Consider the following 133,992-nt stretch of genomic DNA (forward strand, 5'->3'; position numbering starts at 1 on the left):
TCGATGAAGTTAAGGCATGGGCGGAGGCACGACAAAAGGAATTCCAAGCTGAGTTGGACGAACGCTTGCGTTCCGTCCAACAGGCCGACGAATTCGAAGAATACTTGGACAATGACTCGGAGGAATCCGACTCCGACGCGAACCCTCGCCATAGGGCAAAAGGGAAGCGTAAGGAAACGGACTCCCAACCGAGAAGGCATTTTGGACAAGCCTTCAAACCAAAAAGCACAGGTGGAAGTTCACGAGACTTCTCCAAAACGTACAGACCGAACGTTGCAAATGCGGGAACGTCCAAATTTGCAAGGGACATTGCGGAGGCAATTGCCCCAAAAAGTGCCAAACAAATGCCCAACATAGGCACTTATGATGGTATGTCCGACCCAGACGACCATTTGAACAGGTTCATAGCAGGGGCAACCGTCAGCAACTGGACGGAACCCACGTGGTGTTACATGTTTCAAATGACGCTGGTGGGGGCTGCTAGGGTTTGGTTTGATCGTTTACCGGTTAACCACATTTACGACTGGGCAGACTTCCAGCAGAAGTTTAGCCAACACTTCAGCCAGCAGCGAAAGTATACCGAGGAGCAATGGACAATCCTCAAATGCATACGGGAAGAAGATGAATCTCTGCCAAACTTCATCACTCGCTTCAACTCAAAGAAGTTAAGTTTGGGCAATATCAGCGAGGATCTTGTTCGCGCAGCCTTCATCCAGGGCGCGCAGGACCCAGAGCTTATCCGCACCCTAACGGGTAAAGATGGAATGCCATCCACATGGGATGGCATCATGACAGCAGCTAAACGCTATGCGGAAACGGAGAAGCAACTGGGTAGAGACCTTCCGCAGAACACAAACCTTTACACCCAGAGGACGAGAGAGGACAACGTCCTCACCGCCCGATTGAACAAAAAACGGAAGCAAGGCATTTGGCAGTCAAGGGTAAACTTTGACACCTCATCCGGCTTACAGCACCGATTGGGTGAAAGGGATAATGTAAAGCTGCACCGGAACTCCAGATGGACGCCACTTACCAAAAGCGTCACTGACATATTTGCTACTGAAGAGCTCCCATGGCCAAAGCCTCCAGTAATCCGACATCGTCACGATGCTGATCGGAGCAAGTACTGTGACTATCACAGAACAAAAGGCCACAACACTGAAGAATGCATAGACGTAAAAGACATGGTCGAAACATTCGTCAGAGATGGGACGCTCGCACACCTCGTGGCGAAATAAAAGCTAAGCAGGCAGGCAGGTGCGTGTGGAACCATGGCTGGGGTAAACACGAATAAAAAAATCAGCTTCAATATGGAGACTACATGCTGCGTAAAGAACGAGATCCCGAAACAGGTGCGTGTCGGCTCGATGGCACTCCTGTCCCAACATGGAAGGGAGTTCAATTACACAGTTTGCATGTAATCAATTCCAATTTGTACAGAAAAGGCCAAGAGCCACTTCTAATGGAAATGATTCTCTTTCAAACGTCGAAGCTGATGATTTACATTTATACTTTTGTACACACTAATATGCCGGTTTTCACCGCATAATTACAAAAAACGTCATTGCATGGGAAGGCGGTCCTACCCGCACGAACCCAAAAAGCATGATAAACCTTCACGCAGGTCAGTTGAAAGGGAAAAAAAAGTTACCATATGAAAGTGCTGGTCTATCCGCATGAATCATTCGAGGGAACTGCACCAACCTATCAACAACCGCGCGTGGGACAGTTCAAAATTCTTAAGAGGGAAAGGTAAACCTATACGCAGGTCAGATATGGGTAAAGTTATGCCATCCTACTAAGTGCAAGTGACGGGTCTACCCGCACAATCACGAAAGAGGAAGCAAAACTTCACACCTATTATCAGCCACGTTCAAAGGTTAACTTATCCTCAGCAGGCAAACCTTCACGCAGGTCAGTTGAAGGAGTTCAATTATTCCATTAAATGAAAGTGCCGGTCTATCCGCACGAATCATGAAAGGAAGATGAACACTAACCTATCAACAACCGCGCGTCGAACGGTTAAAACAATCCAACACTGGTGACGGCATTCACATTACGTGAAGTCGTTGCGTGGGAAGGCGGTCTTACCCGCACGAACCCAATAACGTGGCAAACCTTCACGCAGGTCAGTTGAAGGAGAAGAGTTCAATTATTCCATTAAATGAAAGTGCCGGTCTATCCGCACGAATCATGAAAGGAAGATGAACACTAACCTATCGACAACCGCGCGTCGAACGGTTCAAAACAAAATTCTTAAAAAGGTAAGAAAAACCTACACGCAGGTCAGGTATGGGTAAAGTTTTGCCATCCTACCAAGTGCAAGTGACGGTTCTACCCGCACAATCACGAAGGAGGAAGCAAAACTTCACACCTATTATCAACCACGTTCAAAGGTTAACTTATCCTCAAAAAGTAAGAAAAACCTACACGCAGGTTAGATAAAAGTTAAAGTTTAGCCATCCTACCAAGTGCAAGTGACGGTTCTACCCGCACAATCACGAAGGAGGAGGTGAAACTTTAACCCACTATCAACCACGTTCAAAGGTTCTTATTCTAAACACTTGGAAAATTGCTATTTTAAACTAAGTATGCAAGTCATAAGTTTATAAAGCAAAGAATCCAATGAAAGGAATAACAATCGTATATTTCAATGATATATTACAACAGTGGCCGGGTAACTACCCGCCTAAAAGAAATCTATACAAAGCTAAGTCTATCCTAGCAGTGGGAAGGGATCTTCAGGATCAGGCTTCAGGGCCACCTCCGCTTGGACCAGCACCGTCAGAGAACGGCTGCCCAAGGAAAGCCTTAAGGATGTTTAGCCCATCATCAGCAGCAGCAGCTTCATTCACCTTCTCCACCACTGGATGCGGGAAGGCAGCGTACTGGTTCACAGCTTGGTCATAAGCAGCTTCAGTATTAACATTGAATAAAGGGAAGTTGGAGGGCGGAAAGCCTCTCTCAGCAAACCCAAGACCAAGCAGGAAGCCAGTCTTCTCCCCATCCTCATGAGAAGCGTTGAGGGCTGCGCTCATCGCATCGTCATAAGAGGTCTCTGAAAGGACCCGACGCACAACCTACAAAAGAATACAAGTTAGAACATTTTCTAATTACGAGCGGAAAGCGTAAAGAAAAAGATAAAGACCTGAGGCAACGCTTCTCGAAGCAGCCATTGGAGGGTAGCTTGACTTTCTTTGTAAGCACGTTCGGCTCCGCTTTTATCAAGGTTGGCAAGTTGAACTTCCTTGGCGGCAGCCTCTTCGACGCTTTTGAGTTTCCTTTCAGTGCGGTCAAGCACCCCCCTCTGGTCAAGGATCTCCTGCAGCTTCTTGGCATCTTCCATTGCCAAGGCGTCATGAGCATGCTGAAGAGCCTTTAATTTGCATTTAAGCTGCTCATTCTCTTCGCGAAGCGGCTCAGCAACAGCTTCAGCCTTGGCAGCCCTCTCAGTTGAGTTTCGCGCAGTCTCCTTAGCCAGCCGAAGCTGTTCATTCACAGCTTGGGCAGCCTTGGAGCGGGCCTCGAGTCGCGCCTGGACTTCAACCTCGAGGGCCTTGAATGCTCTCTCCTTCTCGGCGGCGGGCAGCGGCCAACTGCCGGTTCTCCTCCCGCAGAGCCCGCGTCTCAGATATTTCTTTGGCGCGAGCTGCTTTTAACTTGTCGTTTTCACGACAAAGCAGCTCGACGCGGGGCTGCATCCGGGCTTGGAGAACCCGAAGCTCATTGGTTAGCCTACCCTCCTGGTAGCTAGCCATGGCTTCCCCCAACGCACCATGAGGAGCAGCGTGGCGAGCCCAATCCACGCACTCCACAGGGGTGCGAAGGGTTGTTCCTCGGCGTATGTTCCATCTTGGAACATACACTTCATTGGAATCCGACACTGCAAAAGAAACAAAGGCAGTTAGGAAAAAATGACAAAAATATACAAAGGAAAAAGAACCCTACGTACCTGTAGGGTCAATAACAGGCCGATAGCCGCCAAACCCATCACCTGAACCTAAAGGAAATCCATCCAACAGGTCAGGCAGATGGGAAGGTGGCATAGATCGGCGGGAAGCCCGGCGCGTACCTGATGGTCCGGCCGTCGGTGCCGGTGGCGCAGGTATAGTGGCAGCCGCTGTGGTAGCCATTGTTGGCGTCGCCTCCTCAGCAACAGTAACCGCCGGCTCCGTGAAAGATGCTGTAAAAATTGCACTCACGGCCGGCGGAGACACCTTCTCAGCTGGAACAGCCTCAGGAAGGCTGGAACCAACGGAAGCAGGCGCAGACGCCTGGGTCGACGCCTCGGGAAGGCTGACTGAGCCTTCCCTCATTGGCGGGGGAATACTTGCTCCAACTACACCCGGGAATGCGTCAACATCCACACCTGCACAAGCAAAAGTGTTAGAAAAATTTATTTGAAACAACAAATCTAGACAAGAATTATGGGGGTACTTACGGGGTTTCTTGAGCTTGAACATACGGACGAGCGGGGGCGAACCCGATGGAGCCGGCCTCTTGACACCGGTAACCGTCGTCGTCGCTGCCTCCCCGGAGGTAACAGCTACAGCCTCCGGAGCGGTGGTCTCCTCACCACCAGGCTTCCCCGCCACCTCTGCACTATCTGACTCCGAGTCAGATAGGACTACCGGGTCGGCCGTAGAGGCCACCTTCTCCTTGCCTTTCCCGACGGCAGCCTTTTTCCTCCGCACCAGTGGAGGACCTTCTGCGGATTCCTCAGAAGAAGAAATGTCAACTCCAGCAGCAGGCACAGCATTGAGAGGTTCAGGGTAGAAGATAGGCTTACCTGGCCGTCGGTGGCTCAGGATCTCTTGGCCTGGCGGGTAAACCTCCACGAACCGACCCGCGGTCTGCTCTAAGATGGGCAACTCGTTCTCGTCCAGAGCACGAGTACCCATCCGCGCGGGACCATCTTCCTCCCGCGGGTTCAGGAGCGACTGAAGATCGTTCCCCTCTGAAATCAACAAGAAAGTTAGAAAAAATCGAAGTCAGCAAAATGAAACAAGACGTACCATAAGGGACAGAGTTCGAACCATATTCAAGGACGATCGGAACCTTATCCGCATTCGCCGCCTTCCATACCCGGCTCATCCCCAGCATCACCATCGCCGACTCCGGAAAACGGAAAACCGGGGACTGGACCCGGGATATCTTCGAGAACCATTCCGCCTCCTCGTAGTTGAGGGCGGGAAGGTTCGGAAGCGCCTGGCCATTCTTGAACTTCATGGCGATGGGGATGGCGCGAGCGGATATGAAGAAGAACTCTCTTCTCCATGAGCGAAGACTCCGCTCGGTGGTACAAATCTTTAAACCCTTGATACGGGTTGTAAGAGTGTACCACCCCTGGATGCACCTCCAAGTGTAGAAGGTCATCAGACGGTCAACGAGGGGCTCAAGGCCCAGTATCCGGCACACCCACTCAAAGTGCCGGACCTTGGCAATGGCCATGGGGTGCACCTCTGTCAGGTGCACACCGTGCCTCTCCAGGACACAGTACACAAACTTTGTCAACGGAAACCTAAGGTTTCCGTAGACAAAGAATGCAGCATAAACCCCGATCTTGCCACTAGGGGCATCGTACACAGTATGGTGGGGTTCAGGAAACTCAGGCTCGAGAGACTCGAGCATGAACTTCCTGACGATATACTGGTACAGATCGACAGGAAGAGAGCACTGGCATTCGCCAGCAGTCTTCTGGTCATCAGCATCATGAGAAGACATGGTGGAAGAAAGATGAAAAGAGATTTCAGGGTAATGCTTTACTGAACAGAAAAATTCGCCGGAAATTACTTGAGAAGAAGAGATGAAAGTGAAAAGTGTGAATTGCAAATAACCCTCTCCCCCTTTATATACTAATCGCAATTAATGCGGTGAATTTAATGCGAAGGAGAGAGAATTCGAAGGTGCAATGAAACTATGACACGTGGCAAAAAGCAGACTGGCAACAGCTGTTGACAGGACGTGTGCCAGTAATTTCGCGGCCACGCGCCCGAAAAATCGCGCCCACGCGCCTGAAAAAGCGTCTGGAATGACCATATAATGTCACGTCACCATAACTTCCTGCACGTCCTGACACAGTCAGAAGAAACCGTCGCGCGACGTTTCAGAGGTTTGGACTGTTCCTATCTTTCCACCAACCTTTCGAATTTCAAAATTCAATATTTAAAAAGCGGGAAAATACCCCCTTACCTTGGCGAACAAGTAACCATAAGACGGATGCGGGTACAGTGTAAAGGCAAAACCCTTCACATACCTAGCACCCGCAGGGAATTGAAGCCAAGAACCTTGGCGAACAAGTAACCATAAGACGGATGCGGGTACAGTGTTAAGGCAAAACCCTTCACATACCTAGCACCCGCAGGGAATTGAAGCCAAGCACCTCGGCAACCAAGTAACTATAAGACAGGTGCGGGTACAGTGTAAAGGCAAAACCCTTCACATACCTAGCACCCGCAGGGAATTGACGCCAGGAATACCTTGGAAGTAAAGTAACCGTAAGACGAGCGCAGGTACAGTGTTAAGGCAAAACCCTTCACATACCTAGCGCTCCGCTGGGAATTGAAACCAAGAAGGATCTTCTGGGCAATGCTTGCGGAAAAGGAAATAACATCCCCGCATAGCGGGAACGTCGAGAACTACGTTGTTTGAAGCTCCAGGATGGAATTGGTGGTTTTAACATAATTGATCACTATGTTCAAAACTACCAAAACCTCATGGAGAATCCACACAACTGGGACTCAATGCTCCTGACTTGCGAGGAGATTACAGACCTACCCGCATCATACCCAAAGACCAAGCAGGAAACTCGGGCATTTCTGCAAGTGACAAGGACTTCCCATGGAAAACCTTACAAAACCCTTTTCAAAACCCTTTTAAGTCCAAAAGTTCACCTCACTTTATTAAACACGCATGAGAAGAACATTGGACTGGGGGGACTTGAAGAGGTAGGTCCCAGCAGAGCCCAGTTGGACCCGCAAGACTCACCTTAAACAGGGACGTCTGCGCAGAGACCAACTGGATCCGCAGGACCAACCATGCTCAGAGAAGTGACGTCCTTACGCGCAGTATGCAAGCTGGTCCCGCAGGAAATGCCTCCCATGGTGAAGGACTCCGCCTGTTCCCGCAGCCTCGGATACAAGCCATGAGGGAAGGCCACCCGCGCAGCATGGCTACACGCACTAGGCACTTAACTCTCCCCAGTGTCACCTGAAGGAATGAGCAAAGGCGGGAGGGGGAAAACTCCCGCCTAAATGAGCCAGTCCGTATGATGGAGGATCTTTTGTGTGATACCTGACGAGGTACAGACAAAAGATCTGACCAAGAATGCGACAGCTCACTGACAGCAGCATGGCAGACAGCACGCCACAGCACTGTGACCAATAGCCGCCGCCTACCCACCAACTCCTGCCATACCACGTGCCTAGCCTGTAGTTGGCAGAAGAGGAAGAGTGCACGACACGCCTGCTCTGTGTCAGCCGCTACCTATCCACCACTCACAGGCAGGGCACGTGCATAGGTTACAGTTGGTAGCGTGTTGGGCCGGCTAAACCCCTTGGAAACCTACCTTCGGCTATAAATACCCCAATGGTATGATCATCTTATCTTATCATATATACCTGATATCTGCTCTAGCAATCTCTTAATATACTTTTATATTTAAAGAGCAATCTAGTCTGATTCTCACGCCGGAGGGTGGTCACAAGGAGGAACCCCCCCTTCTCAGTGACGAGCTCACGGTGTCTGTTTTGCAGGTTATCAGAAGAACCATCTTCCAAGGGTCTAACCCCTCGTGGGAAACATCTATCTAACCCCCAGGTTACCAGTAATCTGCCCGGGGTTCGACTGGTGTTTCTTCACTATGTATCTAATATGTACCCAATATTCTTTTCCTGCTTCTCTTATTTCACTTCGTACCTGCTGTAATAAAACAAAGTATAGTAAATTAAATATCATGACTTATGATATTTGACTTCAGATATATTAAATTATTTATTAGTAACTTATACGTATATTCAATCATAGCTTATCTTAAAATATCATTTCATAATTACTAAAACTTTATTACTAACTATTTAATATTTTTTATTCAACCAATTTAATACAAAAGTTTCAGCCTAGTTAAATAATACATGAAGAAACTAGTTTAATGATTGTTTATATATAAAAATACCCGCACATGTGTATTTGATGAGTAAAAATTAAATCATTAGTTATAACATAAAACGACTTAAATACGTTCAATCTAGTAGAATACACACACATTCAATTCCGAACCATTTTTATTTTGAGAACTACGAAAACTACGTTGTAAATTAGGGATTTAATCTGATGGTGGCTATAGCACATACGACAAGAAGTGCAAGTGCATTAAGCGGTTTCATAACATATTTGTGATTGCGGAATGAACGCCCTTCTATTTCTATGTATATGTTTTTGTGTGTATGTGTATATATATTATAAAGATATGAGTATTTTCAAATTACCCTCAAAACCTTTTTATACATGTAGTTAAATAAACACACGGAAATCTTTTATATCTAACTAGCTAGTGGCTAGTGTTTAACCTGGCTTGTTGCGCCGGGTACGTGGGTGAAACCCGGACGATGGTAAAACCCAAACGTTGAGTCGATAGTCAACGCGAATTTGGTCGATTTTGGTTATGTGATTGTATCAAAACTAAAACCAAAATATTCGACGTTTATTTGGTCGGTAAACCCAGATGACATTAAAACCAAGCGTTATCGGTCTCAGGTATTGAGGCGGTAACTCGACACGAATACGGTCGGTTTCAGTTACGTTCGTTATGGTACATGAGCTAAAAAACGGGAAAAATATAGAAGTTAAGGAGGCCCAATAGGGCGTAGTCGCTCGGTAAACTCGAGCGTTGGTAAAAGCCGAGTGTTGTCGGTCCTGGACGTTGAGGTTGTGAGCCTAAATAAATTCAGTTGGTTTTCGTCACATTATTTACTATACATGAATTAAAACAAAAAAAACCACAACATTGACGTTCGTCGGAAAATTCAAATGGTTTCCATCCCATTTATTGTCGTACCGAATTAAAACAAACAAAAGAACACAAAATTGATGTTCGGTCGGTTTTCGTAATGTTTGTCTTGGTACCGTAACTAAAACAAAAAAGAAAACTCAAATGTCAAGGATCAATAAGGTGCCGACAAGTGACCCAATCAAAACTTGATGACACCAAACTTAATAATAATAATAATAATAATAATAATAATAATAATAATAATAAGAGTATAGTTTGCAATTTTCCTGGATTTATTAGGCATAAAACTAATAACCTACTCTTGTAATTACTCACCGAATAAATTATATACAAAATTTGTCAACATAACAAATAATTTAATTAATATTTGGTTATGTTCTAGAAATATATATATATATATATATATATATATATATTTTATTTGTGTATCCATATGGGATAGATGATAGATATAATTATAAAGTATCCTAATATATCATACTTTTTACTTCCGTTTCTTATCATGACCATGTTTTAGAGTTTCGATTGTTTCTTAACATGTTCATGTGTAAGGGTGTTTGTGTGATATATATATATATATAGGGCTACAAAATTATTACACCCAAAAACAAAAACTTACCATTTGCTGACTAGGCACCAAATGACGCAAAATTCCCCATTTTGTTGCCCCTCCACTACACATAGCCTGAGAGCTTTTAATTATTAAATGGTTGGTTGTGGTCGAGACGAGTACTGTTTAACATCTTTGACATAGGGTATAGATGAGAGGTTAAAGGATGCTGCTACTTATTTTAAATATGACTAGGTTATTAACCCGTGTACGACACGGGTGGAAATATTGAAATTTTCGAACAAACACACGTCATTTAAAAGGTTAACATAAGTTGTTATATGTTATTACATAGAAGGCATTCCTTAATTAAACTTTTATTAAAGTGACTACAATTTGCAGTAAATTATGTTTCAAACTCTTTAACATCATTACCTTATTTAAAATTAATTTTATTATATAATTCTTTTTTATAATTATATACAATAATCTTGACATTTATGCGTACAAAAAAATTATTTAGTACAGTTGTATTGTAATATATAATTTCGACATAATTATAAAAATTTTAAAATCAAATAGGTTAATTAGTCAACTTCCAAAAAATATGAAAGGTTTTATTATTTTTGAAATAATAAATGGTGTTTTTATTTTAAACATTAATTCAAATATAAGAAAATGAATAGATTTGTTAAGATTGAAGAGTATGGAAAGCTTTAAAAGTTTGTTGCTAATTGGTCAATTTCAGTATTTAATCATGTTTAAATGTCTTATAAATATTAAGAAAAAATTAAGATACAAACGTCAAAAAATGTTAAACTAAAACTAAAAAACAAACATTTAAAATAACCTCTTAGTGAATAAGATTTAAAGTGTCTGGTTTTGGGATCATTGATACCATGTGTCTTTGCCCATTCTTTAATCTGTAGACAATCATCAAAATTTAAAAAGACAAATGTTATTTGCTTCCCTTATAGCTACATATCCACTCTTAACCTCATAAACTTATAGATCATACTTCTTGTTTATTAACTTTAAACATGTTTTGGCGACCTTAATTAAAAGTTTAAAGTACGAATTTATAGGATTGTATAAAAAACGAAAATACATTAACTAATAATTAATTTTTGTTTACATTAATAAAAACATGAAAATTATAGAAATTTCAATAGAAACAGAAATACATTATTTAAAAATTAATTCTTGGTTAACCTAACTAAAACACGTATTGTAAGAATCTTTATAAAAACATAAAAACATCAATTAATTAATAAGAATATTTATTGGTTACCTTAATTAAAACACGGAAATTAAAAAATTATAATAAAGAAATATTTGTTAACTTAATTGCGCGTTTGAACTAAAATCATTTTACTCAGAACTCACATTTTCCCTAACATGTTTCGATATGTGACCCGAGAGCCTGTTTTGACAAACATTTTTAAATAATACTACAATATAATCATTCAGAAAATTTCCATATATACTTTGAAATTGCTTACTTTGGCATTGCCAATACAACATGTTAATTACATATGACATTGATGCATTTGAAAATCTCATGCTCTTCAAAATAGTTGGTTGTAACCTAATAAATTATATCTCACATTACATGAATACTAATATCATATCGTATTAATCACTAAAGAAATAATATTAAACATTAAACATGATTCATAATGCATGATTAAATGTGATTTTTATTATTCCATAGTTCAAATAACATGGGTGTTGTAGAAAACATTAATAGTTAATCATTTAAATTTAAAACTATTTTGAAAAACATTAATATAGTCAAATCAATTAATTTTTTATAATTGCTGGAAAACATTAATATAGCCAAATGAATTAATTTCATAACTGATTTGGAAAACATTAATATAGTCAAATCAATTAATTCCATAACTGTTTTGAAAATAATAAATAAACAATATAAGATTGAGTGAAATCGGTCACGAACCTTTATAAATAGACAATATAAATAGAAATGAGAATAAATTAATAAAACTATAATAATGTCCAAATTTACAAAAATTTGAGTGAAATTATATTAATACAAATAGTCAAACTGAGTCAAATGATTAATTTATTCAAATTCGGTTTTTTATAATATAGTCAAAGTCCAACTATATAACATATTTTTGTAAACTTCATATAAATGTTGAGAATTCGAATTTGAAAATCGTTTAGATACATATAACTTTACATCAATATATAAATTAATGAGAACAAATGTATTGATTATATAGCATAAATCACTCAACTTTTTTTGTAAAAATTCATATAAATAGAAATGAGAATAAATTATTATTATTAAAATTATAATAATGTTCAAATTTACCAAAATTAGAGTCAAATCATATTAAAAAAAATAGTCAAGTTCAGTCAAAAGGTTAACCTCTTAAAATTCGGTTTGTGAAAATATGGTCAAGAATTCGAATTTTAAAATGGTTTAAATTAATATTTTTTACTATTCACTTAAGGGATTTAGTTGAAATTGACATTAACTTATTGATAACTTGAAGTATTTTGAAGAAACTATTTTTTTTATTTAAGGCATGAATATCAAATAATTATGAAATGAGTTTATAATTATGGATGGTATTCAAAAAATTAAAAAGGGTTGAAAAAAATTAGTCAAATTAGGAATGAGAATTATGTTTAAATATGTAAATGCTATTTAAACCTATTCAATATAAATGGTCAAATGGTTAATTTATTCTAATTCGGTTTTTTAACAAATGTTGAAAGTAAAATTCTATAACATATTTTTGTAAATTTCAAATAAATAGTGAGAATTGAATTTTGATATTTGTTTATATATATATATATATATATGTATGTATGTATATGACATTTGAATGGGGAAAATCGGTTTCTAAAATGCCATATTAAATCTGTACAAATCTAAAAATGGAAAGTAAGATAATATTGGAAAGTATAATAATGTTTTAAATTGCGTTGACATTGATGATTTAATTAAACTTTGACCAACAACAATATAAGATTAATTATCTTACTGTAGATATTTAATGTCTTATAGAATAATCAACTAAATTTCATTTACGGATTATATAATAATCAATTGAATTACATAAATTGTGAAAAATAAATAAATACATGAATACTAACAGAAATATACATCGATATTAAATAAAAATAAAAGACATCTTATCAAACAATCCTCAATCCATGAAATTAGCTATATCAAGTTGGGACAATAACCTGAAATGATAAAATTAAATATTAATATTAATATCACATAATAAATAAATTACAAATTATGAAAGATTTGAATCATGTGAAAAACTGTAAAATTGATGTTATGATTTACAACCGGAAAAACTGAATCACGTCACCGGAAAAACGAAATAGTGAAGATCTCCATTGAATTTTCGATTTTGATATATAACCTAAACAGATTATAAGAAAAAAATCATATAATTATTAATATAAACACAAAAAAAAAAAACGAAAAACAAAAATAATTATAACTGATATAAAACCATACTGGAATAATATGATAAGAATATCAAATAGAGTATGAAATATAACTACCGGAATAACATTAAGAAATTTACGATCATGTTTTGTCAAATATTTCTTCTTAAAGTTTATCAATGATTCTATATAAGAATCATAATTTATGGCAATGAAAATATCATGTACCAAGAATAATTTGTTGGTACATAATATATATACAACAAAAAAATAAAATAAAAGATAACGTCCTCAAAGAAAAAAATCATAAATTAAAGAAGTAAGTAGTTAATGTAATAATAAAAAAATAATGAAATGAATGGTAAGAAATAAAAATTTACAAATGTTTGATATAGAGGATGTCAGATGAACAATAGTCAGAAAGAGAATGGATGCAAGTATGAAATTAAAATGCATGGAAATAAACATAAATACAATATATAAGAGGCAAATTTTTGTATTTATTTTACATCTCATTTATTGTTGATAAATGAGATGAAATGGAATGTTTGACTAATCTTTTGAAAAATAGCTAATTTAGACATGATGTAATTAATTTCAAATTAGAAGTTGTAACCTTGCTATTTTAAAGAAGAAATCGAAAGTTGCTAAAAATAAAAGATTTCCAAATATATTGACCTACAACTAATTATTAGTAATTGAATTTATTTTTGATTTATTTAATTGTTAAGAAAATTAGAGAAGTGGAAGATATATTTGGAAATAAAAGAAATTGTCCAATAGAGAGGAGTCATGTGAAGGTAAACTAATTTGTTTTAATAGTATAGCAGGATGTCAATTTTGACCCTCCTTACATTCAGTTCGGCTCAGTCGCAACCAATTTCAGGAACCTTCGGTTCCAACTGACGTTGAACGAATAAACATTATGATCTCAAAACATGCAATCACTTTTGTAACTTCTATTAATGGTATATGAAAATACTGATAACAGTTATGGTATGGGCACAAAAGTGTGAAACAAATATTTAATTTGTAAGTTGGTAAAACATGTGGAGAAACTCAGTTGTTATATGACCCTCATGTTGATCAAAATGGAAAACAAAGGAGCCGATCTTTTTTACTTTCTTAAGACTCAACGATGAGTCTTTTCCAAAGACAAGAGAGCATGTAAAAGGCCTACCTAATCAGGGTCGACCCGTGGGTCAGCGACATAAAAATAGAGCTTTAGGCCCATACTTACTTAAGGCCTCCAAATAATTTAAAAAATACATTATATATAGATATATATTTAATCGACGAATTAGTACAAATATATCTATTGGTCTGGTAGTAAACTAGTGTGTTGTTAACTTGCATGTGAGTTTGAGACTCACTATTAGCACTTTATTTTTTTGGTTTCTTAAAACAATTTTCATAAAGGCCACCAAATCTCATTTTGATTTTGGCCTTCAAAATCGTTGAACAGGCCCTCAACCCAGGGGCGGATACAGAGGTTAACGATGGTGGGCCGATGCCCACCGTCCGAGCTGCTGGAATGTCGTGAATATAGGTACACATTAGTATATGATGAGTCAAAAATATGTCGGTGCCCACCGTCGATATTATGAATATTATGCTTCTCTGAGCATCTAAATCTAGAAAAGAAACAAAGACATAACATTTATATGTTTTCCGGCCATCGGAAAACGACTTAACTCCATACCGTGAACTTCAAATAATATATTAAAGGAAGAAGAAGAGGAAATAACTTTATCGGGATGTGTTAATGTATCACATTTTATAATATTTGCTTTTGCAAATTGATTTTAAGATAAAGAGGCTAGTGGCTACAAACATCTAACCAACCATGCAGTAGGCTAATTTATCCATTATTTTTTTTAAAAAAGAAAAACATATTCCTTTAATTGATTTTATTATTTTGTTTACTCTAGTGTCTATATATTTGTTAAAAGTGAATGTGAATTTTCTTTTCTATTTATTATCGGCTGACATCAAATTAAACTTACAAATTACAATCATTAAATATACTTAATACTATTTATTATTATTATTATTATTATTATTATTATTATTATGCGTTGAAAAAAAGTCCTAGAAGAAAGTATGAGAAAGCAGTTGCATTTTAAAAAATCAAAATTTGATAATTTGAATGAACTTAAATCAATTAATTCTTATTTGATGAATACTCGCGGAGTGTAAGAAGACAATAATTAATGAACGGATCCATTTACGTACGTCATGCAATCGATATATATTAATATATGTAAAAATGTTTTTATTAATATGCAGCGTAACTTTTAACAAGTGGTGTATAAAAAGACCAATTTACCCTTTCATGTGCCTCGAAAGTTCATTTCGCTCTGAGCCTTCAAAATGGTTGGTCGGCTTGTTCTCTTTAACCCGACCCATTTTGTTTTCCGAATCCATTTTGTGCCCACCCTATCAAAAATTCCTGGATCTGCCTCTGCCTCAACCTAACAACCCAAAAGGCTCAGGTAGTACATGCTCAAAGCCGGCAAGACGACTTGTGAAGTTTAATAAAAATTTGGCAGATGTTCTCTTCACAGGGCGTAGCTTTAGTTGGATCATTTTGCTCCGTTTTTTTCGCTCGGTAGTGTAAAGTTATCATTATTCGGACGAAAATTTTTACAAATAGTGTAAATTTATCCGTTTTCGACCAAAATTTTGAGCCCGTCCCCCTCGGTTTTTTTGCTCGGTAGTGTAAATTTATCCACTTTTTGTCTGAAAATGTTTATACATAGTGTAAATTTACCCGTTTCCGATCGAAATTTTGAGCCCGACCTCCTTTTTCTCGCTCGGCAGTGTAAATTTATCATTTTCAGCCGAAATTTTTTATACATGGTATAAATTCACCTGTTTCCGACTGAAATTTTGAGCCCACCCCCCTCTAGTCTATGAATTTTTTTATACATATTGAGTCTGGCCCCCTCGACGTGTATGTCCAAGTTTCGCCAATGTCTCTTCAACCAAGATGATGTTGGTCCAGAAGCAAAACTTGTGGTCGAGTTCCTTTTTTTTTTCTAAGGCGAAGATATGATGCAGAAGCATCGAATGTTTTTTTTTTCTTTTTTTTTTTAATTTGAAGTATTATTTATCTTTTACTTGGTTTTTGAAATTCGGGTATCTACCTTTTATAATGTTTATTGTTATCGATTAATTGGTATACAGGAATTAGAATTCCTTTTTATGTTTTGATTTTGGAACTTAGGAATGATAGTTTCTAAAGATTGAAAACTAATTATCAACCTTCAGGTATAAAACTTAAGGTTAATTTTGTTGTTTTTAGGCATTTGATTGCTTCTATGTGTGTTATATTGTTGCTGTTATTATTATTATTATTATTATTGTTGTTACTGTAAAGTTGTATATTAAAAAGAAGGTTTTGATAACAGTAATACATGAAATTAATAAAATATAAAGAACGAAATTTCGTGAGCAAAATTATAGGGGTGTGCACAAAACCGAAAAAACCGAACCAAAACCAATAAAACCAAAAAACCGAACCGAAAAAACCAAACCGAAATAGAAACTGGTGGTTCGGTTTTGAACTTTAGCAAAAACCGAAATATTGGTTTTGGTTCGGTTTTGTATTTTGTTAAGAACCGAATAAACCGAACCGAACCAAATGACCATAACATCTTAACCATAATCTTTAAAACAAAATCTACCGACGAATATTTGTTTAATTATAACATATTGTTAATACAAATATATTTGGTTTGCAAGTATGATAATAGGTACTTTCGGTTTTGATTTTGAATATTAATTTCAAATATGTCTTTTATTATATTTTAATATTTTAATATTTTAGGTCCAAATATTCAATTTTCTATTAATCATTAGTTTAAAGAAAAAATAATGGCATGCTCGATTTCAATATCTTGGGTCAAGTGTTTTTTGCCCAAAAGTTTTGGCTCGACTAGCAAAACCGAAAAAACCGCATTCAAAACCGAACCGAACCGAACCCAAAAACCGAAAACCAAAAACCGAAAAAACCGAAACCGAATGGTTTTAAAAAATCATAAACCGAAAGTTTAGTTTTTGGTTCGGTTTTAATCAAAAACCGCACCGAACCGCACCACGCACACCCCTAAGCAAAAACGACGAAAATACGAAGGTGTCAAGAAAAATTGAATTCAGAGACGTATTTTTGTTTCTGTTCTTCCTATTTTCTTATTCTGTAACTTTTGAATAAATAGGTGTTGAAAACTGAGCGACTGCGACTGGTAGTCAACCATTGAATCACCTTCCTTCTATTTTCTTAATTCATAATCTTAAATAATTTGGTGTCTTGCCCGTATTACACGGTAAAGGCATTCACATTTATTAGAGGGGAATGTGCATTCATGGATCATATATCAATTTATCCACAAACCATAAAATAACTGGAAACACCTAGCCATTTTCACTTTGGTGGGATGGTAAAGGCTTAGGCCTTTGGGTGAGAGGTCCAGGGTTCGATCCCTGGCAATGGCGGTTTATTGTAAATAGTAGGAGGCAAGCTTAAACATTCAAAAAAAAAAAAAAAAAACTGGAAACACCTAATTATAAGTAGCTTCAAACTTGTTTTATAATATATGTAATAAATTGATTATTAATGGGTATTTTAATTTCTTCAAAAGTCATATAATCACACAGTAAACCTTTGCCACAAATTGTAATTTGGCAAATTATCCATATAATTAGGGGTGGGTTTCCCATGTAATAAACTACTCATAAACCTTACCCACACTAGCACCTGACCCCTCTTAGAACATTCTCATTACAATATTTCTGTAAAAAAAGACAACGTTCTTTAAATTTAAGTTTATCTTCGAACTTTATTAAACGTACTATATCTCATCTTTATCACAAAGCTTGAAGTGAAATATATAGAGAATCGAATGTGAGTGCTCCTAATAAAGTATTCACATTCCAATCTTGTTCTCGTGTTATGTAAAATTTAAAATTATTTTACGACTTTTCTCCATCATCCCAATCTCTATCTCATCTTTATCACAAAAATTTAAAGAATGAGTATTAGTGTATTTACATTTATAAAATTCAAAGAATGAGTTTTGTTTTTTTTAATCTCGTATAGGCTGTTTAATTTATGAAAGATATTTTAACTAAAAGAGTCAGAATCGATCATTTAACAATAACAAATCCACAAATTTATCTACGGGTCAAAGGACTTCACAATTAACAAGTCGTTACTAAGAATAACAAACCACGGGGTAGATGCCAAGCAAGAAGAAGTCTTTGTTTCGACATATGATCAACCGTTGCAAAGTCGTAATAATTCATAATTAAAATCTAACAACCAAGTTACAACATTCAAGAAAATTCTTAATTAAAATCTAACAACCAAGTTTCAGCATTCAAGAAAATAATTAACGTACTAATAAATCTAATAACGTAATTCACTAATAATAATCAATTAACTAATCTAGCAAACAATCAACTAATAAGGTAAATACTAAAAAACAAACGTTTTATAAATTAACCGAGCAACTGAATTGGGGTTCCTGAATACTAGCAACAATTTAGAATTGGATTCGAGTCGTGAGAGGGGTTGTCGGACTTTTGACATCATCTTTCGACTTTAAAAGTACAGTCAGACTTCGGAGATCAGCCGGCAACTAAGAGCATCCATAATGAATAAACTTTTCATTTGTTTGGATGATGTGTCACTACAACAAACTTAAGGTGGTAATAATTTACCATGGCTCCAAACTTGCAGCAAACACTTAGTGTAGGCCCCACCCCTTTTATACACACACATACTATATATACATATACAATATAAATACATATTTAATATTTTTAATGAGGTTTGTGCAGGTTTGTTGTTGTGAAAAAAAGTTTGGGTTTTTAAAAAAAGTTCGGAATCTGATGTGATGATGATGTGTCGGTTTGTATGGATTTGTTGTTGTGGATGCTCTATTGTCTAAGATGCTTTGTATTTCATTGATTTGATTACTTTATTAGATTTTCATTTTTTTTAGTTTTAAAAAGTTTTATAGATACGTAACTAAAGTACTTTAGCTAGTACCACAAATAGCAAGACTCGAAAAAATCAAAACTGAACAACTTATAAAAACTCGAATACCGAATTTCGGATTTTGGTACTGTTTATACCAAAACCAAACCAAACCAAACCAGACCAAACCATACCCGACCGTAGAACCCCTAAAGCTGGCTGCTCTTGTACGTAGCTTCGTAAGTTCGTAAGTGCACATGCAGCCACCGGTTTTGGTAAATTTAATTATTAACACTTGCAGCCACACGCTTTGACTAATTCAACTCAAACAAATAACCAGAATCTTTTGGTCATATATTACTATTAAACCCCAACATGTTCTTATTACGCTTATATAATCCAAGTCCCATTGAGCTTCATTATTGCAAAAAACCATGTTGATACTAACCAAAAAACCAAATCTATTTTTGATCATCCTGAATATTCTAAACTTGATCACCCTTTCTGCGTCTCAATATTCGCGTCTCCGATGTGATTGGAGCACAAATTACACTATAAACAGTACGTACCAAAGCAATCTTGACAATGCTTTCAAGTCTTTGACATCTGATACTAGCATTAGATACGGGTTCTACAACCTCTCTGTTGGTCAAACCCCTGATCAGGTCTACTCGATCGGGCAATGTAGAGGCGACGTTCAGCCAGCTGATTGTAGGCGGTGCTTAAACGAAGGGGGTACAATATTAAGACAGACTTGTCCTAATCAAAAGTCTGCAATTGGTTGGTATGACACATGTATGATAAGGTACTAGAGTTATATGGTACGTGTATACGAATGGGTCCGAGTCCAATGCAGACCAGTTTAACGAAGGACTCAACCAGTTAGTGAATCAACTTAGAACCGAAGCTTCAAGTGGCGGATCTCTACGTAAATACGCAGCGAACAGCATGGATGGACCGGGGTTTATGACCATTTACGGGTACATGTAGTGCACACCGGATTTATCAGAAATAGTGTTATAATTGTTTGGATAGAGCGGTTACGTATATTCCTAGCATTCCTGCTGGAGCAACAGCAAGAATTTTTTTTCGTAGTTGCATTTTTAGATATGAAGTTAGCAGATTCCTTAATGCTACGGTGGATCTCTCATCACCATTGCCGCCGCAACCGCCACAGTCACCACTACCACCACCACCTTCACCTTCAGGCATGTGACGATAATTGGATGAATTATTTTGAAAGAACTCGGGTTAGATCAAATTTATATTGAAATGTTGAAAAATAGTAAACAAAAATGTGTTTTTAGTTTTCTTTTTAAGTTAATATCGTAAGATATTAAAGAAAATCAAATTATTATAAGTTAAATAAATTAATGACCAATTAAAATACTCGTGCAAGCCCGCTTGTCCCTCTAGATTAGGGATGGCAATGGGTTGTGTTTGGGTCGGGTTTAGGTATTTCCAAACCCATACCCGGTTATTAAAGTCCATCACATACCCGTCCCAAACCCGTTGGGGTTTAATCGGGTAATTACCCGACGGGTTTTGGGTTTTCCCATCGGGTTTCGGGTTTCCTATCGGGTTTTGAGAAAATACCCATCGGGTATACCCGGCTCAAAACCCGCCATGTTTCGACAAAATATAACTAATCGATTACAAAGATGGTTACCATAAAGATAAAATTTCTCAAAATAATTAATATAAACAGATTTCGACAAATAATATATTTGGAATATAGTATATATATATATATATATATATATATATATATATATATAATATAATAAGCTATATCGGGTACATCGGGTACATAATCGGGTAAATGGGTTTATGCTATCGGGTAATCGGGTCGGGTAATCGGGTATATTAGAAATCCCAAACCCGTCCCAAACCAGCGAAAAATTTTAAAACTAATCCCAAACCCTAATGGGTCGGGTATTACCTGTCCCATTTATGTCAGGTTTTGAGTTTTCTCATCGGGTTCGGGTTTCATTGTCATCCCTACTCTAGATATCTATTTCGTTAACAGGTTGCTCTAGGGATGAACAAATGGTATTAGGTACCGATATCGAACGGATAATGAAACGAGTAATTAAATACAAGTTTCAAGTTTTTTAAGAAAATCGGATCGGGAAATTCTGGTATTGATGCCGGTCGGTACTGGTACGGTACCGGATTATTGCCTACAGTACCGGTACCTAACCTGTATCGTACGTAGTGGTACCAAACCAAGCATTTTCGGTACCGGTACCAAGTTTTTAAGAAATTCGAGATCGGTACCGGTTCGGTACCGAGCTCATCCCTAGACCACCTCTATACTTTTTGATCAGAGTCTAACAAACATTTATTTAACAATTTACGAGATTTTCAGGCAAGAGTAGTAGCATGACGATCATTGTAATCATCGCGGTCATTGCAACCCTAAGTCTTTTGATATTTGTGGTGTTCTTCGTTTGTGTCCTAATCAGAAGAAAAAGAAAAAAGGAAGCACTTACACCGAAAAATTTAGGTGCATATTCTTTGTAAAGTTTTTCTTGTTTTCTAATTGATGTTTTGGACTTATTATTTGTGGCAATATACAGCCGAAACGTTGCAGTATAACTTTGGTATAATTAGAGCAGCAACAGATGGCTTCTCGGAGAACAATAAGCTCGGTCAAGGTGGATTTGGTTTGGTTTATAAGGTAATCAATACTAGAAATTAAGTTATCATGTGTTAAAATGCTAAAACAGTTTTTCTAAAGATTGCTGAGACCAATGACTTCTTTGCACCTAAAAATTCTAGGGTAGGTTACAAAACGGACAAGAAATAGCTGTGAAGAGGTTGTCGAAAGATTCAGGGCAAGGCGAAGAAGAATTCAAGAACGAGGTTTTGTTATTTGTGAGGCTCCAACATCGAAACTTGGTCCGGCTTCTAGGATTTAGCCTAGAAGGGTCTGAACGACTTTTGATGTATGAGTTTGTACAAAATGCTAGCCTTGATAAATTTATATTCGGTAAGTTTCTTAATTTGTTTTGCAGAAAGAATTATGATAAATATGTAAAAAAATTCATTCTTTTGTTAATATCTAGGGTCTAAACAAACTGAGCGAGCCTCAAACTTGACTAAGCTTGAGCTTAGCAAGTTAACTTGAGAGAATTTGAGCTAGGAAAATTTTAGCTTTCATAAGCTTAAGCACGACTTGTTTCGAGCTCTATACATTTGTTTTACACAAGTTCAGTTCGTGAGTAATTTTACATATTAAAGTTCGGCTCCTAGATGATTTATGTATACATACATTACTTAGTTTTTCTTAATTATATATATATAGATATATATATAGAGAGAGAGAGAGAGAGATAGGTTATCATACAATAATCCTTAACGTACAAAAACGTACGCGAATTACACTCAAGGCTAAAACAAAACACTCAAGGCCAAAAAAACAAAAACACTCAAAAGTCAAAATACAAAAAACACACAAGAATCCGTAACACGTTCAAAACGGGTTTCTTGAAAAAAAGTAAGATAGTCGATCGATTAACGATCCAAATCTGTTTTTTTTCGGTGAATCGATGATTAATTGGGTATGTTTTGATATTTCGAGATCTTGTGATGTGATCTCACCGATAAATTTCATGAATATTGGTATTTTTTGTACGTTAAGGTAAGCTAAGGATTATTGTATTTTATCACTTACCTATATACACACACACACACTTTTGTTTATATAATTATTAATTACATCAATATTAATATATTTGTATGTATTAAAATACTCTTTACGGCTCGTAAGCCAAGTCAAGCTCATTTAAGATCGACTCGAATCAACCTTTTTAGAGATCTAATCTCAAGTAGTACTTACATGAATTAATTACACCTCTTATTTTTTGCATATGATCTTACGTTTAGATCCAAAAAAGCGTATTTTTCTTGATTGGGAAAGAAGATACAAAATTATTGAATGTGTTGCAAGGGGTATTGTATCTACATGAGGATTCATGACTAAAGATAATTCATCGTGACCTGAAAACTAGTAAAATTCTACTAGATTCTCAAATGAATCCAAAACTAGCAGATTTTGGTATGGCAAGATTGTTCACTATTGAAGAAACGCAAGCAAACACTAGTCGAATCGTTGGTACATAGTAAGTGACCCTAAAAAAACGAATTTTCTTTTCGTAATAATTGAAGTCATTCTGTTGTAATGTCTTACAATGTGTAGTTATTGACAAGTATTATTTGGTACTAGTGGATACATGGCGCCTGAGTACGCAATGCACGGCCAATTTTCAATAAAATCAGACGTTTTTAGTTTTGGCGTATTAATACTCGAAATTGTAACGGGGAAGAAGCACCACACTTTTCATAATGGAATGGTGACCGAGGATCTTCTTAGAGATGTAAATTTTATTTTAATTTTATGTTAAATTTATAGTTTTTGGTTTATACTAAATTCCAAAATTTCAATTTGATGCTTACAGGCATGGAAGAGTTGGAAAGCCGACACAGCTTCAAGTTTAATTGATCCTGAATTGAGAGACAATTCAAATTCCATACGTGACATGATTCGATGCATCCTTATTGGCCTGTTATGTGTTCAAGACGACTTAAATAAGAGACCAACAATGGGCTCAGTAATCCTCATGCTTAGTAGCTTATCTATAACGATCCCAGTCCCTTCAGAGCCTGCCTTTTTTGTGAACACGAATTCAGAAAGACCCCTATTCAAAGAGTACACATCAAGTACGAGTTGTTCTAGTCGGTTGAAAAGTAAATCAACATCTTCACAACGCTTTGCAGAGAGTGATATTTCTACGAAAGACCTATATGTAGAAAGTGATATTTCTATGAAAAACCTATATGTAGAGAATGATATTTCTGCGAAAGACCTCTATGTGCAATGACCCTTCTACGTATGATATTAGTTATATTAGTCTTAATTTAAGCAGAGAATAATTCCTTGAATGTATGATAAGTTGCATATGTGTAAGTTGTGTCATTTATAAATGTTTTATAATGGGGATGGAGTCATGATGATTTTGATTAAGAGTCTCCTTTGAATTTATTTTAATAGATTGATTTACTTTTTGTGTTATCAATAATCTCTCTCTCTCATTTATCTCTTTTGAAGATTACAGCAACAACTTCACGGAGAGGAAAAGATTATTGAGTTTCTAATACGATAACCGAGTCACAAATATATTAACCACCAATATTGAGTTTCTAATACAATATTTAAAATTCTCCCCATTAACAAATAACCACCAATATTTAAATTTTTAATTCGAACCGAAACCGATCATAAACTGGTTGATGAAAATTATAAAATAAAATGAAGAGGTAGGTCCCCGCAAAGCCCAGTTAGACCCGCAAGACTCACCTTGAAGAGGTACGTCTGCGCAAAGACCAACTGGATCCGCATGACCCACCATGCTCAGAGAGATGAAGACCTTACACGCAGTAAGCCAGCTGTTCCCGCAGAAAAGCCTCCCTTGGTACAGTACCCTGCCTGTTCCCGCAGTTGTGGGTACAAGCCAAGGAAGGCCACCCGCACTAACAGTATGGCTACACGCATAAGGCACTAACTCTTAATACTTCAGTAATGTCACCTGAAGAACGAATGAGCAGGGCGGGAATATTCCCGCCCAAAAGAGCCAGTCCGTACGCTTCTAGAAGATCTTTTGTACTATACCTACCAAGGTATGGACAAATAGACAAGATCTGACAAAAGCGAACCATGAACCAATCACAGGGTGACAGCTCACCGACAATAGTACGAGGAGGAGCACGCTCCAGTACAAAATGTCACTATCAGCCGCTGCCTACCCACCAACTCCCATCGTGGCACGAACATAGCCCATGGTTGGTGGAAAAGGAATATTATATACAGCTGGCCGTACCTGCTTGGAAACCTACCTTCGGCTATAAATACTCCAACACCTTGGAACGGTATCATCATCTTCTCTCTAGCTATTTCTCTCAATATACACTTATATTCAGAGCAATCTAGTCTGATTCTCACGCCGGAGGGTGGTCACAAGGAGGAACTTCCCCCTTCTCAGTGACGAGCTTACGGTGTCTGTTTTGCAGGTCGAGAAGAATAACCATCTTTGCCGGACCTAACCCTCGTGGGAAACATCTACTTAACCCTAAGATTATCCGTAATCTGCCGGGGTCACTTAGTGTTTCTTCATTGGCGTCATCCGTGCATTAAGCCAGAACTAATTCTGTTTCTCAGTTTTTTCAATCTTCTGGAAAGATGGTTAAGGTTACTCTGATGCCAAGGCCACCGAGTGTCCAAGAAACTCCGGTAACCACAACCCCAGCTACTGGGGGGAACACCGGTGAGTACACGATTTTTACGAACACTACCCCGGTTACCCAAGCCGGGGCAAGTGCAGTAAACAATCCCCCCCTGGGATTCATTGATGCCCAGTTGGAGAAACAACAGACGAGGTTTCCCCGCCAAACACTAGATCAAGTTAAAGCTTGGGCGGAAGCACGTCAGAAAGAATTCCAAGCTGAGTTGGACGAACGTTTACGTTCACTCCAACAAGCCAATGACGAATTCGGAAGCACTCGACAACAGCTCAACATGAGCAATGATTGCGAGTATTTGGATGATGATTGGGAAGAATCTGACAGTGACGCAAATCCCCGTCATAAGGCGAAAGGGAAGCGTAAAGAAGCAGACTTCCACTCGAGAAGAAATTTTGGAGAAACTTTCAAGCCAAAGAGCACGGGGGGAAACCCACGTGACTTCTCCAAAACTTTCAGACCGACTGTTGCAAATGCGGGAATGTCCAAATTTGCAAGGGACATTGCGGAAGCAATTGCTCCAAAGAGTGCCAAACAGATGTCCAACATAGGCACTTACGATGACATATCTGACCCGGACGATCACTTGAACAGATTTATAGCGGGGGCAACCGTCAGCAATTGGACGGAACCCACATGGTGCTACATGTTCCAGATGACGCTCGTCGGGGCAGCCAGAGCGTGGTTTGATCGTCTACCGGTCCACCACATCTATGATTGGGCAGACTTCTAGCACAAGTTCAGCCAGCAATTCAGTCAACAAAGAAAATATACTGAACAGCAGTGGACGATCCTCAACTGCGTCCGAGAGGAAGACGAATCTTTGCTAGACTTCATCACTCGCTTCAACTCAAAGAAGCTAAGTCTGGGCACCATTAGCGAAGATCTTGTTCGCGCCGCTTTCATCCAGGGCGCTGAGTACCCAGAGCTCATCCGCACGTTGACGGGTAAATATGGCATGCCATCCACGTGGGATGCCATCATGACGGCAGCTAAACGCTTCGCCGAGACGGAGAAGCAACTGGGTAGAAATCTTCCCCAAAGCACAAACCTCTACACGCAGAAAACAAGAGAAAATAACGTCCGTACCGCCCGAAAAAATAAGAAGAGGAAGCTTGGTATTTGGCAGTCAAGGATAAACTTTGACACCTCATCCAGCTCTCGCCCTCTCTTAGGCGGAAGGGACAACACGCACTCGTCGAACCGGAATCACAGATGGACGCCACTCACCAAAAGCGTCACCGAGATATTTGCCACCGAGAAGCTCCCATGGCCAAAGGCTCCAATAATCCGACAGCGTCATAACGCTGATCAGAGCAAATCCTGTGACTTCCACGAGACCAAAGGCCACACCACGGAGGAATGCACATCTTTGAAGGATTTCGTCGAAGCATTCGTCAAATATGGGAAACTCACACACCTCGTGGCGTCAATCAAGAACGGAGGGAGGAATGACAATCGGTACAAGGGCAATGGACGAAAGCCCGTCGACATCAGCATTCACATGGTTCATGGCAACGTCGGAGGAAGAAAACGACGAACAACAGAGCCAAGTGCGTGGAAGGAAGCTGAAGTGCGTTTCCCGCGTATGCCAGGAGGCCCAACAAAGAAGGCCCCATAGTCATCAAAAGCCAGCTGGGGCACTACATCACCTCCCGCACTCTTGCTGACAATGGCGCCTCGTCAACGGTCATGTATAGGCAGTTCTTCGACAAGCTAGACGACGAAGACAAAGAACGCCTATAAACGGTTTACGCCTCGATGGAAGGGTTCGATGGCAACACAAACACCCCCTTGGGTATCCTATCTTTCCCCGTCACTCTCACGGACGGGAAGTACTCCCGCACAGAAGACGTGGACTTCGTCGTAATGAGGAAGCCACACCACACATACGACATTCTCTTCGGGAGAGATGGGATGGCAAGATTTAATGTCGTGGTGTCTTCGGTCCATGACATGATGGGATGGCCAACAGCTAAGGGTGTCGCGATGATCACGGGTATTCCCCAGGTATACATCGCATCTGTCTCATCTAAACCCAAACCAAAGATAGCTAAACCAACCATTACCGAGCCGGAAGAATGGGCATTCAATGGCAAGTACCCCGACCAGGCCGTTACCATTGGCCCAACGATCACTAATCCCACGCGCACCTTACTCAAACGCTTATTGCAAAAAAATGCTGACATCTTCGCGTGGACACCAGCTGACATGACTGGTGTACCCTGAAGCAAGGCGGAGCATAAGCTCAAGTGTGACCCGGCTTTCACGCCGGTCATACAAAATCATCGCGTAATGGGTGCGGAACAGGCTAACGCGTGTAGAACCCAAGTCAAGGAACTCCTTGACGCAGGCATCATACGCGTTAGTAAATATCAAACATGGGTTGCAAATCCCGTCATGGTACCGAAATCCTACAAACAATGGCGCATGTGCATAGATTTTAAAGTCCTAAACAAAGCATGCCCCAAGGATTGTTACCCGTTACCCGAAATTGACCTTAAGGTAGATTCGTTAGCACCGTTTCGCCTTAAATGCTTCCTTGATGCGTATAAGGGATACCATCAAATCCACATGGCCGTTGACGATCAGGACAAAACCGCATTTCGGACGCCCGATGGCACATTTTGTTACCAAATGATGCCATTCGGACTTAAGAATGCTGGGTCCACGTACCAACGCCTGATGGACAAAGAGTTCCATGCCCAAATTGGAAGGAACTTGGAAGTTTACATGGATGACTTGGTTATCAAAAGTCTCGAGCCAGAAGCGATGTTGAAAGACATCGAAGAAACTTTCAACACGCTCAGAAAGATAAACATGAAGCTCAACCCGAGCAAGTGTTCTTTTGGGATGTAAGAAGGGAAGTTCTTAAGAGTCATCGTTACCAAAGATGGCTTCAGAGCGAACCCTGAAAAGGTCGAAGCCATTATGAAAATGGAATCAGCTACTACCATCAAACAGGCCCAGACATTGAATGGACGACTAGTCGCACTTAACCGCTTTTTGGCAAACCATGCGGATAGGTCGTTCCCATTCGTGTCGACATTGAGAAATTGTTTGAAGAAAACGCACTTCCGCTGGACACCAGAAGCGGAAGCAGCTTTTCAAGAGATTCGGTCACGTTTGATCGAACTCCCAACGCTCACAGCACCAGAAGTGGGGGAGGAATTAATTCTCTACCTCTCCGCCACAGACAGAGCAACCGGGGCAGTCTTACTAGTAGAACGAAAAGGCATCCAGATGCCCATTTACTATGTAAGCCGCGTCTTAACGGTAGTGGAAACCCGGTTCTCTACCATGGAAAAATTAGTCTTAGCACTTGTACAGGCTTCACGCAGGCTAAGACGATATTTCCAAGGTCACCCAATCACCATTCTCACCAACTTCAAACTTGCTAACGTTCTAGGCAAACCCGAGTTGTCGGGACGCCTAGCCAAATGGGCAATTGAGTTGGGGGAATACGCGATAAAGTACAAGCCAAGACCAGCCATAAAAGGCCAGGTCTTGGCCGACTTTATTGCGGAAGTCCCCGCATCGCGGGAAAAAGAGTGCCAGGAAGAGGCTCAACCCTCTCCAGCATAAGACACTAACGATGTCTGGCGACTCTATACTGATGGAGCAGCCAACAACGAAGGTTCAGGCGCAGAGTTGAAACTAACTAACCCAGCAGGCCAAGAATACACTTACGCTATTCGGCTTGATTTCCCAAGTACGAAAAATGAAGCGGAGTACGAAGCATTCTTGGCCGGATTAAGAATTGCGCGTAAGATGGGGGTGAAAAACTTGGAAGCCCACGTGGACTCCATGCTAGTAGCCAACCAGATAAATGTGACGTACACGGCCGTGAATGACATAATGGCCCTGTACCTTGCACAAGCTAAAATCCTTATGCGCGATTTTAACGATTGCAAAGTTGTGCACAACAAGCGAAGCGAAAACAAATCTGCGGATGCGTTAAGCAAGCTTGCATCGTTAGCCTTCACCCACTTGGGAAAGGACATCCGCGTTGAACTTCTTGGAGCACCATCAGTCCCGCACAAGGAAATTTGTGTCATCCAAACCGGCACGAAAACATGGATGACACCAATCATAAATTACCTTGCAGCGGGTATACTACCAGAGTCGAAAACACATGCAAGAAAGATACGCTGTAAATCACTGAACTATCAACTTGTTGATGACATACTTTATAGGCGTAACTTTCTTGGCTCACCCCTCAGATGCGTTGACGACCAAGATGTCGACTACCTCCTAAGGGAAATACACGAAGGCATCTGTGGAGTACACGCAGGTCCACGCGCAGTTGTAGCTAAGCTAAACAACGTGGGATACTTTAGGCCGGGGATGCACACGGATGCGCTGGCCTACATCAAAAAATGATGATCCTGCCAGCTTTACGCACCCAACACGCATCGCCCGAAGAACGAACTTGTTCCAGTCACTTCTTCATGGCCATTTCAGAAGTGGGCCATCGATGTGACAGGCCCATTTCCCACAGCAGCAGGGAACGTTCAGTTCCTAGTGGTAGCCATCGACTACTTCACCAAGTGGATAGAAGCAAAACCCCTAGCCCAAACAACCGCAAAACATATCAAAAAATTTATTTGGGAATTTATTATTTGTCGTTTTGGACTTCCACAGAATTTGGTGAGCGATAACGGCACCAACTTTGCTGACCAGAAGCTACAAAAGTGGCTGAAAGAGCTTCAAATAACCCACACCTTTACCTCAGTGGCACACCCGTAGGGTAACGGTGAGGTTGAAAGAGCAAACAAGAGCATCGTCGACGGCATAAAGAAAAGACTCTTGGAGCATAGATCCGGCTGGGTGGACAAAGTTCCACATGTTCTTTGGGCAAACAGAACGCTAAAAAAGGCGAGCACGGGCGAAACCCCGTTCAGCCTCACCTATGGCACTGAAGCCATGGTCCCAGTCGAAATCGGTCTACCCTCACCAAGGGTCATAACTCAACCAGAAGACAATGATGCGGAAAGACAGTTAGACCTTATGCTAACTGAAGAGCGCAGAGACTTAGCCGCAGCGCGTGAAGAGAACTACAAGCGACAAATGCAAAAGTACTAAAACACGCGGGTGAAACTCTGCAACTACAATGTCGGAGACTACATACTGCGTAACAACGAGGCTTCGAACCAAGAGCGCCCAGGAAAACTGGCCCCGGTCTGGGAAGGGCCATACATTATTAAAGAAGTTTTGGGAAAGGGCGCATACCGGCTCGAAAGGCTCGATGGCACCCCCATCCTAAGAACATGGAATGGAGCTCAATTACGCAAATGTTACATGTTGATCAATTCCAAACTTGTAAAGAAAAGGCCTAGAGCCACTTCTATTGGAAATGATTCTCCTTATCACATTGTGTTGATAGCCTTACCTTTATACTTATGAACTGACCACACTGATATGCCGGTATTCACCGCATAAATAAGTGAGGGGGGAAGTAAGTCGTTGCGTGTGGAAAGCGGCACAACCCGCATAAACACAAAAACAGTAAATATTTCTAAGGGGAAGATGAGGAAAACCTTCACGCAGGTCAGATATAGATAAAGTTTGGTCATCCTACTAAGTGAAAGTGACGGTCCTACCCGCACAATCATGATAGAGGAAACAGAACATTAACCTATTATCTGACACGCGCCGAAAGGTTAACTTATTCAAAACACTTAGAAAATTGCTAAGTTAAACTAAAATATGCATGAACAAATCATATAATGTTTACAAGGCAAGGCGTTAACAAAATATTTATATTTACATTAAAAGCTGTTCAAACATTACAAAATGGCCGGGTATCTACCCGCCTACAAAAAATACAAATCTATCCTAACGGTTGGAAGGAATCTCAAGATTCAAGCTTCGGGACCACTTCTTCCAAACCCACTTGAACCGGCACCATCAGTCGGCTGCGGCGGTTCGAGGAAAGCTTTGAGAACAGCTAGCCCATCATCAACAGCAGCAACTTCGTTAACCTTCTCCACAACCGGATGCGAGAAGGCAGCATACTGGTTCACAGCTTGGTCATAGGCAGCTTCAGTGTTAACATCGTGTAAAGGAAATTTTGAAGGCGGGATGCCTTTCTCTGCAAACCCTAGACCAAGCAAGAAACCAGCCTTCTCCCCATCCTCATGAGAAGCGTTGAGGGCTGCGCTCATGGCATCGTCATAAGATGTGTTCGCGAAAATCCGATGCACAACCTACAATAGAAAATATATATAAAAAACTTTTCTAAGTATAAAGAAAGGCGCAAAGCAAAGAAATTATGAAGCTATGCGTACCTGCGGCAACACTTCTCGTAGAAGCCAATCCTTATTGGAAAGAGCTTCTTGAGGGGTAGCTTGAGCTTGATCGCGGCCCCGTTCGGCTTCATTCTTATTGAGGTTGGCAAGCAACACGTCCTTGGCAGCAGCCTCTTCAACGCCTTTAAGCTTGCGCTCAGTGCGATCAAGCATACCCCTCTGATCCAAGAGCTCTTGTAGCTTCTTGGCATCTTCTAAAGCCAAAGCCTCATGCGCCTGCTGAAGCTTTTCCAGTTTGGCTTTAAGCTCTTCATTCTCAGCGCGAAGAGGCTCAGCAACGGCTTCAGCTTTGGTGGCCCTTTCGGTCGCATTATGCGCAGTTTCCTTGGCTAACCTAAGCTGTTCGTTAACAGCTTGAGTAGCCTTGGAACGGGCCTCATGCCTGGCTTGGATCTCGGCCTCAAGGTCCTTGAAGGCCTTCTCTTTCTCCGCAGCGATGGCGGCAAGCCTCTTGTTTTCCTCCCGCAGCGATCGCGCCTGAGCCATTTCCAGGCTACGCGCAGTCTTTAACTTGTCGTTTTCACGACAAAGTAACTCGACACGCGACTGCATCCGGGCGAGAAGGATTCGAAACTCATTGGACAACCTACCCTCCTGGTAGCTAGCCATTGCCTCCCCCAATGCACCGCTTGGAGCGGCATGGCGCGCCCAGTCGACGCAGTCCGCAGCCGTCCTTAGAGTTGTTCCCCGGCGGATAAGAATGGGTAATAGGCCAAAGTAACCCCACGCACCTGTAGGGTCGATAACAGGTCGATAGTCGCTAAACCCATCACCTGAACCTAAAGGATATACATCCAAGAGGTCAAGGAGATGGGAATGAGGCAAAGGTTGGACTCCCTCATCAACAGAGGTAAGTCTAGAGGTTCCAAATCTAAACATACCTGATGGACGGCCCCAACAGAGGTAGTCGCTGACGCCGAATGCGACAATGCAGAAGCCATTGAGGTAGACACCATCGGAGATGAACTCATAACCGTGGTAGCAGCCGCAGATGAGCTCGCGGAAAATGTCACCGCCGGTCCGGTGAAGGATGTAGTAAAGATGGCACTGACGGCCGGCGGAGATGACGTCATAACTGGAACGGTTGCTTTAACAGTATGAGCAACTGAACCAGCACCAGAAGCAGGCGCAGCCGCCTGGGTCATCGCCTCGGATAGGTTGACCAAACCTATCGTCGTGGGTCCTGAACCGCTTCCTCCCGCACCGCTCTCGAAAGCGAATAAGTCCACTCCTGCATGAAGAAAAGCAAAAGATATTAAAAACAAAGGCGGAAGGAAATGCGGAAAAGGTACACAAAATATACTTACGGGTTTTTTTAATCTTGATAGTCCTGACAGGCGGAGACGGACCCGATGGGACTGGCCTCTTCACGCCAGTCACCTTAGCAACGCTTGGTGGCTCGGAAGTGACAGTCGTCTCAACCTCTGAAACAATGGTCTTGTCACCACCACCAAAGTTCCCCGTCGCCTCCTCACTTTCAGTCTCGGAATCAGACTGATTCCCCAGGTCGACGACGGAAGCAACCTTCGCCTTGCCCTTCATGCCAGCAGCCTTCTTCTTCCTCACAAAGAAAGGCCCATCTGCGGATCCCTCATCAGAAGATGACAAAATCAGAGGAATTCCAGCAGAAGTTTGAGCATGGAGAGGACGAGGATTAAAGAACTCCTTACCTGGCCGAGTGGCGCTTAAGATTTCGTGGCCCGGCGGGTAGACCTCTACGAATCTATCCGCCGTCTGCTCCAAAATGGGCAACTCGTTCTCATCGAGATCACGAGTACCCAATCGTGCGGGACCACCAGTCTCCCGCGGATGTAAGAGCGATTGTAAGTCGTTCCCCTCTGAAAAAAAAAGAACAATGTTAAAAGAAAATCCTAAACCAACACAAAAGAGAGAGCATACCATAAGTGATATAGTTCAAACCGTATTCAAGGACGATGGGTATTTGCGGCGTCCCAGACCCGGCATCCTTCCACACGCGACTCATCCCAAGCATCACCATCCCAGACTCCGCGAAGCGATAAACCGGAGTCTGGATCTGGGAGATCTTGGCGAACCATTCCGCCTCCTGGTAATTGGAGGCGTGAAGGTTGGGGAGCGCCCTCCCATTCTTGAACGTCATCGCGATGGGGACGACGCGAGCGGAGATGTAGAAAAACTCCAGCTTCCAAGAACGAAGACTACGCTCGGTAGCGCAGATCTTCAACCCCTTGATCCGAGTAACAAGGGTATACCAACCCTGGATGCACCTCCAGGTGTAGAAGGTCATCAGACGGTCGACGCGGGGCTCGATGTCCAAAATACGGCACACCCATTCGAAATGGCGAACTTTAGCAATCGCCATTGGGTGCACCTCCGTCAAATGCACACCGTGTTTCTCCAAAACACGGTATACAAACTTCGTTAATGGGAATCTTAGATTCCCATACATGAAGAACGAGGCGTAAACCCCTATCTTGCCCTTATGGGCATCGTACATCGTCTGGTTGGGCTCCGGAAACTCTGGCTCATACGGCTCCAAGATGAACTTCTTGACGATGTAATGGTACACATCGACAGAAAGAGTACACTGGCACTCGCCAGCAGTACTCTTATCGTGCTTATCGGACGTGGACGTCGGGTTCTCGAGGTAAACGTCAGACTCCTCGACGTTAACCTCGGGATCATGAGTAGAAGAAGACATTTTTTAAAAAGTTAAAGAAAGCGGTTTCAGAAGAATGCTTGCCAGAAAAGATGAGTATTCGCCAGAAATCGCTTAAGAGGAAAAGAAGAGTGAAGTGAAGGTATCGGATGAGATGCACCCGCTCCCCCCTTATATACTCATCGCAATGAATGCGATGAATTTAATGCAGAGGAGAGAGAGAGCGCAGGGGCAATGAAACGGCGACACGTGTGGATAAAGCAAGCTGGCAACAGGTGTCGGAATGGCGCGTGACATGAAACTCGCGCCCACGCGCCTGAAAAAGCGTCCTGATTGACCACACGCTGTCACGTCGTCATAACTTCCTGCACGTCCTGAAACCGTCAGAAGTCGCCAACGTCCTTTCAGCCGTTTGGATTGTCCTTATCCTTTCACCAACTCTTCGAATTTCAGAAAGATTCAAAAAGATTCAAAAATAAGAGGGTATATCCCCTACCTTGGAAAGCAAGAAACCGTAAGACAAGTGCGGGTACAGTGTCAAGGCGAACCCTTCACATACTTAGCACTTGCAGGGAATTGAAGCCAAGAAGATACCTTGAAAAACAAGAAACCATAAGACAAGTGCGGGTACAGTGTCAAGGTGAAACCCTTCACATACTCAACACTTGCAGGGAATTGAACCCAAGATGGATCTTATGGGTCATGCTTGCGGAAAGGGAAATAACACCCCCGCGTGGCGGGAACGTTGAGAACTAGATTGTTTGAAGCTTCAAGGTGGAATTGGTTGTTTAACATAACTGATCACTATGTCTAAAACTACCAATACCCCGTGGAGAATCTACACAAGTGAAACTCAACGCTCCCGACTTGCGGAGAGGTTACGCACCTACCCGCATCATACCCAAAGATCAGGCAGAAAAAGTCGGGAATTTTCTGCAAGTGACATTAGGAAAACTGCGGGAAGAATCCCCACGGAGAACCTTAAAAAAACGAAAACCCCTTTAAAACCCGTTGCTTAAAGTCCAAAAGTTCACCTCACTTATTAACAATTCATGAGAAGAACAATGGACTGGGGGGACTTGAAGAGGTGGGTCCCCGCAAAGCCCAGTTGGACCCGCAAGACTCACCTTGAAGAGGTACGTCTGCGCAAAGACCAACTGGATCCGCAGGACCCACCATGCTTAGAGAGATGAAGACCTTACACGCAGTAAGCCAGCTGTTCCCGCAGGAAAGCCTCCCTTGGTACAGTACCCTGCCTGTTTCCGCAGTTGTGGGTACAAGCCTAGAAGGAAGGCCACCCGCACTAACAGTAAGGCTACACGCATAAGGCATTAACTCTTAATACTTCAGTAATGTCACCTGAAGAAGGAATGAGCAGGGCGGGAATATTCCCGCCCAAAAGAGCCAGTCCGTACGCTTCTAGAAGATCTTTTGTACTATACCTACCAAGGTATGGACAAATAAACAAGATCTGACAAAAGCGACCCATGAACCAATCACAGGGTGACAGCTCACCGAAAATATTACGAGGAGGAGCACGCTCCAGTACAAAATGTCACTATCAGCCGCTGCCTACCCACCAACTCCCATCGTGGCACGAACATAGCCCATGGTTGGTGGAAAAGGAATATTATATACAGCTGGCCGTACCTGCTTGGAAACCTACCTTCGGCTATAAATACTCCAACACCTTGGAACGGTATCATCATCTTCTCTCTAGCTATTTCTCTCAATATACACTTATATTCAGAGCAATCTAGTCTGATTCTTACGCCGGAGGGTGGTCACAAGGAGGAACTTCCCCCTTCTCAGTGACGAGCTTACGGTGTCTGTTTTGCAGGTCGAGAAGAATAACCATCTTTGCCGGACCTAACCCTCGTGGGAAACATCTACTTAACCCTAAGATTATCCATAATCTGCCGGGGTCACTTAGTGTTTCTTCATAAAAGCAAGCAAATTATTGAACTGATATGATAAGCCAATTCGAGAAGTCTAATCTATAGTACAATACAACACGAAAATTTTCAAATACAACAAGAACAAAAGATAATGTAGCCTGCTATTAAACCTCCACATCAGATTCAGTTTTATGTTTTTATTTCATGTCTTGCGTGTTTTATTTAGTTAATTATGTTATTTGCTTTGGAAGTGGAGATCATGGGATCATGCTATTTGTTTTCCTTTTCGATTTCAACACCGTGTAAGTCCTATTCAAAGGATTATTGAATGAATAAAAAAAGGCAGAGAATAATTAGAATAAAGTTGCGTTTGCTTTTATCTCATGTTTGTGAGTTAGATTATGAATGGCAATCTCAAGAGTAAGGACCAAATTCAATATAACTTGTAAGTCGTGAGTCTGTATGTCGGCTTGAATTTTGAATCACCCTATGAACTAGCTTTAGTGGTGTGACTGCATCGACTTGAATTTGGAATCACCCAAAAATGTGCCTGCGCTGTCTTGTGTGGTCCGAAGGGCCAGCAGGTACCCCATTGAAATAAAAACTTCGTCATGAGGATTAGGTATATTAGGATATCCCATTAGTATTCGAGTTTCGTCATTTGCGTTACCTAGAGAAATATGTGCTTTATGGGTTCAGAAATGAAAGGCTTACAATCTCTGGTAAGTGAACTTCTAACAACTTGTGAAACTCTACATAATCAAAAGCCTAGTGAGCACGTTTATGAGATCTTTGATAAAGGTAACGAGTTAGTGGTGGCAGTGGTGACATGATACCCCCTAGGTTGTGGAGCAGCGATACTGGTTGTGGCGAACAGTGGTGCCGGCCACAATAACCAGTAGGTGGTGGAGCGGCGATAGTGGTGCCGCTGACAGAGAGCAAGTTGTGGCAAACAATGGTGAGCAAGTTATGCCAACCCATTTGCACCATTTATTTCTAGTATTTTAACTAGTTTTAAGTAGATCTAAATTTACATACATGTAATATATAATGATGACCACCACCAATACATGCACTCATGACATACTAAAGTAATTGACTTAGGCCATATGTAATGGGGCTACAATTTGGGCGATTTTGGGCGTAAAGGGACGCGAACACCTCCCCTGGGCGATTTTTGGGCGAAAAGGGGCGGGTGCGAGGTCTTCTCCTCGCCTGGAAGAAGGGGCGATGTTCAGGGTGGTGAGGCCGGCATGTACGGATGTGTGTTATATACATACATATATACATATATATGTTATATATTATTATATTACTAGTTGTAGCCCCTACACCATTACACCCAAAAAACAAATTCTTGCTCCTTGCTGACTGGGCGCCACAAGACGCAATTCACCCCCAATTGTAGCCCCTCCACTACGCATAGCGTTACTAGGTAATTGAAAACATGTGTACAGTCAATTGCATTGGTAGTACTTTAATACTATAGAAAACAGAAACCATCACAAAATACACAAGGCCCTGACTACTAGACCAAGACTATCTGACCACACTTTATTACAACCATGAATACAAAGAACACAAACAAAAAGAACACATCTTCAAGTGTTAAGCTTGTTGTGAAAAGTGACCAAGTCCATATTAGACTCCAACAACCTATTTAAAGCATCGGCACACAATCCATGCCCATCATCAGCCATTGGCAGTCTTACTTCCATCAACGGAACCACCGGATTCCGCGACCCAGATCCCGGCATCACAACACAAGCCATAACTCTCAGCATATTTGAGGCATCAATATCCATGCACACATTAATCTCGGGTACCCCTCGCGGGGCCGCAGGTATCCCCACAACCTTAAAATACCCCAACAGCAACTGCTTCTCAACATCTCCTTGTTCATACACCAGAATCAAAGCCTCAGTTTGGTTATCATGCGCAGTTGTAAATAGCATCTCTCGCCTCGCAGGCAAAGTAGTATTGCGATCTATAATCGGTACAAAACTGTTCCCGTCAGCTCGAATCCCAATGCTATGCGCGTTTATTTGAATGGTTAAAAGGTCTAAACTTCCAAAAGGATCGTTGACACCCGAAGCCAACGCACCTTCTAACGCCGCCCCACGAACAACAGCTTCCATCGGGTTAATATTAATATCCATGTAGCTTTCACTCTTTTTACAAATACCCAACACCATATTCTTCAGTTTCGGGATATTCGAACACCCACCAACAAGAATCACGTCATCGATGTACTCCGGTTTCTCAACCTTGGACTCACGCAGGCACTGTGCTATCAACGAACCACACTTTTCGAAAACGCCTTTGTTGATCTCCTCAAACTCCCCCACCTCAATGACCCTGCATATTCTCGTCCCGTTTCCAATTTCAACATCGATTTTCACAATCTGCTGAAACGATAACTTGTGTATCGCTTCCTGCGTTGCCACGCGAAGGACACCCATGGATTCGATCTCTTCCAATCCGCGGTTCGAAAAGATACAATCCATATCCGGTACAAGATACCGCATCATGTTTTGAACCAAATCCTCCCCTCCAACGCAACCCCCTACCAACGCCTTCATTTGGGAAACACCCCCAGCCGTGGCGATTACCGCCGCATCACAATACCCAGCACCCATGTTGAATATAAGCCCGATTTTCTCACTCCCACTATCCGTCATATTTTTAGCCAGCAGCTGTTGCTTTGCTGTATGTGCATACAGCAAAGCAACAGCTGCTGGCTCAGGCATCAGTCTCAAGACACGAAGCCCCGCCATCGCGCAGGAACGCGCAATGCATGTTAACTGAAACCGGCTAAACGCAGCCGGTACGGTTAACACGGCGTCTCGCACGGGGCACTTGAGTCGAGCTTCCGCTAGGGATTTGAGTTCCGCAAGGTATATCGCAAGCACTTCTTCTGGTGTCGACCTCCACATGTTGTTAACCAAAGCTGCAATAAACGGGTTGACGCCAACACCCAAGGTTTGAATAAGAAATGGAAGCGTTTTGCTGGCTTGAACAACGACGGGGTCGGTGTCGAGGCGTCCGATGAGGCGTTTCATGTTGAAGATGGAGGCACCGGAAAGCATTTCGTAGTCGTGAGACAATTGGTTGGTGACTCCGGATACTGGTGAAGGGTGTTCGTGTCTGAACGTGACGTATGATTTCATCAGCTTTTGGTTACTCGTGTTCCAGACGGCTAGACTGCATTGGCTAGTACCGATGTCGATGCCGATTGCGATTTCAGGGAATGTTGTTTCCTCGCTGTCGGATGCGACAGTGTATCCTACTTCTTCGCTCATTCTGCCTGCCAACCGATTATTAATAAACTAATTTATGGATTATTAAGAAAATGAAAGAGTGAATTGTGTGATGCAGTGAGCGAAATATGAGTGACGTGGGGGCACACATATAGAGGGGATGAAGTAGAAGATTTGAGAAGTTGATGGAAGGCACTTGGGGTTTCTTTCTACTTCTAACTTCTAGACAAACTTATTTGTCAAATATTTTAAACTGTTGTAAAACTCACAATTAAACAAATTATATACATACAAACGTTATGCCTTAAGTAGATAGTTTTTGTTTGAGTTCTGAATGACTAAAATGTTCTAAAAATCGGTATTTTACTTGCTTTAGATTGAGCTAAATGACACGTACAGTCAGTTGAACCGGGTTATAACAGGAGGTTCAACCGGTTAAATAGTTTACCATGTAAGAAAATAATGATCAAATCAAAGAAAATCATATCAACCTATTAGGCTATGCGTAGTGGAGGGGCTACAAATTAGGGCGAATTGCGACACGTGACGCCCAGTCAGCAAGGGGTGAGAATTTGTTTTTGGGGTGTAATGATGTAGGGCTACAAACTGGGCCCACAATATTTTTTTTATTTTTTTTATAATTAAACTAAACATATAATTAAATAAAAAAATACATAACTAAAAAATTATACATAACTAAAAAAATAAATAACTAAAAATATATATATATAACTAAAAAAACATAATATCCATAATATTCGTGAATTTTTTCAATACGTCGTCGTTCCAATAATGCGGCCTATTCGTGTAATGATGTATATAAAAATATACATCTTTTTAGCATCAAATAATCTCTAAAAACTGCAACTTCTATTGTATAATATAGTTAAAATAACTACTTATCATGTTAAAATGTATTTTCAGGTAAATCCAAGCCTCAAACGAAGAAACGAATGAAAAGCCAAAGAAAAACCAAGAAAACAACAAAACATGAGGCTGTGCTTTCAGGAAACATGGGGCTGTGCTTTCAGGAAACACGGGGCCGTGCTTTTGGAAGCACGGGGCCGTGCTTACCTTTCAGAAACGACAACAAGAATTAGCATATGTCAGTAAAAAGCACGAGGGCGTGCCTCAGGAAGCACGGGGCCGTGCTTACCTTCTAGAAACGACAAAAAGAATTAGCACATGTCACTAAAAAGCACGGGGCCGTGCTCATCAAGCACGGGGCCGTGGCCACGTCACAGAAAATACAAAACAAATCTGGCACATATCTTAAAAATGCACGGGGGCGTGCTCATCAAGCACGGGGCCGTGCTTCACACTCTAGATTGCCTATAAATAGTGGCTCTTGTGCCATTTGAAGAGGGTGTCTTGAAAAGAGTTCTATCCGGTTTTCACTTATAAAAACACACACTAACACTCACATAGAAGGTTTAGTGAAGAGTTTGAAGGCTTGGAGATCACCACCATCAACCATCATCACCATCATTAAGAAGGAAGATTCATCTACATTTGGTTAGATCATTCCAAGTTTAATCATGTATTTGTTATCATCATTCATCTTAATGTTTATTATTATGCTCATTATGAGCTAAACTCCTTTTACCATCTAAAATCTATGAGAATCTTTGTTTTACTTGATAATTATATAAAACATGTGGTGTAGTCTAGTAAAGCATATGGTTTTATTACAATTATCTTTTGATGAGAAATGTTTCACCACCTTAAATCACTAATTCAAAGTTGGCGGTTGTCAATTCCATTGGCAATCGTTCATGATCGATTCATGTTCTTGAAAGATAGAAATACTTTGATACATTATCAAAACATGGATCCTTATATTGTACTTAGAAATGATAAGATATAAGTTATGATGTATTTTTCTAAACCTTGGTAATCCGAAAATGGCTTTGCTTAGGATATCAAATTAGTTAAAGAAATCATATGTTAATGGAATGTGTAATTATAACCTACATAAATCAACCAAGGGGAGGTTGTGTGACTAAACTACAACCACCCGAAGTTGTTAGAATTGGTATTTGAGAAATCGAAGTCAATCCTAATCTTTCTACTTTACGAAACTACTTGCCAACTTAAATTGACATCAATGAGATGACATGACATTAGGAAAGGATGGTCTTTAAAATGCGCATGCTATCTCCTTAGTGCCAAAGATGCTCACTTAAGGTTTAAGGAGCTATCTATCATATATTATTATGGCAAGTTTACCACATGTTCAAATATTATTTATCAATGCTAAAATGAAGTGGATTCTTGATCTTAGATGGTAACATTTGCATAATTGAACAACTCGTTTAGAATCTCTTGTCTCGGTCACCAATATATTATATATATAAGTATTTATATTTTATAAGAAGTTTGAAGAAAATTAACCCCAAAATGATTAAAACCTCCGATTAAAGTAAAACGACGATTTATCATTTGAAACATTTGTGTCCACGGATCGATACTTGGTTCTTACCAATACTATTCTACATATACGATAGGTACACTTGCCTATTTTGTGTGTGTTTAGTCTTTGTAGAAATCACTTTTATAAATTTAAAACACGATCTTGTGCAAAAGCTAAATATCCAATCTATCATAATTTTACAAGCCGCGCACACACGCATCATGTAACCCGACCGTTTTGAGGGATTCTTATTCTTTACTCATTTCCCGCAATTTCAACTTAGCGGCATTCTTTTCGTGTTGTTTGTTGGTTTCTCTCATGGTACCGTTGAGTTCCTCGGCAAACTTTTCGTATTTTTTGATGATTTTTCTCATGGTAGCGGTGAATTACACGGGATTTGGTTGGTTCGGGTTGTTTCTGGGATTCATTTTGCTAGATTTTTTAAAGAATTTGGGTATGAATTGTGTATGAATTCTATATGGCCGCTAAAATCTTTTTTAAGGTTAGTTACTACACCGTTCAAACACTTATTGCACTGTTCACTCGTTAAATCAGGTGTACTGTGTACATTGCATCATCACGCAGATTGTCAAGGAATGCGACGCCAATGTCACATTTCCTGCCGCCATTTATTGAAGCAAGCCTTCTTCAGCAGCTCGTGCCTGTAACGTAGGTGTTAACTTGTTCAAAGAATTATTGAACTCGATGACTTTGGGAACTTTATATTCGCTGGTTTTACCGCCAAAATGCACTTCATCAAGGCCTCGGATAACTTTATGTTGTGAAAAACGCGCCATACAACTTGGGTACCACACCACCTCCTCCTTCGAGTCAGGGCATAGTTGTAGATTATATGAGATCGATTTATTCACACAGTATTCGCAAGCTTTATGTGCAAAATTTCCGAAGCAAAACGTGAGGGCTTTAATCGATGTACCAACATTCTCTGAATGGTAGAAACCGTCGTGTTTTGCGACTTTTCCCATAAGTGAATAGAGTGCGTTTTTGATGTTTTGAAGGTGTGCGTAGGTGTTGAAGTTGTTAGCCTGTTGGGAGCAGGTGCTCATATCTACGGTGACGTATGACAGGAAAGTCGGTTTTTGGGTTATTTCTTCCATATTAAGCCCGATAGCCTAGCCACCAAGGATGATATTGGTGCAATTCTCCACCACCATAACACCTTCCAATCATCATAATCACCTATGTTGTCATCCTTGCAACAGTCGATGAAGATAATCAAGATCAAGATGCAAGGCTAAATCGTTCGTGAGCATCTCCGGGAGTAGGGTTGAGTTTGTAAGCAAGACTTTGTGTATTTAAATCTTTACATTGGAACTAGAGTTGATTAATCATTCGGATAACCTTTTATGTTTGTTTATGCATTCAACAGTTTTCGTAACTGAATCTTTTGTAATTTTATCAATTTATTGATTTGTGGTCATCAACTTTTAGGATTAAGTTCTTAGAGTCATTGACCTGTGTATCTTTAGGCATAAAATCACTCACATTTATCAATCCCTAAAGCTGGTAATCAATTAGGTTATTATTCATCCAAACCAATTGTTTGGATTAAGTTATGACAATCAGTTGGGTCAAATATCTAGTCTTTTGATTATAAGTATAATCAATCGAGTTTTCGGAATAAGTTAATCAATTGGTCTAGTTTCTTCACAACCTGAAACCTGGAATTTGATTACTTTTCTCAAACTGTTTTACAACCAAATCAATTTTCAAACTGCTTGACATCGTTTGTCCACCCTATTATTTATCAATAAAACAAGACCATGACTTGCACTTTCCGCCGATTCCCTATAGATTCGACATCTTACTTGCTTTTTCTAGATTAGGTAATTTTGTAAATATTTTTTATTGACCTTCGACATAGATCAAAATGGCATCGTGATAGTATAGGCTTAAAGTTAGAGTATGGCTCGGTAAAACCATAATGAATTGTGGTAAGGCGGCTTCTAGGCTTTGTAGTATGGTCCCACATAATCATATGAACTAATAAATTTTCACACCTTATTTGTCTCGGTAAGCACTAGGGCATAGGTTTTAAGTGGATAACAGTACTGGTGATCGCAGTTTTTTGTGTTAGTTTGTCATTAATTAATATAATTTAAGTGTTTTGTAAAGATAAATTTTGGTTCTAGTTCCATTGTAAATGTTTTTCGGGACGAAAAAGGATAACTGTAGGGATGTGATGTGTGAGTAAAAGAATGTGTTTTAAGTGTTTACCTTCGTGTATGATAATTGTTTTTATATATGGAACACGATTACTTTGAGTGGTTTTATGTCTACAGGTGTTCGGAGCTTAAATGAGCTAATTCAGAGTATTTCAGATGATAAGGACTCAAGTTACGGTTAAAGGAATGCAAACTGAGACGTAAAAAGGCAAACATGTGTCAAGAGAATGAGATTATGGTGGATCTGTCACCATAAGGCAGTGAACATTCATCGTAGCTTCCTATCCCACCGTAAGCTACGGTGACCCACCATAAGCTACGGTGGGGTCTGATGGGGAAAGTCGATTTTTGGGTTATTTCTTCCATATTTAAGCACAATATAGCCATAAGTCGATTATCCTTCATACCCTAGCCACCAAGGGAGATTTTGGGGGCAATTCTCCACTATCATAACACCTTCCAATTATCATAATCATCCATGTTATCATCCTTGCAACAATCAATAAAGATAATCAAGATCAAGATGCAAGGCTAAAGTTCGTGTTGGTGCATAAATGTCAGTAGTTCATATGTCTAATGTCTGTAATCGAGTCTGTAATATTGTTTATGTATTTGTTTGTTTAAAGCGAAGTTGTTGACAAGTTCGCTTAGGCGAACTTGTTAACCAAGCGAAGTTGTTGACAAGTTCGCCTAGGCGAACTTGTTGAACAAGCGAAGTTATGGACAACTTCGCCTGAGGCGAAGTTGTCGTGTATTTATATAGGTTACGGTTGTTCGTTTTAAGGGGTTAAGTTACGTGTAATTCAGTAAGTCAAGTGACGTGAGGTCGAGAGTCTGTAAGTATCACGTGTTGAGTTATTAATATAACGTGTGTTTGTTCGTATCGTATTCCTGTGTTTGTGTGGTTGTGTTCTACGTCCGTAACGATCTACACAGGGATTCCGCACCTGTGTATATCGGGATATCTCGTGTGATCCGTCCAGAGAACCTACAGTTCGTGACCATCTCCAGGAGTAGGGTTTTGTTTGTATACAATATTTGTGAATTTAAATCTTTAAATTTGAACTAGAGTTGATAAATCATTCGGTTTATTAACCTGTTATGTTTTTTTATGCATTCAACAATTTTTCGTAATTGAATGTTTTGTGATTTTATCGTTTTATCGATTTGTGGTCATCAACTTTTAGGATTAAGTTCTTAAAGTTATTGGCTCGTTTTTCTTTAGCCATTAAATCACTTACATCAATCAAACCCTAAAATTGGTAACCAGTTAAGTTATTATTCATCCAAACCAATTGTATGGATTAAGTTCTGTCAATCAGTAAGGTCAAATATATAGCCTTTTGATTATAAGTGTAATTAAACGAGTTTTCCAAATAAGTTAATCAATTGGTCTAGTTGCTTCACAACCTGAAACCTGGAGTTTGGTTACTTTTCTCAAACTGTTTTACAACCAAATCAATTTTCAAACCGCTTGACATCGTCTGTCCAACATATTTAATTAATCAATAAAACATGGCCATGACTTGCAATTTTACTGATTCCCTGTGGATTCTACACCTTATTTATCCTTGCTAATAAAGATAATTTTATAAACATTTTTGATTGACCTTTCAACATCGATCATACACCGGATTTATTGGAGAATTATTGTTATAATTTCTTGGAGTCTTTAGCCAGAACCCAAATCTTAAGTTTAGACGTATGAATTATGTATCCTAGTAGCATTGTTCATTTGTTGGTTCTCAAATACAGGTTTCTTCAATGCCACCTCCGGCTACAAGTCTTAAAAGATTCTGTCATTAAACAACTTTTGCGAACAACGATATAATTTGAAGTCAAAACTGAGATTGACTGTTGTCGACAAGTACTTCTATTTGAAGTCACAAATCTTAACAAATGTGATTTGTGACAAGTACTTCTATCATTATAAACCTGTATTGTAGCAATGAATGCATTTGTTCTGATCGAAACCAACTTTAACGTCAACCAGTGTTTGAAGTCCGGTCGGCTGGTCGGACCGGTCTAACAGGGAACCGGTCCCTATACCGGGTCTGTCACACTCCGGCTTAGGGCCTAGGCGTATGACCAATAGTTGGTACCTGTTTTGTAAATACAATAGAGTTTATGGATTAATTTTAGCGGAAGACTTTAGGTTGACATAATATTAATTTACATTGAAAATTTAAATGGGAATTAAATACCCAAATATTCGTTTACAAAATACGTGATTCATATTACAAGGATTTAATATCCAGAGTTAAGCCATCTTGTTACGCGCTTCTAACTCCATGACGACTCCAATCCTTGCTACTTTATATAAATACTTAATTACCTGCATTGGGTTGAAAAAAATACGTCAGCTATGTGCTGGTAAACACGTTTGATCCCAAAAACATTAAAATAACAGTTACAATACAAATATAGTTTTCTGTACACTCAGCAAGAAGTATTTCATTCTTGGGATTTGTACCACTACCCTACACACACAAAAGTGTTCCCCAAGCCACGTAGCCCAAATAGAGAACTAGTTATGACTGTTAGCCCGCGGCCACGTAGCCTTTGACTGTTAAGGCTGAACAGTTATGTTTGGATCCAGACACATGTGTACTCGATCTGAGTTGCTTTTTATTTTCTACTTTGTATTATAACGTTTTAGAAATCACGTAATCTCATGTAAGCGTTGACTGACTCTTTAAGACAAACAACTCGTTCATATTATAGAGTATAAATATGTTTTGACTGCTTGTAAAGGTTTAACGTATTCACATGTACCGTCTGTGCGTTTGAAACCTTGATTGAATACGAGAATGATATTAACCTACACATAAATAGGTTTTTATAAATATTTGAATGGTGTTTCTTGATTAAGCTATGATTGTTAAGCTTAACCTTGAAATCGTCCATCTCTTTGTTTGTGAATGAAAACACTTTGTTTTATGTGACGTTTGATATAGCATGCTTGGCTTAATAGGTTCTAACATGTTGGTGAGTTTCTCCAATTAAGTAAACGGGACCCTCGGTTTAATGGGATTTGCATGAATTACTTTTCCTTAGGCAAGAAACTCACTACTAGTGATATCACCCTTACAATTTACTACATGTCCGTCAAAATATATCTTTCTTAACATTACTTCTTTAAGAAGTAACGTTTATGAAAACTAGTTTGTGAATGTTTATAAAATGCTTTCAAGGCTAAAGGCCATAGCCTCTATTGTTGTCTAAGCTATAACTTAAATAACTTAAACGTAACTCCTACCTTAGTACGGATACTCAGAATGAAAATAAGAAAAGAGTAAACATGACGGGTAGGATCTTGATCTAACTAGCTTATTTGATTTCTAACTTGATTATAACTTCGTTACTTGCACAAACTACGAAAAAACGGAACGTCGGCTCGTCACGGAAATCGGGCACGCTTCCCTATGTTAACTATGTGAAAGTGGAGGTGTTTTGGGATGAGAATGGGTCAATACCACTCACCCCCTTTTATAGGCAAATTTGGTAACCCATCTCAATACGCGATGGGTTTTTCGTTACCCCGCCGCGTATCGCGATACTGCAATATTACCCTGTCTTATCCTGTGGTGACACGTGGCCTGTCAAATCGTGCCACGTGTTGACACGTGGTTGGACACGTGTACCCGATTGCTTAACGTGGTCATCGCGATACGCGATGATCTTGTTGATTAGACCGTTGCGTATCGCTACGCCGCCAAATTCTGGGTCTTTGTGCAAGTCCATCGCTATACGCGATGGGTGAAATAACTATCCGTCGCGTATCGCGATGAGTTTGAATTTTCAGAATTTTCAATTTAAGTCCTTAGACTTATAAGTTAGTCATTTTTGGTTAAATCCTATGAGGGTACTTTACGCGGTGTCACAAGGTCGGGTCAGTGTATTGAGTCGTTTCTAAACACCCGGCCGGTTTTGCGCGTGGGTGGTCAGTCCGGACCGGTTGACCCCGTGGGTGAACACGTAAAACCTATTTTTTCATTAAATCCAAAATAAAATGTGCATGTCGGGATTCGAACTTGGGTCATTTTGGCGATAGAAGCTTTAATAATTATCCATGAGCCAACCAACCAAGGTTATTTGATGTCTTTATTAATTGATTAAACATAAATCATATATTTAAAAAGCAATGTATAATACATAGATTTTTTTGGAACGACCAACTAAGTAACGTCGGGTACTCCGTACGCGGCCCTTATTGGCTAAAGTAGTCCACGAGTCCGAACGGACGGATCCCCTAGCGGTCTACCTATTGAGGGATTCCCTGAATAAAACCCGACCCCCACGCCCGCCAAACGGCACGACAGCGAGGAGCTGGTAAAACCGGGTGAGATCAGGACTCGAACCATGGCGAGCCAGGGTCATCCCTCATATCTCCCATATAAATTGATGATAGTGAGGTTTGAACCTCCTACCTCTTACTAGTAAAGTGAGTGCTCTACCATTGAACCACATCTAATTTGTCACACCCCAACCTAAGGCGGAAATGTCAGGGCGTGAGCTGATTGTCACTGCTCACAAGGTTACTATCATGAAATTATAAGGCGACAATATCTAATTAATTTATTTATTATCAAACAACATTCATATACAACAAAATTAACGAAAATTACAAATACAAAACCAACTATTCTTATATATGTTTTATCCTAAATTCATCTCTATGTGAGCTTCAGTTCGATAAGCAATCCAAATCTATAACCTGCAAATGCGTACAAAATATATGTTTGTCAACAACACATGTTGAGTGAGTGATCACCAGTTTTGACACAAACAAAATGGTAATAATATATAATGATAGAAGTGAATAAAAATAGGAAAAACTGTTATCTGTGAGTATAACCAATTAAACCATAGCACATACATAAACAATCAACCATAAAAAAAGGGCTAAACCGTTGCCATTCGAATGGGCATTGGCTACCAAAAATGAGGTGTCGGTGAAACCATTGTCAATGTGTCGGACTCCGGCCACTACGACGGTCGTATGATCATACTATAATGAGATTATGTTGGACCTCTCCGAATGCGATTAAAGTAAGCAAGTAAGCAAATAGCAAGTAACAGTCAATCAATCAATTGATACACAACACAAAGATCACAGTTTGCGTTTGAGAAATAATAAGATACATAATATGATAAATGGTACGCAAGTGTCCCCAAAACATTTGAAAACAAGTAAAATAGGGGAGTGATTACTCACCTAATTAGTAGAACAAAACACAAGTGAGGATGTGAGAATGATGAACCCTTCGGAAATTACCTTCAAGGATTCCTAATAATATAATATTATGAATTAATTAATAATGAGATAACATGTATAATGAATTTAGGATTTTGATGAGATTTAAGTTATGGTTGTGATTAATAATAAGGATTGAATGAGTGCTTACTATTGTTTTTATTATTGCAAAACAATATTATTGTTATCCTTTGTTTAGAGGAATTATTACAAAATGTCATCAATCTTATACTTGATAAAATAACTAAGTAAGCCATTTGAATAAATAAATAAATAATTTAAATATATAAACATGGTTTAAGATATGGTAAATATAAGTAAATAAATAATTTATAATAATAATGTCTAAATAGAAATACACTTTGAATCGTCAACGAAGCTTTAAAGATAATGTTTTATTTAACGTTTTTAATATGTTTATCATATTATCGCTTAAAAATTAATATATATATGTGAATATATATATATATACACGGAAACTTGAAACGAGATTAATTTGCAAGAACCGAAAACTTAAAGGTGTCGGTTTAATAAAATAATGTTTTATTAATAAGTAATATTAATTTTAAAGTCCTTAAACAAATTACAACATTAAAATAAATAAAACCTAAAAAAATCAGGATGGTCAGGTTCGAACCCGCGACAATCCGAACTCAACCCACGCACCAAACCAACTGAGCTACCAAGCTAATTAAGTTTTAAACAGAAACTAATTATTATATGTAGGTGCAACCAAAACCCCTACATTGCTATAAACCCTAGAAAATTCAATCCATTAATCCGATATGTTTTGGTTTAATTAAGCTTAGGGTAAACGTAGAGAAGAACGCGGCGAGCAAACCCATGTATTTACTTAATGTCACACCACCATCTTAGGCCTAGGAGTGCGAATCAATAGTTGGTACCACAAGTGTAAATAAATCAGAGTTACGTTAATTTAGCGGAAGTCTTATAAAACTTGTGGGTTTAATTTGTAAATATTTCATTAAACAAAAGTTGGGATTTTAAAAGATTCCCGAACTTAAGTACAAGAGATTACTTGTTTTTATATTACAAAACCACCATCATTTATATATTAAAGTTTTATACAAAACATCCGAGCCATCGGATTTAATATAGCACTTCGATGCTTCCAAGTGCTAATGTTGTTCACCTGCAAAATGTAAGAAGATACGTCAGCAACGAATGCTGGTGAACACGCTGACGCAAAAATATTTTCTTTTACTTTATTACCCCTCGAGACTACGCCTGCCTTGGCCCAACGTGGCTTAGGAATAACAAAGTTAAATAACACATTATAAACATGCGCCTCTACTCTAGGTCACCTCAGCAAACACCGCAACGTTCGACTTAGTTAAGTACTCGTAAATATACACATCGGTCGTACTCCCTTCAGGAGAGCGTCCTACGACCAAGGGTGGTGCGATGTGCCCATTTATCGTGTAGTACCACCTATGTAAGGATCCAGACATACGTATACCACAGCCTGAGGGCTAGGCTTATACCCTTTATTTATAACGGTTTTAGGAACACATAGTTCCTTGTAAACAATTTCATATAACAAGTTGGACTCATTTTAAAATAAGTAAAAGTTTGGGGGCGTATTCACCTTTTCTCTTTAGGATCGGCTTCACTCACCGTCCAAGGGTCTTTCCCTTCTTTATCTCGCACCTATAGTACGAGTATAAATATTTGTTAGTCGGATACACGCTTAAGACCTTTAGTCTTATTTTATATCTCAACCTCGATGAACCTTTAGTTCATTTTCTTTTACTTGAAAACCTTTAGTTTAAAAGTAAATTATAAACCTTTAGTTTATATTAAAAACCCGACGTTTCTTCTTCTCCAAGAAACGTATTCTTTTTCTTTTATTATTTAAGAATACTCATTATTCATTAAATAATATTTTCATAACAAAGAGCATACATATATACGTATTTATATTCAATATCTTATATTTCTTTATTTCTTTGTTATGTTTATTTCTCTTTTATCGAGGTATCGAGTATAACCTCGACTTAAGGCTTAAGCCTTTAATATAATATTATATTATATTGAACTTGTCGTTACGCCTAACCTTTATTGGCGTATTGGAAACCCTATGAAATCGAGCAGCACTCTTACGCCGATTTACTTCTTGATCGATCTTTGGCACTTCAACGATAGCACCAATCTTCGACAGTCGATGGCACGCCTTTCGAGAAAAAACGCCTTTCTTGGTTGAATGTGGGTGGAGGGTGTCACGTATTTCGAGGAAACTTCGGTACACAAACGAGGGATCGTACACGTTTATTGAGAAAGTATGGCACGCTTATCGAGGTATGGCTAGAGAGAGAGTAGAGAGATGTGAGAGCAGATTTGAGATGCCCATGGTCACTATTTATAGGCAAAAGTTTGGATCCATCGCGTACCGCGCCCGGTCCCTAGGCACCCCTCGCGTACCACGACGTAGCCTAGGTGAGTCACCCAGTAGGTATGCCACGTGGCGACACGTGGCAGACACCGCTCCACGTGTCGGCAGTGTTGCCACGTGGTGCCACATGGCGGCAGACGTTGCCACCGTGTGCCACATGGCACACGTGTCACATTTTGTCAGACACCCCATCGCGTACCACAATGGGTGTTTCTTTTGATCCGGCGCGTACCGTTATGGGTCAAGAAAACAAAATTTTCATTTTTAACCCTCAAATTTGGAATTTGGCCATTTTAGTCCTTAGACTTTGGAAAGTTGATACTTTGAACTCGAAATTTTCACGTTGTTACATCCTCCCCACCTTGAAACAAATCTTGTCCTCGAGATTTCTTTATAAGAACAAGTGGGGGTATTTCTTTCTCATTTCCGGTTCGAGTTCCCAAGTATATTCGGGCCCTCTACGCGAGTCCCATTTTACTTTCACAATTTTCAACGTTCTTTTCGTTAATTTCTTTGTTTTCGAATCTTCAATTTGAATTGGTCGTTCTACGAATTTTAAGTTTTCATTTATTTCAACGTCTCTTAATGGCATCGCTAACGATTCATCGGTCAAACACTTACGCAGATTCGAAACATGGAATACATCGTATATCCCTTGCATTTCCTCAGGCAGTCGCAAACGGTATGCAACAGTGCCGATTCGTTCAAGTATTTCAAAAGGTCAAACGAATCGAGGACTTAATTTTCCTTTCTTACCGAAGCGAACAACGTCTTTACAATGCGAGACTTTAAATAAAACTTTGTCACCGAATTTGAATTCCAACGGCTTACGACGGATATCGGCGTAACTCTTTTGGCGATCACGTGCCGTCTTAAGTCGTTCTCGGATTTGGAGAATCTTGTTGGTGGTTTCTTGGACTATCTCGGGTCCAGAAAATTGACTGTCTCCGATTTCAGACCAACACACAGGCGTTCTACATTTTCTTTCATATAACGCCTCAAATGGTGTGGTTTGAATACTTGCGTGATAGCTATTATTGTACGAAAATTCCATTAGGGGTAAGTGGTCATCCCAACTTCCAGCTAAGTCGATCACGCAAGCGCGGAGCATATCTTCCAACGTCTGAATCGTCCTTTCGCTTTGCCCATCAGTTTGTGGATGATAGGCGGTGCTAAGGTTCAACTTTGTACCAAGTGCTTGTTGGAAGCTTTTCCAAAAGTGAGACGTAAAACGAATGTCTCGATCAGATATTATAGACACCGGCACTCCATGAAAAGCAACAATGGTATTTACATAGATACGCGCTAATCTATCCATAGAGTATGACTCATTAATGGGTATGAAGTGTGCGGATTTCATGAGAAGATCCACATTACCCATATTGCATTGTGTTGTCGAGTCGTTTTCGGGAGTTTGGTGATGAAATCCATAGTGATTAACTCCCATTTCCATATAGGAAGTTCGGGTTGCTGAAGCAATCCTGAAGGCTTTTGATGCTCAGCATTGACTTTTAGACAAGTCAAACATTTCGCAACATGCGAAGCGACATCCCTTTTCATTCCATTCCACCAATAATTTGCTTTGATATTGTGGTACATCTTATCACTTCCGGGATGCATCATGTATTTTGACTTATGAGCTTCGTTCCAGATTGTCTCTCGCAAACCTCCAACGATTGGTACCCAAATCCTATTGCCAAGTCTAAGGATACCATCATCACCTTTGACTAGCGAGTCAATGGTGCCATTACGTTTTTTCGTCGGAGATTTGGTTTTCATCAATTGCTTGAGTTTGCGCGGATTTGATTTGTTCGAAAAGATCGATTTGAAGTTCTAGGCGCAATGCTCGAACCCTTTTGGTCTTCTCATGTTCCTTGCGACTTAAGGCATCGGCCACAACGTTGGCTTTGCCTTCATGGTAAACAATCTCTCAATCATAGTCATTGAGTGTTTCCATCCATCGTCGTTGGCGCATGTTGAGCTCTTTTTGATCGAAAATGTGTTTCAACCTTTTGTGATCAGTGTACACGGTAAATCTTACTCCATAGAGATAGTGGCTCCAAATCTTAAGTGCAAAGATTATGGCACCCAACTCTAGATCGTGAGTTGTGTAATTCTTTTCATGTACATTGAGTTGACGAGAGGCGTAAGCGATAACTTTCTTGCGTTGCATTAGTACACATCCCAAACCAGAATGGGACGCGTCACTAAATACCACAAAATCCTCAGTACCTTCTAGCAAAGCCAAGATAGGTGCTTGGGTGAGCTTTTGTTTAAGTATATCGAACGCCTCTTGTTGCTTCGTTCCAAATTCATATTTGATATTCTTTCAAGTTAAAGAAGTTAAAGGAACAGTGATTCGAGAGAAATTTTCGATGAATCTACGGTAATAGCTGGCCAATCCCAAGAAACTTCGAATCTCGTTTGGCGACTTTGGGATTTCCCACTTAGAAATTGCTTCAATCTTAGCGGGATCTACTTGAATATCGTTGACGTTAATAATGTGACCAAGAAATTGCACCTCGGTTCTATGAATTTCAAGCAAAGTTCGGAGGTGGACTTCATGATCAGCCTTTGACTTAGAATAGATAAGTATATCGTCAATGAATACGATAACAAATTTATCCAAGTAAGACTTACAGATACTGTTCATCATGTCCATGAATGCGGCCGGTGTAACATCCCCAAAATTTTGGTCCAAATTTGACAACTAAGTAAAGTTGAAGAATCAAAATTATTCCCTAAAATAAGTCTTGGGAAAATTTAAAGAAAACAAGATCATTCTATAAGGAAATATAATATCCCATAAATAAAGTCATCTAATGTTAAAGATATGGAATAAGGAAATTCCATCCCACATTGAAGTTGTAAGAAAGTGGAAGCATTCCACATGGGTATAAATAAGGAAGTTAAAACCCATCCCACATGGAAAGTGGTAAACAAATGGAAGCTCTTTATAAGGAAGAGATTTTCCATAATAATATTCTTATATGCATAGCATGCAACCAGTGGTCCTAGCGGAGGGTGCGAAGCACCCGACGTGCACGGGCTCGGGCGAAGGGCGTTGGGCGATGGGCGCAATATGGCGCTTTGATGGCGCACTTCGCACGCTCGCATTGCCGCGAGCCGCCTTAGTATTTTTGGACAACGAGAATCGGACTATAAATGACAAGCTATCAAAGACAAGGGACAAAAAGTGAAAAATAATATTTAAGGACCCATCGCGCTACGGCGATGAGTCCAAGAAGACGGTCATCGCGTACCGCGATGGACCGTGATGACTCAGGGACACATGTCACACTCTGGTGACACGTGGCAGCAGGGAAGGACACGTGGCAGGCAACGTGGCGCTCATGCAGAAAATGGCGGCGTCGCGGTACGCAACGGCCAAGGAAGAGGACCCATCACGTACCGCGACGGGGTCCAAATTCAGCCTATAAAAGGGGGGCTCACGGCTCCTTCATTCTTACACCAAAACTTTCTCTCTATAGATTTACTCTCTCACTACCTTGGTTTCCGTGCTGTAACATCCTACTTTCGGTTATATTAATAAAATAAAGTTCGTTTATTTTATAGCGGGTCGTTATCGGTTTAGTTGAATAGAATACGAGATGGACTTGTGTTGGGTAAATGGATATGGGTTATGGACTTGGGTATGGAGGAATGAAGGAAAGACCATGGGCTTAAGCCCATGATCAAAAATATATATACCCTTAAATCCTCCATTTAATTCACTTACACATATCCCTTACACCATTCAAAACACACACTTAAGATTCACTCTCTAATTCTCTCTCTCTCAACCGATATCAAGAAGGAAACCGAGAACCGACTCGAGGTAATGATAATATTATATTGTATGAGCTTAACCCGTTAGATATAGTTGAGAAACGACGAGCCGACACCGTTTAACCGTTTAAATCACGAGATCTTGGTGGAATCGGGTATAAACCGAACCTATGATGAGCTTAGGGATCACCCTAGCTCAGATCTGGATCGAACGGGGCGAAAAACGGTGAAAAACGAGTTAAAACTCGTTTTTCCGGTGAGTTCGCGTTTTTCCGGCGGCTTTCCGGCAATGGCGGCGCCGGAAAGGCGGCGCCGGAAAAGTTAATACGAGGTTACGGGTGTCAGGGAATGTTCTGACATCCCCCGACCTAACCCTAGTTCGCTAGGGAGTAATTGACGAATTAGAAGCGATTCGCTAGCTGATTCGTCTAAGGGAATATAACGAACTAGCTTTGATTCGTGTACTAATTCGTTAAGGAAAGATTAGCGAACTAGCATTCGTTATGGAAATAAGGGCGAACTAGGCCATTCGCTAAGGCCATTCGCTAAGAGAGGGACGAATGAACCCCCTTCGTTATAGGGTTCATTCGTTGACCAGATCAGTTCGTTAAGGTCCAATTCGCTATAAGGACCAGTTCGTTAAGATGCCTAATTCGTTACAAAGGCAGATTCGCTATAATGGCTAATTCATTATGAATTCCCATTCGTTAAGAACTGAGTGACGAATTAGAACTTTGAAAGAATGACAGAACAGTCCCTGGACTTAGAAAAGAATGATTTTCTAAGTGATAAGACAGCTTAACCCCAACCAGGGGCTCTGCCCCTTGGACCCCGCTAGGGGCTGCCGCCCCTAGAACCCCGCTGCCAGGGGCGCTGCCCTCGGACCCCCGTTTGTTGAGGGTAATGATTAAACTAGAAAAGCAATATGTGTAGTGATATTTTACTGAAACATATAATTATTATACAGTTAGTCGTGCACAGCTCAAGAAGGGAATAACGATTAACGGAGAGTGTAACAGGATTCAGGTGAGTTTCTAGCCCCACTTCCTTGTTATGTTTTCGGGGCTGTGTGCATACTCGATGTGATAGTTAATACACTTATCTTAAGTGGTAAGTGTATGCCTTGTATGATGATTGTTTGACGGTGCGTGAACGATCTTCGGATATTGCATGTACCGTCAGGTGGTAGTTAAGATATGATTGATAAGTATGATGAAAGATATGATGTATGTATAAATATATGATGTATGCATAATGTATGTATGTTATGATGATAGTACGTGAACGCTCTTCGGAGATTGCACGTATTGTCAAGGAAAGTATGTATGAACAGGTACGGTACAGTTACACGAAACAAAGGGACCAGACCCTAATAGTATCTGTGATGTTAGGGACCAGACCCTAATAGTATCTGTGATGTTAGGGACCAGACCCTAATAGTATCTGTGATGTTAAGGACCAGACCCTAATAGTATCTGTGATGTTAGGGACCAGACCCTAATAATATCTGTGATGTTAGGGACCAGACCCTAATAATATCTGTGATGTTAGGGACCAGACCCTTATAATATCTGTGATGTTAGGGACCAGACCCTTATAATATCTGTGATGTTAGGGACCAGACCCTTATAATATCTGTGAGGTTATAGGGCGAAAGGTTCTTTAAAACGTATGATTATGTATGTAAAGGAAGTATGAAGGTAAGAATGAAAGTATATGCACTTACGTGTGTATGTAAGAAAGTTAAGAGGTTAAGTATGAAATGTAAGATGGTATTGTATGATTATGTGATTAACTAGAACTCACTTAGCGTAGCTGACTTTTAGTATGCACGCAGGTGAGTAGGATGAGGCAGCTCGCTTGAGGAGACACGTGGCACTGAAAAAGGGGCTGGCATCGGAAGACTCAAGACGTTTAAGTTTAATGTTTTGTTTATTTTGAAAGACAAGATGTTGTTTTAAGACAAGAGGTGTTTTGTTATCAAATGTTTTATGAAAGCTTTTATATTCCGCGAATGTTTTAATTAACTCTGATATTTAGAACTGCATTTATGAGTAAATCCAACACGAAAGTAGGGCTACCGGTAACGGGGCCTTACACATGCCGACCCGACAATCGTTACCTCGTAATCTGTGCCATACACCAACGATACCTCGAAGTGCGTGCCACACAAGAATAACCCGACAATCTATCTCGAAGTACGTGCACGACACGACGAACACCATATGTCGCCTCGTTTTACGTGCCAACCTTGAAGTTCGTGCCAAACTCTAGTATGCGATAAGAAGTAGTAGAGCTGCTCAATCAATCTTAGTAATTAAACTCCGAATATGGGTATAAGGTAGGGGTTCTGCTAAGTCATTATATTATTATTATTATATTATATGGCTTAAACCATAGTCGAGGGTATAGCCCAAACCTTGATCATAAGCTTTTAATATACAAAGGATTATAGTAATGTTTCTTAAAATTAAGAAACACATAATTTTCATTCATAAGGATATAGTCAAAATATAGTTTCTTAACGATTAAGAAACATAGCATTTCATACACAAGGAATATACTAAAAACATTGTTTCTTTATGATTAATAAACATAAGATTTTACATTCAATACTAGCAGTCAATGAATGTTTTTTCTTGAAGAAGAAATAGATTATAGATGTTTCTTCATGAAGAAGAAACTCAGCATATGATTTGGTAAATAAATAAAAGACTATATGTCTCAATATTTTATTCAAACAAATGATCAATCAAGGTTTAAAGCTATCAAAACCAGACTAAGGGTCTGTACCCGGATCAAGTCACGATCTGGATATTTATATGAACCTAATTTTAGGTTAATCAATCAATCAATCATTCACAGTCAAGGTTTCAAACGAGATCACCAATCATTCAGAACAGACAATCATAGGTGAATACGTTCAAACCTTTTATAATGTGAATACGTTACCCTTTTCAATCAGTCAAAACATATTTATACTTGATAAGATAAACGGGTGTTTGTCTTAACGAGTCAATCAATGTCTACATGAGATAATGAAATCTCTAAAACGTTATAATACAAAGTGGAGAATAATATCAACTCAGACCGAATACGCATGTGTCTGGATCAAAACATAACTATTAAAGCTCAATCAATCAATCAAAGGCAATGAAGCCGCGAGCTTAAACGGTCATGACCAATTCTCAGTTTAGGGTCGTTTGGCTCGGGGAATACCTTTGTGTGTGTAGGGCAGTGGTACATATACCGGAAATAGAAATGCTTCCGCTGAGATTGTCAAGAAAACTACGTTTGTATTATAATGTCATTCAAATGTTTTATAGAGTCATACGTGTTCACCAGCATATAGCTGACGTATTTTTCCCACATTTCAGGGAATACAGATTAGTACAGGTAGCAAGACATTCATGGAGATAGATGCTCGCAAGGTAATGATGGCTCAGTTTTTAATTATTAAAATATTGCAAACAGTATTTCTACAAGCTTTATAAATCAAACACCGGGTATTTATTATCCGAGAAGTTTTCAAATAAATTAATAAGTTATTCAACCAAAGTCTTCCGCTAAAATAACCCGCAACTCTTATATATTTACAAAACAGGTACCAACTTGTGGTCACACGCCTAGGCGCTAACCGGGGTGTGACAGCCGGAGCATTAGTGAGTCCAAACGGCATGACCGTGAACTCATAGTGACCATATCTTGTTCGAAACGTGGTCTTTGGAATATCTTCGGATTGGACTTTAAGTTGGTGATAGCCGGAACGAAGATCGATTTTAGAAAAGAAGCTAGCACCTTGAAATTGGTCAAAAAGATCATCGATACGAGGGAGTGGATATCGGTTTTTGATTGTGACTTTGCTTAGCGCACGATAGTCGATACACATTCGCATGGAACCATCCTTCTTCTTGACAAACAGGATTGGCGCTCCCCAAGGTGACGAACTCGGTCGAATGAAACCCTTTTCCAATAGCTCATCGAGTTGTTTCTTTAAGTCCTTCATTTAGTTGGCGCTAAGCGATACGGAGCTTTGGCAATAGGAGCAGTACCGGAAATAAGATCGATCCGAAATTCTACTTCGCGGTCGGGAGGAATTCCGGGAAGTTCATCAGGAAAGATATCAGAAAAGTCGGAAACGATAGGAACATCTTTGATTTCTTTTGTCTTGGACTCTTCGGCGACGTAGGCCATGAATGCGAGGCATCCTTGATTTAAAAATTTGTTAGCCCTTAGCATGGAAATTATGCTAACTTGGCCAGCGTCTTTGTCCCCTTCAATTCGAATCGTTCGTTTATCGGAGGCTTGAAGTTCAATGGTTTTGCTATTGCAGATGATACGAGCATGGTTATCGGATAACCAATCCATACCAAGTACAATATCAAAACCAGCCAGACTCATGGGTAACAAACAAATAGGTAGAATATAACTAGCTAGAAGTATTTTTCCGTTTTCAAGGGCTTCGGAGATCTTAACGATTTCGCCACTAGCAGTCTCGACGCTTAGAGTTTTATCTAGTTTTATTAATGGTTCGTTTAATAGACTATAAAAACTATAATCTATAAAACTTAAATTCGCACCCGAATCAAATAAAACTCTAGCATAGGTGTCGTTGACTAGAAACGTACCGGTGATGGTGTCTGGCACGTCAGCGGCTTTTCTTGTGTCGAGTACGAAGACTCGAGCGTTTCCTTTCTTATCCTTGCCACTTCCACCCGCACCACCAGCAGCAGGTTTGTTCTTTGGGCACTCGAAACTCAAATGGCCCATCTCCTTGCAATTGTTGTAAGTCATCTTCTTCTTCCAGCAATCAACAGCATCGTGACCTGTGCGATTGCATGATTCACAAACTTTAGAAGGCGGGGCAAAGTTGCATCGTCCCTTGTGATACCTCCTACAAGTCTTGCATTGTGTGGCATTTGAATTAAATCGGCTTTGGTTCACGCCTTTTCCTTTGAATCGATGGTTTCCTCCACTTGTCCTTCCTTGAGTTGTTGTAGTCGTAACCTTTTTGTCTTCTTCTTTGTTACGAACCATGCCGCCCATCAAATATCCGGCCAACTCCATCGCAGATTCAGCGGTTTGAGGTAAGTGTGACCTTACCATGTCGCGGATTTCCCGCGGTAATCCCCATATGTATCGTGTGACTTTGCTGAACTCAGGGTTAACCGGCTGGGGAACAAGGCGACAATACTCATGGAATTTAGTATTGTACTCTCGAAGGTTTGTCCCTACGACCTTGAGATTAAGGAATTTCGTTTGAATCTGGTCGGTCTCGTGCATGGGACAGAACTTTGCCATCACCAAGGCTTTAAACTCACTCCAACTCAAACTATACATCATCTCTCTTCCTTTGCTCATCAACAGAGCATTCCACCACTCGTGGGCCTCACCCTTGAACATAAGGGCTGATTATTGAATCTTCTCTTCCACAGAACACTTACTAGTAATTACGATCGTTTCCATCTCCTCAAGCCATCTCACAGTCGTGATGGCTCCTTTGTCACCATGGAACTCTTTCGGTCCATAGTACTTGAAGTCCTTAAATAAACACCCACTAATTTTAATTTTCTTAAATTTTTGCCTAACTCCAGCGTCGGCGTTAGACTCATGAACACTCTCTTCGACACGATACGGGTTCGGACGGGATCTTTCGGATTTTCGAAAAGGATTAACGGAATGAGAATGTTTTGAATTTTTCGATTGAGACCTAGCTATGGACTCTTCTCTCACCGCATCCTTTATCATCTTTTGAATTTTAGTCATGTATTTTTTGGGAATTTCTTCCCTCGCTCGTTCTCGGGATCTTTCCCCTTGTCTTTAATTTCTCTTTCTTTACGAGCATTTTCATTGTTGTTACTTTGTTCAGACATTTTCTTTTATCTTTTTCAATTTAGTCTGAAAACTTTAACAACATTTCTTTTATTAAACACAAATTTTATTATACATACACACACACACACACATATATATATATCACAAGATATATATATATATATATATATATATATTACAATACTAATATATATATATATATATCGTTCCAACGATATATATATTATCTTATCATTACATGAGAACGTTTCAGACGTTCTTTATTACATATATAAAACTATATTACTCATAGCTTCACATTTCACTTCTCCCCACCATCTTCAGTCTTTCAAGAACTTCTTCACTACCCTTGTTAACTTGTTGCATTTGTGAAGAAGTTTCTCTCCCATCTTTTTCTTCTTCTTTTCTTCCTCATCTACCTTCTTTCTCCAGTCGTTGGTCTCGTGCAGAGCGCGATCCAAATGCTCTTCATAAGACTGCTGAACTACGTTTGGGTATCCGTATTGCAGAGGTGGGTCACGGTAACCCAATGTCACCATCTCGTAGTGATTCCTCGGTTCAGGATACGGGACGTAAGTCTGGTCAGATGCAAGGTAGAGGTATGTCTTGGCGGCTTGATTTTGCTCGCGAATCTCATCGGCTTGTTCTTGAATTGAAAGAATCCTTCCTTGAAATGGCGGGAAGCTTGACGAAGCTTGGTTCCTTAGTTGCTCCAGATATTGAACATACGGATCGACAAAACCATAGCTTGGGTTTCGGGAAGTGAGTGATCCGTCCATTGAGCTTGATATCTCGTTGGGATTTCCAGGATGCTCTTCTTCCGGTTCTTCCTCATTTTCTTCTTCAAGGTCCTCCTCTTCATCGGGGTCCTCTTCTTCTTCGGGATCCTCCTCTTCTTCCGGTTCATCTTCCTTCATAGGTTGTGTAGTTTCATTCTCCATTGGGGGCATCTGGAAACTTTCGTAGGGCATCATTACCCTCATTTTGGGCTTGCGGGATGGCCCTTTGTCATTGTGGGGTTGCGAGTTGACTTCATTCATGGTGGAGCTTCCAGTTAGCCATCTCCGTGGGTCAGAGTGGCACTGCATCCAGTCGGAGGATGGGGTTCGTGGTTCTTCCTTTATGGGTCGGTTTGAAAGGAAGGCATAGGATGGGTGTGCATTTGGGAAATATCCAGTGGGGTAGTATTGTGGTTCTTGTGATGGTTGATAAGTGGGAATCTCCGAGGGTTGATACATAGGTATGGTTGGTGGGTGATAGCTTGAGTGTCTTGGTGGTTCGTTTCTTGGTGGACTATCGGGAACGTCTATTGGGTAGTGTCGGCTTCCGGGGTAGTACACAGGTTTGGTCAAATCGTGTTCCACATCTTGGTTAAAATACGCTTCATAGTATCCATCACTCATGTTATCCTCGGGGTAGGGTTCAGCGATTCCTGCTTCCTTGGCTTTGCGTACATAGCTTTCCATCCTATTTTTTAATGACATCTACATTATGGGTGGTTTAGAATGTGGAGGGAAAGAAAAGGTTATCAGTCTATCTTATCCCTATAACACATAAACAATTATTTCCTATACTTGGATCGAAGCTTGGGTATGGTTTTATGATACCTAATTCGCTAACATGTATAATGAATTTAGGATTTTGATGAGATTTAAGTTATGGTTGTGATTAAAATAAGGATTGAACGATTGCTTACTATTGTTTTTATTATTGCAAAACAATATTATTGTTATCCTTTGTTTGGAGGAATTATTACAAAATGTCATCAATCTTATACTTGATAAAATAACTAAGTAAGCCATTTGAATAAATAAATAAATAATTTAAATATATAAACATGGTTTAAGATATGGTAAATATAAGTAAATAAATAATTTATAATAATAATGTCTAAATAGAAATACACTTTGAATCGTCAACGAAGCTTTAAAGATAACGTTTTATTTAACGTTTTTAATATGTTTATCATATTATCGCTTAAAAATTAATATATATATATATGTGTGTGTATATATATATATATACGGAAACTTGAAACGAGATTAATTCTCAAGAACCAAAAACTTAAAGGTGTCGGTTTAATAAAATAATGTTTTATTAATAAGTAATATTGATTTTAAAGTCCTTAAACAAATTACAACATTAAAATAAATAAAACCTAAAAAAAATCAAGATGGTTAGGTTCGAACCCGCGACCATCCGAACTCAACCCACGCACCAAACCAACTGAGCTACCAAGATAATTAAGTTTTAAACAGAAACTAATTATTATATGTAGGTGCAACCAAAACCCCTACATTGCTATAAACCCTAGAAAATTCAATCCATTAATCCGATATGTTTTGGTTTAATTAAGCGTAGGGTAAACGTAGAGTAGAACATGACGAGCAAAACCATGTATTTACTTACTGTCACACCCCCATTTTAGGCCTAGGAGTGCGACTCAATAGTTGGTACCACAAGTGTAAATAAACCAGAGTTACGTTAATTTAGCGGAAGTCTTATAAAACTTGTGGGTTTAATTTGTAAATATTTACATTAAACAAAAGTTGGGATTTTAAAAGATTCCCGAACTTAAGTACAACAGATTACTTGTTTTCATATTACAAAACCACCATCATTTATATATTAAAGTTTTATACAAAAGATCTGAGCCATCGGATTTAATATAGCACTTCGATGCTTCCAAGTGCTAATCTTGTTCACCTACAAAATGTAAGAAAATACGTCAGCAACGAATGCTGGTGAACACGCTGACGCAAAAATATTTTCTTTTACTTTATTACCCCTCGAGACTACGCCTGCCTCAGCCCAATGTGGCTTAGGAATAACAAAGTTAAATAACACATTATAAACATGCGCCTCTACTCTAGGTCACCTCAGCAAACACCGCAGCGTTCGACTTAGTTAAGTACCCATAAATATACACAACGGTCGTACTCCCTGCAGGAGAGAGTCCTACGACCAAGGGTGGTGCGATGTGCCCATTTATCGCGTAGTAACACCTATGTAAGGATCCAGACATACGTATACCACAGCCTGAGGGCTAGGCTTATACCCTTTATTTATAACGGTTTTAGGAACACATAGTTCTTTGTAAACAACTTCATATAACAAGTTGGACTCATTTTAAAATAAGTAAAAGTTTGGAGGCGTATTCACCTTTTCTCTTTAGGATCGACTTCACTCACCGTCCAAGGGTCTTTCCCTTCTTTATCTCGCACCTATAGTACGAGTATAAATATTTGTTAGTAGGATACACGATCCGGCTTAAGACCTTTAGTCTTATTTTATATCTCAACCTCGATGAACCTTTAGTTCATTTTCTTTTACTTGAAAACCTTTAGTTTAAAAGTAAATTATAAACCTTTAGTTTATATTAAAAACCCAACGTTTCTTCTTCTCCAATAAACGTATTCTTTTTCTTTTATTATTTAAGAATACTCATTATTCATTAAATAATATTTTCATAACAAAGAGCATACATGTATACTTACACACATATATACATATTTATATTCAATATCTTATCTTTCTTTATTTCTTTGTTATGTTTATTTCTCTTTTATCGAGGTATCGAGTATAACCTCGACTTAAGGCTTAAGCCTTTAATATAATATTATATTATATTGAACTTTTCGTTACGCCTAACCTTTATTGGCGTATTGGAAACCCTATGAAATCGAGCAGCACTCCGATGCCGCTTTACTTCTTGATCGATCTTTGGCACTTCAACGATAGCACCAATCTTTGACAATCGATGGCACGCCTTTCGAGAACAAACGCCTTTCTTGGTTGAATGTGGGTGGAGAGTGGCACGTATTTCGAGGAAACGTCGGTACACAAACGAGGGATCGTACACGTTTATTGAGAAAGTATGGCACACTTATCGAGGTATGGCTAGAGAGAGAGTAGAGAGATGTGAGAGCAGATTTGGTGTGCAGATTTGAGATGCCCATGGTCGCTATTTATAGGAAAAAGTTTGGATCCCATTGCGTACCTTGCCCGGTCCCTGGGCACCCGTCACGTACCGCGACGTAGCCCAGGTGAGTCACCCAGTAGGTCTGCCACGTGGCGACACGTGGCAGACGCCGCTCCACGTGGCGACACGTGGCAGACGCCGCTCCACGTGGCGACACGTGTCGGCAGTGTTGCCACGTGGTGACACGTGGCGGCAGACGTTGCCACCGTGTGCCACGTGGCATACGTGTCACATTTTGTCAGACACATCATCGCGTACCGCGATGTGTGTTTCTTTTGATCCGGCGCGTACGCTATGGATCAAGAAAATAGAATTTTCATTTTAACCCTCAACTTTGGAATTTGGCCATTTTAGTTCCTAGACTTTGGAAAGTTAATATTTTGAACTCGAAATTTTCACGTTGTTACACTTACCTTTAACGATGCTTAAACGATGGCCAATTTATTAGAACAGTATCCATCGCTTGGGGTTTAAGAACGGGCATAATCGAACATAATCACTCTAATTATTGCTAATGGTTATGACGACGAGGGTTAGAGAAGTATGTTTGCAAGTTTAATTGGGTTATTACGAAGGATTTCTTGTATATTAAGTCCAAAATTGTCTTATGTTCGTTAATAAGGAAAAAACATATCAAAATTGATTAAATTAACATAATTAGATTGTTGATTAAGTACATTATTACGCGTCTAAACGATCTAAACAAATCAATTCCCAAAATACAACGAAGATTTAGGTTCAAGAAATGTATCTGGGTCACGGCATTGGGTCAAATACGGGTTCGGGTCACGGGCTCTGGATTTTGTTCATAATATATTAATGTTTAATCAAACTTTTGCAATTTGGTCCCTACACTTTATGGATGGAAGCAACATTAATTAAAACTATGTGTTAGGGTGGAAAATGTATATCAATCAAAGTCACATTTGACAATATAATAAATATAATAGTAATAAAATATTATTATTAACTAAATAAAGGCGATGTTTGTCGATTAAAATTACTGAGAATAAAACAGGTCGGGTATTAGATAATTATTTAGTAAACAAATAAAAAACCTGATTTGTTACAGTCTCCCCTACTTTAGGAAATTTTGTCCCGAAATTAAAGGATACTATAACAAAACCATTACATTTTGAGAAACGAAAAAAAATTTTAAATATAACTTTTAAAATTTTATCATAACACAGAACTTTGAATAGTTAAAACAACCCTCCAAATGAAAATCCGATAAGACCACTTCTATATAGGATGTACCAGTGGCATATCCACCGTGCCATTATCATCTATACATTTGTACCGTTTGTTTTCGGTTCTATATCATGACACACAATTGCACGCATTATGATTTCCATGCAAGGACTTCGATAATTATGTAGGCCTCCATAATTACTTAGGTCGTCGAATGGTCCACATAACTCGTCCCATCGTGTGGTTTACAAAATATTTGAAAGGCATGATTTTGTGAGAAAAGATTTTAATTTATTATAAATATGAGGAAAGTGTTAACATATTATAAGACCATCGGGAGTTGATTTATTATAAGTGTAAAATCAGAAGATTTTATAAAATATTTCTAATAACGCAATTTAGGTGAACTTTCAAGTTTGATTAATGAAATTAGTGAAAATTTTAAAGTAACTTAAAAGTTAAGAGAAACGCAAACATTGAAGTTGGGATATATGATGCGTCAACAAGGTCGACTGTGAAGAAAGAGAGTGGGGATACAAGTCAACTAACAAATTTACGTGAACTTACCAAAAATTCTATGATTGCAAGGTTAACATCAACAAAAGTTTATGAACGAATTAATTGATAATTGTAGACGAATAATAACCTGTGAAAATTTTAAATATTGCAACATTCGAGGTAGAATTCATAAGACCGTGAGTACAAATTTGAACAAGATTAAACGAAGACTTTGAGGGATTTAGTTTAGTTAAATGAGAAACTCATGAAATTTAAAGAGAATTTTATACAACATTGAAATATCGTAGTTGTGTATTTAAGATGAGGCAAATTATAATATTAAAGTACTGGTTGTTGTAATTGAGAATGCAAAAAATATTATTGCAAATATTTATGTATACAAACAAACTATAATTAGATGAAATTGGAAAGTGGATATTTATGAATCACCGAGATAGTCCTATTCCAATTAAATCTTTAAAATTAGATATAGTATAAAGTGGGTCATTGGAATATCTCCAAATTACAAGGGATTTTCCTATCTCCATAACATCGTTAAAATTAAAATAAAGAAGTTGCAATATTCATAGTTTATCATGAAAGATTAAATAAATAATGAATATTAAAGTAATAATGAAAAATAGAGATGAGTTGAGAAATAATATATTTAAATAGAAGAAAATGCGGAGCTGGAAATGAATGAACCACCATGACTATCCCAACAACTTGAGAAATCATAGAAACATTTTAAATTCCCAAGATGTATTAAAAATTGAAGTAAGGAGCTGAAATATCTACGAACCAACGTGCGATTCCAACTAAATAACGAAATCTAACAAGAATGAAAATGGATTGTTGAGGTACCCATGAACCATCGCGGGTTTTCGACAACAATCAAGCAAATGTCATTAGATAATAGTGAAAATTTATAATAAAATTCCAATTAAATCACCAGGGGAATTCAATGATTTTTATTTTTTTTAAGTGAAAATTAACTTAAAGAATGGAAAATATGATTCTATAGCGGAAATAATTTTGTTTATATAATGACAAGTTAAATTAATAATAGAACTATAACAATTCAATTCAATAATAAAAAAAATTATAAGATGAAAGGTAAATTGTAATGCATGAGATCAATAAATACACGACGTAAAAAATGTTAAAAATCAAAGTTGAGAGTAGAAATTGACACGTTGTCAATAATTTAATAAGAAAACAAGGTAAATGAGAAAAGAAAAATTTAATAATATGGTTAACTAATTACTGACTGTCGAAATTGTGTCTTTTATAATTGAAAAAAATAAAAAATAATAATAATAAATAAATGAAAAAAATTGTTTCAATTTATGAGGATCTTAATATTTAGATCATTGACGAAATGTTAATGAACCAAATCCTATAATTTTTTATTAAGTAAAACCAAACGTATAGATAAGTACGCAAACCAACGATATTGATCTTTGGAAAGATAAGAAAAATTTTATTGTATGCGAAAAAGATACTTAAAATGATGGATTTTCCAAGTTGGGTTTGTTAAAAAATAACTAATTTAGACAAATAATCGTTTAAGGTATAATTGAATACAAAATACTTTTAGACGAAATTGATGAAGACGATAAAAATCTTCTTTGTGAAAACATAACTACGATTGGTTTAATTTAAAACACCTTTGTTAATTGAGCTTATGAAAACTTAAATAATTGAGATCGAATGATATGGGGCACCTCGAATAGGTTTGTGAAAACGAAGTTTGACTAAGGTAAGCTTGATGAAATTAAGTCTTGCAGGTCTAGAATCGAGTAAGTGAGAACGACCTTGTTACATGAAGAAAGCCTGAAAGGCATAGGGCTGGTTGGTTTAAACTAAATGGCATGGGTTGTATGGTACCGTGCCGGTATAATTTGAACTCAGCGTGAATGAGTAAAGAACAATGCTTTGCGTAGGTGATTAGGGTCTCCATAATTGTAGAAGGCACGTGTAGCAGGTGTATAAAGCTAAGTCGACGGCACAGACCATTGTGGGATGTCTTTGTGTCGTAGGCAGCGTAACGACAAGTGTTAACGGGATAACCATAACTGTTATAGTGAGGGTAAGAATGACACAAGAATTGAGTTGGATGATGAAAGTCGCGAATAAGACGCAACAAGCGAATTCCGGTGTAAGGTTTCTTGTTTGAAACACTATGTTTCGTTGAGAGATAATTGGTTTACTTAATACTAAACTCGATTATTAAGCTTGCGTTTGTTATTATCGTTTTTATGAGGGTGAGTAATGGTAAATGAATCGAAATTTCTCCGAAAGAAATTAGTGAACAATATTAAATTGATTTCATTAGTGTTTTGAGTTAGAATTTATACCCTAGAGATTGTAGGAGCTATCTCTTTAACAGTACTTGTGGTCATAAAGCGGGTGAATATATGACTTGTATTGTTTGATGTAGAAATCATTCTATAATTATGTAAATTGAGATTAAATGAGTATAAATAATAAGTTGTGTAAATTTCTTATTAGTTATTAAAGATGAAGTGAAATTCGACATAAGTTGTGCTAGCGTTAATCATGAGTTAAGGATAAGTCAGAATTCAAATGAGGTAATCTATACGATAATTCGTTAAGTATGTGATATAATCAATGAGATGATTTGATATGAGATTTTTTGTCGAAGCATAACAATTTAAAATGCTAATACTTAAATTTGAGGGTGATAACTGAGATGTAATTGATAGTTATTGGGGGTATTGAGTTACTTGTGATAAGTTCGTTAATTGATAACGTGATAATCGTGAACATTAGGGATATTGTTCAAATATTAAGGTGTAACATCCTAAAATTTATAATGTTGAATAAAGAAAGCTATGTTAGTGATTTCGCGTTTTAATTATTAATATCGAGTAGGAGCGGGTCATGGACTTGGATTAATTGAGATAGGATAAATGAGAATGGGATTTCAGGGATATAAATACCCCCAAAATCCCAAAATATCTCATTTCTCACCACACTCCACACACTCCTCAAAACACACACATACTAACCGATCAAGATTCGAAGCCGAGACCCGATATTTTGTTGATAGATCTGAGATGGTAAGGTAAGAACAAATCCACCAAAGCTTATAGTACTGAAAATGGTTAGGATTTGATGGGTTAACCGGACCCGAAACCCAAACTGCCCAAATCGGACCCCTAAAACGTCGATTTTAGGCCGATTTGATGGTTGGGATTTGTAGGCGCCGATCATACGATTCCGTGGGTACCAAAATCGAGTTATTTGGCTAAGAAACGAAGGATTTATGGGCAAAACAGATCTGCAGCGCGATAACTTCGCCTGCAAGAATAAGTTCGCCTGATGAACTTCGCCTTCAAGCGTAACTTCGCCTACGGCCAAGTTCGCCTAAGGTTTAACTTCGCCTGAAGCCAAGTTCGCCTAAGGTTTAACTTCGCCTGAAGCCAAGTTCGCCTAAGGATAACTTCGCCTGAAGCCAAGTTCGCCTAAGGTTTAACTTCGCCTGAAGCCAAGTTCGCCTAAGGTATAACTTCGCCTGAAGCCAAGTTCGCCTAAGGTTTAACTTCGCCTGAAGCCAAGTTCGCCTAAGGTATAACTTCGCCTGAAGCCAAGTTCGCCTAAGGTTTAACTTCGCCTGAAGTGAAGTCCGTTTTTAAAATAAAGTAAAAACCTAATGGAAAATGTGTTAAGGCAGTTATCGAAAATAAAATTTTTCCAAGCTGACCTGGCAGCTTAACCCCAGCCAGGGGCTCTGCCCCTTGGACCCCGCTAGGGGCTGCCCCCTAGATCCCCGCTGCCAGGGGCGCTGCCCCCGGACCCCCGTTCGTTGTGGGTCATATATAGATAGAAATACAAAACGAGAAGTAGTAGTTAATTGATATGTGTAAATATTATACAGTTAGCCGAGCCCAGTTAAAGAAAGGAATTACGATCAACGGCGAGCGTAACAGGATCCAGGTGAGTTTCTAGCCCCATTCCTTGTTATGTTTTCGGGGCTGTGTGCATACTTGATGTGTTGTTAATACATTTATCCTAAGTGATAAGTGTATGCCATATGTGATATATGTGATATGTATGAATGATTGCTTGATGGTACGTGAACGATCTTCGGATATTGCACGTACTGTCAGGTTGTAACGTTATAAATATGGTAAGTATGTATGAACGATTGCTTGATGGTACGTGAACGATCTTCGGATATTGCACGTACTGTCAGGTTGTAACGTTATAAATATGGTAAGTATGTATGAACGATTGCTTGATGGTACGTGAACGATCTTCGGATATTGCACGTACTGTCAGGTTGTAACGTTATAAAGATGGCAAGTATGATATGTGTGTTTATGTGTATGAACGTAATAAAGTTAATAAAAGAAGGAAATGACGGTTGTATGGTTGTATGGTTACGAAAAGGGTACCGAGCCCTAATAATACTCGAGGTATGATGTATGGTTGTATGGTAACGAAGAGGGAATCGAACCCTACTAATATTCGAAAACAAGGGACCAGACCCTAATAATATCTGTGATGTTAGGGACCAGACCCTTATAATATCTGTGATGTTAGGGACCAGACCCTTATAATATCTGTGACGTTAGGGACCAGACCCTTATAATATCTGTGATGTTAGGGACCAGACCCTTATAATATCTGTGACGTTAGGGACCAGACCCTTATAATATCTGTGATGTTAGGGACCAGACCCTTATAATATCTGTGATGTTAGGGACCAGACCCTTATAATATCTGTGATGTTAGGGACCAGACCCTTATAATATCTGTGAGGTTATAGGGCGAAAGGCTCTTTAAAACGTATGATTATGAATGTAAAGAAAGTATGTAAGTAAGAAAGAAAGTATGTAAGTAAGAATGAAGGCATGAGTACTTATGTGTGTATGAAAGAAAGTTATGAGGTTAAGTACGTATGTATGTGATAAGGTATTGTATGGTATTGTATGATTAACTAGAACTCACTCAGCGTAGCTGACTTTTAGTATGCACGCAGGTGAGTAGGTTGAGACAGCTGGCTTGAGTGGAGGACACATGGCAGAAGACTAAAGCCTGGCATCTGAAGATCTGATATGTTTTATAAGTTATGTTTTGATTTTGAATGACAAGAGGAATGTTTTAAGACATGATTATGAATCGATATGTAATGTTTTATGAAAGTTTTATATTCCGCGTAAAGTTTTTAATTAACTCTGATATTTAGAACTGTGTTCATGAGTAAATCCAACACGAAAGTAGGGATTTAAGTTGGTATCAGAGCAAAGTTCGAGAGATTTAAGCATCCTACATGCTTAGACTCGAACAGAGAATGGGATTTAAGTAAGAAAAGAAAGAAGATGCCAGTTCAAGAATGCCATGTGTCGCTCAAGCAAGATCAGTAAAGGTGAAAGGTATGATTAAATGATATACGTTAATGAGAAAGAAAAGATATGAGAATGGTACGGATAGGAATAATTGATTGTTTGAATTGACTAACTACTTAAGTAGAACCAGCACAAATAGACTCATAAAAGGAGGTGTATAGGACACGGAAAGTAACGTGATCAGCTAATCACAACTGGCCACTGTTATTACCTGTTAGCCTTACTATCCTTGTACTAGATAGTTCCTTGAGTGATGATGTTTGTGTTTTCCCCTTTAGAATACTAATGGCTGGAGCTGGAGAATTTGTTGAAACTGGGGGTCGCACTGGACGTCGTGGCAGGCCTCGTCTTGTCCGGCAACCTTCGGTAGAAGAAGCTTCCCACACCGAAGATGAAGGAAGCGCAGCTGGAGGAGACCAGAACAACAACGAAGAAGTTCAACTTAGCCCCGCAGTTCAAGCAGCCATCGTTCAGGCTGTAGTTGCTGCTGTGAAGAACCTGAATCCCGAAGGATCTGCTGGAAGCCGTGAGCGAACTGCTGAAGGGGCGGGTGGTGATGGTAGAAAGGATGGGGAAGGTGAAAGAGGGGCCTCGAGTGGGGATAAGTCTGTGAAAGTCGATGATAGGAGAGGAGGACAAGGTGGGTGCAGCTATAAGTCCTTCAAAGGTTGTGACCCGCCTAAGCTGACTGGTTTAGGAGACGCAATCGCTACTCTCCAGTGGATAACCGCTATGGACAAGGTTATCCGCATTAGCGAATGCCGTCCCGACCAAGCTGTGGGTTATGCTACTCAGTCATTCGTAGATGAGGCTATGTATTGGTGGGAGAGTGTGGAGCAGAGGAAGACCCGTGAAGAGATCAAAGAGATGAAGTGGGAAGATTTGAAAGAGTTGGTAATGAAGAAGTTCTGTGCAGATACCGAGGTTGAAAGAACGGAGATGAAGTTCCAGAATTTAAAAGCCGGTATGATGACGCATCGTGAGTATACCACGGAGTTCAACCGACTATCTAGGTTGGTGCCTGACATGGTTGACACCGAGGTCAAGAGAATCAAATGTTATGTGAGGGGGTTGCCACAAAAGGTCCGCATGTTAGTCAGGGCGATTCAACCTGCTACTTTTGATTCGGCTGTTGGACTCGCGGAAATGGTCTATGCTGACGTGGCCGCGGATGATAGGGTGGAAAGGGACGAAGAGAAAGAGAAGAAAGGGGTCACTCCTGCTAAACGACCCGGTACTCAGTTATGGAACTCCAAGGATAAGAAACAGAAAGTGTGGGAGAAGAGATCGTGTAAGACCTGCGGGAAGAGGCATGGTGGTGAGTGCAAGTGGGGTAAAGGTTCTAATGTTTGTCTCAAATGTGGAAAGGCTCATGGTGGAGAATGCAGAATGGGGTCGAATGCCTGTTATAAGTGCGGGAGGGTAGGGCATTATGCCAATGAGTGCAGTGTGAAGCCAGCATGTTACAAATGTGGCAAGACAGGCCATATGTCAAGGGAGTGCACTGAAGGTGTAGCTGGAGGTAGTGGAAAGAAGGATGCCGATCAAGCTAGGCCCAGAACTAGAGCCTACATGCTGACCCAGGAACAAGCCAGGCAGATTCCGGATGTCGTCACAGGTACGTTTCTAGTGAACGATGTTTCCGCTTCTGTATTATTTGATTCTGGTGCGAATAGAAGTTTTGTAGCTACGACGTTTAGTAAACTAGCTAAAATGAAAGGCTGCCGAGTGTCTGAAACTTTTGTAGTAGAAACCGCAAGTGACACTTCGGTGAAAATAACAAAAATGGTTAAGAATTGTAAGATAGAGTTAGAGGGACATGAGTTCCCTGTTACTTTGTATGTTATGGCCTTAGGAGGGTTCGATGTAGTCTTGGGTATGGATTGGTTGTCGGAGTTTGAGGCTCAGATAGTATGTAAAAGTAAGATGATAAGGTTGAAGTCATTGGATGGTAGTGCGGTGACGGTTTATGGTGATAAGGAGAGTTATGGGCTTAATGTCATTTCGATGATAAAAGCCGAGGGTTTGTTAAGGCGAGGGTGCGGTGCCTACCTGGCGTATGTTGTCAACGCTACGGCCGAGACGAAAGAAATGAAGAATGTTCCTATTGTGCGCGACTACCCAGAAGTATTCCCTGAGGATCTTCCGGGGTTGCCACCTGAGCGAGAGATAGAATTTCAGATAGATCTAGTACCAGGAGCCCAGCCCGTCGCGAAAGCGCCTTACCGTCTAGCACCGTCCGAGATGAAGGAATTGATGTCCCAACTGCAAGAACTCCTCGACAAGGGTTTTATCAGACCGAGTGTTTCTCCTTGGGGCGCACCGGTTTTGTTTGTGAAGAAAAAGGATGGAAGTATGAGAATGTGCATAGACTATCGTGATTTGAATAAGCTTACGGTAAAGAATAGATACCCCTTGCCTAGGATTGACGATCTGTTTGACCAACTGCAAGGTTCGAGTTGGTTCTCACGAATAGATCTTAGATCAGGCTACCATCAACTGAAGGTAAAGGAGGCAGACGTCCCTAAGACGGCGTTCCGAACGCGATATGGACACTACGAGTTCCTCGTAATGTCATTCGGTCTAACAAATGCTCCTGCAGCATTTATGGACATGATGAACAGGGTGTGTCGACCAATGTTGGAAAGTCAGTTATCGTTTTCATTGATGACATATTAATATATTCAAGGAGCGAGTCTGACCATGCGGAGCATTTGAGAGAAGTATTGGAAGTTCTGAAGAAAGAGAAGTTGTATGCCAAGTTTTCGAAATGCGCGTTCTGGTTAAGAGAAGTGCAATTTCTAGGTCACGTGATTAATTCGGAAGGGATTACCGTGGACCCAGCTAAGATTGAGGCGATAACAAATTGGAAGACTCCGCGGAATCCGACTGATATACGAAGTTTCCTAGGGTTAGCCGGCTACTACAGGAGGTTCATCGAAGGTTTCTCCAAGATAGCCGCACCGCTGACCGGTATGACCCGAAAGTCGATAGTATTCAGTTGGGGAAAATTTCAAGAAGAAGCCTTTGAAGAATTAAAGAGAAGACTCACGCAAGCTCCAATCCTTACTTTACCCGATGGTGATGAGGATTTTGTTGTTTGTGCTGATGCCTCGCATCAAGGGTTAGGTTGCGTGTTGATGCAACGAGGGAAGGTGATAGCCTACGCGTCTAGACAGTTGAAGGTCCATGAGAGTACTTATCCGACGCATGATTTGGAGTTAGCAGCCGTAGTGCATGCTCTTAAGATATGGAGGCATTATCTGTACGGTACTAAGTGTACTATCTATACCGATCATAAGAGTTTAAAGTACTTCTTCGAGCAGAAAGAACTGAACATGAGACAGAGAAGATGGTTAGAATTGATAAAGGATTACGACTGTGAGATTAAGTATTACCCCGGTAAAGCTAACGTGGTCGCTGATGCGTTAAGTCGTAAGAATGAGGAAGTCCTTGCAACCGTGAAGTCATACAAGTTGATCATGAACTCAAGTCTTTTTGAAGAAATCATCAAAGTGCAGTCTGAAGTGTTAGTAGACGAAGGGTTAGTAAAGAAGGAAAGGATTTATGGCCAGCAAGATGAGTTGATGGAAAACACTCATGGAGTTAAAACTAGATTTGACCGTATGTGGATTCCACGCCATGGTGATCTTAGAAGTCGAATCTTAGATGAAGCTCATAAGTCAAGGTACTCAATCCATCCTGGAGCTACAAAGATGTACCAAGACTTGAAAAGGGATTACTGGTGGCCTGGAATGAAGAATGATGTAGTAGATTATGTCGGTAAGTGCTTAACTTGCTTACAAGTCAAAGCCGAACATCAGAAGCATTATGGGATGATGCAACCGCTAGAGATACCTGAGTGGAAATGGGAACACATCACCATGGATTTCATAACTAAGCTACCTCGTACAGCTAAACAACATGATACCATCTGGGTGATTGTGGACCGTTTGACCAAGAGTGCTCACTTTCTGCCCATACGAAAGGCCATCTCGTCAGAAATGTTAGCAAGCTTGTTCATCAAGGAAGTGGTAACCAAGCATGGAGTACCGTTATCGATCGTGTCTGATAGAGACACACGGTTTACTTCGAGGTTCTGGAAGAAATTCCATGAAGCTATGGGGACGAGGTTGAACATCAGTACGGCGTATCATCCTCAAACCGATGGACAGTCTGAAAGGACGATCCAAACCCTTGAGGATATGCTACGTGCTTGCGTTTTAGATTTTGGTGGAAGTTGGGATGATCATCTGCATCTGGCAGAGTTCTCCTATAACAGTTACCATTCGAGTATTGGTATGCCACCGTTTGAGATGCTTTACGGTAGACGATGTAGAACCCCGGTGTGTTGGGGTGAGATTGGTCAGAAAGAAATGGGAAGCCTAGAAGTGGTTCAAGAAACGTCTTCAAAGTTCGATCAGATCAAAGCAAGAATGAAAGCTGCTCAAGACAGACAAAAGTCTTATGCAGATAAGCGGCGACGACCAATTGAGTTTAACGTTGGCGACTATGTGATGCTTAAGGTCTCGCCTTGGAAAGGAATTATCCGTTTTAGAAAGAGAGGGAAGCTAAGTCCGAGGTACATTGTACCATTTAAAATTTTGTATCGTGTGGGGGAAGTAGCTTATAAGCTGGATTTACCCGATGAGTTAGAAGGAATTCATTCAACCTTCCATGTTTCTCATCTGAGGAAGTGTCTAGCTGATGACACGTCTCACGTGCCATTAATGGACATTGAGGTTGATGAACAATTGAACTACATCGAGCAACCGATAAAGATCGTTGATCGCAAGGAGAAGCAGCTTCGTCACAAAACTATACCTTTGGTAAAAGTAATATGGAAACACCGCAAGGGATCAGATGCTACTTGGGAAGCCGAGGATGAGATGCGCAAGTTTTACCCTAGTTTGTTTATGTAATAGTTAGGTTTCGGGGACGAAACCTCCTTAAGGGGGGAAGACTTGTAACATCCTAAAATTTATAATGTTGAATAAAGAAAGCTATGTTAGTGATTTCGCGTTTTAATTATTAATATCGAGTAGGAGCGGGTCATGGACTTGGATTAATTGAGATAGGATAAATGAGAATGGGATTTCAGGGATATAAATACCCCCAAAATCCCAAAATATCTCATTTCTCACCACACTCCACACACTCCTCAAAACACACACATACTAACCGATCAAGATTCGAAGCCGAGACCCGATATTTTGTTGATAGATCTGAGATGGTAAGGTAAGAACAAATCCACCAAAGCTTATAGTACTGAAAATGGTTAGGATTTGATGGGTTAACCGGACCCGAAACCCAAACTGCCCAAATCGGACCCCTAAAACGTCGATTTTAGGCCGATTTGATGGTTGGGATTTGTAGGCGCCGATCATACGATTCCGTGGGTACCAAAATCGAGTTATTTGGCTAAGAAACGAAGGATTTATGGGCAAAACAGATCTGCAGCGCGATAACTTCGCCTGCAAGAATAAGTTCGCCTGATGAACTTCGCCTTCAAGCGTAACTTCGCCTACGGCCAAGTTCGCCTAAGGTTTAACTTCGCCTGAAGCCAAGTTCGCCTAAGGTTTAACTTCGCCTGAAGCCAAGTTCGCCTAAGGATAACTTCGCCTGAAGCCAAGTTCGCCTAAGGTTTAACTTCGCCAGAAGCCAAGTTCGCCTAAGGTATAACTTCGCCTGAAGCCAAGTTCGCCTAAGGTTTAACTTCGCCTGAAGCCAAGTTCGCCTAAGGTATAACTTCGCCTGAAGCCAAGTTCGCCTAAGGTTTAACTTCGCCTGAAGTGAAGTCCGTTTTTAAAATAAAGTAAAAACCTAATGGAAAATGTGTTAAGGCAGTTATCGAAAATAAAATTTTTCCAAGCTGACCTGGCAGCTTAACCCCAGCCAGGGGCTCTGCCCCTTGGACCCCGCTAGGGGCTGCCCCCTAGATCCCCGCTGCCAGGGGCGCTGCCCCCGGACCCCCGTTCGTTGTGGGTCATATATAGATAGAAATACAAAACGAGAAGTAGTAGTTAATTGATATGTGTAAATATTATACAGTTAGCCGAGCCCAGTTAAAGAAAGGAATTACGATCAACGGCGAGCGTAACAGGATCCAGGTGAGTTTCTAGCCCCATTCCTTGTTATGTTTTCGGGGCTGTGTGCATACTTGATGTGTTGTTAATACATTTATCCTAAGTGATAAGTGTATGCCATATGTGATATATGTGATATGTATGAATGATTGCTTGATGGTACGTGAACGATCTTCGGATATTGCACGTACTGTCAGGTTGTAACGTTATAAATATGGTAAGTATGTATGAACGATTGCTTGATGGTACGTGAACGATCTTCGGATATTGCACGTACTGTCAGGTTGTAACGTTATAAATATGGTAAGTATGTATGAACGATTGCTTGATGGTACGTGAACGATCTTCGGATATTGCACGTACTGTCAGGTTGTAACGTTATAAAGATGGCAAGTATGATATGTGTGTTTATGTGTATGAACGTAATAAAGTTAATAAAAGAAGGAAATGACGGTTGTATGGTTGTATGGTTACGAAAAGGGTACCGAGCCCTAATAATACTCGAGGTATGATGTATGGTTGTATGGTAACGAAGAGGGAATCGAACCCTACTAATATTCGAAAACAAGGGACCAGACCCTAATAATATCTGTGATGTTAGGGACCAGACCCTTATAATATCTGTGATGTTAGGGACCAGACCCTTATAATATCTGTGACGTTAGGGACCAGACCCTTATAATATCTGTGATGTTAGGGACCAGACCCTTATAATATCTGTGACGTTAGGGACCAGACCCTTATAATATCTGTGATGTTAGGGACCAGACCCTTATAATATCTGTGATGTTAGGGACCAGACCCTTATAATATCTGTGATGTTAGGGACCAGACCCTTATAATATCTGTGAGGTTATAGGGCGAAAGGCTCTTTAAAACGTATGATTATGAATGTAAAGAAAGTATGTAAGTAAGAAAGAAAGTATGTAAGTAAGAATGAAGGCATGAGTACTTATGTGTGTATGAAAGAAAGTTATGAGGTTAAGTACGTATGTATGTGATAAGGTATTGTATGGTATTGTATGATTAACTAGAACTCACTCAGCGTAGCTGACTTTTAGTATGCACGCAGGTGAGTAGGTTGAGACAGCTGGCTTGAGTGGAGGACACATGGCAGAAGACTAAAGCCTGGCATCTGAAGATCTGATATGTTTTATAAGTTATGTTTTGATTTTGAATGACAAGAGGAATGTTTTAAGACATGATTATGAATCGATATGTAATGTTTTATGAAAGTTTTATATTCCGCGTAAAGTTTTTAATTAACTCTGATATTTAGAACTGTGTTCATGAGTAAATCCAACACGAAAGTAGGGTTACCGGTAACGGGGCCTTACATAAGGTATTTAATAATACTTTTATTATATTTGATAGTTTGATGATGTTATAATATGCGTATGAGAAAATAGCTATTAATTGCTCTTGATAATTTATGGATGTGATAATATGAGTGCGAGATAACCGATTAGATAATTAAATAGTAAATTGTTAGATGGACTTGTGATAATAGAGTCCCAGTGAGTGAATGATTTGTACTTCATCATGGGAATGAAAATATTTGTGAGTATGTGAATGAATTGAATCAACAAGTCTTGGTTCAATGTAATTGAATAATTAAATAATTGAGTCAAATCGTAACTTGTTTCAAATAAAATAAAATACATAAACAAATAATAACGTAAGTTTCTCGATATATTGGGGTTCCCATGAGCTTGTTCATGATATTTTGTTGGCCCATGAGTGTTACGTGACGTTTTAACTGACCAAACTAAATAACGAATGACAAATGTAAGTATGAGTAGTTGTAGTATATCGTGTATCACCACGCGTGATAATGCTCCAACCAAATATCGTAAATATAATAATTGTGAAAACGAATAGTTGGTGTGTCCATGGCGTCCCATCGATTTTTCACCCGACTAGACATTTAAAAAAAAATAAAATTATAAAACACAATAAATGGTGTAACCGTTTAGCCGGTTACATTAAACGTTTAAAGTGTCGGTGGCATGAAAATTCCCACAATGGCGGGGAATCTTGTCACGCTCCCTAGTTCTAAGTGAAAAAGAGCAAATACAAAGCTAGGAAATTCTCAAGAAATATTTCCGACAATAAAAGACAATTTAATAAAATTAAATAGAAATATTTTGAGGTTTAGGCGTAGCCTCAGAGTTATAAAAATATTTTGCGAATGAGACGTAGTCTCGGAGTCATAAAATATTTTGAAAGTGAAGCATAGCTTCGGAGTTATGTGTGTGTGCACGACAATAAAATAAACAATTAGCTAAGCAGTTAATATGTATTTAATCTAACAAGTAATTGTGTAAGCTATAAACAATCAAATAGAACACATCAGGTAAGCAAATAAGCATGTATGGGGTTCCTAAGCATGTTACTAAGGCACCACTAACGACATATCTTAAACCTTCGGCTCTGATACCAATCTGTCACACTCCAACCTAAGGAGAAAATGTCGGGGCGTGAGCTTATTGTCACTGCTCATAAGGTTACTATCATAAAATTATAAAGCGACAATATCTAATTAATTTATTTATTATCAAACAACATTCATATACAACAAAATTAACGAAAATTACAAATACAAAACCAACTATTCTTGTATATGTTTTATCCTAAAGTCATCTCTATGTGAGCTTCAGTTCGATAAGCAATCCAAATCTATAACCTGCAAATGCGTACAAAATAAATGTTTGTCAACAACACATGTTGAGTGAGTAGATCACCAGTTTTGACACAAACAAAATGGTAATAATATATTATGATATAAGTGAATAAAAATAGGAAAAACTGTTATCTGTGAGTATAACCAATTAAACCATAGCACATACATAAACAATCAACCATAAAGAAAGGGCTAAACCGTTGCCATGCGAATGGGCATTGGTTACCAATAATGAGGTGTCGGTGAAACCATTGTCAATGCGTCGGACTCCGGCCACTACGGCGGTCGTATGATCATACTATAATGAGATTATGTTGGACCTCTCCGAATGCGATTCAAGTAAGCAAGTAAGCAAATAACAAGTAACATGCAATCATTCAATTGATACACAACACAAAGATCACAGTTTGCGTTTGAGAAATAATAAGATACATAATATGATAAATGGTACGCAAGTGTCCCCAAAACATTTGAAAACAAGTAAAATAGGGGAGTGATTACTCACCTGATTAGTAGAACAAAACACAAGTGAGGATGTGAGAATGATGAACCCTTCGGAAATTACCGTCAAGGATTCATAATAATATAATATTATGAATTAATTAATAATGAGATAACATGTATAATGAATTTAGGATTTTGATGAGATTTAAGTTATGGTTGTGATTAATAATAAGGATTGAACGATTGCTTACTATTGTTTTTATTATTGCAAAACAATATTATTGTTATCCTTTGTTTGGAGGAATTATTACAAAATGTCATCAATCTTATACTTGATAAAATAACTAAGTAAGCCATTTGAATAAATAAAAAAATTATTTAAATATATAAATATGGTTTAAGATATATTAAATATAAGTAAATAAATAATTTATAATAATAATGTCTAAATAGAAATACACTTTGAATCGTCAACGAAGCTTTAAAGATAAGGTTTTATTTAACGTTTTTAATATGTTTATCATATTATCGCTTAAAAATTAATATATATATATATATAGACACGGAAACTTGAAACGAGATTAATTTGCAAGAACCGAAAACTTAAAGGTGTCGGTTTAATAAAATAATGTTTTATTAATAAGTAATATTGATTTTAAAGTCTTTAAACAAATTACAACATTAAAATAAATATAACCTAAAAAAATCGGGATGGTCAGGTTCGAACCCGCGACCATCCGAACTCAACCCACGCACCAAACCAACTGAGATACCAAGCTAATTAAGTTTTAAACAGAAACTAATTATTATATGTAGGTGCAACCAAAACCCCTACATTGCTATAAACCATAGAAAATTCAATCCATTAATCCGATATGTTTTGGTTTAATTAAGCTTAGGGTAAACGTAGAGCAGAACACGACGAGCAAAACCATGTATTTACTTACCTTTAACGATGCTTAAACGATGGCCAATTGATAAGAACAGTAGCCGTCGCTGGGGGTTTAAGAACGGGCATAATCGAACATAATCACTCTAATTATTGCTAATGGTTATGACGGCGAGGGTAAGAGAAGTATGTTTGCAAGTTTAATTGGGTATTACGAAGGATTTCTTGTATATTAAGTCCAAAATTGTCGTCGGTTCGTTAATAAGGAAAAACATATCAAAATTTTGATTAAATTAACATAATTAGATTGTTGATGAGGTTAGTATTACGCGTCTAAACGATCTAAACAAAACAATTCCCAAAATACAACGAAGATTTAGGTTCAAGAAATGTATATGGGTCACGGCATTGGGTCAAATACGGGTTCGGGTCACAGGTTCTGGATTTTGTTCATAATATATTAATGTTTAATCAAACTTTTGCAATTTGGTCCCTACACACTTTATGGATGGAAGCAATATTAATTAAAACTATGCGTTAGGGTGGAAAATGTATATCAATCAAAGTCACATTTGACAATATAATAAATATAATAGTAATAAAATATTATTATTAACTAAATAAAGGCGATGTTTGTCGATTAAAATTACCGAGAATAAAACGGGTCGGGTATTAGATAATTATTAAGTAAACGAATAAAAAACCTGAGTTGTTACATAATTTATATATAAAACATAGATAAACATTAAAGTTTGTTATTACTATTATTTTTGGTTGTTATTAATTTTTATATGTATATGAATTATATATATATATATACACCCATATAGGTATTGGATCATTTCAGAAGTTTCTTTACAGTGAGAAGTGCGAGAAGTGAAAGTGTAACTCTATTAATCCTTAATTTCACTCCATTTATTATTGTGTAGGTGCGTATCTATGTGTGTAGGTATGTAGGTTTGAATGTGGCTCGGTATTTTTGTATGTGTGTAGGTAAGTTTGAATGTGTGTAGGTATGCATGTATATGTGTGTAGGTATGTTTGAATGTGTGTAGCTAAAACATAAATACAACCAACCTACATACATGTAGGTAACATCATAAGAAAGGGAGTGAAATTAGGAATTAATGGAATTACACTTTCACTTCTCGCTGTAATATCACTTCTCGCAAGATCCATCCCCCATACATATTTAAATTACATATATATATATATATATATATATATATATATATATATATATAGGATAAGGATCATGAGAGAACTTTTTTTGAAATTGAGAACCATGAGAACCATTTTTGACCACAAAAAACCCAAAAATAAAAAAAATCATAAAATAAAAAAAACACAAAAATGAAAAAAGTAAAAAAAACCAAAATTCTTATTTTAACATCCCGGTTTCATAAAAAAAACTCGGTTTAGCCAAATTATATACACATAGTATAATATATACGTATATGTACATTTACATGATTTTTTTATATACATGTGTATAATTTAAGATAAATGACACTGTACATATGTGTATATTACGTAACTAAAGATTAAATAAAATTATACATATGTGTATAATACGACGTTTTTTTATTTTTTTTATTTTTTTAGTGAAACCGGAATGAAATATAAGAATTTTGGTTTTTTTACTTTTTTAAAATTTTTGTTATTTTTTGTTTTATGATTTTTTTAAATATTTTTTTCAAATGTGTTTTTAGTGGTCTAAAATGGTTTTCAAAGTTCTCAATTTGCAAAGGGTTCTCTTAGGATCCTTACCCTATATATATATAGAAAAGAGTTCAAATAAAAAGCAAGTGTTTTGTGAGAAGTGTGAGAAGAGCTTTAAAATAAAACAAACCACCTAAATATAACACTATATAATGTAAATATGAAACAATACAATTATTTAGAAACTGCCAATCTCAACCACTAGATCATAGATCCAAGGGCCTAGATCTATTCTTATTCTTCTCACAAAAATATTGTTTTTTACATTAACCCTACCATATATATATATATATATATAGGAGGGTTATCCTAAAAATAAGTAGTTTCCTAGGAAGACTAAAAATAAATCATAGCCGTTGGATCATGTTAATCAATAGTTGAGATTTAAAATCACCAATAACCGACATAGTTTCCTAGAATTGTTCTTTCATTATCATTTGTAATGCCAAATGTCAAAAATTTTTTGGTTCTTATCATTTCTAGGAAACTCTTTATTCTTATTTGAACCATTATATATATATATATATATATATATATATATATATATATATATGTAAATATATATTTAAATTATTTATGATGTCATCCGGTTCAAACACCGGTCCGCACTCTTGAGTCGGTCCGACCTTAAGGCGTCCGGGTCGACGTTCGGGCCGAGTCTGAAAACATTGCCGTCAACATTATATCACATTAACTTTTAACCGACATTAACTTTTACCGACAGATTACCAATAGTTATCTTTTCTCACGGATTAGCGACGGTTATTTATGTATCTATATATTTCTTAAATGTGATCTTTTATAAGATATGGTCAAATTTCAAACAACCTATATATTATTCCAGGAACTATTAGAAGATTACATTTTTGTGACAGAATGTAAAAGCTGATTTAAGATTTAAATGGTTAATAATATTTTAACGATTGATTACCTATTTTCATGTTTCAAAATGTTTTGAAATTGGTCTCAGTGTCTCACAACAACAACATACATATAAGAAAATTATAAATAAAAATACTCATGTACATGTACACTCCAAAAAACCGGCAGTTCTTTCGGTTACCGGGGATGCACTTCGGTTATTGATGATTCGTTGACAGAACTAACTATGGGAATCAGTACGAGCCATATACAACATGTCGTTTCGAGTCGAGCTAAAATAATGTTTATTCATTTTTTAAGAAATACATTGAAACAGAAGGCAAGCGGGCAACAAGCAGCACCGCTGCGCCCTTTGAGAGTGTTAAGATAAACACGGTTAGTGTGTTAATGTTTACCAGAAACATAAACCGACTAATGTATTTGAGGGTGTTAAGATCGATAAATAAAAAAAACACCCTAAATTGAAGAATTTTATGAAAGCACACGTGCAAGGACTGAGGTTAATTACTCACAAAGTGTAAAAGATCCTCGCCGTCATCCTGTCGAAAAAAGCTAGAGTTTCTTCGTCCACTAATAATCTCAAGTAGTATGACACCGAAGCTAAATACATCATATTTCCCTGAAAAATGTCCATGCATAACATACTCAGACGACATATATCCACTATAAGCAAGTTATGTGTCACAATTAGAGGTTAAATTCTCGATAAAACAAATTAAGGTTTATATCAAACAATACTATATAATAATGTTTGACATAATTCTTTATTTTTAAAAGTTCTATAATCATACTCATCATATATGAACAAGTTCAAAAATAACTCAAAAAGTGGGGAACTAAGAAACTCTTGATCATTTTACATGTAATACTCTTTATTTTATATGTAAAAATACTAATATATATATATATATAGGAGGGTTATCCTAAAAATAAGTAGTTTCCTAGAAAGACTAGGAATAAATCATAGTAATTGGATCATGTTAATCAATGGTTGAGATTTAAAATTACAAAAAACCGTCATAGTTTCCTACAATTACTCTTTCACCATTATAACCGACATAGTATCCTACAATTGTTCTTTCACCATAGGTTTTAATGCCAAATGTCAAAATTCTGTTGGTTCTTACCATTCCTAGGAAACAACTTCTTTTTATTTGAATCCTTTTCTATATATATATATATATATATATATATATATATATATATATATATATATATATATATATAATAATGGTTCAAATCAGAATAAGAAGTTTTCTAAGAATGGTAAGGACCAACAAATTTTTGACATTTGGCATTACAAATTATGGTGAAAGAACAATTCTAAGAAACTATGTCGGTTATAATGGTGAAAGAGTAATTGTAGAAAACTATGACGGTTTTTGTAATTTTAAATCTCAACCATTGATTGATATGATCCAATGGCTATGATGTATTCCTAGTCTTCTTAGGAAACTACTTATTTTTAGGATAACCCTCCCCTATATATATATATATATATATATATATGAATGATATAATTCATTCTAATATTTTTTTTTAATGATAAGAAAAACTTACAGAGTTCCAGCAACTTTGTTTGTGTTTCCTAGAGTTTGATCCACCCCAAAAGTCCTAGCCAGTCCTCAATTTTTGCATTCATTTCATGATCTAGTAAAATATTACTAGCTTTAAGATCACGATGGATGATTGGTAACCGTGAATCTTCATGCAGATAAAGCAATCCTCTAGTGATCCCTCCTATGATTTTCCATCTTGTTGCCCAATCCAAATGCCCATGTTTAATAGAGTCTGCATTGGGCAGTCAAACCACATTTTAGAGGTGATAAATGGCACAAAAGTCTTAACAAAAATTATGCATAGTGTATACGGGACTAACCGAACAAAAAGTAGTCTAGACTCTTGTTTGGGACAAATTCGTAAATGAGTATCTTCTCTTTTGATTCATGGCAAAAACCTAAAAGTCTTACAAGGTTTCGGTGTTGACACTAAAACGACCTCGTTTACAAATTCTTTTACTCCTTGGGAAGATGTTTTTGATAATCTCTTCACCGCAACTTCTTGTCCATTTGCAAGTACACCCTGTGGATTAATAGTAGCATCTTCTTCAAATCTTACCAACAAATTAGGTTTAATTAAACTAGGACCAGCCATTAAAATGGTGTTGAAGCTTAACCATCTCTATGTATATTACTGTGTACCTTGTAGACAAGACCAAACCCACCTCTCCCGATTTTGTTCTTCTGAGAAAAGTAGTTTTTTGCAACTTCAATCGTGTTGCAAAGATTTGGTCGATGCGGTCTCCACTCCAACTAAACAATTACACCGAATGCACAACTTTGAGAGTTAATTTTGAAAACATGCAATGTTTTGTTATTGTCATCGCAAGAACAATTGTAATTAACATTTAACAATAACAACTCAAATAAATTATTTCAAAGAGTAAATTGATCATATAGTGTAATTTTACAGATAAAAAGAACTTACCAATGCCATTATCTAAAGTTTGTGTCTGATTTGCAAGTATTGGTGGTTTCTGTCCTTAACTCTCGGTCCTTTCGCCACGCTTTTGTAAGGAGCCAGATACCGATTCCAATCAACCCCACTGAGCCACATACCACGGAAACGACCACATAAATCGTTCTTGGAGCGTTTCTCTTTTTGCCTAATTTGGGAGCATCTGTTAAGATTCGATCTCACTTCAGAACACATACCATTTGTCACGGATGTACCAGAAAGACAGGACAGGGGGTTTTATTAAACTTTTAATGCAAAAGAGAATTGAAATCAAACAACAAAATTGTTAAATAATATTCACCACATTTTATTCTTAAAATACCAAAATTAGGATAGTTATGGTGAAACGTGTGAGTTCCATTCGGTACCAGAGAATGTACTTCGCTATAGCAGACCAGCAGCGCATAGTTCCTTAGCCATTACCGATCTTCAATTCCATCTTTAAATATTATGTTATAATGTGTTATGCCATATTGCCAAAAGTGCTTGGCACATGCCTAGACTTAATTGAGTTTTTAAATGGGGTTAGTGTAACGCACTAAATTAACTAAGGCGAAAATCCAAACAAAGGATAGTAAGTGAAAGTAATTTTCGTAAAGTAACCATTCAATAGGAAATTCGGATCAAACATGCTACTGGTGAGATGCATAGTACCTAGAGTTGGCTGCTCCTGAGCGTCGAATGTTGGCTCCAGAGCATCGAAAGATACATTTGAGTACCTGGTAATGCAATTAGGAAAAAACATTGCTGCTATAATTTGGCCGCTAAAATGTTTTTTAAGGTTAGTAACTGTACCGTTCAAACACTTATTGCACTGTCGTTAAATCAGGTGTACATTGCATCATCACGTAGATAGTCAAGGAATGCGACGCCAATGTCACGTTTCCTGCCGCCATTTTCTGAAGCCAGCCTTCTTCGGCAGCTTGTGCCTGTAACGTAGGTGTTAACTTGTTCAAAGCATTATTGAACTCGATGACGACGTTGGGAACTTTATATTCGCTGGCTTTACCGCCAAAATGCACCTCATCAAAGACTTGGACAACTTTATGTTCCGCGCCATACAACTCGGGTACCACACCACCCCCTACTTCGAGTTAGGGCATCGCGGTACAAGATAGGAGATCGATTTATTCACACAGGACTCGCAAGCTTTAGGTGCGAAATTTCCAAAGCAAAACGCGAGGGCTTTAACTGATGTACCAACGTTCTCTGAATGGTAGAAACCGCCGTGTTTTTCGACGTTTCCCATAAGTGAATAGAGTGCGTTTTTTCGGTGTGCGGAGGTGTTGAAGCTGTTAGCCTGTTGGTAGCAGGTGCTCATATCTACTTCTTCATTTATGGCGAGATTAACGGTGATTGTTTGAAGAAGAAACAGGATTAATGCAATTATGGATCTCATCTTCATTTTGTCAAAATTAAATGTATCGGCCTTTTATTACTCATAGATCTGGAGAGCACATATAGTCAAGTGTTTATTAATATTTTTATAGCCATCTTTCTCACGTTCTTTCTTATTAATTCTAAACAAATGCTTAAGAAATTAATTAGTGAAGGTCCAGCTGCCGCGCATTACACACATATGTGAAAATGGCGCAACTTGTTGAATTTTATACAGGGATATTGGTTTTTAATACTTCTAACTTTCTCTCATTGGTAGATAACACTCTTAACTTTTGATTTATCATCCATCACTCCCAACTTTCACCCTATTTTCCTGTACCACTCCTCGTCTAAATGAACACTAACCTCATTAATGTTTTGGACTAAAAATGTCATTCAAATTAGTTGAGGGGGTAAAACAAAAATTTTATTTTTAACACACAACCTCCATTTCCGGTGACCTCGTTTTCCGGCGACCTCTTTTTTTCCGGAGAATTTGAGTTTTCTGACTATCTCGTATTTCAGAAAATGGAGATGGTCCAGAGGTGTAAAAAGGTGATGTAGATCATGAAGATTGTGCACCGGTGGAGATATGATGAAGATGGTGCTCGCCGGAAAACCTGCAACTCGATTTTTCGGCACGCAGGCGATCCCGGAAGGTGGCTGGGTGAGACACTAGTGGTGGCGGGGGGCGGGGGTGCGGTTTTGGGGCGGTGGGCGGTGAAATGATGGATATGGTGTTCGCCGGAAACTGGCAACTCGCCGGAAAACTCAAATTCATATGTGAAGCTAGGTGAAATGATGGATATGGTGTTCTCTGGAAAATAAAGAGGTCGCCGGAAAAACGAGGTCACCGGAAATGGAGGTTGTGTGTTAAAAATAAAATTTCTGTTTTACCCCCTCAACTAATTTGAATGACATTTTTAGTCCAAAACATTAACGAGGTTAGTGTTCATTTAGACGGGGAGTGGTACAGGAAAATATGGTGAAAGTTGGGAGTGGTGGGTGACAAATCAAAAGTTGGGAGTGTTATCTACCAATGAAGGAAAGTTGGGAGTATTAAAAACCAATATCCCTTTATATATCCTTACATTTAGGGATGAGATCGGAACCGTACCGGTACCGACCGGTCTCGGTCCTGAAAATCCTGGTCCCGAAAACTGTGAATTTTGTACCGGTACCGGGATTGAAGGTAAAAATTCGGGAAATACCGGACCCGTCCCATACCGGTACCGAAACTTAAAACTTTGGTACCGATTCGGTACTGATGATATCGAATCGTACCGATTTCGGTACCGATACCAGTTCGATACCGATACCAACCGATACCAGTACTGATTTTGCTCATCCCTACTTAGATTCCTTACAATTATATAATATATTGCTAATTTAGAGAAAAGTTGGGCAAATTATTCATACAATAAAAAATGTAACTAGTTTTTAGTCCTTCTTTTATAAAGGTTGTTTTACATGTCGTTTCTAATATCATGGATATTTATTTTTTTATTTTTGTTTAATTTACACTTGTTATATTATGTTCCATTTTATAGATGGAGATATTGAATGAATTATTTAAGTGTATTCATTTATATTCGCTTATGTTTTCGTTCGTTTACGTTTATTCATTTATTTTCGTTTACCTTGTTCAATTGTGTTCGTTTGTGTTTATTCATTTATTTTCGTTTACCTTTGTTCAATTATATTCGTTTGCTTTCATTTATGTTCATGAACTATTCATTTAGATTTTAATAACCAAACACGAATGCCATGCATTTCAACATTGTAATGATACACACAGAATAGATACTAAACTTTTGTATCATGTTAATGATGTACAATCTCTTTTGTTTTAACTCATGAAAATGAAACAATAAATGAACTCACATTATTGAAATGTGAGGAATTGTAATTTGATTAAATGACGAAAATACACTTAAAAGAGTAATCACCTTGGCAAAATGAGAATAAGACATGCCTAATAAACTAATATTTGATATCTTTTCTCTAATTAAACCATTCCTATCAAAAGTCAATGCCACTATAGAGAGAAAAGTTTTTAAAATTATTCATTTTACATAACATCAAGTTGAGGGATAAACAAGACTTACATGTTCTAAGAATTTGTCGGTTGCAGAATTACTACTTTGGCGGATACCTTATATAAGATCAAGACATTAAACTCATAAGTAAATAGCATTTATTGTTTTTGCTCATTTAGTTAAACGATGAAGATGAACACAGTATGTTCATTCGTTTACGTTTATTTATGTTTGTTAGTTTACATTTGTTAAGTGCATAGAGGATACAAAAAACAGCATAATCTAAGATGCATATGAAAGTGCTTAAATACGAACTGGCCCTGAAGAAGTCGAAGATCAGTCCCAAATCAAAAGGACTCGTGAACAAAAATCATTCACCATTCCCAAACAAAATTTGCAGACAAATGTCACCAGTATACACTTCATTCATCATCCTCTTTTCACAACTAAGGAATTGATGAATTTAGGATAGTGTTTACCTTCTTCTCATGTGGAAGTAATTGGGGAATTCAAATTCTACATAAGGAACATGGAGAAGGGGGAACATAGAAGAGAAGGTTAGTGTTTCACACTTTCACGATCGATTATTTAGAAGAAGACGGGGTTGGTGTAGGGCTAATATTCTATATTATTATTAAAACACCACTTTACTTTATTTCATATCTTTGGCATAAAAGTTTTATCATAGTAGTTTTCAAAATCATTTATCATATTATCTTACACTTCATTTCTATCCACATAACTATGGTCACTTCAAGATCACATTAGCACCATGCGATTGTCTTTTCACTCGCAAGGTAAAATAGATAAAACGCCGTTCTAATGTTTCAATTAGATTACTAGTAAATTGTGCATTTTTTTTCTTGGGCCACTAAACCTTCAAATAAAGTCATCATTAGAATATTTATGTCAAGAGTGAAATGGAGTAGAAGATGCGGGCGTTGGGATTTCCAATAAACATTATTATATTAGAATATTAAAAAACATGTTAATAAAATAAGAAATAAAAAACTTAAAATCCACATCGACGGTCCACATCAACATATAAAAAATGTTTACGTGATTAAAACAAAAAAGAATAATATTAAAAAACATATTAAAATTTATAATTTAAAAACATGAAATGTGAGTGATCTAATTGTTATACTTTTAAAATTTGATTACCATTCACCAAATATACCCTTTAATATAAGAATACAGCTACAATTTATTGTTTTGTACAATGATGCAACAAGAAAAAATAAAGGATCATTTTGAACGTAAGGCTGTCATAAGCCCCCTCTAAAGTAAAAATAATAATAATAATAATAATAATAATAATAATAATAATAAAATCCCACTTAATTATTTTAAGCTAGTAAGCTCGTATTTCGATTATTTGTATTCTTTCTTGATGAACCGTGATATCATCTTTGTTTTGTGCGTGATTATAAGTAATTAGTTTTCTATTGCTATCTAGACAAAGATGAACATTGTCGTTGTTGCTTACTTTCCATGATTTTAACGTAATTGTATGATTGTTTGCTATTGTGAAGATTTATTTTACATGTTTATTTTATGTGTAAGACTGTAGGTATTGAATTATTATATGATTATTGATTTAGATCATGTGTTATCTTAATTGCATGATTTTCTATCGTGTTGGTTAGGATTAGATGTTAGATTGAGTACTTGGCGTTCTTGATTGTTTTGTGGTAGACGTATTATTGGATTCTTATCCTTAATATGTACTCATGTTAAGTAACATGTGTTTACGCTGCACTCCTCTTAAGTTATCAGGTGTTCACTTTACACTCCTTTTAAGTTAATAGGTGTTAATTATGAGCTATGTGTTTACGGTGCACTCCTCTTAAGTTATCAGGTGTTTACTTTACACTCATTTTAAGTTAATAGGTGTTAATTATGAGCTCCTCTTAAATTAACAGGTCTTTATCATGCACTCCTTTTAAGTTAGCATGTGTTTACTTTGCACTCTTAAGTTAACATGTATTACTTTACCTAGATAACATGTTATTCATGTCAAATATCTAGGATTGAACACTAAATAAGGTTTAGTGATATAAATAAAACAAAACTTTTTACACTAATAACTGGTTAGAAAAATACTAAAACTTGATTAATATTTTATTGAGTAATCCCTTATATAAATTTAACTACTTTGTATAATGAATTCAATCAAAACCTATACATTTAAACATCCTTTGTAGGCTAGAAACTCATGTTTAACTTTGCTAGTTATCTATAATGTGTATATATATATATATATATATAAACGAAAACATAAAAATCCTACGTGTCGTGATGTGGTCGCTCCCCCTTTTTCTGGAGTCACCATATTTGCTTACTTTTTAAATTGAGGCTTCTCATGCATTTAACCCGAATTCACGGGAATGGGTCTTATCAAACCCAAATATTTCTTAAATGAGTTATAACATCTCATTAAATTAAAAACTAATCTCACCAAATATTTGAAACAAAAATCATATAAAGTAGAAATATACTAAAATTTAATATCTGATTTATTTAAAAAATGATATATGTTATTTATAATTAAAAAACAATTTTATAGTAAAAAAAATAAACGGGTCTTGGGCCCCATCAAACTTATATAGCTTTAAAACCGGGTTATAACATCTCATTTATTTGTGAAACAATTTAATATCATACCATAAGTATATTATTAACTTTTATACAATAAAAATTCAAAAAATTGATAATATTAATAACAAATAATATAAAATGACCCACATAATACAGGGAATAAAAACTAGTAAATTTATATATTACAAAGAAATTAAAGATGAAGTTATAAAAAAACAGGAAAACCAAGCATAGATAACCGCAAACAAAAATAAAAAACAACACATTTCATAAAAAAAAATTTAATTTTTTTATACAAACAAACTTTTTTCAACTAAAACCCATGATCTTGCATTTGTAAATTAGTAAATATATGAAACTATCATCTTATATTTAAAGAATTAAACACCATATCACTATACCAGGTTATGACTAACGACCAAATCAACTTCACTATTACAAACTTACAATATTCAACACGCAAATGTCAAGTCAAAGTCAAAGTCAAAATAATCAATATACATTACACAAATGTCAAAGTCAAAATCAATGGACCACATCCTCTCCCTACAAGAATCAATATACATTTATACAAACACCCAATTGTTGTTGAATTTGAATCTTCAAACTGGAAGCCATGGTAATTACAACAATCCCCAAATCCATATTATTCCTATGTTTCAACCTCTTAACCTTATTCCCACAATCTCAATCTCGATATCTAGACACTCTTTGCAACAACAGCAACTACACAGCAAACAGCACCTATGAAACCAATCTCAATTCCGCCGTATCATCACTCGCCGCTTCGGCCACCACCAACGGCTTCTTCAACCGTTCCGTGGGTCAATCACCCGACACGGTCAACGCACTCGTCTTATGCCGAGGTGATGTCGTGTCGGAAACCTGTCGCCAATGTATCAATGACTCTCTAGGCATGGCTAAATTGTATTGCCCGTACCGGATGAGCGCGACGGTTTGGTACGACGATTGCATGCTACGATTTTCCGACGAGAGGATTTTAGGAAATGTGGACACAAATGGGAGAATAATTTGGATTGTTAATAATTTACCCAACGCTGAAGAATTGTATCGGTCGATGAGACCGTTGATGGATAGGTTAAAGACAGAAGCTGCGGGAGGAGATTCGATTAGGAAATTTGCCTCTGGCGAGACGCAGGGGCCGGGATTTATGACGATTTATGGGCTTATGCAGTGTACGCCAGAGTTATCAGAGGATGAATGTTATAATTGCTTGGAGACTGCCACTAACCAGATTTCAAATCTGGCTAGTTTAGATGTACGGATTCTGTATCCTAGCTGCATTGTTAGGTACTCGAATGCGCGTTTCTTTAAAGCTACTGTGGTTCTTTCACCGCCGCCCATGGAAGCTTTGCCACCGCCGCCTGCGGTGGTACTCTCACCGCAGCCTATAGGTATTTAAGTTTATTGCCGACGGTTAAAACTGTTACAAAAACGTAATTTGCGACGGTCACAAAGTATACGCGACAAACTTAAATTGAGTTTTTACTTTGTTGCAAAATCGTCGCTGATACGAACTCTTTAAATAAAAATAAAACCACAAGAATTTAAAAAAAATAATAGAAAAGAGAAAACTAAGTTTGTAAAGTCGTTTGGTGAACCGTCGATGATTTAATATGTGATAGATCGGTGATTAAGCTCCTGGCGATTGGCACAAACTGTTTTCCGACAACCTAATTTCACATGAAATTTTACCGAGACAAACTTTAAGCGACGAATTACGACAGTTGGTAACTTTTCAGACGGATTAGCGACAAGTATTTTTGTTAATATAATCTATAATTTGGTTGTAAATGCATATGTCATCCGTCAGTATAAATCATTACTAACCGACACGAACTTTACCAATAATTTAATATCACCTTAAATTGACACGAACTTTTACCGACAGATTACCAATTGTTAATTTTTTTCCCTACGGATTAACAACGGATAGTTTGTATTTATAAAGCTTTATTAATGTAATCTTTTTTAAGATATAGTCAGCTTTCATATAAACAAAATGTTAATCTAGGAACTATATAGTTGCAAATATATTTCTTTGTTATTTATGTTTTTATTTTCCGATAAAATTTGCAGGCAAGAACGGTAACAAGACAATTGTAATTGTTGTCGTCACTACAACCGTTGGTTTTTTTGTATCGGCATTGATATTCTTATGTGTTTTCATAAGAAAAAGAAAGATGGAAAGATCATCGGGAGTAAATTCAGGTTTGTACGGTTTTCAATTTTAACTTATAGTGACGGTTTTCAGTTTTCCAGTATTTGCTACGATTATTGTAGTTCATGAGCACGAAGATACCGACGAAATTAGCATGGCTAAATCTTTGCAATATAGCTTTGGTGTCCTTAAGGCAGCAACAGATAACTTCTCGGAAAGCAATAAGCTTGGAGACGGTGGATTTGGAGTTGTTTATAAGGTACACAATAACTTTAAATATTTATTTTGTTTTTAACCGGCTACTGGTTTTATCTGGTTGATATTTTAAAGTGTTTTAACAACATAACTATTGTTAAACCTATCAGGGAAAGTTGGAAAACGGAAAAGAGATAGCAGTGAAAAGGTTGTCAAGGGAGTCAGGGCAAGGGGAACAAGAATTCAAAAACGAGGTTTTGCTACTTGCGAAACTAAAACATCGGAATCTGGTCCGGCTCCTAGGGTTTAGCTTCCAAGGATCCGAACGGCTTTTGATGTACGAGTTTGTACAGAATGCAAGTTTAGACAAGTTTATATTCCGTAAGTTAAATCTTCTTAATATGCAAGAGATTTTTTTTTGGAAATGCATTTTTGATCATTAATTGGTACTTTAGATCCACTAAAGCGAATGACACTTAATTGGGAAAGGCGTTTAAAAATAATCACGGGTATTGCAAAGGGGCTTTTGTATTTACACGAGGATTCACGTATAAAGATAATTCATCGAGATCTGAAAGCTAGTAACATTCTGTTGGATGCTGAAATGACTCCTAAAATTGCGGATTTTGGTACCGCACGGTTGTTCACGCCTGAAGAATCTCAAGCCAACACTTTTCGGATTGTCGGAACCTAGTAAGTCTCCCTTCAAAAATTTGTCAATTTCCCGTCACTTTAAGAGGGCATCACCAAACATTTGGTCTCAAAGAATTCCATTTTTGATCAAGATGTTTTCTTGTTATGGCATGCAAACTTGTTGCTAAAAGGGAAAAACAGTTGCTAAAAAAGGAAAGAATATGATATATATTAAAAATTATAATCATGAAAGTTTATTGAGTTATGTATTTAACACTTTTCTTATATACCAGTGGATATATGGCCCCAGAGTATGCATTGCATGGACAATTCTCAGTTAAATCAGACATCTATAGCTTCGGTATACTAATACTTGAAATCATGACTGGTTGCAACAATCACAGTTTCCAAAACGGAGTAGTGATCGAGGATCTTCTTAGCCGTGTAAGTATTTATATTTAACTACGCATAATTTTACACGAATAACAATAATTGGCTAGAAAAATTGCTAAAGAAAAACACATAGCGATACGGGTGCCACTAAATAGTTTTTTTGTTGTTAACTATTGATTTAGAATATATCTCAAAACTGTGATATGAACATCACATAGCTTATTTGTGTAATCCTTTCTATTTTTCAGGCATGGAAATGTTGGAGAGATGGAACAACTACAAGTCTAATTGATTCGACATTAAAAGACGGTTCAAGTCCCATACGTGACATGATCCGATGTATCCACATTGGCCTGTTATGTGTTCAAGAAGAAGCTTCTGACAGGCCAACCATGGCTTCAGTCGTTCTCATGCTTGCTAGCTCCTCAATAACCCTAGCAGTCCCATCAGAGCCTGCTTTTCTCATGCATACACACAATCTGAATCCACTATTAATTAGTGATTATACTACAACAATGACTGATTCGATCCAACAATCTTAAACGTAAATTTTTGATAATTTTGTTGAGGATCCCTTGCAGGTAGATAAAAAATTTGTTACATTTTCTATGATATAATATTTTCTTTCGGATTGAACTTATATATTTATTTATATTATATTTATTGTTTAAAACTATAAAAATACTAAACCATAAATTCCAACCAACATCATATATAAGGTTTGGTTTGACCTAGTAAAGAGTGGCAACTCAAAATGTATACTTTTGAACCGTATTTTGTCCTCGACAAGTTATATCTTAATCAAGAATATGTCAATATTCAACTTTCGAATATCAAATTAATATCTACATAATTCGTATTTATATTCCTTTTCTCTCTTTGTAATTCCTCCCTTATATAATGGGTTTAGATTTTATATATTTTGAGGGTCAAATTATTATATGAAATGGAACAAAAATAAAAATGGAACTAAAAGAAAAGTTATAAAAAATTATTAAAAAAATCATAACTCAATTTTTAATTAAAAAACGAAAAAAAGTAAAAACACGAAAATGTTTCCATCATTTTCTCGTTTCTAAAAAAAATGGTGAGTGAAAAAGATCATTGTATCTTTTTGTTTATTATTGAATTTTGTGTTTATTTTATATTGATTGTGTCTTTATTCCTTTGTATTGTGTTATATTACTCAAAATTATGTTATATTTTGTCGGCATTGTGTCATATTTTGCGATCTGTTATGTATTTTTTTTAGTTATAATTGTGTCTTTTGTTCATTTTCATCATTGTGTCTTTGATCTCGGTATTGTGTCTTTTCGTCAATTATTATTATTATTATTATTGTTGTTGTTGTTGCTGTTGTTGTTGTTGTTGTTTTAACGGGAATGACGACGAAAACATTTTTTTTTTATATATTTTGAGTTATGATTTTTTTGTTATTTTTTTAATTTATTTTAAAGGGTTTTTTGTATGGTCACAAATCCTTCTCACACTTCTCATTTTTGTGTCTCTTTTTGTTTTAACTTTACCCTATATAATTTGAATCGTCAATAATATTAATATCATAATATATTGTCAGAGCCTAAATTAAAAACCCAAAATATATTTTTAAGAGGATTCCGTCGTTACCCTCTTTTCTTTCTTGGTTTCGATCAATGATGGCAAACAAAAAGGCCAACGTCTGCGAGTCAAGTGATTCAACTAACACAAACCCATTACACCTGGCGTACTCCACAACAAATATCCAAACAAAGATCCGTGTATTAGATTGAACAAGGTTTCGTTCTCATCCTGGATGAAGCTCTTCAGGCTTCACGCAAAAGGTTACAAGGTATTAGAATTTGATTCACTAGTCCTGTGCGGATCTATAGTACCTTGTCCGACACGTTGCTGGTCTGAGTCCTAGAAAACGATACAACCACTTGTGAGGTGTGGACTAAACTTGAAGTTGTTTTTCTAAACATTAATCGGTCACGTGCAACCACCCTAGAACAAGAATTCTCTAATCTCCTACGTATTAGTCAATATTTATAGTTACAATTTATTATGGAATATATTTTGTATAGTGTTTATCTCTTTAGAAGATTGTGATAGGATTCTATTTTCATTATTTTGTACATCTCTATTTAAACTCTTATTGTGGAAATCAATAAAGAGGGAATTTACGATTCTTAACAAACTATTATGGTATCACAGCCAAGTTTTTCTCTCTTCCCTTGACCTAGCAGCCTCCAACTCTCCCTCACCATCCCTTTTCCGACGATCGACAATACCCACCACCACAATCCCGCATCATGACTGATCCAAAGACCGATTCCGCATCCTCCTCTGTCTCCGATTCTAAGGCTACGGCTTTACATCCCGCATACTCGATGACCAACATAAACTCCAAGATCCGTACCCTCGACGGATCTACACTTACCTACTCACAATGGACCAAACTTTTCACCCTTCATGCTATTGCTGCTTATAATGTCCTCGACCATATCGATGGAACTGAAACCCCTGCTGACGATAATCCAGATCATGGTTCTCGGAAGGAAATTGATGTGTTGGTTCTCCAATGGATTTACAGCACGCTCTCTAAGGAATACATAGATCGGGTTCTTGAGCTTCAAACTACCGCTCGGGATGTTTGGCTCAAGTTGGAAAATATTTTTCTCAACAACAAAAGTGCACGAGCATGAACATTAAATCAACAATTTTCCAACCTCACCCTTAACTCGTGCTCATCTCTTGCCGACTACTGCCAGAAGCTTAAGGAAATCACAAGTCAGTTAGGCGATGTTGGCCAACCGGTTCTCGAACCACGATTTTTTACACAGTTGGTTCAAGGTTTTCCACTGGAATACGCGGTGGCGGGTTAACTTGCACCAAGGTGGGATAATGCATGCACCATGATTCATCATGAGGAGATGAAGATCAAAAACCAAACCCACGTGGGTAACTCTTCCACCGTGTTGGCGGCAACTACCGAATCACCGGACGCGCGGGGGCAATCTTTTTCAACTCAAAACCGGGGCGGCCGTGGTGGCCGTGGATATCAAGGCAGAGGTGGTCGTGGTGGCCGTGGTCAGCGTGGTCGGGGTGGCCGTAATTATCAACAGTATTGGTCACAAAATTGGCAACCAAATTGGAGTGTACCTCCTTCTCCTTATCCGGCTCAACCCAACTCCCCATACCCAACCCAAAATCAACAAGGCAGATACAATGCGTCTCAAATACCACATCAAAATACTTATCCGACACACCCCAGGCCTATTACACTAATTATCAACCAACATATAATCCCGTGCCCACTGCTCCGGCCCATGTACCACAATCTGGACCGCATCCTTTTGCTGGGTACTCCGATTACTCACTCTCGGACTTGGCTCAAACTATGCAACAAGTTAATTTAAACCAACAAGATCTTTGGCACATGGACTCCGGAGCATCCACTCATCTCACATCGTACCCAGGTAAAATTTCCACTTACTCGTCATCTTTTCCTGTTAAGTCTATTTTTGTTGGTAATGGAAACGCAATACCAATACAAGGATCCGGCCACACAACCTACACCGTCCCCAACCGGACCTATCGTTTAAACAATATCCTTTATGCCCCACACATTATTAAAAATTTACTTTCTGTCCGTAAATTTAATATTGATAACCAAACTTCCATTGAATTTGATCCTTATGGTTTTACTGTGAAGGATTACAAGACTGGGGCTCACCTCTCCCGCCACGATAGCTCGGGGGACCTTTACCCGTTTACTCAACTGGAGAATCCATCAGCCTTTGTTGCCACCACCACGGACCAATGGCATCGCTGGCTCGGTCATCCCGGCGACACTATCTTGAATTTATTGCGTTCTCGTTTTTCTATTTATTGTAATAAACCTACGGGTTCAACATTTTGCAATTCTTGTCAATTGTCTAAACATACTCGGTTTCCTTTTTATGATTCTTTATCTATTACTTATTCACCTTTTGATATCATTCATTGTGACTTGTGGACATCACCTGTTCTAAGTAAATCCGGTTACAAATATTATATGGTTCTTATTGATAACTTTACACACTTTGTTTGGGTATACCCACTGAAATATAAGTCCGATACATTCCCCCCACCTTTTCTTAATTTCATTGTTTCGTCTCTACTCAATTTAACCTTAAAATTAAAGCATTCCAATGTGACCTAGGGGGAGAATTCGATAATAATGAGTTCAAATCTTTTTACGAACAACATGGCTTTGTCTTTCGTTTTTCGTGTCCTCAAACATCCCAACAAAATGGCCGATCTGAGCATATGATCGGACGATTAAATGACATCGTCCGAACCCTACTCACTCAGGCCAATCTCCCTGCTTCGTTTTGGGTAGAGGCTCTTCACACTGCCACCTATCTCCATAACATCTTACCTACCAAACGGCTTTTCCATTCAACACCCCATTTTGCCCTTTACCTTCGACACCCAACATACGATCACTTGCGTATTTTCGGTTGCGCGTGTTATCCCAACATTGCCTCCACCCAACCACATAAACTTCACAACCGTTCCATTCGGTGTGTGTTTCTCTGATATCCGACAGAATTCCGCGAATACCGATGTTTTAATCCTGCCACGGGTAAGGTCATTGTCTCTCGTCATGTGACCTTCGATGAACTTACCTTTCCCTTTCGTGATCAATCCACGACTTACTCATACACCTTTCTCGATGACCTACCCGCATCGTTTCCGCATAACCCATTTACCTATAGATGTCCACCCACTCAACCTACACCCACTATTGAATCACCCTCGGTTCAGCATCCCTCACCCCCACCCGTAGACCCACATCAAACTCCTCACAGCCCACCCTCTACCCATTCCCAACCGGCCCAGGCCCAACAACCCCATTCCGCAATACCCCTGATTGAGTCCAAACCTTCCCAACCCTTTCCTAGTTCTTTCTTGCCCACATCTAATCAATCCACCAACCAAATTACACAGCATTCTCCCAGTGCTCCTATCGCCACTCACCCTATGATCACTAGAGCTCGCGCCAGAGTTACTAAACCGGTCATACGTCTAAACCTACACACCACTACTAAACCTACCATCTCACCCATCCCAAAAACATACGCCATTGCCCGGTCGGATCCTAATTGGCGTGGCGCCATGGAAGACGAATTTACGGCTATACAAAAAAATGACTCGTGGGAATTGGTGCCACGACCGCATGATCACCCAGTTATTCGGTGTATGTGGCTTTTTCGCCATAAATATCACGCCGATGGTACATTAGACCGGTACAAAGCCCGACTCGTTGTTAATGGTAAATCTCAAACAGTGGGGGCCGATTGTGATGAAACCTTTAGTCCGGTAGTTAAACCGGCTACGATTCGTACCGTACTAAGCTTAGTTGTTTCCCGTAAATGGCCTATACATCAGCTTGATGTAAAGAATGCATTTTTACATGGTGATTTACAAGAGACTGTTTACATGCACCAACCACCGGGATTTGTGAATCCGAATGCCCCGACTCATGTATGTCGGTTGAAACGGTCATTATACGGTTTAAAACAAGTGCCTCGGGCATGGTATAACAGGTTCTCTTCATATATTGTTGCACATGGGTTTCGAAGTAGTGTGTGTGATAACTCGTTATTTGTCTACTCTCACGGGGGTAAGCTAGCTTATTTATTGCTTTACGTGGATGATATTATTCTCACGACTTCTGATCTGGGATTACTTCGTACAATTATTAACACACTTTCCCGGGAATTTGCTATGAGTGATATGGGTGTTCTTCATCATTTCTTGGGTGTTAATGTTACTCGAGACGACACAGGTGGCTTGTTTCTATCACAAGCCACATATGCGAGGGATATTATTGATCGAGCAGGCCTGACGGGGTGAAAGTCGTGTGCCACTCCCGTCGATACCGCAGCCAAACTAAGTGCAATGGATGGTGATGTTTCACTAGACGGCTCGGATTACAGGGCTCTGGCGGGTGCTTTACAATATCTCACTTTTACCAGGCCCGATATTACTTATGCCGTTCAGCAGGTGTGTCTCTTCATGCATGCTCCCCGTGACAAACATTTGCTATTTATGAAAAGAATTATTCGTTATATTAGTGGAACTATTGAGTATGGGATTCGGATATCACCATCTCAAATTGGAGACTTGAAGGCCTATTCGGATGCTGACTGGGGAGGTTGTCCGGATTCCCGACGATCCACCTCAGGTTATTGTGTGTTTCTTGGCGATAATTTGATTTCTTGGTCTTCTAAACGGCAGCCTACTATCTCTCGATCTAGCGCAGAGGCTGAATATAGAGGGGTGGCCAACGCCGTTTCTGAAACTACTTGGTTACGCAATCTACTTGTTGAACTACATGCGCCGTTATCTAAAGCTACTATTGTTTACTCTGATAATGTTTCAGCTGTCTATTTATCACAGAATCCAATTCAGCATCAACGGACGAAACATGTTGAGATTGATATACATTTTGTACGGGAAAAGGTCCGTCTTGGGCATGTCAGAGTTCTCCATGTCCCGTCTGCTTTTCAGTACGCCGATATCTTTACGAAAGGTCTATCACGTCAGCTCTTCGAGTCATTTCGTGACAGTTTAAGCTTTCGTCGAACCACAGCTTAAGCTGAGGGGGAGTATTAGTCAATATTTTTAGTTACAATTTATTATGGAATACATTTTGTATAGTGTTTATCTCTTTAGGAGATTGTGATAAGATTCTCATCATCATCGTACTCAGTATATCCCACCAATAGCAATGCTATGGTAAGGTCTGAGGAGGGTAAGATGTAGACAGCCTTACCTCTATCCCATAGGGATAGAGAGGCTGCTTCCGGTGAGACCCCCGGCTCGATAGTAGTTTTGCATCAAGCCTTGGACATAAGGCACATAGCACTCAATCATCAGGGACACCGGCTGATTGGTGCATGTGCCCTTGTCTTTCGGCTATCAACGCCACCACATGATGCCTGATTAACCTTCCGCCACCTTTAACGTTATTTTCACGAGATTGGTAAATAACGTCAAAATTAGTGCAATTTTACTTTTGCCCACCCGAGGGTTCACACATATATACTTTATATGCGCGCACCGCAAGCAGGGCGTATTGTGATAAGATTCTATTTTCATTATTTTGTACATCTCTATTTAAACTCTTATTGTGGAAATCAATAAAGAGGGAATTTATGATTCTTAACAAACTATTACTACGTACTATGTGTGTGCACTTCCATGGATGACTACTGCCAAAAGCTTAAAGATCTTGCCGATCAACTAGGAGACTTTGACCGCCTAGCTAGTAAACAAACCAAGACTTGCCATTCAATGTCTGAATCTAGGGTTGAGAGATGCATCTGTGTTGTAGCCTTTAGGTCCGGTGTTCGGATGCTAGAAGAGGGAGTTGAGTAGATCTTATGGACGACTAATCAGAGAAGAGGAGTACATCAACTAATGAGTACGTTTGCTCCATGTGGTTTGCGTCAGCCGATTACTAAATCTGAAACTTCTAAATTATTTTTTTAACAATTTACACTATGATTATGTTCACGATTTATGATGTTAAATTACGATTATCTAATATTCAACATATTTAGTTAACCAGGTTTTGAATTTGGCCTCATATTTTGATGTGTTAACACTAATTTTAGTTTGTGTAGAAAGGGGCATTCTTATTTCTCCTTTATCTCCGAACATAAAATTGCATTGAAAATCACTACACCTTTTTCTCTATGTTTCAATTAAATAATATTTTTTTTATATATTTATATATCACATTGTCTCTATCATCGACTCACAATCACTTTAAAAAAAATATTTAAAAATTATAGCGAGTGAATAGGAACTTTTCAAAAATACAAAAATTCACTATATTTTCCCTCTTCTCCACCCACAAACATTATAAAAACCTCATTCACATACTATGGGGGGATAGGATGAGAATGCTCTAAGTTCGTTAAAGTAGAAACTGAATACAAATTGAAGAAACACTAACCGGACCCACGACAGATTACTGGTAACCTGGGGGTTGGGTAGCTGTTTCCCACGAGGGGTTAGACCCTTGGAAGATGGTTCTTCTGATAACCTGCAAAACAGACACCGTGAGCTCGTCACTGAGAAGGGGGGGGGTTCCTCCTTGTGACCACCCTCCGGCGTGAGAATCAGACTAGATTGCTATTTAAATATAAAAGTATATTAAGAGATTGCTAGAGCAGATATCAGGTATAATATGATGATAATGTAGTAAGATATGTTGTGTCCAGATGATCATACCATTTGGGGTATTTATAGCCGAAGGTAGGTTTCCAAGGAGGTATGGCCGGCTGCAACAGTGTTCCTGTTCATCAACAGTAGCCTACGCACGTGCCCTGCTGGTGGTTGGTGGGTAGGCAGCGGCTGATAGTGACCAGGCCTGCTGTATACTGTTCCCTTTCCACCAACTGCCGGCTACGCACGTGGTATGACAGTAGTTGGTGAGTAGGCAGCGGCTAATAGTGATACAGTACAGGAGCATGCTGCTCGCCATACTGTATCAGTGAGCTGTCGTATCTCTGATCAGATCTTTCGCCCATACCTCGTCAGGTACAGTAAAAGGTCCTTCAGTATAGACTGGCTTATTTGGGCGGGAGTATTCCCCCTCCCGCCTCTGTGCGGGATTGCTCCCGGCTTTGCTCATTCCTTCAGGTGACACTGAATGATCGAGAGCTAAGTACCTAGTGCGTGTAGCCATGCTGCGCGGGTGGCCTTTCCTCATGGCTTGTATCCGAGGCTGCGGGAACAGGCGGAGTCCTTCACCATGGGAGGCATTTCCTGCGGGAACAGCTTGCGTACTGCGCGTAAGGACGTCACGTCTCTGAGCATGGTTGGTCCTGCGGATCCAGTTGGTTTCTGCGCAGATGTCCCTGTTTAAGGTGAGTCTTGCGGGACCAAATGGGCTCTGCTGGGACCTACCTCTTCAAGTCCCCCCAGTCCAATGTTCTTCTCATGCGTGTTTAATAAAGTGAGGTGAACTTTTGGACTTGAGCAAAGGGTTTTGAAAAGGGTTTTGTAAGGTTTTCCATGGGGATTCTTTCCGCGGAAGTCCTTGTCACTTGCAGAAATGCCCGAGTTTCCTGCTTGGTCTTTGGGTATGATGCGGGTAGGTCTGTAACCTCCTCGCAAGTCAGGAGCATTGAGTCCCAGTTGTATGGATTTTCCATGAGGTTTTGGTAGTTTTGAACATAGTGATCAATTATGTTAAGACCACCAATTCCATCCTGGAGCTTCAAACAACGTAGTTCTCGACGTTCCCGCTATGCGGGGATGTTATTTCCGTTTCCGCAAGCATTGCCCAGAAGATCCTTCTTGGTTTCAATTCCCAGCGGAGCGCTAGGTATGTGAAGGGTTTTGCCTTGACACTGTACATGCGCTCGTCTTACGGTTACTTTACTTCCAAGGTATTCCTGGCGTCAATTCCCTGCGGGTGCTAGGTATGTGAAGGGTTTTGCCTTTACACTGTACCCGCACCCGTCTTATAGTTACTTGGTTGCCGAGGAATACTTGGCTTCAATTCCCTGCGGGTGCTAGGTATGTGAAGGGTTTTGCCTTAACACTGTACCCGCATCCGTCTTACGGTTACTTGTTTGCCAAGGTTTATTTGGCTTCAATTCCCTGCGGGTGCTAGGTATGTGAAGGGTTTTGCCTTTACACTGTACCCGCATCCGTGTTACGGTTACTTGTTTGCCAAGGTTTATTTGGCTTCAATTCCCTGCGGGTGCTAGGTATGTGAAGGGTTTTGCCTTTACAATGTACCCGCATCCGTCTTACGGTTACTTGTTTGCCAAGGTTTATTTGGCTTCAATTCCCTGCGGGTGCTAGGTATGTGAAGGGTTTTGCCTTTACACTGTACCCGCATCCGTCTTACGGTTACTTGTTTACCAAGGGGTAAGGGGTATTTTCCCGCTTACTTTTTAATATTTTCAAATTTTTTGAATTTTGAAATTCGAAGAGTTGGTGAAAAGATAAGAACAGTCCAAACCTCTGAAACGTCGTGCGACGGTTTCTTCTGACTGTGTCAGGACGTGCAGGAAGTTATGGTGACGTGACAGAACATGGTCATTCCAGACGCTTTTCCTGGCGCGTGGGCACGATTATTCGGGCGCGTGGCCGCGAAATTACTGGCACACGTCCTGTCAACAGCTGTTGCCAGCCTGCTTTTTGCCACGTGTCATAGTTTCATTGCACCTTCGATTTCTCTCTCCTCCGCATTAAATTCACCGCATTAATTGCGATTAGTATATAAAGGGGGAGAGGCCTCTTTGTAATCCACACTTTCACCTCTCTTCTTCTTCTTCTTAGTGATTTCCGGCAAATACTCCCCTTTTTCAGGCAAGCATTTTCCCGAAATCACTCTTCTTTCTGCAAAAATGTCTTCTCATGATGCTGAAGCTGTAGCCGACGATAGGAGTACTGCTGGCGAGTGCCAGTGTGCTCTACCTGTCGATCAGTACCAGTACATCGTCAGGAAGTTCATGCTCGAGTCTCTCGAGCCTGAGTTTCCTGAATCCCACCAGACTGTGTACGATGCCCCCAGTGGCAAGATCGGGGTATATGCTGCATTCTTTGTTTATGGGAACCTTAGGTTCCCATTGACAAAGTTTGTGTACCGTGTCCTGGAGAGGCACGGGGTGCACCTGACCGAGGTGCATCCGATGGCGATTGCCAAGGTCCGGCACTTCGAGTGGGTGTGTCGGATTCTGGGTATTGAGCCCTACGTGGACCGCCTGATGACCTTTTATACTTGGAGGTGCGTCCAGGGGTGGTACACCCTGACAACCCGTATTAAGGGTTTGAAGATCTGCGTGACCGAGCGCAGTCTCCGATCGTGGAAGCGGGAGTTCTTCTACATCTCTGCCCGCGCCATCCCCATTGCTATGAAGTTCAAGAAGGGTCAAGCGCTTCCGAGCCTTCACGCTTCCAGCTACCAGGAGGCGGAATGGTTCGCGAAGATATCCCGGGTCCAATCTCCGGTTTACCGGTTTGCGGAGTCCGGGATGGTGCTGCTGGGGATGAGCCGGGTATGGAAGGATGCGTCCCGGTTTCCCATCCTTCTTGAATACGGTTTGAACTCTATTCCTTATGGTATGTCTTGTCTTTCTTGCTGATATTAGTTAATTTTCTAACTGTTTCTTTTTCTTTCAGAGGGGAATAATTTGGAGTCGCTCCTGTTCCCGCGGGAAGCTGACAGTCCCGTGCGGGTGGGCACTCGTGCTCTGGACGACAATGAGTTTCCCATCCTGGAGCAAACGGCGGATAGGTTTGTGGAGGTCTATCCGCCGGGCCAAGAGATCCTGAGCCACCGGCGGCCAGGTAAGGAGATATTCTATCCTGAACCCCTCAATGCTGTACCCGTTGCTGGAAATCCTTACATCCTGTCTTCTTCTGAGGAATCCGCAGATGGTCCTCCCCTTGTGCGGAAGAAGAAGGCTGTTGCCGGCGTGAAGGGGAAGGAGAAGGCCTCCACAGCTGATCCAGTGGTTCTCTCTGACTCGGAGTCAGATAGTGAAGAGGTGGCGGGGAAGCCCGGTGGTGAGGAGACCACTGCTCCGGAGGCTACGACCGTTACCTCCGGAGAACCAACGAAGACGACGGTGACCGGTACCAAGAGGCCGGCTCCATCGGGTTCCTCCCCGCCCGTCCGTACGTTCAGGGTCAAGAAAACCCGTAAGTACAATCATAATGTCTTTGCAGATTTATCACTATAAATTTAACACTTTCTTCTTTGTGCAGGCGTGGGTGTTGACGCATTCCGGGGTGAAGCGCAGGGGAGTATCCCCCCGCCAATGACGGTAGGCTCGGTCAGCCTTCCTGAGGCGTCGACCCAGGCGCCTGCGCCTGCATCCGCTGGTCCAGTTGCTCATTCCTTTGAGCCAACTGTTCCGGCAGAGATGACGTCACCGCCGGCTGTGAGTGCGATTTTTACAGCATCCTTCACAGAGCCGGCGGTTACTGCTGCTGCTTACAAGGCGGCGACCACGGCGGCGACCACAACGGCGACCACGGCGGCTGCCGCCATGCCCGCGCCACCGGCACCGATGGCCGGACCATCAGGTACGCGCAGGGCTTCCCGCCGATTTTTGCCACCTTCCCGTCTGCCTGACCTGTTGGATGGATTTCCTTTAGGTTCAGGTGATGGGTTTGGCGGCTATCGGCCTGTCATTGACCCTACAGGTGCGTAGGGTTCCTTTCTTTTTCCCTTATGTTTTTTATCATCTTTTCCTTACTGCTTTTGTTTCTTTTGCAGTGTCGGATTCCAATGAAGTGTATGTTCCTCGATGGAACATACGCCGAGGAACAACCCTTCGCACACCTGTGGAGTGCGTGGACTGGGCTCGCCACGCTGCTCCTCCGGGTGCGTTGGGGGAAGCCATGGTTAGCTACCAGGAGGGTAGGCTAACTAATGAGCTTCGGGTTCTCCAGGCCCGGATGCAGCCGCGCGTCGAGCTGCTTTGTCGTGAAAACGACAAGTTGAAAGCAGCTCGCGCCAAGGACATATCTGAGGCGCGTGCTCTTCGGGAGGAGAACCAACAGCTGGCGGCAGCTGCCGCCGACAAGGAGAAGGCCTTCAAGGCCCTCGAGGTTGAAGTTCAGGCGCGACTCGAGGCCCGCTCCAAGGCTGCCCAAGCTGTGAATGAACAGCTTCGGCTGGCCAGGGAGACTGCGCGAAACGCAACCGAGAGGGCTGCCAAGGCTGAAGCCGTTGCTGAGCCTTTGCGTGTGGAGAATGAGGAGCTCAAGGCCAAATTAGAGGCTCTCCAACGCGCTCATGATGCCTTGGCAATGGAAGATGCCAAGAAACTCCAGGAAATCCTGGACCAGAGGGGGGTGCTTGACCACACCGAGCGGAAACTTAAGGGCGTCGAAGAGGCTGCCGCAAAGGAAGTTTTACTTGCCAACCTTAACAAGAGCGAAGCCGAACGCGCCCATAACGAAGCTCAAGCTGCCCTCCAATGGCTTCTTCGAGAAGCGTTGCCTCAGGTATGTTTAGTTTTATCTTCACGCTTTTCTTTTGTAAGAAAAGGTTCTAATACTTGTATTTTTTCTTTGTAGGTTGTGCGTCGGGTCTTTTCAGAGACCTCTTACGATGATGCTATGACCGCAGCCCTCAACGCTTCTCATGAGGATGGGGAAAAGGCCGGCTTCTTGCTTGGTCTAGGGTTTGTTGAGAAAGGCGTCCCGCCTTCCAACTTCCCTTTGTTCAATGTGGATACCGAAGCCATTTATGACCAAGCATTGAACCAATACGCCGCCTTCCCGCATCCAGTGGTGGAGAAGGTGGACGAAGTAGCTGCTGCTGATGATGGGTTAGCTGTCCTCAAAGCGTTCCTCGAACCACCCCGTTCTTCTGACGGAGCGGGTCCAAGTGGAAGCGTCCCTGAAGCTTGATCCTGAAGATCCCTTCCCATTGCTAAGATAGACTTGTATAGTTTTTTTTTTCTTTTAGGCGGGTAGTTACCCGGCCATTCTTGTAATATATTCTTGAAATATTAATCTTTTTGCGTATAAGATTGTTATTTCCTTCTTTGGGTTCCTTGCTTTATAAACTTATGACTTGCATACTTAGTTTAAATTAGCAATTTTCCAAGTGTTTAGAATAAGAACCTTTGAACGTGGTTGATAGTGGGTTAAAGTTTCGCTTCCTCCTTCGTGATTGTGCGGGTAGAACCGTCACTTGCACTTGGTAGGATGGCTAAACTTTAACTTATATCTGACCTGCGTGTAGGTTTTCCTTACCTTTTGAGGATAAGTTAACCTTTGAACGTGGTTGATAATAGGTGTGAAGTTTTGCTTCCTCTTTCGTGATTGTGCGGGTAGAACCGTCACTTGCACTTAGTAGGATGACAAAACTTTACCCATACCTGACCTGCGTTTAGGTTTTTCTTACCTTTTGAGGATAAGTTAACCTTTGAACGTGGTTGATAATAGGTGTGAAGTTTTGCTTCCTCTTTCGTGATTGTGCGGGTAGAACCGTCACTTGCACTTAGTAGGATGGCAAAACTTTACCCTTATCTGACCTGCGTGTAGGTTTTTCTTATCCTTTTTAAGAATTTTGTTTTGAACCGTTCGACGCACGGTTGTCGATAGGTTAGTGTTCATTTTCCTTTCATGATTCATGCGGATAGACCGGCACTTTCATTTAATGGGATAATTGAACTCTTCTCCTTCAACTGACTCTGCGTGAAGGTTTGCCACGTTATTGGGTTCGTGCGGGTAAGACCGCCTTCCCACGCAACGACTTCACGTAATGTGAATGCCGTCACCAGTGTTGGATAGTTTAACCGTTCGATGCGCGGTTGTTGATAGGTTATTATTCAGTTTCCTTAATGATTCATGCGGATAGACCGGCACTTTCATTTTTGGGTGCTGAACTTTTTCCCCTTCAACTGACCTGCGTGAAGGTTTGTCACGTTGCTGGGTTCGTGCGGGTAGGACCGCCTTCCCATGCAATGACGACGTAATTATGCGGTGAAAACCGGCATATTAGTTCAGAAAAGTATAAATGTAAAATCATCAGCTTCGGTGTTCTTAAAGAGAATCATTTCCATTAGAAGTGGCTCTTGGCCTTTTCTTTACAAATTGGAATTGATTTACATGCAGACTGTGTAAATGAGCTCCCTTCCATGTTGGGATGGGAGTGCCATCGAGCCGATACGCACCTGGTTCGGGATCTTGTTCTTTACGCAGCATGTAGTCTCGATTTTGAAGCTGGAATTGATTCGTGTTTTCCCCAGCTGGGGTTCTATACGCACTCGCCTGCTCAGCCTTTATTACGCCACGAGGTGCGCGAGCGTCCCATCTCTGACAAATGCTTCGACCATATCTTTTACATCTATGCATTCTTCAGTGTTGTGGCCCTTTGTCTTGTGAAAGTCACAGTATTTGCTCCGATCAGCATCGTGACGATGTCGGATTATTGGAGGCTTTGGCCATGGGAGCTCTTCAGTGGCGAATATCTCAGTGACGCTTTTGGTGAGTGGCGTCCATCTGGAGTTCCGGTGCGACTGTACATTATCCCTTCCGCCCAACCGATGTTGCAAACCGGATGAGGTGTCAAAGTTTACCCTTGACTGCCAAATGCCTAGCTTTCGTTTTTTATTTAGTCGGGCGGTGAGGACGTTGTCTTCTCTCGTCCTCTGGGTGTAGAGGTTTGTGCTCTGTGGGAGATCTCTACCCAGTTGCTTCTCTGTTTCCGCATAGCGTTTTGCTGCTGTCATGATGCCATCCCATGTGGATGGCATGCCATCTTTACCCGTTAGGGTGCGGATGAGCTCTGGGTCATGTGCGCCCTGGATGAAGGCAGCGCGAACAAGATCTTCGCTGATATTGCCCAAACTTAGCTTCTTTGAGTTGAAGCGAGTGATGAAGTTTGGCAGAGATTCATCTTCCTCTCGTATGCATTTGAGGATTGTCCATTGCTCCTCGGTATACTTTCGTTGCTGGCTGAAGTGTTGGCTAAACTTCTGTTGGAAGTCTGCCCAGTCGTAGATGTGGTTGACCGGTAGACGATCGAACCATGCTCTAGCAGCCCCCACCAGCGTCATTTGGAACATGTAACACCACGTGGGTTCCGTCCAATTACTGACGGTTGCCCCCGCTATGAACCTGTTCAAATGATCGTCTGGATCAGATATACCGTCATATGTGCCTATGTTAGGCATTTGTTTGGCACTCTTTGGGGCGATTGCTTCAGCAATGTCCCTTGCAAATTTGGACGTTCCTGCATTTGCAACGTTTGGTCTGAACGTTTTAGAGAAGTCTCGTGGACTTCCACCTGTGCTTTTTGGTTTGAAGGCTTGTCCAAAATGCCTTTTCGGTTGGGATTCCGTTTCCTTACGCTTCCCTTTTGCCCTATGGCGAGGGTTCGCGTCGGAGTCGGATTCCTCCGAGTCATCCTCCCAGTATTCGAATTCGTCGGCCTGTTGCACGGAACGCAAGCGTTCGTCCAACTCAGCCTGGAATTCCTTTTGTCGTGCCTCCGCCCATGCCTTAACTTCATCGAGAGTCTGGCGGGGGAGTCTTCGTTTCTCAAACTGGGTATCGGTGGATCCCAGTAGGCGATCATTTACTGCACTTGCCCCAGCTTTGGTAAGTGGGGTAGTGTTCGTAAAATTTACTTCACTTGCCCCGGCTCCGGTAGTCGGGGTAGTGTTCGTAAAAGCTGTGTTGCCGGTGTTCATCCCAGTAGCTGGGGTTGTGGTTACCGGAATTTCTCTAACCATCTTTGTAGAAGTTTGAAAAAACTGGAGAAAAATAAAGTTCTAGCTTTATGCACGGATGGCGCCAATGAAGAAACACTAACCGGACCCACGACAGATTACTGGTAACCTGGGGGTTGGGTAGCTGTTTCCCACGAGGGGTTAGACCCTTGGAAGATGGTTCTTCTGATAACCTGCAAAACAGACACCGTGAGCTCGTCACTGAGAAGGGGGGGGTTCCTCCTTGTGACCACCCTCCGGCGTGAGAATCAGACTAGATTGCTCTTTAAATATAAAAGTATATTAAGAGATTGCTAGAGCAGATATCAGGTATAATATGATGATAATGTAGTAAGATATGTTGTGTCCAGATGATCATACCATTTGGGGTATTTATAGCCGAAGGTAGGTTTCCAAGGAGGTATGGCCGGCTGCAACAGTGTTCCTGTTCATCAACAGTAGCCTACGCACGTGCCCTGCTGGTGGTTGGTGGGTAGGCAGCGGCTGATAGTGACCAGGCCTGCTGTATACTGTTCCCTTTCCACCAACTGCCGGCTACGCACGTGGTATGACAGTAGTTGGTGAGTAGGCAGCGGCTAATAGTGATACAGTACAGGAGCATGCTGCTCGCCATACTGTATCAGTGAGCTGTCGTATCTCTGATCAGATCTTTCGCCCATACCTCGTCAGGTACAGTAAAAGGTCCTTCAGTATAGACTGGCTTATTTGGGCGGGAGTATTCCCCCTCCCGCCTCTGTGCGGGATTGCTCCCGGCTTTGCTCATTCCTTCAGGTGACACTGAATGATCGAGAGCTAAGTACCTAGTGCGTGTAGCCATGCTGCGCGGGTGGCCTTTCCTCATGGCTTGTATCCGAGGCTGCGGGAACAGGCGGAGTCCTTCACCATGGGAGGCATTTCCTGCGGGAACAGCTTGCGTACTGCGCGTAAGGACGTCACGTCTCTGAGCATGGTTGGTCCTGCGGATCCAGTTGGTTTCTGCGCAGACGTCCCTGTTTAAGGTGAGTCTTGCGGGACCAAATGGGCTCTGCTGGGACCTACCTCTTCACAAATGTATCACAATACTTCATTAGTGATATAGTCATGGCCTTTTGGTATACAATAGGTATCGTTCGATATATATGTTTTCTAATCTTAGCGCACTATTTTTATTGTTAATTTGTTAGTTGTTACGTATGTAACATGATGTTTTTGGCAACTTTGTAAGTTTGTACGTAATATTAGATTAGGCATATGAGCATAATACTCCATGATTGTTCATGAGGAAAGGTGTCGTCTTCAAATACCCTACAGTTAATATCATTTAACATGTGTTATGCTCCACTTCGTACAGGCATCGCTTGTAAACTTATTATTTTCTTGTATTTGCATTTGTGTTTAGATTGCCATTTTCGAGTGGTTTGTTTTACCTAGTTGTACTTCTCAAGGTTTTGATATGGATTTGGTGGTGTGTGGTGAATGTTAGTGCACCGTACATGTTCACCGACATATCAACACTTCATTAAAATAATGAATTTGAAGGTTTTATGCGTTTTCAGCTAAGCTTCGTCACTGATTTCAGTACATGGAATGTTTTGATTTTTGCACACAAAATAGATGGTTTGTATTGCTTGCTTGGTTTTAAAAGCTAGAAGCGCAAAAAGCGACATGGTCTAATATCAAAGCGTGAAGCTCAAAAGAGACGTAAGGTTTTTATGAACCCATACCCAACATTTAAAAAAATTTTAAAAATACTTTACAAGTTTTTAGGATCCCGTACCCAATATTTATCTATAAATAAGTTCTATACATGATTTAGTATATAAATAGCAACATATATATACAACCTAAAAAGCATGTGGCATAACATTCTGAAGTATAAAAATGGTCCACATACGAAAAGTGCACACCTCACTTGCGCTTTTGTACTTTGGCCCTCTTGTGTAGGCAAAAGCGACAAGGCCATCGCCTTGTGTCTCTTTTTGCTTTTCTGCGCTAAAAGCGCGCTTTTTAAAACCAAGATTGGTTGAAAGTGATTACAAGAATAGAAGTGAGAATGTGAGATGCTAGGAAGTTTGGGTATCAAGGCTTTTCTATTTCTAAACAATTCTATAATTGTTTTATACATATAAATTCTGATTTGTAAATCTATTTAATAATCCAGCATTTTGGGCCTTTTCAGAACTGTTAAGAGTTGATCAAGAGCCTCTTTTCACACATCAACATTTATTGACATTACCTTAAAAATATCTAGGCTTTGTGAAGGTTGGTCCTGAGCACTCTATGCCACCAACCCTAGACCATAATTTTGGAGTAGTTTACAATTTACAGTCTTCCGGACAGGTAATGTCGCATCCGAATAATTCTTGAATACTCTGGAACTTGAGATTTACGGCTTGTTTTGTAGACGGGATGTGACATTGAGTCCAAGCTCGACTCGTTCAAAGGTTTATTTTATAGTGTATGTTGATACCCCGTAAGGAGATATTTAGTATTAAAATATTCTTGTAATGCGATTGAAACTTGATAGAAACTCACTTGAATAGATCTATAAGCCGTTTTTTTAAAAGTTGTTGGATTTAAATACTCTCAACTTTCATCATCGGGAGCACTCCCAAAAATTGTTGGGCCTTAGTTGTTGAGATGACATTTTTAATGCGTTGGCATGCTTATGTGACATTTTTAAAAATTTGTGGGTCCCACATCACTACGTCTTCTTTTAAATATATAACCGGAGAGCATAAATATTAGTGAAGTCGTCTAATGTAGGTATTTAGATGTCGGACATACTTTTATGTATTAATTTCTTATGATTTAATTGGACAGTTTATATAAATTATCAGTAAAGTGGCACTTTCCCTTTCCCCGTACTAAAATACTCCCTCCGTCTCATTTTAAATGTCATGGGACTCAAAACTCACAAATTAAGAAATGTTTGATTATTTTATTTTATAAGCTGTAAAATGACAATAATGTCCTTTAAGTTACTATGGCTAAAAACCATTTTTCTTCCTTGACAATAATGACAATAATGTCCTGTAAGAGCACAACTGAAAATTGAATTTATATGTATAGAAATGACATTTAAATTGGGACAGCCAAAAATGAAAAAATGAATATTTAAAATGGAACAGAGGGAGTAATGAAAACAAATATTGAGAGGGGTTGCTAGAGAATCTGTACCGTACAGTGTAACCCGCATTAGGTACCACCTCGAGATCGGTTTGAGTAATACTTTAAAGAACTTAATTTAATGTAAAATGTGTTGGCTCTCTAAAGGAGCTCAAGCTCGGAATCTTTTTAATAAACGAGTTTATTATTAACCTCAAGCTTGTTTAAACTCATGAAGTAGTTTTAGGCTAGTAGCTTAATAAAACCATTCTCCATGGGGCGCGGTGCGGAACACCACCAAGGGACGCTCTTGGTGGTGGGGCGCAGTGGATAAGTGGTCAGGATGATCGGCGCCATTCTCCTCCATCTCACACACACACACACACACATATATATAGGGTGCGGTTACTGTACGCTAATGCTTAACATACGGTAGGTACGCGAGACGCTCAAAGACAAAAAACAAAGGAAAAAACCTAAAACGCTTAGAAAACGCTCACAAAACTTAAATGCTCAGCAAACGCTCAACATACGCTCAAAAAACGGTCTTTGTGAAAAAAAGTAAAAAATTAATCGATTAACCATCCAAAACTGTTTTTTCGGTGAACAAATGATTGATTGGATATGTATTGACGATTCCGATATGTTTGGATGTGATTTCATGGATCGATTCGTGAAAAAATGGATTCGCGTACGTAATGTACGTTAAGGCATTAGTGTATTGGATCTTTTCAATATATATATATAATAGGGGCCCCCGCTGTGGGCATTATTAGTTGGGGCTTCGATGCCCCGGTGCTTACGTGGCACTATGAAGGAGCTTCAGTGCCCCACTAGGTTATTGTCTCATGGGCGCCACGGGTGGAAATATAGAAATCGACTATTAAACAAATATAATTTCAAACGACAATATTTCCCGTCCTCGAAAGTAAGTTAATAGAACTTGTCTAAATTCGGAGGATAGATAAACTCTATTAAATCAGATATTGGATATAATGAATTGTTAATTAGAAGATCATCGGAATTTGTACATTCATATGTCGTCATTTGAACCCCCCCCCCCCCCCCCACATTCCCTTCACCTATATCCAATAGTCAATTCGCAAATTGTTTTATCTCTTCAACATGTAAGGATTAACATCTAACTGTGAGCCTCGTGTTTTTTTTCATAGTTTAAGTACCTTGTGCTTTTACAAGGTGTATGAAGAACTACTTGAAGTGTAATTTAAAATAAACATGAAGAAAATTCTATACAATTTAACTATTTATTTAACAAAAGTATCATAAATTTAGTATCTACAACTCCCTAAATACTTCCTTGTATATAAGGTTTATACTTTAATTTGTAATTAATCAATTAAAAGGTCAAAATTAAATTAACTACGCAATTGATGAATATAAAGTAAGAAATTACCTTCTATTCAAATTCCACTGTCAAGCTCCTGATATGTAATTATAATAAAAATATAGTTTATAAAGCTTTTGATAAATAAAGTAAAAAACCTTATACAACAAACACCAAATAAATTGAGGTTTTTACCTAACACCCGATTAGATATTGATCATGAGATGATAGTTTATATAGCCTTTTGATATCTTATTTTCCATTAATAAGGGGGGGGGGGGGGGTGGATGTGGTGGCATCACTCATCACACACCCCACCCAATTATATTGTGCCACATCACCAACCCAAATTCCATCACATGTGATGGTTTTTTACTAGGGGTGGTGGTGTGGTGTGATGGTGTGTGATGGAATTTTTTTTTTAATTTTTTTTTTGTAAATTTAAAAATTAAAACAATATTTAATAGAACTTAAAAATAAAAAAAATAGTTTAATAGAACATAATTCAACTTAAAATTTAGAAATAAAAAATAAAAGTTACAACGAACGTCTACTCCTCGTCTGAATCCGGAAATTCCAAACCTAAAGAACCTATATGCGTAACAAGATCTCATCTCAACCGATGATGAATATCTTCATCCCGCAAGTCTAATTGGACATCATCGGGAACGGGAACTTGAGTCAGAGGATCCGGTACCCAATCTGGAGAAATTGCATTTTCATCTTCTTTTATTAACATATTGTGTAATATGATGCATGCATACACGTAGCTAGAGATCGTGGGTTTTTTCATTGCATGAACCGGCCGACTGAGTATGCACCATCTACCCTTTAAAACACCGGAAGCTCTCTCGACATCTTTTCTTGCCGATTCTTGCAACTTCTTGAACGCCTTTTCATTGGTCTCGACAGGAAACGAAAAGGCTTTCACAAAAACAGACCATTGCGGGTAGATATCGTCGACAAGATAGTAGCCACGTCTGTAATATCTCTCGTTGACAAAGTACGGACAGAAAGGTGCGGTGCCATCTGTTACGCTCTGAAACAACGGTGATGTGTACAGAACAGTGATGTCGTTGTTTAAGCCGGGAACACCAAAATAAGAATGCCAAATTCATAAATCATTTGACGCAATCGCTTCTAGGGAGATGGTCGGTCATTTGATATCACCCCTAACATACGCCCCTCGCAACTCCAGTGGACAATTCCTCCATTCGATATGTGTACAATCGATGCTACCGAGCATCCCTGGAAAATGCCATCTAGCCTCGTGTGAGGCGTAAAGACGTGTAATGTCGTGTCTTGTTGGTTTTCGTAGAAACTCTTTGGCATACAATTTTATAATCGCATTACAAAAGAATTGTAGACATTCACGTGAAGTTCTCTCAGACATTTGTAAGTATTCAACGAATTGGTAGTGTGGGTTACCTGTCGCTAGTTGACGAATAGCGGATGTGCATTTTTGAAGCGGCGTAAAACTTCGTTTGCCTCTCGCGTCGTAAGATTCTTAAAACCATTCTTCGTTTGCTTCGACGTCGCCTACAATCTTTAAGAATAAAGATTTCGGCAAACGAAAGCGTTCCCTAAACGTCTCGTCATTGTACTTCAGCTCCTCCACAAAATAGTCGTTCATTAGCACGTCGTGGGCATGTATACGATCACGCACCACCACTTTTTTCTTTGGACGGCTCGGGCCTTCAAGTTCTTTGTATAGCAACGGGAACCATTCGAGAATGTCATCGTCCGAAGACGAAGAGCTATCGGTGTCTAAGGGCATCAAGTGTTTCAAAAATTCAATATTTTTTTGTTGTGAATGAAGGGGAAGTTTGAGAGTGTTTTTGAGTTAGATTTGGTTTTGATTTGGATTTGGTTTATGTTTTTGTTTTGGTTTTATATTGGTTTTTTTTTTCTTTAAACCCCCCCCCCCCACTCCTCCAACGGCTACATCCAACGGCTCTATTTCTTGGAATACACCCATCATCACGCGTGACAACCATCACGCAAACAACTCTTTTTAGCGTGACAAGGGGGCGGCGGAGGTGTGCTAAGGGCCACCACGCGTGATGGGGAGGCCACCACGCGGTGCCCCCGTCCGCCCTAAGATACTAATAATGTATTCATTTTTTAATACATACAAAAGGTGAATAAAATAATTTTTAGTGGTTCTTAAATATTTAGTAGTAATTGAAGCTTACTATTGTATAATAGTATTATTCCTCCTAATCATTATACCTCCACATGGGGCGTCATCACCATAAAATTGCCTTAAAAAAGCTTTTAATAATTCCTACAAAAGTAAATGATATAAATTTAAGTAAACATAATAAATAAATTAAATATGAAAATATGTTATTAAGCTTGGTACCAGATGTTGTGAAACTGAATCTTTTAATTTCTTAAAATTAAAAAAGTCAACACATTTTTTCATTTATATAGAGAATAATTAAAGATTTTAATTACAATTAATTTATAAACTGATGATTTTGCATAGTTATGGTAAATTGAATGATATGTGGTTTTGGTAATTGAATGTGATTTTAATCCGGTTATTCAAATGATTTTGAATTTTGGGATATTTAATGATATTATAAAAGTTAGTCTCACCATTTTTATTATAGAAAGTAATTAATTTTGAAAAATGACTATCATAAAGTAAATTAAGAAAACTATTAAATGATTTATCATAAAGTAAATTATCCTGTCTTTAGTAAACATCATTTTAATAAAGAAATATAGTATATACATAGGTTTAATTAATTGTATCATATCCCGTATAATAAACATCATTTGAAGTTAGTTTATACATTTATCTTTAATTAATTGACTCAATTAAAATTTTCAATTTCATATTCCGTCTCGAGTAAAAATTATTTTAATATATAGGCTTAATTAGTATACATTATTTTTTTTATAAAGATAAACAAAGTTATATTCTAGGCTTAATTATTTATGTTATTGTTAACTGGGTCTAATTTTAGATGTATGGGAATTGACAATTCATACCAGTTACCAAAATTCGTTAATTGATATGATTAATTATATTAATGGTAATAAATATCAATTACTAACTTATTCTTGTACATTACTAATTTTATGCTCTAGCTTGAAATATGGTGTAGAGTTAAACATATCAATTTTAATTATATTGTAATTAATCGTGTTTACAACATTATATCACCTAACCTAACTAAAACACGTATTATAACAATCTTTATAAAAACGTAAATACATTAATTAAAAATAATAATTTATTGGTTACCTTAATCAAAACACGGTAATTAAAAAATTATAATAAAGACATATTAAATTGGTCAAATGTATTAAAGATTCCATAATGTACGGGAGCACCGGATTATTATTAACTATATAACCTATTTTTGTAAGTGATCAAGAATTCGAATTTCAAAATGGTTCAAATAAATAATTTTTATTATTCACTTAAGGAATTTAGTTGAAATTGACATTAAATTCACAATAACTTGAAATATTTAGAAGAAACTAACATTTTTTTATTCAATGCATGAACATTGAATAATTATGAAATGAGTTTATATTTATGGATGGTATTCAAAAAAATATAAAGGGTTGAAAAAAATTAGTCAAATTAGGAACGAGAATTATATTTATATATGTAAATTTTATTTAAACCTATTCAATATAAATGGTCAAATTGAGTCAAATCGTTAATTTATTCAAATTGTTGTTATTTAAACCTATTCAATATAATCAAATATGTAAATGTTATTTAAACATATTCAATATAATTGGACTTTGACCAACAACAATATAAGATTGATTATCTTACTATAGATAATTTAATGTATTACAGAATAATCAACTAAATTTCATTTCGTGTTATATAATAATCAATTAAATTACATAAATTGTGAAAAATAAATAAATACATGAATACTAACATAAATATAAATCAATATTAAACAAAAATAAAAGACATCTTATTAAACAATTCTCAATCCATGAAATTAGTTATACCAAGTTGGGGACAATAACCTGAAATGATAAAATTAAATACTAATATTAATATCACATAATAAATATAATACAAATTATGGAAATTTTGAATCATGTGAAAAATGTAAAATTGATGTTATAACTTACAACCGGAAAATTTGAATCGCGTTACCAGAAAAACAAAATAGTGAAGATCTCCATTGAATTTTCGATTTTGATATATAACCTAAAAAGATTATAAGAAAATACCATATAAATATTAATATAAATACAAACAAAAATGGAAAATTATCAGTTTAATCTTGAATTTTGATATAGAATCTAAAGATATTATAACAAAGTAATAAAAAATTAAAATAAATATAAAACCTTACCGGAAAACGTTACTGGAAAACCGTAATAACTTCAACATATTAATTCAATCTTGAATTTTGATTTACAACCTAAAGAGATTATAAAAAAATTATATAGCAATTAAAATAAATATAAAACATTACTGGAAATATGAATACAAAAATGGACGATATAATAAAAACAACACAAAATAAATACCTTTGGCACAAGGCTAATCGTTTTTGCTACAGAGGGTTTGATGGTGTAAGAATTACCCTATCAAAGTTACGTATTTATACGAAATGAATTATGGGAGACTCATTTATAGAAGGAAGGTATATAGCTAATTGATTAGAAACAAAAATTTAGGAAATTTCAAAAATTTTCAAATAACTTTTAGTAAGAACGAATAAAAGGGAAATCGTAATTAATGGAATTTTCAATTTTTGAATTTAAATCCATAATATAAATCTAAATGTTGACTATATTTAAACATTTAAACATCAATTATAACACCATATATTATGTAATGTAATTTATATAAGGTGTGAAAATAAAAGTTACTAATTTTATTTTTATGTATTAACATTAACAGAATTATAATACAATTGAACACTAATTATCAAATCCAATATAATCAATTAGAATATTTAAAATCAACAATTATTTTAATCAGTCAATAGATCTACATTTGTATTTATAGTAAATCTTAAGGATGGTTAATAAAATATTTAATTAATTGAGACGAATTATGGGAGACTTTTTAATCTAGTTAGGTATACAGGTAATTGATTAGAAACAAAAATGTAGGAAATTTCAAAAATTTTCAAAAAACTTATAGTAAGAACGAATAGAATGAAAATCGTTTAATCTAGGAAGGTATATAGGTAATTTATTAGAAACAAAAATGTAGGAAATTTAAAAAATTTTCAAAAAACTTATAGTAAGAACGAATAGAATGAAAATCGTAATTAATGGATTTTCAAATTTTGAATTTACTAAAATGCAATGTTACAAAATTAGATTAGTATAAATGTAATATTATTTAATCTAAAAGTTGACTATATTTAAACATTTAAACATCAATTGTAATGTAATTCATATAAGGTGTGAAAATAAAAGTTACTAATTTTGTATTTATTTATTAACATGCGCCGGATACTATGATGTCTAGTGTTTTAATTTATCCAATATAATCTATTTTGTTATTTTAAATCACCAATTATTTAAATCAGTCAATAGGTCAAATCACCAATCTGTATATTATTTGATTTGATTATTTGTTATGTATATTTGTTATGATTAACCATCATTAAGTTTTACTATATTCACTAAAATCAATTATTGTATATTATTTGATTTAAATCCAATATAATCAATTAGAATATTTAAAATCACCAATCTCTATATTAAATTCGTAATCTCTTCTATTGATCGTAATTATCTAAATTATATATTATATATTAAAACCATAATCTCTTATATATTAAATCCATATATTATATATTATATAAAAAAAATTAAGCCTGATGAAAAGAAAAAAAGGTTGTGAATGAAATAAACAAAAAATAATAAAATAAAATTAGTTATAAAACATAATTATATTGAGAATTATTAAGTTCAAACATAATTATAAAATATTCAAAATTCAAAATTAAACATTAAATGGAAATGAAAGAAAATACTTTAATAGCATTGATGAATTTTATTTAAATATATTTTTGATTTAATTTAATAAGATGAAAAATAAAGAAGCCATTAATATACATGATAAGTATAGTCACCTAACAGATAAGTATAGATTTTAACATAAAGTCTAGTGAACACAAACTGAAACAAGATATGGGCGTGAATTAAACGAAACAGACTTGTATTCTTCTTCTTCATCTTCTTCTTCCTCATACTCTAATGAATCTGTAAAACTAAATTCATCCATCACAACAATCAATCAATCATCCTCTTTCGCTTTAAGGTATCGTGAATTATTATTATAACTTTTCATTTAATTTTAGTGTGATTGGATCTCACTATATTTGTATTAAAATTGCGTGTTCTTCTATAACGATCTAATAACGAATACGTTGCTTTAGATGCATATGAATAATCTTAACGGATCTGGCTAATTGCAGTTTTGTTAGTAATTTAGGTCTAATTTGTCATGATTTGTTAGTAAATGCGTATTAGTTCATGTTTTTAGATCTCATTTTGTTTAGTTAGTTTAATTAGATAATTTAGGGAGGTATAATTCAATTGAATTTTAGTTTTTTTTTCCGTGATTAGAAGACGGGCGAGTGGCTGGGTAATTGAGCTCGACTAGGCTCGTTTTGACTTATTAGGGCTTGAGCACAGGCTCGGCTTGTTTCGAGCACTTTTCCTAAAGCTCGGGATCGGCTTGCTTATTATTAACTAATTCATTTTTAAGTAATCTTATATATTTTGAGGAAAACGTTAAACGAGCCTAGCCCGGCTTGAGCTCGTGTGGTACCTTAAACGAGCCAAAGCTTGGCTCGAGCTCTACCGGGTAATGTAAATCTAATTCATAGAATTCGAGCCCTGAGATCGAAAAACTCGGTTCATTTGGAGCTTTTTATCGCTCCGAGCTCGAGTACCTCGCAAGCGGCTTGCAGTCCTAACTTTAATTAACTAAAATAGGTTAAGTGACTTTTTCATGAGAAATAAGAAACTTTATTGTTTATTTTTATGGTATTAACCATTTGAGTGAAATACCACAACTAAAATCCTTGTCCATTTTAATGAAATCATAATTAGGAAGTGAAGATTGATCGGTGACGGAGAAGATGATTGTCTGCATTGCCGTCGTTGGCCATCAGGTTCGGTTCGATTTGCTTCTTTCGTGTTTAGTTTTACTAGTTTTGTTTTATGTTGTCTGATATTGGATTGCTTGATTGTGTGGAGGACAGAATAATCCGTTGTACATACAGAGCTTCACTGAAGCAGATGATGCGCTCAAGCTTCATCATATAGTTCATTGTTCTCTTGATGTTGTTGATGAAAGAGGTATGATTCTGATTCCACGCATCGTAAGTTATTTATTTACACTAAAATTGCCATCCGGATGTTAAACTTGTGGATCTGTAAATGTTAAACATGTACATAGATCCTGTTTATAAAGTTAATACGGTATATAAATGTACAATCTAATGTATGTTATATGACTAAGAACAATTTGCATATTGTAAAATGATAAATATGTCTTCATTTCCTTCCTCTTTTTCTGCTCTACACACTTCTAGAGCGAGTAAAAAGTGAATGGGGAACAAATATGTTTAGAAGATCTCATGATCAGTTAGAATTAAAGGAGGAGAAGGTTTAGGATATAGGGTAGTTCTTACTTTTATTTGAAGATTTTGTTGTTTAACTTGATTATTATGTTGATAGTAAGTTATTACAGTAGTGTAATATCAAGTTTGTAAGTTGAATGCCTATAATGATTGAAATTGCAAAATTTTACCGCCTGAAACACAGTTATGAGAAAGTCAACCTTATACCAAATCATCAACTTTGAAGCTTTTCAAATTGGATGTTTTGAATCTTTTGAAAGTCAATGATTATGTGTTTTATAATCTTGTTAAAATGTAAGTAATGAAGGAATCAAGTGTTTGAACTTTGAACAAAGTGAGTTTTGAAGTATTGTTGAAATTTGTGTTAATATATATCTTTAATGTTAGTTTGACCAAAATTGAGGTTTAGAAGTTTCGGTTTCGAAAACACCTGAAACTTTCAGAATTGGGCACGTGATGTTTAGTACAAGTTTATAATGACGTTTATGCACACATTTGTTAAACTATGAAGTATTCTTACGTATGGAATTTCGTAACATGTTTTTAAGTGTAATAGAAAGTTTGGAAGTTGAATCTCCACGATGATTGAAATTGCAAAATTTTACTTGTGAAAATGTTCTCAAAAACATAATAAGTAAAGTATATAAACTTGTGAAAGTGCAAAACACTCACTACCCAAATTTTGGTCAACACTTCAACGCTTGTACGTGTTTAAGATACATATTAATATTATTATTATCTGGCTATTCTTCATATATTCTAAGATCTATACTCAAATGTTAACAAGATTCCCATGTTTGTTTTGCAGTTAACAACCCAAAAGAATCGGGACCAATGCTGAATGAGACGTTTCTTGGTCTTCTATATCCAACCGAAAATTACAAAGTGTGAGCATGCTTCACATTTTTATTACAATTATCACTTGTGTTTTTCTTTGTAGTCACTGGTCTCATTTACAAATTACAATGACACTATATGTGAACCACATGCATTTGTAGTTAACTGAGGTTAAATTTCGTGTGCAGGTATGGTTATCTTACGAACACAAAGGTAAAGTTTATACTTGTCACAACAGACCTTGATGTCCGCGATGCTGATGTTAGAAATGTAAGTGCATTATGAATTTGTGAAGTTTATCCTTCTGTTGTTTTGTGATTACAACTATAATATTATTAAAGGCGCACTTTTATAAAAGAAGTTTTGGTGTAGTTTTTCAGGAGGTTTCACTCTGCATATTTGGATGCTGTATCGAACCCGTTTCATGTTCCTGGTAAAAAGATAACTTCTAAAACGTTTGCTGAGCGGGTTACTAATATTGTCAAGTCAGTTAGCTTCCATTCAACGGGATGAATTCGCTTTTCGATCTTTCTGTATGACCCGACCTTTAAGTGTTGAACTTTCATACCATTTTGGGTAACACTCTTCTTTTTTATCATGAAGATCTTGTTTTGATTTGTAATATGTTCCTTATTAATCCTAAGTTAGGTTTAACTTTTTAATTGTTGTAATTTGTTCCATTATGGTCATTAAACTAAGTTTCTTTTGTACTTTTTTTTATAATAAACCTATATAAAAATTTAAAAAGTGAAGCAGGGATTCAAACTACTTGCAAAAAATTCTTACACAATGTTACACCAAAAAGGTGTAAAAAACATATTTTGGAATTGGAAGCAGGTTGTAATAAAGGTCAATATGAGGCGGAGCCGATTATGAAACCGCTTAGGAAGGAAACTGTTAGAAACTTACTCTATCGTCGGGTTGTAGTTCTATAAGTTGAAACCGGTTTCAGTATGGTGAAACCATACTGGAAGTGAACCATGATCCTTAACTGGTTCTATAAAAACTTGATTTGTTGTCCCAAACTTGAACCAGGTCCGGTTTTAACACAAACTTGGGCTTTTGTTTATTCAAAAACAGGCACCATTTCAGGTACTAGTTATGACTTTTGTTGAACTCAAACTTGTTTCAACCTGAACCGGTTTGGGGTAAAAACCGAGAATATGCACCTCCAAAGATATACGCATAAGAATTAAGATCTTGCTTATTGCAATGTTTTTAAGACAAAACATTGTAATTATATGCTAAACATGTATATAAATACAACTAAACTTTTTTTCTATCTAAAGCTAAACACTTATGCCGTGTGTTGACTGTTGTGGATAACCAATCTACCGCAAGGACACGTTGTAGCAAGGTTTTATAAGTGATAAGTGATAACATCATTGAAGAAAGTTTAGTTCACAAAAAAAAAAACGTGTGGACAAAATTATATATGGGAACTTTTATGACATATACCCTAAAGGCCTAAAATTATTTGATCATACAAATATGTTAATATCATTTTTGTGTATACACTAACTTAAGGTTTAACTTATATTTTATTGTTTAATTATGATATTCGATTTGATGAATCTTTGGTCAATTAACATCCCATCAAGGGCGAATCTTTATGAATCTTTGTTAACCAATAATTCCACCAAGGCGGTCCGGTTGTAAAAGAAAAATGATATAGCTTGGGATCTTAGCTTAGAACTTTCATTCGTTTAACTTTTAGACTGTGACAAGACCGAATGCTCAATATGCTACTCTTAATATGTGCGGTTGTTTGCCTCTTAGAATATATATAAAAGTTAAGTATCCTGTTCCCGAATTTTAAGATGAATAAAGATAATTTTCTAATAAGAAAAAACAATTTTAAAACAAGTCTTTATTTCTTCAATCGCCTTTGAAGTCGAGGCCTCACTTTTTAGGGGAAAAAAATTGGGTTCATTCCTAGTTCTCGAGATTACCCAACAAGTCAACGGTATCATCGAATGAACCATCCTCGTTAGATAGTTCGCATGAATGGATTCATGCATATGCATGACCATTAGATCTTGGACCGATAGACGCAAATACTGAATAGGAGAGATCTTACAACAAAAAATCATAGCCTGCTATTAGTCTGGTGATAAAACAAGATGTAAATACATGTTTCGTCGACTCGGGCGCATCTCCATACAATGGGCATGTTGAAGCTACCACAATTATCCTTCTTTTCACATGATTCACATATGATATTAGACCCATTTGTCCTTTCTATCTAAATGATTAATTTAGATCCTAATCTAATCCACACTTTTTTATGTTTATTTGTTACAGAAGAATCATCATCATTGTACTCAGTATATCCCACCAATAGCAAAGTTATGGTAGGGTCTGAGGAGGGTAAGATGTAGACAACCTTACCTCAACCCTATAGTGATAGAGAGGCTGCTTCCGGTGAGACCCTCGGCTCGATAGTAGTTTTGCATCAAGCCTTGGACATAAGACACATAACACACAATCATCGGGACACCGGCTGATTGGTGCATGTACCGTTGTCTTTCGGCTATCAACACCACCACATGATGCCTGATTAACCTTCCGTCACGTTTAACGTTATTTTCACGAGATTAGTAAAATAACGTCAAAATTTGTTACAGAAGAATATCCCACCTAAACCAATTTTTATTTTATAAGGCATTGACCTTAAAAACAAACTAACTTAATATTAATTAGAAAAAAAAAACATTCTATCTTTCTTCATCGTTAAACTTAGGGGTGTGCACAGTTCGATTCGGTTTGGTTATTAGCAACCTAAACGATCGGTTATCGGTTCCGTTCGGTTAATTTCGGTTAATAACCAGTATCAAACTTGGGTTAAAATTTTGCTTAAAAATACATGAAATGAATGTTTAAATACATGAAATGAATGCATAACTACATGAAATGAAGGTTTAAATATATGAAATTGAGATATTAATACATGAAATGGAGATATAAGTACATACAAATGATAGTATTAAACTATTAATGCATATAATACATGAAATAGAAGAAAAAAATGCTTGAAAATATTAAAAAATGAAGAATTCGGTTCGGTTCGGTTAATTCGGTTTTCGGTTATATCGGTTCGGTTTCGTCGGTTTTCAGTTAGGTTTCGGTTATTGCACACCCCACTTAAACTTTGTTTAACTGTACTACTTGTATATTTTTCTAATAGTGTGGAGGCATTCTAAAAAAAGAAATAATCAGTGATAATTTATTCACCAGATTCTTATATTAGTCAAAAACATTTTCTTATTCTAATTCAAATATATGCTTATCCATTATTATTATTATAAACTATTAAATGTAATTTGATAATCTTATAAACCTGACATTTGGCATCAATCATTACAGTTTCATTGGACAAAATAGTTTTATAAAATATCAAAGTACAAATTATAGACAATATCATTTGGTGTAGTAGAAATTTTCAGTAATAAAGGTATGTGAGCGTGGATAAAGACATCATTGACGGATCACCGCTTGCTGATCAGTAAAAAATAATCTAGACAATCATTTCTCTTGTGATTCTTTAATGACAATAAAAAGTTAATTATTTGTATGGATTTTGACCTATATATTTGGATCCGGTGATCAAGGACGAATGCATGTTTGTAAAAACTTCTGTGTCGATTATATTGGTAAATTACTTTATAAGTATAAAATTAATATATTTGAATTTGGTCTTCTTTAATTTAATTAATCTGCAAAAGATCTTTAAACAATTTGGAACATAAGAACAAAAATATATTAACTTTTATTTTAGAAAAATATGTGATACGTAATGTTTGATTTTAATGTAAAGCATGATATCCGATATTTTTATTCAATGTATGATAATGTTTGATTATTTAAAAAGTATATAATTTTTCATGGAGATTTCTTGGTTTTTTAATACAATTATATTTCCAACATCGATTTAAATCACACCCAATGGCAAACACATGTAAATATGTCATATTCCACTTAAACCACTTATAGTCTTATACATAGCTATTATAGCTTTTTCGATTAAGTTACAAGTTAATGGGTTAAAAATATAAATAAACTGGTCAGTTTTGAGCGACCCAAATAAAATTGATGAAAACATCAGACCTCGCATCCTTCCTAATGGACCAATGAAAATATTGTTCGTTTCACAACCGATCTGAGCTTAATTAAAACATTAGTATCAGAATATATATTCATATGTTTGTTTGTTATCCAAACAAATATAAACATATAATCAAGAGAAATGCTTTTATAATGTTAACTTCCTTATTTTCAATATATATTTACTTCGAAGTGGAAAAAGAAACTGAATTCATCAGTCGACTTTATTGTAGCAATTTCTGGCAACTGTTGTTTCACTAGCAACAGCTCATAAAACATGGTAGCAACATTTTATTAATTTATTTTTGTTTTTTACATTAATAAATATGACATAAGGTCATTGTTTTAGGTGTTAGAATATGCAAAAAGAAACTGAATATTCCTTCTAATATATATATAAATATATATGAGTGAGTTAACCTACAATAATGACTTATCATACATTAGGTACGCGACGTTCCAGAGCGTTTGATTAAAAAACGCGCGGTGGCAATTTCGTAAATAACCCAACAGTAGTTCGCGATCAAAATTCGTCGATTACAAAACAAATCAATTCTGATCCAAATTCGAAACTTGTCGCTCAATCTAATCTAATTTCTAAACTCTAATCACAGCTTAAAGTATGAAATCTCTAAAGTCAAAAACCAAAATTGAAATAGAACGTCCCTGAACATTAAAAATCTTTCAAATTGATCAAAAATTGATGATTTAATCAATCGAATTGATGTGTAAGTGGCTTTAGAATCATCAATCGATTATGAAAATACAAATTAACACACTTAATTGAGCTATGATTAGGGTTCATGTGTAAACGTTCTGCTCAAAGTTTAAACGTTCTGACCAAAATAAACACCAAAATTGATGATTTAATCAATCGAATTGATGTGTAAGAGGCTTTAGAATCATCAATCGATTATGGAATTGCAGAAATAACGCACTCAATCGAGCTCTGATTAGGGTTCAAAATATTATGTTTAAACGTTCTGAAACAAAACTGAAGAGCTTTAAACGTTCTGACCAAAAAATAGCAACTTTAAACGTTCTAATACGTTCAATGAAGTTCTTGGTGTTCAAAAAACAATGAACATCTTTAAACGTTCTAATACGTTCTAAGAAGTTCAGGTTGTTAAAAAAAGTTTAGAAGTTCTGATAAAGTTTATAAGTTCTAAGAAGTTCTGGGTGTTAAAAAAAGTTTAGAAGTTCTGATAAAGTTTAGAAGTTCTAAGAAGTTCTAGGTGTTCAGAACTTCTAAAACTAGCAAAAAAAAAAAAAAAATAAACATGTAAGGCCCCGAACCCGGTGACCCTACTTTAGCGTCGGATTTACTCATAAACACAGTTCTTCAAATCAGAGTTTATTAAAACTTTTCGCGGAATATAAAACATCAATCATTTGTTACAAAACATTAAATCTTTTCTTTGATACCATAACACAAAACTTTATATTTAAAACATCTTTACTTCTTTCTTCAGATGCCAGCCGTTCAATCCATGCCGTGTGTCATCCTCATGCTAACTCTATAATCAGCTCACCTGCGTGCATACTAAAAGTCAGCTACGCTGAGTGAGTTCTAGTTAATCGAACGCCATACAATACATACACATACATACATATCTGTAGATACATATCCATACTTCACTAGTTACCCTTTTGTTCTACATACATACTTGCTACCATACATACATACATATCTACAATCACTAACCTCAGTCTACCGAGAGTACGTTCATAGTTCACCGTCTATACCTGTACTCAAGGTCGTGAACACGTACAACGTTCGCAGTCCTTACCTATGTTCACCATTTATGGTACGTACAAGGATCGCGGTCCTTCCCTATACCATAGTACATCCACAACACGTACAAGATTCGCAGTCCTTCCCTATGTTGCAACCTAATTCATAGCACGTACGAGGTTCGCAGTCCTCCCCTATGCTACAAAATCAGCACGTATAAGGTTCACAGTCCTTTCCTATGCTAAAATACATCCACAACACGTACAAGGTTCGCAGTCCTTCCCTATGTTGCAACCTAATTCATAGCACGTACGAGGTTCGCAGTCCTCCCCTATGCTACAAATACAGCACGTATAAGGTTCACAGTCATTTCCTATGCTGACGCCTATCTACATTACGTATAAGGTTCGCAGTCCTTATCTACGTTTACATATATCATCTACTTCACGTATAAGGCTCGCAGTCCTTAACTACGCCATTACCAGCCGAGTCTATGTCCGACAGAAGCTAGAGGAATTTGCCATCCTAACTTACTATGTCGAACGTAGAACTCACATGCCATTCGTGTACCTATATACACATACTTACATTATAACATAAGAACACTCTAGGCATTCTTTACCTCATTCATTTAACAACCATACCCCTTGTCGTTACGTGCAATATCCGAAGATCGTTCACGCCCCGACAAGTATTCATTTGAAATATTCATACATCTTCGATATATAATATTCGTACCTTTATTTTTAACCTGACAGTACGCGCAATATCCGAAGATCGTTCGCGTACCGACAAACAATCATTCATATCTATCACACATATCACATATGACATACACTTATCACTTAGGATAAATGTATTAACAACACATCGAGTATGCACACAGCCCCGAAAACATAACAAGGAATGGGGCTAGAAACTCACCTGAACACGGTTACGTTCACCGTTAACCGTAATCCCTTTCTTCAGTTGTACACGGCTGACTGTATAACAAGTATACGTATCAAACAACTATCACTACTCATATCATCTTTCCAGTCTTAACTACTACCCACAACGAACGGGGGTCCGGGGGCAGCGCCCCTGGCAGCGGGGTCTAGGGGCGGCAGCCCCTAGCAGGGTTCAAGGGGCAGAGCCCCTGGCTGGGGTCGAGCTGCCAGGTCAGCTTGGAAAAATTTTATTTCCATTAACTGTCTTAACACATTTTTCATTAGATTTTTAATTTATTTTCTAATCGAACTTGACTTTAGGCGAAGTTAACCCTCGGGCGAACTTAGCTCTAGGCGAAGTTAACCTTAGGCGAACTTAGCTTTAGGCGAAGTTACCAGCTAGGCGAACTTAGTTTTACAGCGAAGTTGCCATCAGGCGAACTTGGCTTCAGGCGAAGTTGTCATCAGGCGAACTTGGCCTCAGGCGAAGTTACCAGTTAGGCGAACTTAACTTTACAGCGAAGTTGTCATCAGGCGAACTTAGCTTGCAGGCGAAGTTCATCAGGCGAACTTAGCTTGCAGGCGAAGTTCATCGCTTTGAAGGCGAAGTTGTCCAGTTGCAGGCGAAGTTGTCCAGATCAGCCGCTGTTCGGGATCTGTCCAGCATTTTGAGCGATTTTAATACCCTTGCTATGGTTCAATATCACCCACTACGCTTCCCGACCATTTTCGGTCGCTTATACACTAAAAAGCTTGGATCTTTAAACTTCAAAGATCAAGAATCATACCTTTTTGAGCTTGTTTGGATCTCGTTTAACTTGTTAACACACTAATCGCTCTCTCTCTCCCTCGGATCTGCCCGTTCCTCTCCTCGGCCTGGCGGCGGTGTAGATGGTGTGTGTGTTTTTGGAGTGTGTGTGTAGAAAGTAAGGAAATGAAGATATTTTTGGGTTTAGGGGATATTTATATCCCTGAAATCCCATGGACCTAAGGCCCATTCTCATTTAACCCGTCTCCATTAATCCAACACTAGCCCGACTCATACCAACTCCTACTCTATTATTTATTTCCTGACAACCCGAGTAAACTTTCCCTCTATTAGTAAGTAATATAATT

At 38.4% G+C, this 133,992-nt stretch overlaps 3 protein-coding genes and 3 pseudogenes across 5 annotated transcripts; 3 read left to right on the forward strand and 3 right to left on the reverse strand.

Annotated features, from left to right (window-relative positions):
• The first annotated feature begins 19,195 nt into the window (after positions 1–19,195).
• Positions 19,196–24,005, forward strand: LOC143556133 (cysteine-rich receptor-like protein kinase 15; annotated as a pseudogene). The gene is made up of 7 exons (XR_013139326.1): positions 19,196–20,192; positions 21,356–21,520; positions 21,567–21,667; positions 21,769–21,979; positions 22,876–23,111; positions 23,216–23,366; positions 23,448–24,005. The product of XR_013139326.1 is annotated as a cysteine-rich receptor-like protein kinase 15 (transcript).
• Positions 24,006–37,609: 13,604 nt separating this feature from the next.
• Positions 37,610–121,019, reverse strand: LOC143556131 (heat shock 70 kDa protein 8 pseudogene; annotated as a pseudogene). The gene is made up of 2 exons (XR_013139325.1): positions 121,013–121,019; positions 37,610–39,460 (listed from the first exon to the last, which is right to left on the reverse strand). The product of XR_013139325.1 is annotated as a heat shock 70 kDa protein 8 pseudogene (transcript).
• LOC143556136 (cysteine-rich repeat secretory protein 1-like) lies at positions 42,434–42,922 on the reverse strand. Its single transcript, XM_077045549.1, has one exon. It carries the CDS (start codon positions 42,920–42,922, stop codon positions 42,434–42,436), a length of 489 nt encoding a protein of 162 aa, XP_076901664.1.
• On the reverse strand, positions 85,540–88,961 carry LOC143556137 (putative cysteine-rich receptor-like protein kinase 12; annotated as a pseudogene).
• LOC143556138 (cysteine-rich receptor-like protein kinase 15) lies at positions 94,190–100,821 on the forward strand. The gene is made up of 9 exons (XM_077045550.1): positions 94,190–94,991; positions 95,677–95,808; positions 95,881–96,017; positions 96,124–96,334; positions 96,409–96,646; positions 96,880–97,030; positions 97,228–97,451; positions 100,060–100,116; positions 100,674–100,821. The coding sequence occupies exons 1-9, from the start codon at positions 94,193–94,195 to the stop codon at positions 100,819–100,821; spliced, it is 2,097 nt and encodes a 698-aa protein (XP_076901665.1). The 5' UTR covers positions 94,190–94,192.
• Positions 121,020–123,889: 2,870 nt separating the features above from the next.
• Positions 123,890–126,685, forward strand: LOC143556128 (uncharacterized). Its single transcript, XM_077045544.1, has 6 exons — positions 123,890–123,941; positions 124,739–124,800; positions 124,891–124,987; positions 126,080–126,158; positions 126,297–126,378; positions 126,481–126,685. The coding sequence occupies exons 2-6, from the start codon at positions 124,768–124,770 to the stop codon at positions 126,619–126,621; spliced, it is 432 nt and encodes a 143-aa protein (XP_076901659.1). The 5' UTR covers positions 123,890–123,941; positions 124,739–124,767; the 3' UTR covers positions 126,622–126,685.
• Positions 126,686–133,992: the final 7,307 nt, after the last annotated feature.

Source organism: Bidens hawaiensis, unplaced genomic scaffold (assembly GCF_021521415.1).
Source record: "Bidens hawaiensis isolate Kalapana, Puna unplaced genomic scaffold, B.hawaiensis_p1.1 tig00018482_1, whole genome shotgun sequence".
Lineage (NCBI taxonomy): Eukaryota > Viridiplantae > Streptophyta > Magnoliopsida > Asterales > Asteraceae > Bidens > Bidens hawaiensis.

Excerpts from the sequence above, each read along its gene's own strand:
- LOC143556136 (XM_077045549.1), bottom strand. The coding sequence starts at position 42,922 with ATGGAAGAAATAACCCAAAAACCGACTTTCCTGTCATACGTCACCGTA.
- LOC143556138 (XM_077045550.1), top strand. The coding sequence starts at position 94,193 with ATGGTAATTACAACAATCCCCAAATCCATATTATTCCTATGTTTCAAC. Across the intron at positions 97,031-97,227 it reads TCGAGGATCTTCTTAGCCGT|GCATGGAAATGTTGGAGAGA; the intron begins GTAAGTATTTAT and ends TCTATTTTTCAG. Across the intron at positions 97,452-100,059 it reads CCTGCTTTTCTCATGCATAC|CGGGGTGGCCGTAATTATCA; the intron begins ACACAATCTGAA and ends GGTCAGCGTGGT.
- LOC143556128 (XM_077045544.1), top strand. The coding sequence starts at position 124,768 with ATGATTGTCTGCATTGCCGTCGTTGGCCATCAG. Across the intron at positions 124,988-126,079 it reads TGATGTTGTTGATGAAAGAG|TTAACAACCCAAAAGAATCG; the intron begins GTATGATTCTGA and ends TTTGTTTTGCAG. Across the intron at positions 126,379-126,480 it reads GCGATGCTGATGTTAGAAAT|TTTTTCAGGAGGTTTCACTC; the intron begins GTAAGTGCATTA and ends GTTTTGGTGTAG.